The sequence below is a fragment of the Panulirus ornatus genome, chromosome 25 (genome assembly GCF_036320965.1).
Source record: "Panulirus ornatus isolate Po-2019 chromosome 25, ASM3632096v1, whole genome shotgun sequence".
NCBI classification, from domain to species: Eukaryota; Metazoa; Arthropoda; class Malacostraca; order Decapoda; family Palinuridae; genus Panulirus; species Panulirus ornatus.
In genome coordinates, this window is record NC_092248.1 from 11722820 (window position 1) to 11866998 (window position 144179).

A 144179-nucleotide genomic window follows, 5' to 3' on the forward strand; every position below is an offset into this window, starting at 1 on the left:
TCCAGGGGAGGTCAGGGGAGGAGGTGTGGTGGGGTGGGGGGGAGATGTGGCAGGTTCTGTGGAGAGGGTAGACCAAACATTGATGAGGTAGAAGAAAGGAGATAAAAGAGTGGTAAGGGAGGGAGTCATATAGCCTTACATAGGATTTTCATTTAGAAATGAGTTGAACTCTCTTGCGTATCTAAGAATGCTAAGCCAAGTTTTATATCTATAGAAACACGGGTTAACTTTTACCTTTATAGAAACGTTTGTTATAGCTATAAAAACGTCATTTCTTTCAGAGGAGTATATGTTCTGTATTCATTACAGCAGCGACTCCAAGCCATGATCTATATCTTCCTCATTCTTTTTTCCTCTCTTTTATCTGCTGAATGATTTTGTTTTTCGGTAGATGGTCAAGGACTCGCTATTCCCATTTTGTTGGTGGCCACTAGAGCCATCTGTGGATTAGGGAAAACCGGACTCCATGGTGCTTCGCTAGCGCAGTAGTTGTTATGTGTGTATATATATATATATATATATATATATATATATATATATATATATATATATATATATATATATATATATATATATATATATATATATATATATATATATATATATATATATCCTCTATTTCTACTATCTGGAGAACGACGGTGACAGACGAGTTCACGCAACATCACGTGATAGTGTCGGGTGTTTCATTCAGTCGTCCGGCAGGAGAAGTTCCTCAACATCTTTTTACCTTTTTCTTCAGAAAAGTTGACCATGATGGCTGTTGGAATTTTCCAGCTCCTCTGAATTATTCCCACGTACGAATGTAAGAATACCATAAAGCTTTACTGGCGGGACATCAGCTCCATATTAATATATATATATATATATATATATATATATATATATATATATATATATATATATATATATATATATATATATATATATATATATATATATATATATATATATATATATATACGTAGTGACTAACCAAGCACTCATACCAACCATACTAGACATCATACACGACAAACATATGCCATTCGCTCCCCACATTATAGACATGAACACAAAAGCTATAAACAATTTAGATACCATCAGATCACATACTAGTGCCCCTCTCGGACAAAGAAATGAATTCTTCAGTATCCTCTGTAAACAATACCTTACATCCTCTATAAGCAATGCCGTTCTCCTTGTTCCTCTAGATGAGCTAGACCAATCTCTATGTTTCTTGCAAATTCTTGGTCGAGGACAGAGACACGTAGCTGTTATGACGAGTCTGGCCTCTGCTCAACAACTATTGCCAAGTCAACTTCTGAAATGAAGCACTAAGTCACTATCTCCTTACCCGCTGTATCATTATCACACAAAACTTCGAGCTAAGTTTCGGGAAATCTTCGAAATCTCAGAACAGAAGTTCTGTGTCTCAGAGACCGAGCTCGAAAAACAGATTCATGTCAAACACTCAGACTTCAATAATCAATAGTACTTCAAGTCAAAGGGGAATCGAGAAACGTGTTTTTGAATAGATTTCCCTGAGGCTTCGTAACTTGAAAGTTGACGTCAAACTCTTTCGTCTCTAGAAATATATGAAGACAATGTCTCTGAAGGATTCCGAACACGAACTTTATCACACACACATTCTAAAGTTCAGTTCCTTTGTTGTATAATTATTTCCTCCTTCTATATTCGACATTTTGCAGTAAAGCACTGCAACCTAGGGGATAACTTGGACGAGTTATCCATTCATTTTACATAATCACATATGTTAGGAACTGATTTGTTGGTTTAGAAATGTTAAGTGGTTGGTCACCTGGAGAATTATTAACAATTATTCCTCGTGAAAACCCACATCTATAGGTCAAGAAGACAGACTGAATGGTACCGTAGGAATACATGATGGTCTCTTTATGGGTATGGAGAGGGTCTTCCCCATTTTCATACCTCTAAGACCATACTGATGACACATTATGTGGGTTAGTAAAATAAACTTAATCTTAGTCAACTTGCTTTCGTTCTGAATATATACATCCATTACGCTACACCCATAACAAACTTTTATATTTCTCATAACAAAATCTAAGTAAAATTGGAAATTCAAAGTAAATCCTTTTTATATTCAGGCTGGTAAAGAGGGGGAGGGGGGGAGAGGGATCAGAAATGAATATTCCTGTGACAATTAGACAAAAGTAATGACAAACTTCAAATGAATATCACCTTATATTACCCCAGGCTACGTTGTTGTTGTCGTCGTCAGGTCTGAAGAACGTTTAATATATCTGTGTAGGACCCACACCACCGTCAACATCCCTTGGTGAAATCTCACCCAAAACACCAATTAAACTTAACCATTAAAGCACGGCACAACCATCCATGACCCTTGCTAACGCGGGAAATGGCGAATAGTTTGAAAGATATATATATATATATATATATATATATATATATATATATATATATATATATATATATATATATATATATATATATATATATATATATACATAGACATATACATAGATAGATAGATGGACATGATCTCAGGTGCCCTATAATGGGACTCTTGCAGGGTCGAAGATGCGCTACAATCAGAAGTAGTGATATGATGGACTTCTTCGGAGAGGATCCTTACTGAATCTGTACTGTTTTTTTTTTTTTTTTTTTCTGCCGACGGTGAATCAGCCTCGCCGAAGGTACCTCTTTACTCGTGGTGTAATCCCAGGGGTCCATCACAAACCCACAGTGGGCCTGCGTCTTCATCTTCGTCTGGTCACTGACGCCCAAAACACTTCATCTCCCAACAATAAGAGAGCGGATGTCCTCAACCAGGGTCTTCTCTATGGCGTACATGCTTCCACACCATAGCCACAGAAGGTTTTCTAAACATAAACTTCAGCTTTCCAAGAAGGGAAGATCCCATTATCTTACCCAGCAAAGAATGATAACTATTATGGTACAGGAAGTTGAAGACGACCGCGTCTTACCATCCAGACCCTGGAAGAAGAAGACGCCTCAACTGGAAAACAAGAAAGAAAAGAAACGTAAGATATTTGTCTCGCTCTAAGACCGACATATACGAATTTCCTCGCCACACAGATGCTGGCTGGCTCAGGCGGGACCTCCTCCACATCCTGCAGTCAGTCAGCTCACACCACACACACTAGGGTGGAACACGCAACATCACCGGGTGTACTCATATCCCCACACAACAGAGCGAGATGATAAATGAAAATGATTCTCTAGACACTTTGGTCTTTGTTTACAACGTGTTACTACAGAACAATATCTGCTACACAGACCTCTAAACACGCGGTCTGTGCACACAGTGCACTACACACTGTGTTGCGGCACCACCGAACTCTTCCCCACAAACACTGCGTTCTGACAGATGTTCATATCCATCATCTCTGTTGTGATCAAACTTAAGCAAGTTTCCCCGTCGTGTGAACCACTTGGCCGGTCTATAATAGAAAGAGAAGACGTAAGTATTAACGTATGTAATCATCTACTAGTTAAATAGTCAGTGAGAACAGCTCCATAAAAATGTATATGACAAATTATGATATACACTTCGTTTCAGTCCACGACTGACATTGTGTTCGTCTCCTTAACTACATGAAAAGCTTACAGGTTTTTCTATTTGTATCATTAGTATGCCTTCCTTCTCCTTATACACTGAGAGTTTCTGATTTCATGCGCGATCACCAATAGGCATGAAAGGACCCAGTGTTCCTGTATGGATTTCTTTGTATTCTTATTACGTTAACTGTATATCAATGCCCAAGATAAGGCACTGGGGTCAAACAGAAAAATTTGATGTTCCGTGAAGCTGCACGTTTGAAATGCCTCTCATAGCAAGCCAGTCACGCTGAGAAAAATGTGACGGAAAATGCTTTGATAACATTCTTTAAGCATCCATGATAAATGTAATTTATGTGAGATTACCTTGAGAATGTGTGTAAAATACGAATAAAAGGACACATCAAAAAGAAAAAAAAGAAAATATTTGATGTTGCTCAAGATGCTTTGTCTCGTCTGGGAGATGTAAACATACCATAGTATATCATAGGATTATACCATCAGATTGTACCATCGGATCTGAGACTTTGTGGATTACTTAATGGTGGGGAAACTTTGTAAGGGAATTACACTCTTCGATTACTTAAGTTACACAGATAGTTACAAAGATACAAAATCCACGCAGACCCAAAGGTCCGAACGAGGTAGTCTGGCCTTAAAACTACTGGAAAATATGCAGTTCCCTTACAAGGTTAGCAAAACAAAGGCTCCTTCCCCACCCTCCACTTCCGACTTGGTATAAAAAGAACAAGTGCATTCGTAACGAAATTGTTGGCTGGTGTATAATTCAGTCATTGTTTGGCAATATTTATATGCTGAAGACTTGTCTCTATGGATACTATTCATGGCCGTGTTCGAGTTCCGGGTAGTGTGGCCCGCTCACAGTCAACCCAACCGTTCATCCTCCAATTTAAGGTCGGCTGATGAATGTGCAAATTCTGTGTATATTTGTGCTTTTGCGTGTATATGTGTGCGTGTATATATGTATGTAGAGTATGTAATTTTTCTGAATATGCAGATTACCGAATGATTGTATTATACAACTTTTGATATCAAAAATGTGTTCTCATCCGGAGGTTCATTGTACTGATGAAATCATGGTTCCTGTAATCCATACGTATGACAAACTATCCTCGATACAGCACGTATCGTTAATTAGTTCATTCCAGCTTCATGAAAAATTTAATCATCATTAAAGTTAAGCTTTTGTAGTCATATCCACAAGAGTTTAAAAAATCATCTATTCCTGTTGATAGATATAAAACGCCTCTGTCTGTCCGTCTGTCCCTCTAGATAGATAGATAGATAGGTAGATAGATAGATAAATGAGATAAACACAAAGTTTTCTTCTTCCATCCGAGTTTGTCGACTCTCACTTCAGTAAGGCAGGATCAAGAACACACGATTGAGCTTTAGAGGAAGAATCCTCTCTTGGGCTACTCCTGTATACGTCTTTTCAGAAAATAATGATACAGGAAAGGATTTTCACCCCCCCCCCCAACCTCCCACATACAGACACACACACACACACACACACACACACACACACACACACACACACACACACACACACACACACACACACACACACACACACACAAACACACACACACACACACACACACACAAACACCCGGATCCCGTCCCTTCATAGCCACCTTCTACAACACACAAGAGATACGTGGGCAGTGTGTCCTTTCTACCCATCCCTCAGGAACAACCCGGGTTTCCTAGCAAGTCTACCTCATCTTGGCTCATCCAATAAACTCTGTGGAACTAAACTATTTTAGAAAGAACAATCGGTTAGTTTCACAGAGTTTACTGAATGAAGCAAAACGAACTCGTAAACATGTTTCTCTTTGCGTGAAGTAACAACCCGGTAAGTGAACGAGCCAACACATCACTAGGGAATGTCAAGATAAATCTAACGTTGTTTTGAATTTCAATATCGATGTATCATATATATATATATATATATATATATATATATATATATATATATATATATATATATATATATATATATATATATATATATATATATATATATATATATAATATATATATATATATATATATATATATATATATATATATATATATATATATACCTAAAGACCCCTTGTAACAATCTATGAAGAAGAATTTCTAACTACACGACGGAAAGGTAAGGGAATAGATTCAGAATTCGTTCCCCGTCAAAATCATATTTCTTTTTTCTTTATTCAGATTGTTTTCAAGAATCGACTCCCTTGCCTCCCGTCCCTAGATCGAGACAATATTGAAAGACCTTCTTGCCTTTAACCTCTAGGTCGAGAAATATTGAAACTTTCAACTTTTGTTTGGTTTTCATTTGTCGAAGGAAAAGGTATGAGGGAAACAGCTCTTCTAATGCTACTGCAGACGTGTATATTGGTCTGGGAGTTGTAATTTACAGGAATGGTCCCTGGTTACCTGAGGGGTTAAGAGATCCAGCAGTTGATCACGGGTGTAGGACTAGTGCCACCTGCCCAGCAAGCAAGTCTGCACACTTCACCTGCGACTTGGAGAGAATTATTTTCGCCTTCTGGTCGAGAGTGATAGTAGGAAGTTTGTTACAGCGAAACGGAAATCTTTATGCTCGAAGTTCGGAAAAGGTAATTCATCCTCCGTAGCTCATCGGCACTACACTATCTACGTATTACACTATGTAAGTATCTTTTGCGAGTCGTAGAAGGCAAGAAAGAAGAACATATATGAAGAAATAGAGGCAACAGTGACGATATAACAATGTGGTTTTAATTTTGCAGAATCATGATACGTGTTCTCCACATTTTGATTTAATAAAGATTCTCCTTCGACGTAAAACTGCAAAATAAAATTTTTCTTAATCCGTTGTGGTTTAAGGATATGTGTCCAGTCTCACCAGATCAACACAGTACGAGTGAAAAGTGTTTCACTCGCTTTGGAATGGATTGGGAAATGTGTTCAAAATACCAACAGGACGAGTCAACATAAAGTTTAGGGAGGAAATTGGTCGGTCACACAGGATTATAAAGTTATCCTGCAACTGGAATATTCAATTGCCTTTGTATTAAATGAAAATATTGGAGTAAAGCGTATTGTACACCCCTCCCTTCCTTTCTCGTCCTCTCTCTCTCTCTCTCTCCCTCTCTCTCTCCCTCTCTCTCTTTCTCTGAACTTCAGAAATACTTCGCTTCATACAATACAGTTTCTTTCGATATTTGTCATGGGCATTATTGACAAATCTTGGGACCTCATGAGGCCACAACTTTCGAAATCGCACCTCACTCCAGGCCAGGTCCAGGGAACCAATCACGTCATAACCTTTTCATAAAACATTGTATTCTACGACTGATTTCATTATCGTCCTTCCTATTCCTTCTTTTACATAATTCCCAAATCTTTACATTTCTTCTCATTTATAGGATTCTAATTTCTTTTCTTTCTTGACTTATTACAGTGGGAGTAAATTCATTATTTCCACCTTCTTTCTTTCATATATTTCCCTTTTTCTCTTCATGAAATTATCATCTACATTCTTTCATGTGGTGTTTTGATGTTGCAACCTTTCCTCCTCCACCTCATCTAACATGACCTGGTAACCCGCACCTCATCCTTCCTGAAACCACTATCATTCCTCATTATTTTTCTTTTCATTCCTGTCGTCATCTTCCTCATTACTGTCCTGCCCTTAACGGCTGACCGAGCATGGTGGGCCCTTGGCGGAGGCTGATCGCCCAAGCTTCACACACATCGTCGCTAAATATGATTAAGCTGACAAGATTAAAGCGAAAAATCAATGTCGCCTGTGCAAGGGTTCTTGATGAACCTGCACCAACTCAGGGATTACGCCAGAAACCATGGAGCCGTGAAAGCGGTGGTGTGATTACTCTAGGGATTACTTGGCCTGGCCCACAAGTTGAGGCTTGTGATCAAACTAGATTACCAGTGTTAATCCTCGATGACTGATACAGTGTATGGGATATCAGGTGGGAGTCTATTGATCCCTGGGACCAGAGGTGAGAGGCTTTTGTTACTCCAGTCAGCTATGGTGGCAACATTCTTCTGTTTCTGGCAAGTTTGATTTGTACTAAAATATATCCAAATTCTGTAAACATTAAGACTTTACGTCACAGCCATACTCAGTGGTACCCGGATACTGAGTATAACACAAGGTATCACATGAGAGTATCCCTCATCACCTCAGTACACCTAAGTGTGAGGCAGGACGAGGTTGTTGCTTTGGTACTTATGCATGATGGATCTAAGTTGGGGTAAAAAGTTACACAGTAATTTCACGGTTCCTGACTTGGGCTTTGCTGGTACTCAAGCACTTCTTGAAGGTTCCTCTGGCATCATGGTGGTGTCTGCTGGGATACAGAACAACTTTATGTCTCTTGGGCCACAAGGATATTAAACTAAAAGCAAAACTCTTAAATGATTCACGAAAACAGCGACCTACTGAGGAAGTGCAACCCATGGTAGTGTTCAGTAAATAAGGGACCCAAGGGACAAATCTTAGGTCTGGCAGGTCAGACAATTTAGACAGTGGTACTCAAACTAGCTTGTGCCTGAAGGTTTGCTGTGAAGGATCCCTGAATCTGAAATAAAGATGAGAGTGTTACAAACTCCTAATCCCAGCGGAGAATGTCTTACTTGAGTTAGCAAGAAGTTTGATGGTGTAATTAGATGCTAATTATTGATGTATTTTCGTATGTTTGATATCTTCAGGTAAGCTGAAACATATAATGTACCATCTCTAGGTAGACTCATTAAGTCTGTCAGTAATGGCTATGTCCTTGGACATGGACACCTCTGAGAGGCTCATTAGCCCTATTACTGAAGGCCATGATCCCGAACATGTACAACCCTGTGGAATCTCAAGCCGAGTTACAAGCTCTCTCCTGGCAAGGCTTGTCATCATTAGCAAACGGGGATGGGGGAAGTGGCCTGGGGCGAGGCCTGTTGGTGGCGCTCAGTAAAGAGGATCAGAGTTTGGAAGGGACCAGGGAAGTGTGGCTGGAGAAGCCAGGTTGTTGGTTCCTGGTGTGCTGTGTCTTGTTGTTCTGAGGCCCCCTGTCCCCATGACTACACTAGCAAGGCAGAAAGTCGAACTCACTATCTGTACTAATACAAGACAGAGGGCTAGATACACAGGTGCTATGGGGGAGCTTCCATAAGGAGTGTATCTGGCTGGTGAATGGCGATGTTCATCTACTGAAAGGCTTTAGACTTTCTGAGGAAAATCTGGTTGACTTTATTTATCTTCACTTATTTATTTCTAGGTTTACAGTCACCTTTCTCGACGACCTGGGCAGGTCACCCGACTTCTTGTCCTCAGCGGAGGAGTGATTCTATTTCATATGGCTTCGTATCCTCCTGTGATAGAGAGTATTGATCACACATTTGCCTGCTGAACGTGCGGTGAATATCAGGAAAATCAAATTAGGTTCAAAATTCTAGGATTCCTGTTTGATATCAGAGATCACAAAACTACACTTATATTAACCAGGCGTAATTGGAGGCTAGGAGAGTTATTTCCATGATTAAAAAATATAGAGATGATACAGTACCACAAAATCATCTTAAATTCAGTTCATTCTCTTCACACAAATTCTCTAAACTGCAAAAGTTTCATCATCTGCTACACCATCTAGTCAAGCACGGACGTAAACGCAAATGTTACAAGCGCCCTGGAAATTGACATGCAAATTAAACATGTCCGCTGAAAAGGGACGTTTAAACTATATTAACAGTATAACCCGGCGATGTGTATATATATATATATATATACATATATATATATATATATATATATATATATATATATATATATATATATATATATATATATATATATATATATATATATATATATATATATATATATATATATATATATATATATATATATATATATATATATATATATATATATATATATATATATATATATATATATATATATATATATATATATATATATATATATATATATATATATATATATATATATATATATATATATATATATATATATATATATATATATATATATATATATATATATATATATATATATATATATATATATATATATATATATATATATATATATATATATATATATATATATATATATATATATATATATATATATATATATATATATATATATATATATATATATATATATATATATATATATATATATATATATATATATATATATATATATATATATATATATATATATATATATATATATATATATATATATATATATATATATATATATATATATATATATATATATATATATATATATATATATATATATATATATATATATATATATATATATATATATATATATATATATATATATATATATATATATATTTATTTATATATATTACATTATAGTTAAGACGAGGAATGTGTGTACATTACCCAAGGCAACACGTTGTGGCATTCAGTCAGAATATTGTTATCTAAATTGCCTTCACTTCCGTAAGTCTTGGCCTGAGTTCGTTCATCTCCATCATCATGGAATGCTAGATATAACCCAGCTTAATGCTCTAAATCTAATTCTATGACTGAGGGTTTCTTCCACCCTATATGTTAGATGCTACTTATCCTTAGAAAGAATACGACTAGTTTCAGTGACTGACAGAACATATAAATCAATTGAATTAGACATTTTACACACTACAATAACCCATGTTGCTGTATATAGTTCTATTCTTTTAGATATGCTGGTAACTGGAAAAAAACATTCATATTTAGTGGGTGTTAATGCAAATGAAAGAACAGGAAATGTAAATTCACAAGCAAGAACTTAAGAAATAAACTTTCAAGTTATGAACTACCGAAAAAGTTGAAGAATTTTTGTCTGTTTCATTGTAAAGCTGACGAGAAAAATTAAGCTACAGAGCTGTGAGTTTTACTGCATAGCTTAATTAAGATTGTCTTGATGTGTGGACCAAAAACATACGGCTGAAAATGTTTCACTGCCCAGTCTGTTTCCCTGAGTATATATGTGTGTGTGTGTGTGTGTGTGTGTGTGTGTGTGTGTGTGTGTGTGTGTGTGTGTGTGTGTGTGTGTGTGTGTGTGTGTGTGCCTAAGTCACGTACTGATTTATATATCAGCTCCGAGACAAGAATTATTACCTGAGTTGGGTGTGGGCAGACTGCCAAACCCCAAGATTCGAACCTTTGCTGAGTACGGCCCTTTGCTAGCTAATCCATGGATACAAACACTAAACGCTATACTATATTGTGTGCACGTACATGTTGATCTCGGTTGGTGGTGTGTTTGTATATGTCTGCGCTTACTTGTTTGTGTTTATCATGTTTTCGTGCGTTTATCTGTATATGTGTTTACGTCTGCGGTGAAAGCAACATGGCGATACAAATCTTCCTTCTGATATTTTCAAAAGGCACATCTAACTCTACGTTCATTAAACCCTCCACACTCGTTTAACCATGAAGTTCCTAATCTCTTCCTGTGAAATCAACTTCAATTGCTTTAACGTTTATTTTCTGATACCCGAAAAAGTAAAAGGAAAATTGTTCGTGAATGCATCGGTAGAGCAGGAGGAGAAATGTTTCCTGCATACTCTGTCACAAAACTAGGCCTAACTGTCTATATTTACCCTGAGAAATCCCCCATTCTGTCTCACCACCATCCATATTGCGCTGCCAATCGTCTTTGGTATTACCTTCACGGATCATGGGTGTGCGTGGACCAAATACACAGACCCTGGGTGTAGAAGGGCCAAACACACAGATCGTGGGTGTGTGGGGAATGAAGGCACAGATCCTAAATGTGTGGGGATCAAATACACAGATCATGGGTGTGTGGGTACCAAATACACAGATGATATTCACACCGATCGCTGGGGGAGGAGTAGGGTGAGGCAGTGTTTATGCTAGTGATGGGAGAGGTAGTGTTGGTGCTGGTGATGGGGGAGGTAGTGTTGGTGCTGGTGATGGGGGAGGTAGTGTTGGTGCTGGTGATTTTGTAGGTGTTGGTGGTGCAGGGGCGCCTCACGTCACCCTAGCCTACCCTACAACGTACGACTGAGCGGTTTGGGACTGAGGGAGGCAACCACGAGACAGGAATACAAAGCACGGTTGAAAGGAGATGGGTAAAATGAGATTGATAGATAAATGGGTTATAATACAGAGATCAGGTAGAACCGTTTAGGGCTTCCTTCTAATGGAAAACAGTGTGTCCTTACTCGTATCATCTGACAGTCATTTCACGTTAAATAGGAAACTTACCCGACCCACAAAAGGGGAATCTCATAAAAGGAATTTAAAGTTTTTATGGAGGAAAACAAAATTTATTTCTAGGCAATGCCAAAGAAAGCCAGAGGATACAGTTACCAGTATGTCTACGTTTTGCAGCATCAATTAACAAGTTTCAAAGGTCAGAGTTAGAAAGATACTGAGCTACATTTTGTAAGAAACATTCTTTTCATATTTAGGTACTCTCTAATCATTTTTCTCACACTATAACTTGTACTTCAGTCGATCTAGGTGTACCATTTGTGTGTACTGTTTGCTTTTGTACCCACCGTATCCTCAACTGCATGACAAAAGATGTGTACAAGAGGACAGTTAAGAGAGACAGTGTGAAAATCCGGGAAAACTCTACGGTGCGCGCCACCCATGTTTCACCACTGCCGCGTAGCCCATGATAAACTCTACGGTGCGTCCCACCCGTGTTTCGCTACTGCCGCGTAGCACACGATAAACTCTACGGAGTATTTTGTCCACGTTTCACCACTGACCAAACCATCTCCCTTAGGCCTGGGGTCGGCTTTTAATGATACTGATGATGGTGATGATAATAATAATGAAGATGATAATGATAATTATGATAGTAATAGTAATAATAATAATAATGAAATCATGATAATATTGATAATAATGATGATAATGATAATGATAATAAGTCATTATAATTGTAAGAATAATATGCATGAAAATGATGAAAATAATAGCAACAATACTTACTATAGTGATTCTGATAGCATCAATAATCATGATGATAAAGATAACGATAATACTGATAATAGATATGGTCAAACGTGGCATTCGATCGTGTGTTTCTGGCTCTACCTCATCAACGCAGGAAAGAGCTTCCAAGTCTCTAGATAGAAACCATAAGAAGAGGGACTTCTCTCTCTCCAGCCCATGAAGGTCAATGATCATCATATTCATCTTATACCGGAACAACAATAGATAAAAAGAATAACTAAATCACACTGACGCCTACAGAGCTGGAAACCAGGTTCCTATCATGAAAGAAAAGACATTCTCCAGAAACAGAGTAATAAAACGTGACCAGACACTCAACTTGAGGACAGGAAAAAATTTTCCTTCAAAAGAAAAGTCGAGTTCCCAACAGAATCTCAAAGTTATGTCAACCATTCAAAAAGTTGAGAAAAAAATAGATTCTCTGAAAACGGAGAAGGGGGGAAAAAAAAAAAAGAAATCTGACCTCATCGTCATCAAAGTAAAGACCTTGGTGTGGAGGGTCAAAGAATGTTTTGAGTGCGACGGTGTCAGACGTAATGACGCTGTCCGTTGCTTACCCTCAAGGAGGGTGACTGTCTCAGCCTGAATGACCTTACGAGCGAAGCCTTGAATAAGATGTGTCGAGCTGTAGTACTCACTCTAGTCTACTTTCTTTGATCCTAAAGGAAGAGTAATACATGGCTCTGGGGTACTTCCTTCCTTAGATAAGATATCAGTACGTTACACTTAGCTTTCTTATATGTGTGTGTGTATGTGTGTGTGTGTGTGTGTGTGTGTGTGTGTGTGTGTGTGTGTGTGTGTGTGTGTGTGTGTGTGTGTGTGTGTGTGTGTGTGTGTGTATTTTTTTGTTTTTTCGCATTTTTTTTGAATTACTCTTCCCTCTTCCATATTTCTCATATTTCCTCGGAGAACAAAAATTATCGCCCCATTCCTTTACTTTCCTCAATACCCGTAACATTCCTCACCATAATTCAATGAATGATTTTCAATTCTCACTACATCATTTCTGAATATATACACACTTACACACATTCATAAACCACAAACCAATACTACTATGATAACTCATTCCTCAAATTTTCCTTCACTGTAACAGCTCAAATGGAAGTTTGTAAGTCCTTATACGCTACGGGATCCTAGGGAAAAAATATGAACCAAAGATTTCTGAACAGGTTTTACGGAAGACTTAGTTCTCAGCTGACGAGACGAGCTCTTCTGCTTCCTTAATTAAACTCCTTTATTCGGTGGGGCTCCTCATTAGCTCACCCCGTGTGAATCAGCCCGAGAGCCTCTGAAAATTAGGGAACACTGCTGAACGAATGAGCACAATGACCCTTTGAGGAAAACGTATGAATGGAAACTTCTAATTAGCATAATTTTACAACAACTCTTTACTAACAGGTAAATACACAAGCCTTTGAGAACAAAATTAAACTATGCTGAACTGTGTACGTGTGGTTGATGTCATAGGAATACCGAATAAAATGTATTTTGCTCTTGCTTCGGAATATATGAGTTCGAAAAAAACGACACTAATGATTCATAAAACTCACTGATATCTGGGAACATATACAGGAATATTCCTTGCATTTTCCAGAAAGATTGGGAATGCCATTATCTAACTTTTATTAAATCCTTTACCTCTTTCTCCATTTTCCTTTTGTTCCACTTCTTATCGTCTCCTTTTAATCATATTTCTTCTCAAATATTTCTTTTCGTTGTATTTGTGACGCACAAGTGTATTTCCCAGACACTTGATGCAAAGGTTTTGATTTGCATAGAACCCTGACATGCAAGGTCTTCACATTTGTGAATACACTGGTTTATAATGAGAGAGATGATCGTCTTGCCTTGGATGAAAGTTAAGATTCTGAGCCTTACCATTACGTCGAACATATCATCAAAAACTGCTTTAGTAAGTTTGGTCTTTGAAGTTAACCCGCAGCTCTCTCTCTCTCTCTCTCTCTCTCTCTCTCTCTCTCTCTCTCTCTCTCTCTCTCTCTCTCTCTCTCTCTCTCTCTCTCTCTCTCTCTCTCTCTCTCTCTCTCTCTCTCTCTCTCTCTCTCTCTCTCTCTCTCTCCGATACTGAATGACTGAATACAGACCTAGGAAAGATGAATTTCTTGCGCCATAGGTATTGATAATCAGTTATCATCAAAAACATGTGGAAGTGATCCTTGCGCGCGCGCGCGCGCACGCGCGTGTGTGTGTGTGTGTATGTGTGTGTGTGTGTGTGTGTGTGTGTGTGTGTGTGTGTGTGTGTGTGTGTGTGTGTGTGTGTGTGTGTGTGTGTGTGTGTGTGCGTGTGTGTGTGTGTGTGTGGTTTCTTGGCAGTGTTTGTGTTTTCTTTTGGGCGTTTCTATGTTTATATTTGAGTCATTTCCTGTGAGTGTACATATATACAGGTGAGGATTACTTTCTGTGAGTAAACGCCTTGAGCACGATGGTACGACCCTCGGGTATAACACACAGCCTGGCCTTTGACCTGACCCTTGATACAGGTGAGACCACCGTAAACAAGGGTCATATCGTTATGTTCAAGGGTCGTCTGGCTGTACTCAAGCAGTTTCTCACCAAAACAACTCTTGACTTTAAACCCATCTCACGTCCCTGACGCCTGAATATTCCGCAATCTCCAAACTGTACCTCTGGTTTCAAGCAAAGCCCTCTTACCTGTGTGTGCAGAGCAATTTGCCTATGCCAATACTCGAATCATAATTCCGCCATGTTGAACGTTGTGTATTAACCCAGACAAGACGCGAAGTAAACACAGAGTCAACTAGAGCTGTGGCTTGGCAAATTCATGTCTTCTGATTTTCAAAGGTTATGTGCACTCCATGCGAGAGGGTGTTTGTGTGCAATGGAAAACGTAGCGAGGAGTAACTTGCTTTGATGCAAAGACCTTATGGTGTAGAAGGCTTTGTGTGTGTATTTATCTCTTGTTGATATGAGACTAAGTTTTCAGTGACGTCTTTTAGAAGAAATATGTTGTCGTTAGGTATCCTTGTAGTTTAGGACAGACCATCTGTAAATGTCTATCTTTTTCTTAAAATTTGATTCATAAACACCTTAGATGATAAGTCCTCATCATCTCACTGATATAGATTCCCTAAAGAGAAACCTTTGTAGACGTGGAGCTCCAAACACGAAATATATATATTGCATTAGAATGATTCATGTTCATGTCATAATGAAACACTTTGAAATCTAGTTCACATAACTTTGTCATCAGCCTCGACTGCTGGGTTTGTGGGACCCGGTTGTGGACTGGACGCTCTGGTTTCAATGCACTGTATATTGGTGGACAAATTTAAGACCGCCAGCCTTTCCCTGTAACTTATCCCTCTTGATTATATTGTGTGTGTATGTGTGTGTGTGTGTGTGTGTGTGTGTGTGTGTGTGTGTGTGTGTGTGTGTGTGTGTGTGTGTGTGTGTGTGTGTGTGTGTGTGTGTGTGTGTGTGCGTGTGTGTGTGTGTGTGTGTGTGTGTGTGTGTGTCTGTCTGGCTGTCTGTCTGTCTGTCTGTCTGTCTGTCTGTGAAAGTAACCAAAACAGCACGACGAAAACATGTCTAATCAGGGCCATCTCGGTTAAGTAGAACATGAAGAGTCTAAGAAAAAATATAGAAATAGAAAGAATATAGATTCATCTATGCACGCATATGCAAATGATATAAGGAAATAACCATTTCTCAAGGAATCCCAAGAGGTTAGTTATAACCTTCTTACAAGCTGGGACAAACTGAAACCCACTGAAGGATATGGACGAGCTCTGATGTATCCAGATATCCTTAAGAAATGTTCCAGGAAAACGTTATCAGGTGTTCCCCATTAGTATTTGACTCCCCGCCTGGAACTACGAAGTTCAAGGGATTTTCTCGCTAACTTTATACATAATTTGATCAGGCCAGAGTTACGCAGCCCTACCGACAGTAATTCATCACCAGAAGAGGCTTAATCCCACTCTCAGATACAACAAAAATACAGCATCACTTAGCTATGGTCTTGAAATGGTCAAACACAGGAAGTTTTGTAAAGACAATTGTACATAGTATTTACTAATGTAGAATTATCAGTATACGACATGCAAAATTTATGTAGGAATCTTGTACTTGTGTTTCATAGTCAGTTTTTCTTATGCCCAAAATGCTGTGTTTTACGTCCTTATATGTTAGATTATATCAAGAGAAATTCGTTCAACAGATATGCCTTTTGGGGTATAAAATGTGATCTAAGAATGAAAGTACACAATAATTGATTACAAACAGTCAAATTCATTCACTATATTTGCCTTTACTATCGAATGCAATGATATTTTTTACCTTTAGAAACTGAGTCATATGACACGCTATCAAACCAAAGGGGTCTCGTCTCCAGCAGAGGGGTCGTACCTTTCTGTTCAAGGGTCGTATCACAAAAGTCATTCTATCTCAGAACACTGCCTAGGTTATTTCATTCCCACTAGACATTTATTTGTGCAAGAAGGAAAAGGAAGATATTGAGAGTCCGCAGTCTCACACCCCATCACGAAGACACTAATCAAAGTAACTATGGAAAATGATAGTCTTGAAAGAATTCTCATATATTTCAGTATGTCTCAAACTTGCCAGAAACAGAAGAATGTTGCCACCATAGCTTACTGGAGTAACAAAAGCCTCTCACCTCTGGTCCCAGGGATCAATAGACTCCCACCTGATATCCCATACACTGTATCAGTCATCGAGGATTAACACTGGTAATCTAGTTTGATCACAAGCCTCAACTTGTGGGCCAGGCCAAGTAATCCCTAGAGTAATCACACTACCGCTTTCACGGCTCCATGGTTTCTGGCGTAATCCCTGAGTTGGTGCAGGTTCATCAAGAACCCTTGCACAGGAGACATTGATTTTTCGCTTTAATCTTGTCAGCTTAATCATATTTAGCGACGATGTGTGTGAAGCTTGGGCGATCAGCCTCCGCCAAGGGCCCACCATGCTCGGTCAGCCGTTAAGGGCAGGGCAGTAATGAGGAAGATGACGACAGGAATGAAACGAAAATTAACGAGGTATAATAGAAGGATCAGGAGAGGAGAGACGTAGATTTTCAGAGGGTCGAGTTAGGCGAGGAGGAGGATATAAAACTGTAATATCAGAATATAATATCTGGTAAAGGAAAATGTAAATAACTTCTGGGGGAGGTACAGGAATACATCACTTCAAAGAATGAATAAAGGAGTTAAGACATATAGTGTAAACTAAGAATGGAAATCAATGCAAGTTTGAATTAAAGCGACAAAAGAAAAGATTGGATCATCGTAACAATGATAGTTGCAACCGACGCTGTGTGGCTTATGATGTAGTGAGGTTCTTGGACTTCAAGTCAAAACAAGATAAGACACGAAAGATAACAATGAGGGATCTCCTCTCAAAGATTATATGGTGAGGATCCTGGACGTGAAGTCAAGTCACTTAGGCCAAGTACTGAATTAAACCATTCATATGTGGGTAGGTAATGCTGTGTTAGAGGAAGAGAGAGAAAGAGAGAGAGGGAACCATAGTGAAACATAAGCAAACAATGATAGAAAGAGATGGGAAACTAATCATTGCAGCAACGCATCTATCTGAAGCAAATACAATTTAGTGTTTTCTATTCCAGGCTGACTTTATGACCCCGCGAGACCGTTCAATTTCCTCCTTTAACTCTATGTTCACTAGACCTGTCAATATTCTGAACATGCTTCTCCACTCATTTCGAGGTGAATGAAGCAATTTGCATTCGTATCATGGTACTCATAAACTTTAATTAGTAAAAAAAAAAAGAATCCGTTTGCTGCTTATTTGCGTATGTAATTCAAGTGAGATTGAACATGGAGCCTTGACCCACCTAGATTTGAAAAAAAAAATTATGTCAGTTTTGTGATGAAGAAAAATGTGCAATTAATTATAATACAGCGCACAAATATCACTGTGTCGAAACAAAAATCACTCAGCATTGCGATATATATATATATATATATATATATATATATATATATATATATATATATATATATATATATATATATATATATATATATATATATATATATATATATATATATATATATATATATATATATATATATATATATATATATATATATATATATATATATATATATATATATATATATATATATATATATATATATATATATATATATATATATATATATATATATACATATAGGAGGAATTTCCCACTGTCGCTCGTTAGCCCGTGAAATATATCCCAAATATACCCTGAAATACCAGTGTCATTAAGGTGACTAATATAATCCTACTATTAGGTCGACTGCCTCTCCTATTTCACTTGGAGATTCACCTTCATGAAAGCTATGATTTACACTAATATCCGCCTACTTTGCAAGTTCTTGTGTTACTGTTCCTATCTCCGGAAGTTCATTTGTTTTAGAGATAACATCAAAGCTTTGTGAAAGACATGGTGCTTTAGGGCTGGTGTCCCCAAGTTTATAATATTGTAGGGCGTGGAACGGTGAGGTTGGCACTTACACCAGTATTGTGCGGTGGAGATGATTATATATAATGACAATTGAAAGTCTATATATCGTCTAAAAGAATTACATAGAAAATATATTTTCTCATTCTATAAAATTGTGTTGCTTTAAATTCAGACTACGATTTTTCTTTGTTATGAAGTGTAATTCGTTGATCAGCTGGGTCATGGCAAACATACATGCAAAGGGAGAAGGGCCATCTTTTTATTCTGTTAAATCCACATACGTGTGCATCTTTATAACAACGTCTTTATAATCTTTCACGAAATTGCTGTAATTACGGTTCATGCACCACACAACAAATACTAACGTTTTACATGAGAGACTTTGTAAGAAAAATGTATTTCTTTTAAGATGGATTATTCTATGAAAAACAGGACAACTCTGCTGGGTGGTAGGTAGGTCGCTGATTTGAATCCTCAAACCAGGAAAACCGGAGAGAAAATGATGTTGTTCTGGCTGAAGATGATTTTCGTATGACGCCAGGTAATGTTACATGTACAGAACAGAAACATATTACCACATGTGAGAATTCCATCAGTTACTTGGACACGAGGGGACCTGACCTGGCGACTCATAAGGAAACGTTTTTTTGGTTTGAAAATAAAGATATGACCTTTACGAAGCAATAATTTTCAACCTCCCTAAGCATTTTCATGTTATATGTTTCTAGAATACTGCATCTCTCTTAAAATAAGATATATCTTAATCATTTGGTGTCTAATGACGTAATGATGCTACGGGAAGGGGAGTGCAGGTTCATTTCTTAAAAGCCATGAGAAAATTGCTGTTTTTCTAGTAATTATCAAGTTTTTGTGCTGGTAACGTAATGACCTGCTGGGCACTGCAGCGCACATCCTACTAAAGTATTTCTCCTTCGAGTGACGTCAAACAAGTATAGTTATTAAGGTAATCATCATTAGGGTGATCCCTCAGTCGTCTACTGTTCCAGTCATAATTTTCACTTGACCTTTTCTACTGTCCCATCCTCTTTGACCTTCTCTACTGCACCAATCGCACTCTCAAGTTTCACCTTGTTTGTCGCCGCTATCTTCACTCTTCCTCCATCACTTCTATATCCCTCACCACCACTACCATCTCTCCTTCCTTGCTTTCTCCATCCATAAACTTCATCCCCCCATCACCATTACCACCCATCTTTCCAACCCTTCCAATAGCCATTTCTCACCTTTTTTCCTCTCTCTCTCTTAGCCCATGTGTCTATACACCTCACGTTTCTTCTTCTTTGATACGTCTTTCTCTTCATCTTTGCACCCACACCCATCTTGTTCTCGATCCTTATTTGATAATGGAGCCAATAGTGATCATGACCGTAGTTTATGGCCAAATTCTGTTGTTTTCTCTTTCACCTATCTAATTCATAAGGTTTTGTACCTTCATTTTCCTTTCACATACTCAGCAATTTTATTGAGTGACTTTCTTGTTTTATTTCATTAACTTATCTATCTATTCCTCCATTGATCTCATCAACTAATTATCTATATCATTTGTTGTTATCCATGTCTTCCATTTCTCTTCATTTATTGATATATTTCCTTTTTCACAGATATTCTTTGTTGCATTTCCGGCTGTCCTTCTGACGCCTTCACCGAACGCTGAGAAAATGCACGGCCACATTTTGTAGTGTATCCTGACACACTCTCGGTCTTAAGCTCCGACCGACTCCCAGCGGAGGTTCATTAATTCGACCCCTCCACTCTCTTGTGACTGATAAGACGTTGTTACTTTTTAATGTAATACATCAGTGTGTGTGCCTGAATTATTATGCATTTTCTGAATATATTACGCGGTAAGCATCAGATATCTAAAAGCCTAAGGACCTATCCCATGGTTTAAGATATATATAGATGGAATGGATGAAGAGATCAGCGAACGGGAATATCTCTATACATACAAACAGTATTAGATTCATATGAAACTAGATGTAGGGATTACAAGCTCTTGATCCTCAGGCAAAAGAGAGTTTAAATAAGGGTACAGATTTGATGGAATAGCGACGATGCTGCTGTAAAGGTTGAGGTAAGTGAGATCATAGCATGTATGGCTCGTGATCGTAGAGGCAACACTATATTTTGACTTGTAACAAGTAGATGTTACTAATCACAAGCAGATACGGTTTTCATTTCCCAAATGTTACTGTTGATCACCATGATATTAGCTCATGCAAATTCCTCTGTGCTGCTTGTGTTTCCAAATTTATTTCAAGTCTTCACTCAAGACAGAATAAATTTTTTCCACTGAGGCAGCCAATCATACAGCCAGCGGGTAATACCGCTCACCATGGTAGCGGATCCGCCAAGCTTTGCAGCCCTGCGGGATTGAATCTGGGGATTCTACAAACTCAATCATTTATTTCCATCAAAGATAGAAGTGACCTCTGACAGCTGGGACGGCTCGTATGCAACCCCTGACCCCTGACAACAGCAAGTGATGACTCGTTTGGCGGAGTGAAATGTCAGAGAACCAGCTGTCAGTTGCCTGCAAGCGAATGGACCAGCTGGTTATTTTAGAAGAGTAAATAAGACAAAGGTTACTGTGAGATACACTTGGGAGGGGAGGTAGAATACGTTCATGAAATGGAGAGCTTATTGCAAAATCAGGATTATCAAGAGTGTAAATCATTATACAATTAACAGTCAGGCGTTTTTCTTATGTACGATGGATTATTTGAATTATTTTTTGTCGATAAATATAGTCAGTTGCAAGTGCGCATGATAAATCATAGGGATTACATGTACACTCTATTCTGTTGGGGAGGAGAAGTTATAGGATGTTGAGTATGAACTACCAGATGAGAAGGAAGGTTGTGGACTCTATTCTCAAGAAACGTGAGCAAATGAAGCCTTTTCTTCGTCTGGTTTGGGCGCTACCTCGATATCACGGGAAATAGCGAACATATATGAAATAGCTGCTGAGATCAAGACTGCCAGAGACTTTGATCGTCTTGACTCTATTTCTTACATCAAATCAACATTTTCTCTAAGCTAAGAATGTTTAGGTCCACAAGCGGCTCTCTTAGGATTAATTTCTCATTCCAGGAATCATTTTGGGACCCGGACACTGCACCCATAATCTATATCTTTCCTCAAATATGATAACGTATTCTGAAAACAATATTCAAGGCAGGGAAACACCAGCGAAGATATTCTTTCCATCTTGCTACGTAATCAATTAAAATCTACCGTAACACCATAACATCTCAAGAGTCATTAACGTGGCACAGTTGTTATAACCTCAAATTACCTGTACATATGAGAGTATAAAAGAAATGATCTAGACACTGACGGTTTTCCTTTATATAATTCTTCCTTCCTTTAGTGCCAACCCTGGTATCTCTGAATTTTGTAAACATTGGCCATGTTCCTCGTTTTCTTCTTCATCCTGGCCAACTGTGTCTCACGTATTCGGCCACGGCATCTGCACTGCCTGTGAATCTTCTCTTCACCTTCGATCTTTATCACTCCAGCCACAGACTTAAGGCGTCTCTCCCTTCCTGAGACGCATATGCGTTCATTTCATAAAGCGTCGTTTCGCCACACGATCATAACTTCCTCAGAATGTACTGATCCACAGTTATCTCCTTCCCCTACCACACCTCTATCTTCTCCTCCCATCTCTCCCATCATCTTTCAGAAGGCGTCACCACAAGAGGGCCAGTCTTGCGTTTTTCGTACCAAGGGCTCGACATATTTTGCACCTATCTCTCCTTTATCCCCCACCTGTCATCCAGCATCATCACCTCTCTCTCTCTCTCTCTCTCTCTCTCTCTCTCTCTCTCTCTCTCTCTCTCTCTCTCTCTCTCTCTCTCTCTCTCTCTCTCTCTCTCTCTCTCTCTCTCTCTCTCTCTCTCTCTCTCTCTCTCTCTCTCTCTCTCCCCCCCCCCTCCATATCCTTCACGAAAATGGCCGCTTCACCCATTCAGCGCTCAGGCCTTTCCCCACACCTCTTATATACGACAAGATCAGAGGTATTTTGATTAAATAGATATCATAACAGTACATACTTAGAAATCCAAAGTCACACACAGGAAAACACATATATATAAAGAAAAATCTGTGGTCGCAAATTTACGTCATATCTGAAAAGAAAAAAAATTGTCGTGTACAAAACTACTCAAGTGTACACTTGAAGGAGATCCTTGTCGTCATAGATTGCAAATCCATTCAATGTCATTCATGGACGATATTTGCAGAACTATTGAACAGCATGTCATTAGTGGAGCACTGACTTTGTCAGCCCACTCACGTCTCTGGCGGCTGAGAATGAATGACCTCAAGCGCATATCTCTGGGTTCAGCTGAGGGCTCTTGTGTTTGTGTGCGGAGTAATTTCCTTTCGTCAACACTAGAGTTCAAATTCTGTGTGTTGGAGGCCGCACACTTCACACACAACAAGAAGGAAGGGATGAGTTGACTTTGCCACTCATGAAGCGAATTAGCGGCCTCTGATATGTATATATATATATATATATATATATATATATATATATATATATATATATATATATATATATATATGTATATATATATATATATATATATATATATATATATATATATATATATATATATATATATATATATATATATATATATATATATATATATATATATATATATATATATATATATATATATATATATATATATATATATATATATATATATATATATATATATATATATATATATATATATATATATATATATATATATATATATATATATATATATATATATATATATATATATATATATATATATATATATATATATATATATATATATATATATATATATATATATATATATATATATATATATATATCGCTAATTTCTTCATATGTTGACAACAAAGCAGTCCATCTTTCCTATGCTGATGATTGTAGTTCACCCACGGAGCTACAAGACCCCAAGGAGAGGGATCATAGGGCTATATGATCAAGATAATCGGGTGTTTTGTATATGTTGTGTAAATGACAAATTACGATATCGACAATACTGATTTACACAGGACCAGAAATTGACTCATACCGAATGTATAATCAAGGTTGATTTCATTACGTGTTGAATGATTGGCATATAGCTTGACCCCCTGCCCATTATATGATTACATTTTTTTTTTTTTTTGTTTGACAAATGCACAATTGAAAACAGTAATAGACTGATGAAATTCCTTAAAGTTTAAAACAATGATATAACGTCTCATTTATGGTATATATTTCAACAATTAGCTGGGAGCTGAGCAGTCAGATATGCATGTATGCCATCAACAGCTTATCAGTGTATATCTACATGAGATAGATCTATAAATCCATCCTTTCTAATATAAACTTTTTTTAATGGATTATGTTATCACTTTACCTTTTTTCCTGTATGTACGTGATTGGCTCTATGATAATGAGGAGTGTGGGATGAGGATGAAAAATTTACTTTTTTTTGTAAACTTTGTGTCAACTTAAGATTCTATGTCTATAGAGTTCTTTGGGATATGTTCTTAGACGTCTTTTTTGTTAGCAATGTATGGAAATTACTAAAGATTCACTGCTATGTTAGTCTGTTTGGAGGTTTTTTACGCCAATAGTGGAAGTCATTATCTAATTCATAAGTTGTTCTAGTATTCAAGAGTGTTTAGACTTAATAGACTCTATTTTTCTTGAGGATTTACCACAAAATAGAATGAATAAATTCCATTGATATTTACAGTCCACTACAGTTCATCGCATCTATGGCAGGTAATCCAGTTCCAAAAGCGTGTTAATAGACCCGATTGTAGTTTCAAATCATGTTGCTGCTCACCGTGACATAAAGTGTTGGTTATCAGAGTGATAAGAACGGGAAGAGTGCTTCAGAAAGAATAAGGAGGACCATTTTCTCCTTAAGTGTCCAAGGGGGTTGACAGAGTGATCACCACTCGCTGGTAATGGTAGGTTCTTGGGTGTCCAAGTTTCATAAGAAGGGGAGGAAGATGGGTATGTTATGACGTGGAGGAGGTGTTGACGTGTAGATAAGGTGTTTGATAGACGGAGGTGTTTCGAAGGAGAGGGTGATGACACGGAACGGTAATGATGAATGACCGAGAGAAAGGGTGACACATTCCTTGGGTCAGGGAAAGTGACAAATCGATGGCGTGTGTGACTAACTGTCTATGAGACGTAGTAATTGATGACTGGCAGGGAAAGTGCACCATGTAATTGACGAGGGGAAAGAAATATTATGAAAATACTTCAACCGGATGTTAGTATATAGAAACATAACTATGGCTGCAGCATTCACGACCCTAAATAAAGCCTGTTAAGGTCATATTGATAACAAATTGCGCCATTCTGTTTCAACAGCTGTACAGGGTCGTACACATATTGGCCATATGAAACTACTTAAGGCTAGGTGTTATTACCTATTCGTTATCAATTATTTATACAAATGGAAGGGAAGTTTACACTCATGGGGCCCCACCTCGTACCCTTGCATTTCTAACACATAACGATTCTGGTTTTCTTTTACCAATGATGGTCGCATTTATTCTTTCCTTGCTCAGCTTGTTCCACGAATCCATAATTCTAGTACTGAATATATATATATATATATATATATATATATATATATATATATATATATATATATATATATATATATATATATATATATATATATATATATATATATATATATATATATATATATATATATATATATATATATATATATATATATATATATATATATATATATATATATATATATATATATATATATATATATATATATATATATATATATATATATATATATATATATATATATATATAAAGATAGATAGACAAATAGATATCGACTACTAGGACGTAAAGATACAAACCTGATGTACATTTCCCCAAAGACGTGGTGTTGCCATAGCGAATCAGTTCTCTGAAAGACCTCAGTGGTTTAGGGTAGCAATATCTGCTACAGAAGCAATATCTACCTTGGCTAGGTTTCGCCAAATTACGTATTCATTGTAGGAAAGAGCTACATAGATTAGGGCACAAAAAATATAAGGAATCTTGCTAGATCGTAAACTATCTAATAAATTCTAACCCACGTAGCTGACTCCGCTAGTATATGGGTACTGTCGGCCATTGCACACTGAAGCGAGCCGGACATCGAAATATACGACGTCATTTATATCCAATCAGCAGTAAATGCCGAGGTAATATTAGATGCTAAATCGAGTCTCATCAACAGGACAATATTTATTTTCTTTTGCTTGAGATTCTTGTGATAATTATATGTTCACGAGTGGTTTTTTTGAGAGCTTTAAACCTCCTGTTGCAACTCTGTGGAAGAAAGAGAGGAAAAGAACCCCGCTGTATTATGCTTGGTATCGTCTGTAAGATTTAAGGGTCTATTTCTACTCATTACCTCAACAAACAACTCTTCCAGAACTTTTCACCACAACTTTTTCCACAAATTTTATATTTTCTGGTATTCTTCTCTGGGATAAAATGGTTTAAGTCCTCACTATCTTTACGAATTTTTCGACTGCCATGAGTAAAAGAAGCAATAAATGTACACTTGGAAGATCACATTTTGAATATAATGATGCATTCTAAACGAAAATTTTATGATAGTAAGTTAACCAAGAGACTGTATGAAAAGAGATCTTTTTTTGTTAGAAATAGGACCTATGTGGAGAAGAAATATGAGGAAAACATAGGCAAAGAATTCCCTGTTCTCAAGATATGAGACATTAGATCACAAACCTTCCTGAACACTAATGATCGATAACCAATATCATTTTCGTAAAAGCTTCCCCTATGATGTTCACGGACGTATTACATGTAACTCTGATATCTACCATGTGAACTAGAACGATGCTTTGCCACTAGAAGTTCCCACGAGAGGTAATTTTGTCATTGGTTTTCTGATGCCAGCAAACGTGGGTATTTCAGATCCATGACATAACGTCATTATGTAATGGACTCTATGATGATAATCAAGATGGTTTGTCCATCAGAGCAACCAGGACTGTACTTATGCAACATGGCGAGGATACATCCAATAATACATTAAGTTTAATGACGAATGACTGATACGTCACTGGTGAATGTCAGAGACAATAAGCTTGGAAGTTGGCATCTGAATTGGCCTGAGCTGGAAGATATAATGATAATGGTAGCAATAGCAGATAGAGTAATAAAAGTAGAAACGATAGTAATGATAATGACGGTGGTTGTGTCAACACAGTAATAATACTAATCTACAGAAGAAAATCCTTTCAGAATGATTTATTCGTTTTTTTGAAAGAAACTAATCTATTTTTCTCTGCAGTTCTCTATATGAAGAAGGAAAGTAGAGAGGTAAGTCCAGCTGAACTCGATCAGATATTAGTTTCTAAAGATTCAAAGCGTTTCTAATTAAGTTTCGTATTGGTTCATGAAAATTCTAATATGTGAGTGAGTTTACCACAATGAACTCTGTAAACTTATGCAATATTCTCGACACGAAAACTATTTCGTCATAAATTTTTCTGGTGAGTTTGAGGTTAACAGTAACTTTGTTTCCGTGTTCCTCTGAGAGAACTGAGACACGACGAATTCTACTTAGATTTATGGCCTCCAAACTCTACATGGAGTGAAGTGTACGTGACTTGAAGACGGCTTTGTAAGATAAATTGTATGTTCACATTAGCTGGGACTTAAGTTAGTTATCTTCCCTCATAATATCTGAACATGTTGAAGCATCAGGCATGATGACAACAGTAATAATAATGATGATGATGGTGATATTGATAATGATAATGATGATAATAATGGTAATATTGATACTAATGATAGTAATGATAATGATAATGATGGTACAGCACCTCTAAGCAGTAAGGGCTGAGTCGCCATATAACCTGAATTCTTTTGATACTTTATGAGTCTGACATATGAGCAGGGGCGAAACTTTCCTGGTGTAAAGTACAGAAGTTAAACTCCCCTCCATTGTGGAAGTTATGGATGGTAAGTCAATTATAGCGGTCTGCCGGAGGTTGATAGTTCCTGTGTATAGTTCTATTGTATGATGCTATGCCAATAGCTGCACTCCAGGAACTTATGAAGTCTCAAGATTCTATTTAAATCACAATATTTTTCTGTCATTTTCTGGAAGTGCTGGTAAAAGAAATGCGCCACGCACATCTAAGTGATGGACCAACCAAGAGGCAGAAGCCTCTGAAAAATGCTTTCAAGCTAAAGATTTTCCAGCCATGCTGCTTGGTCAAAGGCTTTTTTGCCAGGCCAGGAAGAACCATGTATTGTGAAACATTCCAGCTCCACGAATCTGCTCTTATCATTCTTGCCACCTTTTCCCCAGATTTTATCTCTATAATACATTCAAAGTTTGCTTTCAAAAAGTTTTCTTTCATGAATGTATATATTTGGTTGACTGGTTGTTTGGCTTTTACTCCCATCAAGTTCCAGGATCTACATGGCCGTCGCCGCCAACCTAACACCCAACAGAAAAATTCGCTAACACTTTTTCAGAAGTGAACAATACTTCTGACAACAAATACACTCTCACAAAAACACTCTCACTGTGTATGGTATTTGTCTGAGTCAAGTCTGTTTTACTTTATCATGTATCATCTGTCTATCTACTTCTCTATCTATCGAACCACTCTTCATCGTCTATGCTATTCTGCATTGGTTTTCTTGCTTTCGTTTATGAGATAATCATCTACTTATACTGTGTTTCAAATGATTCTTTGACGCCAGATTGTGTTTTTATAGAAAATGCTTTCTTTGAGTTAGAGTTAGATTAATCTACAGACATAAACCATGATGGAAGCATAATTAGATAAATACAGCATTATATATATATATATATATATATATATATATATATATATATATATATATATATATATATATATATATATATATATATATATATATATATATATATATATATATATATATATATATATATATATATATATATATATATATATATATAAGAGGAAAATTGGGTGGTGATGGTGAGAGAGAGGAAATATGCACATCGCCAGAAATATGTGAGGTGGAAATAGCAAGATTGGATATGATATGAAAAAAAAAGAACTTAGACATGACTTCACAGAAGCTTAGCGCTTGTCTCAGTGGTCACAGAAACCTGAAGTAAGGATCAGGAAATTGCCAAAGGAAACATTTAGAATTAAAAGGAGGGGACTTGGCGTAGCGAGGCCAGAAAAACAGGGTGACACAAGGAATAAAGTTATTGTTTGGAAACAAAGTCGGAAGCTGAGAAATTTATGGAGCATAGAAGAGGCGGGAGAGACAGCAATAACTAGAGGGGAAACATGGAGAGGGAGAATATATATATGAACAGGACAGGAAGAGCTTTAGGATACTGGCAGGCTAGAATATAAGAAGACTCCAGGGGCACAGGGAAGCTATGAGAGGGAAGGAGGATGTTGACGAAAATGTCTTTGTGTTGACGCGATGTTGTGATGTGTCAGAAAGGTGTGTATTGGGGTCAGAGAGACATAAGGGAAAATCTTATAACGATAAGAATAAATAGAGTGTTGGTTCTAAAGTTCAAAGCTTGTACCACCTAATAACGTTCTTATGTTCAAAGTCCTTATATAGATTTTAAATTTCAACGCCTCTTGCTTTGGATAAGATTCAGCTGCAACACCCCATGTTCAGTTTAGGAGCTGAGGACTTGCGCCTTCATACATATGATTCTGAAATCCAAGACCTAAGCCATGTGATGTAATTCACACGTCCAAGTTTTACGCCCCTTTGTATAACATTAAAGTCCTACAACCCTTCATAGGATTCTGAAGTTCAGGTCCTGTACCCCCTGATAGGATCCTGAAGTTAAAGTCCTGCATCTCCTAATTTGATTCTGAACTTTATGGCTCGCGTCCCCTGACAGCATTTTCACGATGATAATGGCAAGAAGCTCTTGTGGGGGACTCATTTGTCTTACGTTTTTACTTCTTGATACATTAGTGACCTCCGCCCTACACCGCCGTCCCCTCCACACTGTCTAGAGCGATACGCTGTTATATCAACGTCTCTTTCCTTCGCGCGGAAAAAGAAAAATATCCCTGATTGTCCCTGGGGTATCCAAGGGGGATTGCCCCAGGGGGATTGCCCCAGGGGAATTTGATATGTTTCAGTATTTTTTTTCTAAAGCAAGCGATTATTTTGAACTTGTAAAGTTTTATACTCTCTCTCTTTGCAGTTGCGTTAAATTAAAAACTTTCTTCTCTGTTGAAGAAATGCTCCGTTGAGGATTCCTCAGGAAAATCCTACATATAAGAGTAATGTCTTTGATATCTCATTATCATATATAAAGTAAATTTAATCTTAAGAACTTTAGATTATACTTGGCTTTGCCTTTGTTTTCCTCTATAAACAATTTCCCCCCAGATTGCATTTTGATGTAACTACTTTTAAAAAGCTGTTAACACGTAGCTTTGTCATGAGTTACAATGTGTAGTGATGTTAGAAAAGCTTTTCTCAAGGAAACACTTCATGAAGACATCATTTCACCGTCAGAGCTAACATCTCTGAGGCAGCTAAAGATCGACTTGCCTCATTTGTAGACAGAGTAGATTTGTAGACAGAGTAGTGTTCCTGCAGTGGTGTTCACTGCTCAACTGTTCAACTCTATGACGACGAAATTAATTCTCGGCTTTAAACATGTTTTCCAGACACTAGCTGCCTACACTGTAACATATATGAATATAAAAGTGGCGCTGGAAATTGTTTGGGAGAAATTTGCTGGTCGTTTTATGAGCGCCACAGCATTACATGGTCTGACCCCAGCGTACAGCTTTAGCCTTTAAGGATGAGAGGAAATGTACAATGATTCAGAGGAGTTATTATTCATCATGATGAGTTCCATGAATGCTGATGATGGCTGAGGCCGAATAAAATACGTAACTCTAAGAAAAATTATCATCCACTTGACCATAAAGACTCATAAACATCCACTACAGTTCTACAGTTTATCTCTTTTCAAATATAAAAAAAGAATATTGTCTGATACTTTAGGCTAGTAACGTTAGGGTTCTTGTGGTAGAATATTGTTGTAAATCTTTTACACAGTATCCAGATATCATCATATGTAAGCATATTAATTCCAACCCATAGCCATATGCCAGCGAGGGGAATCGTTAAGATTATGTTAAACAGATGTTCTATGACGATCATGTTAGGACGATAACCTCTCGTGTTTTACGCTAAGATTTATCTTTATTGAAGTGTGTTCGAATATCTTTGTGCCTTCTTTGTGTAAACTCTAGTTATATATATCCACGGAATTCATTTTTTTCCAAATTTTATTGGAGTTACGTCCAATAACTGGGTCTTATTTCTGTGTGTGTCATTGTTAGGTCGACGGGGAAATGAAATAAAAGTTATACCGTATTGTAGAGTCATGTAATCTGCCCGGCAGGATTCTGTACTCTCTCTCTCTCTCTCTCTCTCTCTCTCTCTCTCTCTCTCTCTCTCTCTCTCTCTCTCTCTCTCTCTCTCTCTCTCTCTCTCTCTCTCTCTCTCTCTCTCTCTCTCTCTCTCTCTCTCTCTCTCTCTCTCTCTCTCTCTACACACACACACACACACACACACACACACACACACGTGCATACATTTTTGAATAGAATATCTTTTTTGTTATTAAAGAGAATAATTCATCGTATAAAAGCGAACACATTTGAAAGTAGTAAATAAAGGCTACAAAATCCTCTCCTAACAATAGGCTTCATAGCAGAGCATAACGAACTGTAAGCTATGGGATCGTAAGGGGATCTGATCAGATTCCATCACTCTCAGTATTCTGTTGATATTTGCTCACTTTAACTTGCTATCATCTTGAATTCCAGTCGTCATGTGAGGGACTTCGAATGTTTATGTAGCAAGTCAGAGTTTGGTTGAGGGATTTAAATGAGATCATTGCAGGAAGTTTAAGGGATTGTTTGATATGCAAACCTTCACTTGTGTCTCTGACTTTCTCGTATACGGAAACATGTAGCTACAACTTTGTATCAAAATAGATCAGTTAACTGCTGTCTTTAGATATCCCTTTAAAGTTTGATTTCTATCGCAATACCAATGATAGTGGGACATATTCCTTTATATATTCTGAGGAAAATAAGTCTCTAGGATAAGGCATTCTCAAGGCTGGGGATACATCTTAAGAACTTGAGAAAAAACTCTTATTCTCAGGGTATGTATTTCATCCACAGAAGAATCACAGATTATTTGTACTAAAGTTCTTAGTCCAGGTCTTTGTGTGTGTGTGTGTGTGTGTGTGTGTGTGTGTGTGTGTGTGTGTGTGTGTGTGTGTGTGTGTGTGTGTGTGCACCACACTGTAGAAAGTACGCAGAGAAAAGTGTCACACATAGTAAAGTACATTTTTGGGTATAAAGGAAAACAAAAGGTGACCTTTCACGTGTTCCTAGAGTGTCGTAGAAGGCGACCAGATGAGCTAGGCTGGAGGACTGTAGACCCTTCTTCCCTATATCGTTACTCTCTACAATTGTGAACGGAAGGGGAAGAGTGAGGGTTCTTCTTCGCGACCTCAATCGTCTTTCCCCGGCATTACCTCGCTACGTAAACGTGAGCAAATATACTAAAAAGAATTGGTACGGAACGTGGGGAACAGCAAGAACACAAGTGGACCAGCTTTGGTCTGTTGGTCCCCTGAATATTATAAGGTGGTGTCGAAAGTCTTTCTCCACATCCCCTGAGCAACAATTCTGCTCTCTGACCTCTTCCCCTGAATGCTGACCTCACCCTGAACAGGGCCCTCCTGACCTCACCTTGAGCAGTGTCGTCATCCCAACCTGAGGCCACCCTTCAAACTTTCGTCACCCTAAAGTCATCCTAAACCCACTCTACGTATTTTCATCACCTTAGGCCAAAGGTTAGTCTGGGATCATAGAGAACTGTCGTCACCCTGACTTCACCTTAAAGTCACCCTAACCACTTAATTTACAAGGTAAAAATGATTAATTGCTCTAAAGTGGAAGAATATATAATCAAACTAATACATTCACTTCCTTTATCATTATAACTCATAAGTAGTCTGCATACGACTGCAGAAACATGCATTCATTAGATATAAGAATTTTAAAATCCAGTTTAGCTTTTCTCTGAAGGGAGAGGTTATTGCTCAGTCTCTTAGTCAATGATTTCCTCTTTTTTACCCAAGTCGAAAGCCATTTTTTCGAGGGCCAAAATGGCCAAAAATTCTGAAGTGATTCCACGGGATGAAGCCTTAGCTCAAAAACGCTCCTTTATGTCAGCTCTAGATCGACTGAAAATAAAAGAAGGACATTATGCTAGAGACAGAGATGCATCGTTTTCGATATTTTTCAAGAGGAGATGATATATGAAGCATTGGCTCTAGGCTGGGAGACGACATGGCACGGACAGGACCATGCCTCAGTCATAGCCATCTTGGAGGATAAGACAGAACACAAGGAGAAGAATGTAGAAGAGTTAATGATAAGCTCCTTAGGAATGTGTAGACCTGACTCTTGATAGAAGGGATGGAGTAAATGGGGAAGACAGCACAAGAAAGATGACTCCACAGCTTGCGTATGCAAGCTGTCACTAAATACATACGTCGGCATAGATGGTATAGTCTCTACATAAGGTCAAGAATGATGAATGATAGAATAAAAAGTTTTCCCTGAAGTTCCATGAGTTATGACTCACTGACCGGCAAATGGTTAAGAAAGTTTCAAAGCTTTTCTGCTCCGCAAAGGCTGATGGAGATTAGAAACAATAATGTATTCACGCTGAAGCAGTAAAAGCAAGAAATAAGAACTAGGCACAAGCACGTGTATGTTGCTGACTACATATATACCTAAAGATAGACTCATACGTAACTCATTTGCATACAGTGAGCACATTACTTTGAAATGTCTGTTGCATAACACACATTTATACCCAAAGTTTATATTTACATTCAAAGGATCCTCTAAAAAGCCCACACCAAAATAAAGATGAGCAATATCTTTAGTCGTGTACGTAAATTTATCAAATACACCTCCATTGTGTTGATACATCTGTGAAAACAACCGTGTCTCGTTTGGCACACTTGCATATATATGGTTTACGATTAATGTTTGGAGCTCGCAGACCAGGAATACTGCATGTTGCTTGAAGGCTATAAAGAACAATGCTTGGTGCTTGAAGGATAGGAAAAAGCATTATACAAGGTCCTTGAAGTCCAGGAATAGTGCTTATTGCTTGCAGGCAAAGAGTAATTATGGGTGCTTTCAGGCTAGGAGTAATGCTCATATTCTCAACACGCTGTAAATGTCATGTTCTCGGGACTATGTAAACAGTTCATGTCCTCGCCTCTCTGTAAACGCGTAACATACTTCAAGGCTCTGTAAATATATCATCGATGCACTTGTAAGTACGTCATGTTTTCATGACCGTAAATACGCCTTGATGTCAATCTCCTGTAGACACGTTATGTGTTCAACAAAATATATAAAAAACCACAAGTTATCAGCACAGTTTACGCTATACGTTCTCAGTTCTCCACACGTCATTTTCACTGAAGAGTTCCTTAAGCAACAGTTTACAAATTTTTTTTACGTTTGGGTAACTAGATACATTACTCAATTCTTTTTTTTTTTTGTGAGAGGTGTTAAGTCCTGACCATCTCTCTTGGACCTTGGGTCTGTGTGGTCTGTGTATCTATACAACTCCATGTAGCACATTCTCTCTCTCTCTCTCTCTCTCTCTCTCTCTCTCTCTCTCTCTCTCTCTCTCTCTCTCTCTCTCTCTCTCTCTCTCTCTCTCTCTCTCTCTCTCTCTCTCTCTCTCTCTCTCTCTCTCTCTCTCTCTCTCTCTCTCTCTCTCTCTCTCTCTCTCTCTCTCTCTCTCTCTCTTAAATGGCGAGGGTTACCACCTTATTCCCCTTGCCTTCATGACCTGCAATATAAGGACATTTTTTTCATAGTACCCTTTGTCACTTCGGCCATAATGGCAGCAGAGGAAAGAGTGAGAGAACTCACTAAAAAAATTACATTATGAAGGTTAGAGCTAGCTCAAGATTCATCTGAGATAAATGCAGATATGTTCATCAGTTCTGCAAAACGAAAACATTCAAGTTGGTCTTTATATCACTCAGAACTTACTAGTTCTTTGGTTGGCATTTGTCCGCAAATTTAATTAGTAGGCAGAAAAAAATTGTGTTTGTATGTCACCATGTTATATTTCATTATCTGCTTCCTTTGTGTCAACAGGCCCCTCTCTGCATGTCCATACCAAATTAGTGGAACAAACCCTACGTATCGTGGCCCATTGTTATCTTGTGACTTTATAAAGGCACATTCATGGCTGTGTGGGTAGGACAGACTATGGACAATGATGCATAGAAATGAAAAGATGAAAGATGTAGATGACGCTCGAGAATGAAAAGAAGAAAAGTCAGACCCTAGTTTTGGTGTGGTACGGTGTTGTGGAGAGTGTGGTGGTGTAGTGTGACGGGTGCAAAGAGTGTGGTGGTGTGGTGTGAGGGGTGTAGAGAGTGTGGTAGTGTAGTGTGAGAGGTGCAGAGAGTGTGGTGGTGTAGCGTGAGGGGTGTAGAGAGTGTGGTGGTGTAGCGTGAGGCTTGTAGAGAGCGTGGTGGTGTGGCGTATCTGTCTAGTGTGGTAGAGGGAGGCTGACAGCCTCTCCCTCAGGATATGTAGTTTACAAGGGCAATAAGTAGAGTGGCGGGGGACACGTGTAGCGCTGCAAGTGTGGTAAATGAGGCAGGTTCTCAGGGCAGATCGATAGATGGGTAGATAGATAAAGACGAAGAAAATTGGCGTGTAAATGAAAAGTTTAATTTCTATTTTTTCACATAGAATAATTTGGGATCTTTTTGTCTTCATTTATAAAAAAAGATAAAATATTTTCACAGAAAGATAAGAATACTTTACCAATATATTTGATTTACCTTCCAAATCTCTCTCTCTCTCTCTCTCTCTCTCTCTCTCTCTCTCTCTCTCTCTCTCTCTCTCTCTCTCTCTCTCTCTCTCTCTCTCTCTCTCTCTCTCTCTCTCTCTCTCTCTCTCTCTCTCTCTCTCTCTCTCTCTCTCTCTCTCTCTCTCTCTCTCTCTCCCAAAATCCATCTATCGATCAGCCCTGAGAGCGTGCCTCATTCACCACACCTGCAGCGCCACACGTGTCCCCTACCACACTAGTTATAGCCCGTGTAAACAACATATCGTGGTGGAGAGGTAATCAGGCCTGATGGTAAATTCAGAAGGTTGGTTAACCATGCTGTCGTTCATTACTGTTCTCTGTCTTACGGAAACTTGATGCCGAAATGTGACTCTTGAGATAAATGATAAATAATTCTTCGAAGTAGATCAGTTATTACAGCCATAAATGTATTACAGATTTTGTATTTTGTATGTGTATATTTTCCGTAGATGATATGTGTGTGAGAAAATAGTGACATGCATCGGCAATATGATATTCGAAAAGTTTTTTGATAATTGTGAAATCATCATGACAGCTGCCTGACATGTTTACGATGCATGATTTTCATGACAGCTGCCTGACATGTTTACCATGCATGACCTAAAAATAAGATAGCCTGAAGACCTTCGACTGACTCCCTTTGGTTCCTGGAAGCCATCCGACCCCAGGGATGAAGACTTTATCATTTTTTGGGCTCATACGATCCCTCCTTTCCCTTGGATGAAGAATTTCATAAGTGAATATCTATATATGAATTTTTAAAATAAAAAAGAGATGGAATGCATAATACAATTGCAGTAGCGTATGCAGCAAAGTATGTGGAATGATTTTCTATGTGCTCAGGTCACGTTTCGCTGTGGTTCTTCTTCCTGCTGTTACGAACACCATCTACCACAAAAAGTAAACTTGGCGCCAATGTAAACGGATCCTGTATTTTGATTGTTTACCGTACAGTCACGAACAAGAAGTCCGGCGGACACAAGTGGAATTCAATGACCCGAAGCTATACTGGCTTCTCTCTCTCTCTCTCTCTCTCTCTCTCTCTCTCTCTCTCTCTCTCTCTCTCTCTCTCTCTCTCTCTCTCTCTCTCTCTCTCTCTCTCTCTCTCTCTCTCTCAGACGGCTGGGTACAGCTTCCTCTGCAGTGTCCCAGGCTCTGTCTCGACCTATCGAAACAGAGATTTGGATACAGCCTGGACCAGTCGTGTTCCGGGCTCTGTCCCTGCCTGTCGAGACACAGGGCTGAGTACAACTTCCACCAGACATTCGCCGGGACTTTTGTTAGCGACTGTTTACCAAATCTACCACCTCTATTTGCATGTAATGAAACCTGAGGCTTCGTATACCTTAGATGTAGAGCAAAGACTTGCATGTAATACGCATCATAGACAGTTAATGCTCATGCATATTACCGGAAAGTGACGATATATATATATATATATATATATATATATATATATATATATATATATATATATATATATATATATATATACATCAATTGATCCTATACAATACTCTCTCTCTCTCTCTCTCTCTCTCTCTCTCTCTCTCTCTCTCTCTCTCTCTCTCTCTCTCTCTCTCTCTCTCTCTCTCTCTCTCTCTCTCTCTCTCTCTCTCTCTCTCTCTCTCTCTCTCTCTCTCTCTCTCTCTCTCTCTCTCGTTCTAACCAAGCGAGACTCTCGTTACGTCCGCAGGACCACCTTGTGATGATGACAACCTAGTTCCTTTTAACGGTCAGGCCGTAATAACAAGGTAATACTGTTCTCCAGGAAAGCCTGTTTTCACACCCAATTCCTTGGCAAATTGCTTCGCTCGCCCAGATGTTCCTTACGTCATAGGGTGAGCGATAAATTTGCACTCTTGCAGCATTTATGGCCTGTAGTGTTCTAGAACCATGAAGCATTTTTCTATCTCAGTTCTTCTAGGTACATAGTTGAGGTATTCTAAGAAAAACATGTGAAAAAAACATGAAATTGGGTCCTTAAATGGGTGGGGAGTGTGAGTGTATTCGATATCATGTCACTAATTATCCAAGGTAGGAATGGTCGGGTTGATATTGCTCAAAATTTACTGTACTGCGTGTGGCATACAATTACATAAATGTGTGTGTTTGTGCATCTGTAATGTATGAGTGCGTGAGAATATAGTTTCCTGTACACTTGTGTGTGTATATGTGTGTTTATGTATGAGTATATATCTAGTACATATGAGTATTTATTCATGCTTCAACAGAAAACTACATATGTACACATAAGTGCATAGGGAAAAAATGCGCATTTTCAAACATACAAAATAGATATACAGACACAGGTTCATGTCTTCATCATACTTTCACGGTAAACAATCTCAAGGAAGCCAGTATTTCTGCTATTTCATTTTATGTCTTTATGTGTTTCCTGAGTTGAATTATCAAGGGTATACAAAACATGCAGTTGCCTTTAGGTTTATTGCAAGAGTTTGTTTTGCGAATTACTCTGTAGATACCAGTTTTCCTAAGTATGATAGAACCCATAATAGTGATACATTCTATAACAGAAATGGAATCTATAACAGTCCACCTACAACGCGATTTATCTATATATCATTAAAAAGATTTTGACAAAGAAGAAGTATAAGCTTGGGAACCATCCTTCCTCTTCAATACACAATATTCCCTCATGAGACGGGTACTCTGTCATAAAAGACCCGTTGTAACATACATATTGTATGCTCCAGCCTACAGTATATTCTCCGTTATGATATACACTGTGGACCTTCGCGTATGATACTTACCGAGCGGGTCATTGAGGTAGACACTTTCCCGGCCGTGTGAGAGTTAAGGGATGTTGTTTCCCGCCTCGTGTATACTTCAGGTATTACGATAGCTCTTCACGACACACAGTGGAGATACTGCGTTAGACAACACACCTTGTATCAGGTGAACAGGTCCGCGCACCATGTATCTCAAGGGATTGAAGCTACTCTGACGAGAGAGGCACAAAGATCTGCCCCTTTGTGGGAGAGACTTTCCCCAGAGGTGTTCACCGTCCTTCATCACACCACACACACTGGAAACATTGAAATATGTCTCTCGCTACAGGAACACAGAATAGCATAGTCCTTTACAAGAAGTGAGAGCCACAGAATCTGAAACAAGTGACTGGTCTCAACAGCTGTTCCATTTACCAATGACAATATAGTCAATACAGTCTAAAACCACAGCGTTGTTCCATTTTACAACGACTGTATGGTCTATAAAGTCAAGGACCACCAACTTAAAACGGCAGATTTACGCAATCAAACAATTGTTTATCGCTGATCTCAAACAGTTCCAGATATATGTTATGGTCGGATAAAGGTAAAATTAACGATCATTAACCCCTTCAGGACGAAGATGTCATCCTTGAAAACGAACGTTCGATCCTTGAGCACGACGAGACGATCCTTGAAAATGGTAGCCTGGCTTTTAATCTCTCCCTTAAAGTCAAAGAATCTTGTCGTGTTCAGTTTTCATACAATACCACTCAAGAGGTTTAAGAAGACTGAAAAGATATGTTGTGCATAATCAGTTGATAGTACAATAAACACATTAAAGGAAAATGTTATAGAAATATGCTTAAGTAAGCATTTACCTAATCGTGTGATAGTTTTTTTTTTGTGTGTGTGTGTGCGTGTGTGTGTGTGTGTGTGTGTGTGTGTGTGTGTGTGTGTGTGTGTGTGTGTGTGTGTGTGTGTGTGTGTGTGTGTGTGTGTGTGTGTCTGTGTCTGTGTGTGTGTGCATTGATATGTACATATGTATATATCTATAGTATGTGTATTTGTTCCTTTACGAAACAGTGAAAGTTCATTGAATATTCTATCTCTCTTTTTATGAATTTCTACTCCAAAGAGAAATGTTTCCAATTTAGTGAATAGTGAATTAACACGGAAGTCCGTATGTCTGTCAATTATCTAAAAATTCAAAAACAGCAAAAAAGAAAATATTCATTCATGTTCTACAGCGCACAGGACCTGATCAATTTGGAAACTTTTTAGGTGGAAACATGGAGGGGAACAAAGTATCACAGTGAACGATAAAAAATACAGAAGGAACATTTACACAACTAGAAAAAGTAGAATATCGAGGAATACTTCAAAAGCAAATATTCTTCACGAAGATTGTGTGGTTTAGAAGACATCCTTAAAGCATAATAAAGAAGACTGTAATAGCCTTCAAAGAAGCAAGAAGTGATATAAATCTATCTTAATGTCAAAATCACGCCATATCAGAAAAGATGGTAAAGAATTTCACTACTGACAGACATTTAGAAACTAATATGAATGGATTCAGGAGATAAAGACTTCAAACGAAATACATATATACAACAATACAGTCACACATGACTAACTAACAGAAAATAGTATAAAAAGAAAGATGAAAATGGTTGTATACGTGCTTGATTAATCTATGAATATATATATATATATATATATATATATATATATATATATATATATATATATATATATATATATATATATATATATATATATATATATATATGAAATCTATTGTCTATCAGGCGGAATTTACATTTGCATTATCTTTATATGTGTAGTGATAGACATAATTCATCTGTTGCTTGGATTCTCGAAATAAAAACAAAATTCTTTTGAAACTTTCATCTACAAGTCAAAGACCTAAAGAATTAAAGGATTTTGTATCCAATTTTTCATTAACATACGCGTGCACAGACTTTATATATCTCACACAAAACGCGAAAAAGTCTACGGATGCATCACCCATGTTTTCATTAACGCGCGCAAAACTCTACGGGCTCTCTCACCCGCATTTCACTACCGCACAATAATATCCATACGGTAGGTTGTAACACACCGTCACTAACACAATAAATACGGTCTAGACTTACCAACCAGCAATTAACCAACACAGCAGAAGTCTGAATTAACTACCCTACTAGTGTGTAACAGCTTGGCCATAATGATGTAGCAAAGGAAGAAATAAATTTAAAGAGAATACAAAGAATAGGAAACCTGCACGTGGGCAATTAATATGTCCCGCTTTAAGTAAAATATCAAGAGCAATGTTGCTGTTCTCACCATTTCTATAACACGACATTTACGTATTAGAAACCAACCCACACAGAGCTTGCGCTAACAAATGAAGCAATGATTCAACTTGTACAGCTTGAAATACTAAATGGGTTTTGTAGTTCGGAGAAGGCTAACTCCTCCGACCTTTCCATCACATATAATGATATGCAAATTATGCAGATTTTGAGAGACAGACATGAATATACCGGAGACCAAATTACGAAGAGTCTGTCCTAACCTTCAAGTTGGTTGTGTGGCACATGAAAAAGTATATATGGGATTAGATTAGAAATCAAAATCGAGGAAACTACATATATTCTATATATATATATATATATATATATATATATATATATATATATATATATATATATATATATATATATATATATATATATATATATATATATATATATATATATATATATATATATATATATATATATATATATATATATATAATATATTTTTTCTACCGATAAAAGTTCAACTTTACCGTATTTTCAGGCACATTTCCTCTTTCTTGGAACTTATATTCCCCTTCATCGATTTCCTCACAACGTTCCAAAGTTTTCATGAGATCAGAAAGTAATCAGAAGAATGTAGGGTTGTTTCCCTCAGGGTAACATCTTCACAAAATATTAGATTTTGGTTAATCATTTGAAGAAAGTATATCACAGGTTGTTTATGATCATGAATACTTGGACATTGTATATGAATTTAAGATTTGCTTCCACAGTGTGCTATAGTAACCTTTACTTAAGAGTCAACAGCTAGTGTATGTTTGATTACTGTACACAGACAGCGTCTGTCTGTGATTGGTTCCCACACAGATAGGATCTCTCTGTCTTTATTCTCAGCATTACAGCCAGAGACTACGTACATCAAGGCTTCACAGACTAAAAATCATTTGCTTGTCTGTTCCCTGTAAACCAGGGATCTGTCTCTCGCATCGTCCTGTGATATATGGGTTTTGTTATGTGGTCGTGGCAAAGTCCCATTAAGCTTGTCTCGAGGAATTAGATGGTGAGGCGCAATACCTCTGTCTGTAAGAATGAAGAACAAAATTCTGATTATGTTAATTTATTCATCAGTTATCATATTCCATAAGTAAAAGAGGACTAGGTAATTAGCTTTTTTGTTAACTTACACTGACTCTCTCTTTCTCTCTCTCTCTCTCTCTCTCTCTCTCTCTCTCTCTCTCTCTCTCTCTCTCTCTCTCTCTCTGGGAGGATGATTTGCGTAAAAAAAATGATTTCGTAGCCACTCGTTTTTGAGCAAAGGAAATAAATTGGTCCGTTTTCTTTAATGGATGGGAAAAATAATTGTCCTTTAATGAATCTATCTGGAAGAGAATATACTCACTGGAGTAATGTCCTTGGAAGAACAACGAAGCATAGTTTCTCGAAGCCTTAAATTCCTGTGTCTTCTTCAGCCGAGAATCTGAAGCTACAATTTATGGTGTCAGCTGGGTTAAGTTATGGTGTCAGCTGGGTTAAGGAATGATATTAATTATCTTGGTCGTCAGTTGCCATTAGTCAGCCGCCTAACCAGCCCATCAGACAGATAGACAACCCTAAACCAGCCAGAGGACCAAAACATGTTAGTCAATTATTCAATCAATTGATCTGGAAGAGAACCACGTACTCAGCTCGCAAATCAGTTAGTCAGTCAGAATACTACGCAGCTGAGCTGCCAAGCTGCTGACAGTCAGCAAGCTCTTACTATCCCATGGTTAAAGGTAGATTCGCCAGTTATCAGCTTGTAGAACTTAGCTGTAATTACTTCTGCTGCATGAAGCTTGGGCTGACCAAATTCAGCTGCTCTCTCAAGGAAAGGTTAGCCTAGATTCAAAGACCAATAATCTGCTGTTCTAAAAGAGATTTTGCTGTTGTTTCAAGCAAAAAGAAAAAACGAAACAGTAAACTACCTGTACTGTTTCAAAGATGAGCACGGTGCTGTTTCCCAGAAAAGTTAGCTCGTTTCAAAAACGAGTGTTATTTCCTATTTCAGTGACAATGTATGAATCTTTTCTCATACTTATCAAGTAAGTATACTTACACGTTTGTTAAGTATTGTTCTGAATCTGCATACACTACTAATGGAGAGTGTGCTCTCCAAGAAATTGTTAGGGAGAAGAGCAAAATACGCAAGAACTCATTAGTGAGGAAAAACAATTTCAAATAACTCATTAATGATAAAAGCAAGTATCCAAGAACTCAATATTGAGGAAAGTGGTTTTTTAAGCACTCATTAGTGAGAAAAAATAGTAATCAAAATCCTATTAACACGAAAAATGAAACTATAGTGTCTCTGATATTTATCTTTACAAGATTCAGTTACACATTGAGAATATTTGAACCAACTTGGCTGAATGATTACTTCCAAACTGCCTTTTCTCTAACAAAAGATTCTCAGAAGCCACGTACATCTACAAGAGTAGCACTGGGACGTAGTTCGCTCATCTAAATCATCATTCTAATTGATTATTCTAGTAAAAGAAGATTCGTCGAAGAAGCTTACAACAACAAGAGCTAACTCAGACTGTAGCTGTCTTCACTATACTTTATTCTCTTTCAATATATTGATATATTCCAACATGCTTGACTGATTGTTCCTGTTTAGCCTGTTTTTTCACATTCATTTACCGTTCCCCTTTCTGACTTAGGCTGTTTATCAAACAAAGTACACTTGTAAACCGTATAAGTGTTTCGTAGTTGTTTGTAAGTAAAATAAGTAACACTCGTAGGTCAAAAGGCTTTTCTGCAATCTTTCCTCCTTGCCAGACCATGATGACAGATTAAAAGCTCAGTGTTTCGCTACCCAACGATGGGATTGCCAAATTATTCTCACTCTTAAAATCATCAGACTATTGTCTTCCTGACACTAAGTCACGGGTATGGCGTCCTAAATCGACATTTCTTGTGGTGGGAAAGAGGGCAGCTTGTAACGGATGACGTAGACCTCATAATGGCTGAGGTTTATGAGAGGTTGTCCTTTACCTCCGCCCACCTCCGTCTTTGTAGCTCGAAATGAATGGCCGCGTGGGCGGGTTCCCAGTTCTCTGTCCTGTGTATAGGGTCAGCAGGGGCGCACCCACGCTCTCTGTGTCTTCGGGCTATAGCTTGATCACCACCTTCCCCTTCTGTTCCTGTTTCCCGAAGCTCTACTTTCAGTGGAGTGGTTGCTTGCATCACCACCTACCCAGCTCCTTCTTTGTCACGAGCACTTTGCCCCCGTGCTGCCTACTCACTCCTTCACCAACACTACACACAAGAATTCTAGTTCTCCAGTTTTTCGTCTTGCAGTCAGCTCAAATCTCCGACTCTCTGTGCAATAGTTTTGTCACTTCAGCTCTTCTTCCACCGATCGCCTTCAGTCTGAAGCACCTCCTCAAGCAGCAATCCCCGACTCACCAGCTGTTCCTTGAGCAGCCACCTAAAATCTTCTCCAGCACTTCGACCAGCAGTTCTATCACTTTTGCTTTACACTTAACTCACCTTCTTCATCTGTTCCTGCAACTTTTCTGAGTCTGCTTAATCGTAAATATTAATGTCATCTGGGTTGATAATGTGACCGTGTTGTTTACATCATTCTGCCGATACACAAAGCGTTGGATGAATGAATCATATCTTTGTTCTCTTCGCATCGATGAGTACAGTTGGGGATCCCTTTCAAAATCCACAGCCGAGTGGATAAGCTGATGTTTTCCGCAACCAGGAAACACTCTGAACACACGTTCACATTACCATCAGATATGATTTCAAAATTTCAGAAGAAATACTTTCAGTTTCAGGTCAGTGTAAAGGAGAAAGTTAATGAATATGAAAGAGATTGACAGCTTTCAGTGGATATCTGGTAACCACTGTCACGTATCTATTTTCATGAATTTCAGTAAACGATCATTCGTATGCTTTCATAATATACTATCCAGACCGTAGTTGTTCAGATGAATAATGTCATGAAATTAATATCTTTCTGTTGGTTAGATACGTTCCATCTTCCCATACTATAGTCACTGTACATTGTACCGTTTCGGTTATTTCGTATGTTGATTAGAGGAATGGTTCGTTTTGAAAGGAAGATGCTGATTCTCAGAGCCCTGGTTGTCTGTGTGTGTGTGTGTGTGTGTGTGTGAATATAAAAAAAGGCCCGACTACTAAGCTCGTCATAAAGGAATATTAATTCTCACAGATGTCCTTTGTGCCTGTGAAAGTTTATAAGTGAGAGGCCTCACTTTAGTACAGAAGTCTTCAGTGTACAACGAATGGGGAGCAACATGGGTTCCATCTTTTTGTTACCTACCGACCAAGAGTTAGCGTAAGCCGCTAACATACCTCTCCAGTGCTACCAGGGATTACAGTTGTCACTTTTCCTACCAAGTAGTTTTTGGGGATTATGCCACAGTTCTGCAGCCTCCCACCTCGAAACTGAAGGAGTCTTATCCAAGAATTTATATGTATATATATATATATATATATATATATATATATATATATATATATATATATATATATATATATATATATATATATATATATATATATGTAGAGAGAGAGAGAGAGAGAGAGAGAGAGAGAGAGAGAGAGAGAGAGAGAGAGAGAGAGAGAGAGAGAGAGAGAGAGAGAGAGAGAGAGAGAGAGAACACCTATGACCTTCTACGTGAAGACGAACCTCCTCATATCATGTTTTGATGAATATCTCCCAGAGTAAATCATTATCATCCTCCCCTCTGGTGCGGGTCGAACTTTCTTACTCATGAAGCAGTTCTTCCTCCCAAACGTCTCGCCTCACGTCCTGTGGGAACAGAGTCTTTCCTCAGAATTTGTGATGAGAGAAACTCCTATATCCGGGGAAGTTGAAGGAAATGGAGACAGGGACCTCCGCTGGATACATTAGGGGGAGCCAGTTGGCTAATAGGCTCCGTAATTTGCCCCAATTTTCAGCCAGGAGGTTTGGCAGAGTGCACACGATAGACGGAGACATTTTTCAATGATTTCAAGAGAATTCGCTAATCTTGTCAGCTTCGCAATAACGTCTTGTTGATTGGCCAGTCAGAATTATTTGATACGACGCCACGTTAACTACTGAACCACAAACCAACTGGTAAAGTAAGATCATTACAGCTGACGGTTCATAAAAACCACATTTGTTTTCATTCTCAAGGAGGAAAAATGATTTTACATGGCTTGTGGCACAGGTTATTCGTACACAGGAAGACCAGGATCCTGTGATGGGATATATAAATCAAACAGAAATCTATGAACCATATTCCCAAGGTTTCACGTTACAAACCTTCAATTATGTATATATATATATATATATATATATATATATATATATATATATATATATATATATATATATGTGTGTGTGTGTGTGTGTGTGTGTGTGTGTGTACAATAAAGATTTGTAGATAAAACATCAACTACCAAACAACCATATTCTCTAGCACAATTGACCTTATGCATTTTCCTTTCTTCTTACCTTCTTACATTCTGATATAATATTTTTTCATTTAATATTCATATGGTTATTATGTAATCAAATCATCAAGAACTTAGTTGCTTCACAGCTTGACAGTTACTCTATATGCAAATATATTCACATGCCACGATAGATCTATCAAAGCTGTTCATTCAAATCTTGACAACACTTAATCACTTGAGTGTGACAAAAACATATCATGGACATTAATTATCCCTGATATAGAAGTTAGACCTGAAATATAGATAAGATGACACTAAAGCATATTTGGACATATATATGGTAGAGTCTATCTCCTCTTAATAGTTACTTAAAGGGAAGGGTATGGTAATTATAAGACATTTCTTAATACTCTTTATTGTCAGATAAATGTCCATAGTAGAAAACACACAGGTACACAGAACATGAAGTAATACATATCTTAAAGAGAAAATAAACAAAATCCATATAGCCATATGTACAATTATTGGTCCTTAAACCCCTTGAGAACGACAATGCGACCCTCGAGCACGACGGTGCGACCCTTGAACACGACGGTATGACCCTTAAGCACAACGGTACGGCCCTTGAGATCGATGGCACTTCCACTGGATATAGTGGCCTGGACTTGGATATGGCCTTTAATGGTCAGCTCAAGGTTGACTCCATCATACTCAAGGGTCGTACCGTCGTTCTCAAGTGTCATATCGTCGTGCTCAAGGGTCGTACTGTCGTGCTCAAGTGTTATACTGTCGTGCACTGGAGGTTCAACATCGGAAAAGAATAAAAGACACATTTATCTAATCGTAGAAATACGTGTGTTTAGTTGCAAACTAAACATCAACACGGAAATAAAAATAGCACTAACACCATTCATTTACATAAATAGAGAAAAGAAAATTACTACTTTCAGGAAGATAGATATCTCTAGTCACCCATATTTAGGGTGAAATTATCGTCTTTGAGGCGAGTGTGGAAAATGTGATGTACATTGCGTATCATACCTTTCTTCCTGGTCTTCGGGTTAGGCTATGGACTTAGAGAAAAAAATTGCGGTGGTCGTGTTGTCATACCACTGCCTTGACTCTAAGCGAAAGTCTTAATTCTTAGATGATATTCGGACTATTTTCTTACTCATTACTGGTCAAAGGTCAGATTTTCCATTACCAGATGACATCAATTAATCTGCCCATTACAAGCTGTGTAATAACGTCATGACTGAAAGAAATATCTCGAAGTATTCAATTTTGTAAAGTCTTTATATTCACTGTGATATTGTAGTGTTTCATTCCATCTTTTATATCGTTAGACCGGATCATATCACACACACGTGTGTGTGTGTGTGTGTATATATATATATATATATATATATATATATATATATATATATATATATATATATATATATATATATATATATATATATATATATATATATATATATATATATATATATATATATATATATATATATATATATATATATATATATATATATATATATATATATATATATATATATATATATATGTATATATATATATATATATATATATATATATATATATATATATATATATATATATATATATATATATACATATATATATTGCAATACGTCGTTTTACATTGAATATTTCCAGCATACAGATTCTCATATTACAGGACATGTGAACCACTTCACCTCTACTCCACTTACAAGCCATGCTGTGCACCACAGCTGACCTTCCGTCTATGCCATGCCTGAACTGTCTACTACAGCCGCCCTAGGAAGGTTAACAGTCCATTCTTGAAGCTGCTATATCAATTGCGGAGCAGAAACACTTCATATGCTACAGATTACAAGCTCTTTACAACGTCTTACCAACCAGGCACGTTGGGGTAAAGACTATTGTTTCCATACATATCATATGTACAGTATATACACAGTACGAAAATATCCAAGGTACGAAAAAGCTGAAAATCATTCTCCACATTATTTATCTCGGTGTGGCAGGATCTGGTGACAGTCTGCCCCTGTAGCTTTCTTGCGATTATTAGTCGTCCGGCAGCGTTTCATAAATCTAATGTGCCCGGAACGGTCGAGGAAGTCATTTGTCTCTCCCTTCCAGAACGGAAAAGCGGCCCCTGTCTGGGACATGGCTTCGGCCTCACCAAGAATGCCACAGGGAATGCGGCTTTGATGAGGATCGACAGGAGTTTGTATTACTGGTGAATGATTTTCTGTCTTGTGAGCCCCTGTTGACGGTGAATTCTTGTGTTTATTGTGGTTCCTGGTGCTCTTGAATGTTTGTTATTTCGGATCCTGGTGCTGGTGCATGTTTGTGCTCATCATGGGTCCTGATATTGGTGAATATTTATGTTTATTGTGGTCCCTGCTACTGGTAGATTTTATGTGTACTAAGAGCCCTCATGCTGGTATGTGCCTAGGTTTATTGCGGGTCCTGGTGCTGGCGAAAGTGTTTTTTTTTTCAGTAGTTCCTGAAACTTGTAAATGTTTGATCATATTATCAAGGGCCTCGATATTAGTGAATGTTGGCCAACATGTGATCCTGGTTCTGTTATGATTGTGTTTATCTTGTGACCAATGTTTAATGTAGTCCTCAGTGCTCTTCAGTGTTTCCCTCTATTTTTCACAGTTCCTAGTGTTGTGATTGTTGATCTTTACTTCTCGTAGTCCCTCTGATGCTGCTGAATGTTTATGTGTTCATTAAGAGCTTTGAAACGGGTTAATGTTTGTGTTTAAACTCTAGTGATAAGTACGTTTCCTTCTGTTTATTGTGGGCCTTTAGATGGCACCATGTTTTCCTATGGTGTGTATGAATAATTCAACATTTCTTCTGAATTCTGGTGTTGGTGAGTATTTGTATTTGTTTTTGCCTCTTGTACTGTGTTTCTTTGTTTACTGTGTTTCCTATTGAAGTCATATTATTCTCTGTATTTGCACTGAGCCCCACTGCTGGTGAATCTTCTTTTATGCTCGCTATAAACCCTATTGTAATGGTTATTTATGACAAAATGGTACTTCTCATGTTGATTATCTCTTTGGGTAAATTGCTACATAGTTTGTTAGTTGAATTAATCCTGATTCTGAAAGACTTGGATACCACAGAAACAAAAGAGGTAGTGGTGAGGACATGTCACATTTTCTTTCCCATGAGCATATTTTGTAGCTATGATATTCGCAATGTGTCAAAATATGAAAGCTTCTCCTCCTATTACTTCTGTTCACTCTTGGATCTAATTATGTTCCCCAAAGATTATGTTGGTGTCACTGGCTCAGTGATGGAGGGTATTACCTTTCGGTGAACATCCAAAGCTTGTGATCTAAAGGTCATCTGAGAAATCAAACGTCATTCTGGAGGTTAAGGGTCATCTAAGGACTCGGTGTCACATAGAGAGACTCAGGTATTGTTCCCTGTATTATGAAGCTACAACCCAGTCATTATTCATTGCGGCACCCAGGTCACCAGGCCTGGGTCAGAGGTCACCACCTGTTGGGAAGCCACCATAAGTTTCACTTGTGGGGCCAATTTCACCTCTTGGATATTTGAGGTCAGAGGTTACAGCCATGGGTCAAATGTCATCAATTAAGAGCTACGAAGAGATCAAGCAAACAAACAGCTCCGATGATATCAATCAATGCAACTTTTTAATCAGAAGCAAGATTACGTCATTACCTTAAATTAGTCAATATCTATATATACCTAGACGCATCTGTACACTAGTCTAACGTGCTTCTAAAACTTCTTCATAAGTTTTGTAGAATTATATATATTGTATAAAAGAACATCATATATATACAAGCTAATTTTAGGTCTAGTCATAAGAACGAACACAAAATGCAGTTGGAGTAAAATACTGAGTTATGATTGGTGGAAGCCAGCAGGACAAGATTGATGTTGGCAGCGATGTGGGCGAAACCATTGATTGGCCAGGAACCTCTGCCCCCACTGTCGTGATGCATGGCGGCTGGGAACTCCTCTGTGGGGGAGACATGAGTGGTTAGCGGGGAACTGGGCTGGACATGAGAATCAATGTGACCTTGGTACAGACATGAGAATTAGTGAGGTTCTTGGGCGGACATGGTGGTAAAATATTTTTCTTTCCTTAATGTATGTTTCGATGTGTGCTATCTTGTTCTGCCCAAAAATATAAGTCTGGAAACTAAGTGTCGTTAGCATCGTTATTATGAGATGTGAGAAGCGCGCATGCGCACACGGGCACAGCTTCCTCCAATAGCGTCTCACTCAGGTATTCATCATGAGCGTCTGGTCTGGGGAGAATTGACGTCTTTTACCGATAAAGTGAAGTGAGTTCGAATCGAATCTCAGTCACGAATAGTTTGAGCCAAATTCGATTCTCTGTCAATAACAGTTTGAGTCGAAAACTTTGTTTCTTTAAACAGTCGGTCAACTGCACACCTACTCCATTGGGAACTTACATTCACCCTCATCCAACCCAGCTTCGATATATATTTTCGAACAATTGCATCATAACGCTGAGATGGAAGATTATTGAATAAAATCTTTATATTCTGTTTGAAATTCGAATCTATGCTCAAACTGGTGGAGAATAGCAAGATGGAATATGCTACAGCACTCCTTTGTGTTAGATGTAGCTTACATGTTAGGGAACACGGCCGCAACGAATGAATCGCTGATTCATTTTCTAAATAAAATCAACGAGCACTGAATCTCCAAACAGAATTCAAACCCAGATTCTAAGAAGTATCTTCACTTCACTCTAGTACTTTGAGAGTGCTCCAGTACTTGCCAAGTGTGTGTGTGTGTGTGTGTGTGTGTGTGTGTGTGTGTGTGTGTGTGTGTGTGTGTGTGTGTGTGTGTGTGTGTCTGTGTGTGTGTGTGTGAAGTAGGAGGACATCATTAAACCCCTCATCTGATCGATCAATCAGTCTATCACGGATGCCAAGACAGTAGTAAGGCACCTAAATCCATTCTCTTTCCTTCCATATCTTAGGAATTCGTAAGACTCCTTTGCGGCTAACTCTCTCTCTCATTTCCCTCCCTCCCACTTACCTTTACTACCCACAAGTTCCTCGTAACCCAAGATTCCCACTAGCTCCTCTTGCTTCCTCGTCTCTGGCCAGTCAAGCGTCCCACCCTCACCCTGACATAAGCCACCAACCGAGGGAAGTTCTTCTTCAACACTCTCGAGATAGTGAAGTGATGATGGCTAATATGCTCCCGCTAGTGGGTAGGTAGTAGAGAGAGAGAGAGAGAGAGAGAGAGAGAGAGAGAGAGAGAGAGAGAGACTGGTGGTAAAGTTTCCTACCACATTCTATTCCTTGCCAAATTGCATTTCCTCACACGGAGGGCCACTAGTTCCGATGATGGGCCATAAACCTGCACGTTCACATTCTTTACAACACGTCATATCAAGGAATTCACATGTACGTCTCGCTCTCCCAGCTTTCTCACTCGTCATAAAGCTAACGTTAGTACAAGGGAGACAACCAGAGACAAAGTCACAGGAGGGAGTAATGGTCTCTTGCGAGGTCATTTAACACCGGTCCATCTGTTACCATTTAAGGACAAATAATGACCAATCGGTACATTTATCACTCAGAGTTTATTGAGTGTGAAGTATGCGACGGATGGACGGTGAAGTATGATGTATATGCTGGCGTTTGTTAATGTGTGTGTGTGTCTTAAAATGTGTCTGTGAGACTGTGTTTATGTTTATGAATAGCTGAATGGTATTCTTTATGTGCACACGTGCCAAACATACGCCCAATTCCATTTGTATATATATATATATACACCATGAGTATGAAGTCACCTTTAACGAGGCTGCATCATTTCCAGCGGATAATATGGAACACAGTCCTTTCTAGGAACGTCTCACTCCAAAGGAATGCAGCATTCCCCTGCTGCTGACTGTAGCGCAGCCTTGAAGCTGCAAACGCCCCGTAAAAGGGGTTCCAAGGGCTATGTGATTAGATATGATTTCATATCATATAACTTGAAAAATATATACTATATCTATACATTACAAAACGTACAACTGTACATGATGAACACACACACACACACACACACACACACACACACACACACACACACACACACACACACACACACACACACACACATAGAAATTTACAAGCAAACTCATGCTTACATACTTCCTGTTCAGCATCGTAATTCCACTCCGAACTGAGATATAATTTGATCAAAGGTCGTGCCATTATACCCAAGAGTCGTACTATTGAGCTAAGGGGTCGAACCCTCACGCTAATGAAATTGAGAGATGTTGAAGAGTGTAGACTTATTCCTGTTAATGCAAGGTTTATTTTTTCACATAGTATATCTTCGTCTTTTATTTCCTAGATTTTAAGACGATCTTTTCTCTCATTTCAATTGATTTCTATATGTTTCAGACCCAATCTTCTGATAACATAATTTGTAATCATCTCATGGAACCCTGTATTCATTGCTTGCCCTCCTCAGAGCTTGGTTAAAAAAAAAAATGGCCTTTTGGCGCCTCATTTATCTATTTGTCAGCTATCTCGTTTGGTCTATCTATGCTCTACTTGATGGGATGTGTGGGCCAATAACTTCTTTTTTTTCTTGTCTTCGTTCTCCTAAATCTGGATGTTCATAAGAAATCGGTATAACTCTAATTTCTGTGTCCTAAAAATCAAGAATCTTTTTCCCTAAGGATCCGAATGTTAGCTCCTGAGTCCCTCAAAGAACGAGTTAGTTTGGCTCTCTGCTTCTCCTCGACTTATTTCTTAATTTCTCTACAGGTTTCTTTAGCCTCATATTTTATCCAACTTTCCCTCACAGCCCAAGATCGTATATCTTCCCTGGCATCAAGTGATCTCGCTAATCAATTACTTATTTCGCCTTTGACGTCTTCTGTGGTGACTGACCAATCGCCGTCACTGCACTTCTGTCGACAACCAAATAAACGACAACTACATTCAATCTTAGATGATCTAAACCTTTTAACATCTGTCATGATACTCTTATCTTTATCCCGGCTCATTTTGCTCATTCAGTCCTTTTTCTCTCTGTATTTTAACCACATACATTCAATTTCTCTCACACTCTCTCCTTTAAGATCCTCAGAGCACTGAAACTAACCAGGAAGACGGGAACGTCCTTCCTTTTAAACTAAAAGCATCGATTCCTTTACTCAATGCCCCCTTCAAGCCTCTAAAAGCACTGAAGCTTAACACCATCGATAGTGACTTCCTTCTCTCTAGATCCCATACATCCATCTTCTCACTTTCTCCACCAGTCTTCTCGAAAATGAAACTAACCATCGACTATGAAGACGGTGGCTGAGGCGGGATGGACAGAATCAGGCTGACAGGTATAGTTCCCTGCGTCCCTAGCTGCCACTTTGACCACGGAGAGCTTGGAGGAGAGCAGTTGGCCAGCCTTCTCAGTGTGGATGCTGACCCCACCTCGAGGACCAGCGATGGACACCTTCGTCTGGTTATGAAGCCAGTCCACCTGCCAGGGAGAGAGAGGAGCCCCAGGTGATGGTGTGATAGTAAACAGCTAAACTTAACTCTCTATATCTACGACGTTGCAAACGTGTCATAGAATACATAGCTAGTTGGTGAACCTTTGAGGTTCATTATATAATACTGTTGTAAACAAAACTATAGGGATTTGTACACACATTTACATATATATTGTTTATATGTAAAAACGTATTTCTGAAAAAGTGAAATAGTATAGTTACATATGTGCATATGTAATCTAAAAACCATTAATTTTATAGATATATACGTAGATTCAGAAACATACACACACACACACACACACACACACACACACACACACACACACACACACGAGAAAGTCCACAGACATTCAAGGAAAAGCAAGATGCTGCTGCTCATATTTACTTCACCAACACCTCACCCATAGTCATGTGACGTAGTTGCACTCCCAATAATCTTGCCACTGGTGTTTGACCTGAGCCTCCCTCCATCACCAGGTCAGCTCTAATCCTCCTCCTCACAGCTTATAATCAGGTTAGGCTTGGTTAGGCTCCTCAACAGGCCCCAGTTGGTTGTCACACCATCCACATCCCCTTCATTGTCCTCGTTGCTGTAGGCGACATATGTTCCAGCCACCTTCACCTAATTTCATCAGAATTTCAACTATGGACGGAGTAATATTCTCTATCTACCCATATCTACCCGTATTTCATCGACCAGTTCAATATTCCACGTTATTTCCAACCCTAACACAACTCTACGGTGCTGCCAACCCAAGCAAAACTCTACGGTCGCACCAACCCACATTTAACTACCCGAGAAAATGTTCTACGCCAGATGGTTTCCACACCTGATGGGACATAGAGGTTAGTGAAATAGTTATACCTTTTGCAAGAATGGATGAATGAAATCTCTCTCTCTCTCTCTCTCTCTCTCTCTCTCTCTCTCTCTCTCTCTCTCTCTCTCTCTCTCTCTCTCTCTCTCTCTCTCTCTCTCTCTCTCTCTCTCTCTCTCTCTCTCTCTCTCTCTCTCTCTCTCTCTCTCTCTCTCTCTCTGGGGCGAGCGCTACGAGATGCATGCCAAAAGCTCATCATCAGTATACGTGAGAACAATCGAGAAATACAAAAGAAAATATACAATCATGCGACTGTGTAGGGTGGCTCTGCGTAGATTATCTTCGGTCTGACTCAGTGAGGTTGCATGCTTGCAACATAGCCTTTCCATAACAGATGTATTCGGCCTTCCTCACAAATCATCTTGATACAAGATCCTGTCGATAAATCATTATTTTCCATCGGCAAAATAGTCGGCCTAGACGGCTTGGTTGAATAACAAATGCCTAGAAGAAATAGGTGGTGGGTGGTGGTGGGGTTGGTATATATGATTTATGTATATATATATATATATACATAAGTCATCAAGAGAAAGCTAGTATGACATACTCGTCATCGAGGTCGTCCTAACAAAGCCAGCAGTACATAGTCGTCATGGAAGGTCGTCGCAACAAAGACTTCAACACCAAGAGAGTAACAACACTAGTGACCTGTGGAACCAGGTGCGCAATATTGTCGTTACGCTGGTTGAACAAAGGCTTAGTTCAGAGGCAACGATAAAACTGTCCAAAGAACAAAGCAGCCAGAGACTTCCACCACCTTTCCTTTATTTTCCTTGTTATTCTTTACGCTACGTTGGGACGAGGGGCGTAGTGGCGGGGACAGTTAGGGCAGTGGCGGGGACCGTTAGGGCAGTGGCAGGGACAGTTAGGGCAGTGGCGGGGACCGTTAGGGCAGTGGCAGGGACAGTGAGCAGAGCAGCGGGAATAGACAGCGAGCACAGTGGTGAGACAGACAATGAGCTCAGTGATGATCAAAAGCTTGAAAACCTGAGCAGTTTTGTGGCTTAGGGGGATTAAATGATAATAGAACATTTAATTTTGGGTTTTAGCAATATCGTTTTTAATAAGTGTCAGTGGCTCACAATAGTGAGACCACATGTAGCCTACGCTGTGGTTGAAAATGGACAACATCAGAGCATACAGGTAGGTTGAATAGGATGTTATTATTTGAGGAATCACAGGAAACGTACTGTCGTGGGTGTGAGAGATTAGTTTAAAGCTGTATAGGGATCAACAGGTAGCCTGGAATAGCGTAAGAATTTTTGTAGAATCGACTTTTTATTTAGGGTTTAGCAGCTCTACTTAAAGGTGACTAGATTTGAAGCTTGGGCTTAACAGAAAGTTGTCATCAGGAGAGCAAGAGCATCCTCTGGTCTTGGAGCGAGGAAGGAAACCAAACTAAACAACCTCATCTTCTAAACTTAATTCCCGACCAATCTCTTGTTCTATCAAGAATAAATTGACAGAGGATATAGTTTTTAATGGTCTACCCACAGAAACTCATGTTTAAAATGAACTCCTCTTCTCAGGATGAGATTAAAGAATCACTGCCATGTATTAAAGACAGTCATTTCACAAGGTGCTTATGGAAACACTTCCCCATAATGGGCTTAAAGGTGGAAACTTAGCAGATGCTCGCTACACACGTCTGTAGGTAGCTCCTTGCTTTGATTATATACAGTCAACCAAAATTTCTAAATATTATGAAAAAACTGGAATGTTTCTGTAACGAAAATACTATAGGAGTAGCAGGCTTGCATTACGAGTTGATCAGATCTAGTCAGACTACCGTGCTGTCTGCTCCATAGAAACCAAAAAAGCTATAGATAATCATAATACCTTTCATAAACCACCTGTGCCAACTCCAATACCATTACCTTACTCCAGATCCATAAATGCCATATTCAGATCCTTCTCTTCCCTCAAGTATTTTACGACTTAAATTCATGAAAGCAAACAAATGGTTCACATTTATTCCTCCTCTCCTGAAATAGCATTGTTCCTTCAATACTCGGCTGTTCTTTGCATGCCACCATCCTTTCAGCCACCACTCTGCCATACAGTTCACCGAATATACTCAATTAACTTATACTTCTGTGACTGGAACATTCAATTTTGTCCCGTTTGTCTTTATGAAAGTGCACTATACATACACTACGGCGTTCGTACAGATATTAAAAGTGTAATTCTGCACATCTCTTCCTCTCCCTCCCATTAACTTTTGAGAGATAGAGGCGTGATGATGCATTTTCATCTCTCGTCTGAACTATAATGGGAAAAGTCTTATGAATCTTCATTGCTTTGTGTAAACTGGTGAGGAGTGGTGAAAATCTGGAAAAGAATTGGAAAAAAACTAAAAAACTTTCAATTTGACAGATATTTGTATCATACTGGAAGTCTATGGCAACAAACGATTTAATTAAATAAGTGAAAAGAAAATACTAAACAATGTACAAAACACCAATAGTGAAAAACAAAAGAGCTTTGAATTCTTCCTTTTATTAATCTGGTTTATGGAGGGTTGAGAGGCTTGACTTTGTAATGAAGTTTGTCTTTCACTGCTTGAATAAATGATCCAGCCCCAGGGGGGGTGGGGCTCTGCTCTCGAGAGAGAGCCAGAGAGCCCTTCTCCGGGGGGGCGGGAGAGAGAGAGAGAGAGAGAGAGAGAGAGAGAGAGAGGCTTTGCTCTATAGAGAGCGCTGCAGAGCCTCCTCCACGGAGAGAGATGCTCTGCTCTCTAGACAGAACTAGAGTCTTCCCCAAGCGATATGACAGACTTTAAGGTTCTTCATCCCTTTATTTTACAGATGTCCCCTTATTGGTTACTCTCTCTCTCTCTCTCTCTCTCTCTCTCTCTCTCTCTCTCTCTCTCTCTCTCTCTCTCTCTCTCTCTCTCTCTCTCTCTCTCAACACCTTCTGCCTGGGTTAACTTCACTCCTAGCATAGATTTTTTTTTCCTCCGTGTAACCTACATAATTTTTTCATAACTATAAAAAAGATCATATCTTCCTGTTTCATCACAGGTAAAGTACAGGCAAACATTGCGTCCTGGGAAAGCACACATCACCAGGGCATCATGCACGGTGCGTTCGTTTTTCTGTGCATTATCCATTTATATAATTTTTTCCTGATAAAGGAAGAGGTACTCTTCAAGTACCATCAAAGTCTTACGTTCGTGAACCTTGATATGTCCTACAGAACAGGAGCAAACAAAGGTCAGGGAGAGCACAGGTCATGACCTACCTTGCTGATGGCGTCAGGATGCAACAGGGCGGTGCAACTGAGTACCAAGGTGGAGCCACTTCTGATGAAGAGCTCCCGAGGGCCCGGTATCCTAGCAGCAGGTACTGAAGGAGGAAGACCAAGAGGACAGTAATTACCACGAGCGGCTCCAGATGTAATGGAAAAAGTTTTCTTAATTATGCTATGTAGATGATATTTTTGGTTTACGGAGGTAACTTGGTCTATTAACTATGAATTAGTGTAATTTGGTGTTACGGGAATTAAACGATGTATTTAACTGAAAATATTCAAGGAAACTTTAATGAGTTGTCTACTTTGTAAAGATGGTTGAGATTATAGGAAGGGTTAATTTGTGTAGTAGAGGACAAGGAAAAGATCTAGGGAAATGCTTTTAGTGCTGCTGAAGTTAGCCTTGATCTAATGGTACCCGATATATAAGACAATAATATTCGTAAGGTGTTCAACACAAGAGGGGCTTCATAACAGTGGTTGACTAGAGAAAATAAAAACAACAACTCCACTTCTTCCTCTTCACCAAGACCCTGGATGTCTCTCCTAATAACTTCACCTGAAGAAGTTTGGAAACTACTTGCAAACTTTCCTTCTTCTGGATCTTTGCCAGTAACTCTGGCCATCACTGCTTCCTCGCCGAATACCAGAAGAATCAAACATAGTTGGACAACCAACTTCTGTAATATCTTATGCCTCTTATAGCACATTCAGAAATATGGATCCAGCAATATCTTCACTACCATAGGTCCCTCTGACTAGCCCAAAGGATTTTTTTCAACACAGTCACGTTTCTTGTTTATCATCATTGTTCGTAAGTCTGACCCTCCACCAGCGGTTGATGGAAAAGAACAACGTCTTCCAATTGCTGAGAAGTATTCTTTTTTTTTTTTCTATCTAACGTAGAAACGGTTAGGAATGTGCGCAACTGACCTTGGACAGTGAGTGTCACGGGACGGGAGAGCTTGGGTCGCGTGTTGACCTGACATTCGTAGATCCCAGAGTCGTTTCTTAACGCAGCCGCCACCTCCAACATGTACGATGACGTCAGGTTATCTATCACCACCTGCAGTAGGAGACAACATCTGGTGAGACCCGCGGCTAGCACAGGGGAACACCTGATGAGCTAGACAGCTTTTCAGGAAACAGCTGGCGAGACCCACTGTTAGTGCAGAGGAAAAGCCGATGTGCCAGACAGCTGACGCAGAGCAGCTGGTCCAAGGCGTAGGAACAAAGCGATGCAAATGGAGGAGATGCAGTCATTACAGGATGAGCGGAAGCAGCGAGTGAGCAGTGCCTGTAAAGCAGCATACAAAGTGCAGTTTGTGAAGCAGAAGCAAAAATTGAGCAGTTTTTGAAAAAGCAGCAGAAGGAAGACTGTTTGTAGAGCAGAAAGTCAGCAGTGACTGTAAAGCAGGAGCAGACAGTAAGCGCTGCTTGAAAAGCAGAAGGAGGAAGGCGGCATTCCTTGTTTAGCAGACTCAAGAGATGTGGTGCTTAAAAACAGAAACGGGAAGTCAGCAGTGCTTCCATAGCAAAAGCAAAAAGTAAGCAAAGAAAGTGGGATAGGGTTTCTATAGGAGACATAGAAAGCAAGCAGTGCTGCTTGTGAAGGAAGACAGAGAGTGAGTCAGTGCTTTTAAGGAAGTGGAAAGTCAATGATGCTTTGTAAAGGAGAAGAAAAAGTAAGTCTGTTTTTCTATAGTAGGAGCAGAAAGAATTCATCATTTCTAAAAACAGAAAATGTGCAGTGGTTGTACGCATGAAGTAATAAGTCAGCAGTTCTTACAAAGCAGAACACCAAAAAAAGCAGTGTTGATAACACAGTTTGACGAGACAATTCAGATACCAGACAGGGTCCATCGTATCTCCCAGAGGGACGCCTTCAACAATGTAAACAATCATCCTCACCTTGAATCTGTCGTCGGAGGTGAAGGTCAACTCGTTGGCAGATATGACGTGTAGGTCCCTCTGTCGGATCCATGACACCTGCAAGGACCCACGAGTGAAGTTGGAAACCCAATTCCTTTTATCAGAGCAAATTTGTACATCATCAGTATCATTGCTTTTATCAAAATTTGGAATAATGATAATGACATTTATCATCCGTCTCACCGTAATTTTCTAATGGTTTAAAACATTTGTAGGATATGTATGCATCAATACTTACATTGGCGCTTTCTTAGGCCGTTCACTCGGGATCACCAGTCCAATTTCATTGTACAACTCCTCCAGATTTTCCCCAATTTCCATTTGCGCTAGGTACTCCATGGATCCCTCGATTACACCAGCAATTGCCACTTCAAACGCCCGTACATTTAGATACCCAGGCACTATGATTCGATCCCTTGCATATATATACATATATACATACTGACTCAACTAGATACGCTAACATTTGCGAATGGATGTAGTGTATCCTTCCACACCATCACCAGCCAACATGTTCACGGTGGAGGAAGACCTTCCACATAACAATGTTCACTTCACTTTCAATGAACTCATCTTCATTTGACCCACACTACATGCATGTTCACTTCACCATCGATAAACGCATCTTCACTACAGCCTCGTCCTCATTATACCTTTGGGACCAATGGCCTTTGAACGAACATTATGGGTCAGACTAAGTGCATCTTCACAACATCTCCTTCAACGTACGATCGACACCACTAGCCTTTGACCTAACCCTGGCAGCTCAGGTCATTTCCATCTTCATAAAACAAACATTTCTTCACTAGCCAGGGTATGGATAATGATTGATAGAAAGTAAGAAATGCTATGAAGAAACAGAAAACGTGTATATTCAAGAGGGAAAAATTATTATCATAATCTTAATCATTATCGTTGATATATATATATATATACATATATATATATATATATATATATATATATATATATATATATATATATATATATATATATATATATATATATATATATATATATATATATATATATATATATATATATATATATATATATATATATATATATATATATATATATATATATATATATATACATAACTTCTTACCTATTGTGGATTTCACTGATCTAATTCCAAGTGAAAAGCTTTCTGCTGTCATATTTGTTCGGTTTCGTTTTGGTGGTTTCGGTGATCTGTCAGTACGACAGATTCAAAAAACAGGAAAATGTTTGTGAATCACATATTGTTTTTGTCGACTAAACTCTCACAACTAACAATTAAAAAAGTTTATATACACATACTCGCAACAATATATTTCTACTTACACACATATGTATATTTTCACTCATGGAAGTATATATATATATGTATATATATATATATATATATATATATATATATATATATATATATATATATATATATATATATATATATATATATATATATATATATATATGAAAATCATAAAGATGTTTGTCTTCAGTATATTGTCAACGTAGTTATATATATAATTTTTTGTCTCTTTTGTCCCCCGTTCATAGAGAGATTTTTTTATCCAGTAATTGCCAGTAATTAATTTCTAATGAGAATTTAATTACTTCCCTAACAACCTAGGGTTTCAAACAAAGAGTTAATGGCTTTTTTTTAAACTATTATATCAGTTTTGCTTATTGTTTAATATTCATATTTCAAACCTATTTCACCTTCCATCTCTCTTTTTAATCAAATTTCCTCTTCAGAAATCAGAACTTCAGTGGCTGTCTATGTCACAGCTGTGTGTGACTGGTTACCTATACTATGCATGTGTGTAAGTAAAATAAAGAAGAACTAATGAAATATACCTCAGTACAGATACTCACAGCTTTGGCCTAAGATACTTTAGAGTTTTATAAATACCTCTCTCTCTCTCTCTCTCTCTCTCTCTCTCTCTCTCTCTCTCTCTCTCTCTCTCTCTCTCTCTCTCTCTCTCTCTCTCTCTCTCTCTCTCTCTCTCTCTCTCTGCCTCCAAAGACAGAACCCAGCCACTAGCCAAATCTTCCATTTAAGGATTCAAACACGAGGGCCCCAGTCACCGCTGAGAGCACCTACAGTACTCTCCCCTGTGTGTGTCGCATCAGCACTCACAGATCTGCCCCTCAGCTTGGTGACAACGCACGGAAGGACGGCAGGCTCGCCCTCCATCACTGTGATGTTGTTGGGCAGAGTCTCATCGAACTCAGGGGGACTCCAAGTGCTTGACACCTTCTTGTTCTTGTTGCCTGTGGAGGAAGCGAGAGAGTCTGTGTTAGATCATCTTTCTACATTAATGATGTCCTTTGATGTGAGCACACACACACACACACACACACACACACACACACACACACACACACACACACACACACACACACACACACACACACACACACACACACACATATATATATAAATATAAATATCGTCATGCAGGCATTGAATACTTGCTACAAAAAAAAAATAGATATTGACATAATGTCCTAATTGACCAAAAAATGAGTGAACAGTGAAAGAATTCTGGTACGTCTAATACCAACACCTAAATTCCGAGGGAAGAGCAGAGTCTGGGCTGGTACCAGGAAGGAGGTAGGGATCGTGTGACATATGAGTGGATGAATAAAACATAGAAAGATCCCAAGGGCCTTCATATTTTGCCTGTGTCGGCAACATAGATAACAATATACGGAAAGAATCTAAAGATAGCGCCCGAAGGCAGGAACATTCGTTATCTTTCCAAGACTGAGGACAGGCATTTGTTATATAAACTAGTCGTCGAACCAGAGAGGAAATGAGTGAGATACACAATGAAGTCCTGTGTGGGAACACGACCATAAGATGGAAAGTGAGGACGTAGGTTCAGACTCGGTGGAAAACAGGGAAAAGACGAAGGAACTTCTGATGAAAAAAGATCTTTAAAAGTGAAGCCTTGAATAAAGTCGTGGTAGGTCAAAGATTCCTCCATGAATCGAAGAAGCTGATGATACATAGACATTAAACCGTGAGACGTCAGATGTCAATCTGAAGCGCTATACAGTCTATCCCTTGAGAGGACTTTAAGCAAACTTTCCACAGGTTTCATTCGTCGTAAGAGATTTAACACCTCTGCCTCGTACGCAGTTTCATTCAACATTAATTCTAAACCTTTTGAAATCTGAAGCAGTAACACCTCTAAACTTTTAAAAGATGCTCACAATCATCTGGGTTTTCCTAACATCATTTTGCACTGATGAGAAGAAACTGTCTGATAGAAAGATAGTCTGATAGAAAGTGATTTCTGCCATGCAATAAACACTTTCCCGTGAATATACAACAGGAATGGACGGATATATTTGTGCCTATTGGCGAATTCTAACGATAATAGAGACGATCATTTTCTCGATTTTAATTGAAACAACAAATATTGCTTGAAATAGATTCTAATGTAACCCTTATATTTCTTCTTAGACTCCAGTATGTTCTCTTTTCTTCTCGTCTACTTCCCTCCTTCACTCACAATCTCTCTCTCTCTCTCTCTCTCTCTCTCTCTCTCTCTCTCTCTCTCTCTCTCTCTCTCTCTCTCTCTCTCTCTCTCTCTCTCTCTCTCTCTCTCTCTCCTCCTTGTCCTTCATATATTGAAAATTAATATAGAACTATCGCTTGCAGCTGACAGCGAATCGGTCGAAGGCTATCGACAACGCACTAATGGGAATGTTAACAAAGGAATTCCAGCCACTCAGCAGGTGTGGTGGAAAACACGGGTTCTGAAGACCGTGTTTTGCAGTCTCGAGCCAAGGTATGCACGTCCATACCGGGGGTCTCTAGATTCCACTCTCCTCACTCTGATGTATTATGTGAAGGTTGTCGACATCAGCATACACCAGTGCCTCTCATGCACAGTTAAGATTAAGATGTGAAATAACCACCATGTCTTCTACTATCTATTCTTCCCAAGTACTTCCATGGTTACTGAAAAAAGTCTCATGGATATGGAAGTTTTTCGCGGACCAGCGCACTAGACACACTCCAAGCATCACTCAAACACACCTTCTGCAACTATTAAAGACTGAGCAGCAAAGATTCTTGGATTAGCCTCTGTTAAAACCCACCGAAAATCCTATCAACGTTGTGGGAAAATCATAAACCAATATTTTCTTCAATATTTCCTCTTGCCATAAATTTTCTCTTAACCACTTCGGTTCCCAGCGAATGTTTTCTCTCAGGAGCTGAGGAGATTATGTCAGAGCTGAGAAATAGACCTGACCCAGATGATTTAGGAATGTTGTGTTCTCTGCGCTCCAAACATGATGTAAATGCACGTAGCTTAAGCTGCATGAAGTGAATCCCCACAGCTTAAGCTGACTGAGATACATTATTGATAGTTTCCTTACTTTGCATATGTGTACTTAGCATATTCTTTTATCTAAGTGTTATGAATGGTAGGTAACTGATGATAAGGCAATATAAATATATATATATATATATATATATATATATATATATATATATATATATATATATATATATATATATATATATATATATATATATATATATATATATATATATATATATATATATATATATATATATATATATATATATATATATATATATATATATATATATATATATATATATATATATATATATATATATATATATATATATATAAATATATGTTACAATGTCACCGAGCAGCAGACAAAATCTTCATATTTCACAAGCAAAATGAGAGCACATCTTCCAAGCTTTCACCTATTTCTCATTCGTCGTGAGGAGTTCCTGCAAGATAAACAAAAGCCTTGGAATATGTTTCTTCATTTTTCCTTTGGATTTTTTTTTACATATTGAGAAAAATGGAATGTTGAATCATCACGTGTTTTAGGCTTCCCAGTAGAGGGGCATATGGTGCAGCAAACATTGATTCGACCTTTCTTAGCTGATATTTTGGATCAGTAACTTGCATTAACCTTGTGGTATTTTCCCTTTCATTTTCTGTGTATCTTGTCTGTCTCTCCAAAAATGTTTTTCTTTTCCTCCTTTTACTGGGTGAATAACCAATATTTTGCAACTGATATCCATCTGTACTCAGTCCTTCATCAGTGGAGTGAAAAACGTGTCCTCTGATGAAAGCAAAAAAATTTTTATTCAATGTTTAATAATTCTGGAGAGAAGCTGATCCTTTAGAGGCAACCTGGCAGCTGAGTCTGTTCCTTGAGGGTTGAGACTCAAGTTTGAAGCTAATATTTCTTTTCTCTGGACATAGTTCACACGGGAATCGCCTCTTGAGAAGGGTGCAAGTCCAGGAGAAGAGTGGCAGTGAGGAGAGCCTCGGTGATAGATAATGGGAGGGAGAAGATTAATGGTTTAAAAGGGGGTGATGGATGGCTGCTAGTGTGCGACATTTGCCTGGGGAAGTGACATATGACTAGCTAGGAGGGGCAAAATATGACCAGAAGGCGGGTCACAGAGATATAAGGAAGATACAGGAAGATATTTCATTAAACAGTCAGTCTAGTTAAGCCTGCGGTAATTGTTTCAAGTGCACAGAGTACACAGATTCTAGGTATTAGTCTACATACAGCGACGGCTAAGGCATTCATCACCAGCGTCATGGGGAACATCCACACAGATCTTGTATAAACCATATCCTATGCACCTCCGTTCTCTCATACCGGAGTCAGGAGGCATGAAGATGAAATTCTTCAACCTGCAATTACGTATTCAGGAGATGACAGTGAGACAACGACCCAGCAGAAGCCCAGCGAGGAGACTGGACAGGATGTATTATTCCGACCAAGGGTCCAACATTCCCTTGGCTTCCGTTTCGTGGCTTCCACTTGGACCCCAGGCTGCCTCGCTTCCACATAGACCCCCGACTGCTTGGCTTATTCCGGGATCCAAGGCTGCTTGGCCTCCACATAGACCCAAGGCTGCCTGGCTTCCACACAGACCTCAAACTGACATGGCATCGTAACTCCAGCGATGACATCATCTCACTGTCAACATTACTTCAGTAGGGATGACCTATGCTAACCCAGCTTCCTTTTCACTCAATATAGGACTGATCAAGATCCCTCCATAGCCACCAACGACCAGGAACTTCATGTCTGGGATGCATATCTCATAACACAGGGAACCTTGCCTTTGCATAGCTTGTGGTTCCTCAACCTCGAACTCCGCAGAACTAATTAAGGGATCACCGTCCAACTTGGAGCATCACTCATGGGAGGAAAAGGACCAGAGAAGCAAGCATTATCTTTTCATCTTTTCCCATCGGCGTCTCCGATAAGACGTTACAGGATATAAGGAGCATCAGTTGCAGTGTAATACATATACATATGTATAGAGAAAGAGAGAGAGAGAGTGTGTGTGTGTGTGTGTATCATGAGACAATTGTACTTGCCTTTATGAACATCACATCATCGACAACACTGACAGTATTCTCATCACCGTAAAGCCAGAAGATAACTTGCCCTTCCATCTCCGGGAATAGGATGCCATTTGCTGGTGCGTTCGAGACATAGTTTGTACCTCCGAGGACAACAGCAGTTGGCAGGCTTGGGAGGAGTTTGCTACTCGATGGACAAGGTATCCACACTATTTCCTGTCAGTGAAGTATAAGCCCACTGAATACCTACATCACAGTTGCTTTTGACGAATTCGACACCATTAGGAGAGGTCTCTTTACCACTTAGACTGCGTGAGAGAGGTTCCAACTTCTGCATTATCATGTAATTCTCTCATCCGGGAAGCTATCAAGACCATCATTGGCTTTCCAGTTTCCAGACTTATTTGAAAGACCCGAAAGGATAATAAATTCATAAGTGCAACTGAGGTATTGACTGTGTTCTCATATAGACGAATTCTTTAATACTTCTTTTCTCTTTATTGCCAGACCCATGCTAGATGTCTATTAGCAGAAAATCCTCGTCTATCGTGAACGATCAGCGAAATAGTGAAAAAGTTCATGGGGACGACCTATCGTCTGGTCAACGTCTACAAACTTGGCTTCATTCATCCGGATTAATATGGCTTTGAGAGCTGCCAGGAGAGAAGATATATGTAGCAGGTGCCTCAAGATGCACTGGATAAGATGCCATGATCAGCTGCAGGATAACACTGCATGACAGACATTATCAGGTGGAGGAAATCCATTACCAGTGGGTGATACATCCATGACCAGCTGGAGGAGAGGCGTGACCAATTAAAGGAGAGCCATGACCGGCTGTGGGAATGCCCAGGCCAGCTGAGGGACAGGCATCTACCAGTACGACACCAGAAACAACACATCGACCAGGGAACCATTGTTGATCAATGCCGTCGTCCAGCGCACACGTACCATATGGCCAAGAGAGAGTAGTCTGACGTTTACCCCGCCAACACCGCCGCCCACTGATGAAAAAGTGTCCACTCCATCGACGTCAGAACACCTGGGTCCTGGCGAGGGTGTTCTCATATGGCCAGCCTCGTCCATCTGCCTCAGGTGACGTTACCAGTGATGCTCGTATCATAGAGACCATTACCGTCACTAGTTATGGCGTGTAGGGCAACATACTCGTTAGTCTGTATGGTCTAGAGCCATGGATACAGCTGGGTTTGAGCTTCAACCACTTAAAGGCTTTGTGGATTATCATGTGAACCGTGACTAGCTAGGAGAAGATGGGACTAAAAGATGAGTGGGAAGTACATAGTAAAAGCACTTCCATTCCTCATCATGTCCTCACAGTAAGGAGTATTAATGTTTGTGATCATAAGGCGAGCCGCAAAAGACCACGGCTCTAGTGTGTTTGACCCCTGATGACCTCAATATGACCCGCGAAAAGTTCTCTAGAGAGCAATGACCTAATGGAAGTTTACCTGTGATAGGCTCTCGTCGTAGGTCAGGTACAGCTTGTGTTTGCGTGGTTAGTGTCAACGTCATTCAGTTCATACATAACAGACTGGGGCAGAAATCCATTAGCAAATTGGTCTGTCACATGTTTCAGTTTCCCAGCTGCTGTCTCTCTCTCTCTCTCTCTCTCTCTCTCTATACATATATATATATATATATATATATATATATATATATATATATATATATATATATATATATATATATATATATATATATATATATATATATATATATATATATATATATATATATATATATTTGTAAATTTGTTTTTATATATACGAATATGTATATATTTCCATCTGAGTTTCATTATGCAAACACAGTTATGTATATATATCATAGAATGATTAACCTTTTTTTAAAACATTGCCATCAGAGTCTCCAGCTGTTCTCTCAACGGATCACAAAACGCAATATCGGGAAATAAAGAAAAAAAGTTCCTCATTTCAACTTTTAAAACACAGTTACGGATTAATCAGAAAATTTCCCTGCTGGGAGAGAGGGTGGGTGGGTGGGGGGTTTAGATTTCCCTGCCGTCGGCGGAAACTTTCCCCCACCACGCATATGATAACGTAGCCAAGATAAGAGATTGCATTTTGCCTTTGACGAAGTTGTGGCCTTCAGTCAGCTAATGCTTCGAGTGAAAGAAGTAATTGCAGCTGCGCTGGGAAGATTCTCCTTTTATACCATTCTCTGACTGAGAGAGAGAGAGAGAGAGAGAGAGAGAGAGAGAGAGAGAGAGAGAGAGAGAGAGAGAGAGAGAGAGAGAGAGAGAGAGAGAGAGAGAGAGAGAGAGAGAGAGAGAGAGAGAGAGAGAGAGAGAGTTTCAGAACCGCTGATATGTCAGGAAAATGACAGAGGGACGTCTAGACCCCTGATGTGGTCGAAAGAGGGAATACTGATGAATCATTTCGCAAGATGGTCAAATTTCTGACTGGTTGGTTAACTGGGTTGAATACTGGCTGTTTAATTGATGGTTAGCTTGGATGGTTGGCTAACTGGCTGAGTGATACAAGTGATGGTTGAGTAATTGACTGTTTGGTTGAGTATATGGATGGACAGGTGTTGGTTGGACCAGTCAAGTTGCCGAATAGCCAACTGGTGAAATAGTTGAGTGACTGGCTACATAAGTGGATGATTGTCAAGTTGGTCATCAGGTTTGTCTCATAGTTACTTGGTTGATAGTCTATAAACACGGTGACTGGCTGACTTGTGATGGAAGAACCATCATGAGGGAATGAACCATCATGAGGGTAAAATAAATGAGTGTTAACAGGCGCAGGGCTGAAGCTTTTAAAGACGGACAGAATATTTTAAGGACGACACTTCGTGTTTAGGAAATAATCCATCTTAGTTAGAAAACGGTCAAACTTTAAGCCATCTTATCTCTTCCCTCTGATGACTAAAAAGTTCGCCGTTAACGAGTTTTCTATGCTAAAAACCGAAGAAAATTCATATTTACATCTTTGTGTTAAAGAGAAGTGATTTCATTGTGTATTCCTTTCGTATTCTGCAAGAATATTCCTTTCACTCATTTCTCTAAAGGGTATATATTAATTATTAATGAACTAAAGAAAGATGAAGGTAGTGGGAAAAATTTTCAATAAATGTAACTCATAAAATGGTTTAAGAAAAGCTTAACAAAATACTAAGACACACAAACGTCCTCCGTCTAATATAGTGTCGAGAAATAACAAAAATGAGATTCTTTTGTGGCTGCTTAAGACTGAAAATGCGATTCCAAGTCTTGCAATCTTGATTTTCGATTCTTTACCACAGGAGGGCTTAAAGAACGCTCAGACGAGGCACAAGACTAGCGTGGTAATGTGATAGACAGCGACTTAGTTAGGATCCAAGAGCATCTCTCGCTCTGAAAACATTCTTTCTTTCCACAAACTTTGCTTGGAACGTTAAGGTATCGACAGAGCTTGAATTTTCTTTCGGACGTCTAGGAACTAGACCCAGATGTGTCATTATAATTTTCTTGTCACAATGTCATAATAATTTTCTTCTTATATTAAAGTTTATATCTGTATTTACCTCAAATATAACTAAACATTTATCTTGCTAATTTCACGAGGGCTCAAAAAGGCTGGATTTTTCGATTAGCTGCCTTAACGAAAATTGAATCAGGGAGGGAGAAACACAGACGCCTCAGACACTGTGTTTTTCGAAGTTTTCTTTTCTCTCCTGACCCACTTTCCAGCAACTTTTCCTATTTCAGCCATCTCCCTCCCTTTCTCTCTTGATTCCTGTCCCCTAGTGGTGAACGCTACGCGCTGTCCCTGCAACATGGCAAAAATTGTTGTAGGAACTGATAGTAATTCTTAGGTACATTCATTTACCTTTCTAGTCTTAATGGTACCAGTCTGCGTGTAAACAGACCATATGCTCTTCCTTTCACGATTTCTCTACCTGGGAAAGAGTTCACGATTTTCGATCGGTTGCTACACAATGATGATAATGGTCTTATTGAACCTGGTTGTTGACGGGCCTTCTAACCAAACAACCAACTACCACTGACTAACTTTATAACTTCTCCCTGTGACAACTTATTAGAACACACAGTGCCAAAGTTGTGACAACTTCGCAGATTCTCTTTCAAACATGTGGTAAGAGTAGCTGTTGTTCCATCAGTTGTGGCACATGATCATTTGCGTTCTACCGACGGCGTTGTGGGACAATTGATCATGGAACATTCCGCCTCTCGAGAGGAGGAAATGACTTCAAATTCTTCATGAAATGTGAACCTCCTCACCATCTTACCTAACAGCTACAATCTGTTCATCTATGAATACCAGGTTTCCCACATCTTCCAAATTTCTTAGGTTCTGTAGACCGTAACCTCTCCTAGCAAGAGCTATGGATAATTAGCTATTTGCTATTAGGTCTATACATGTAAACAAGAACATATATTTCATCACCAATGTTTCATACTTTCGTTGATAATTCCGGCATCATGATATAAAATGAATATTTCCTTTCCTTTATCAATATGATTCATTTTTCAAGGTATACAAAGTAATGAGAAAATGTCCAAAAGATTAGAAACTTAAAATTCAACTGATAACCTTTGTCAACTTGCCATATCTGGTACTTATCATCAGAAAAGACTGATGTGGTAGGAGCAGTCCGCCTCTATAATAAGCTATTCTGGCAAAAACGAGAGTTAATTAGATGATGTAGTATATGGAATGCTTATGAGACGAAGCAAAGAATCCTTTCAGAGAAGGAAACACAAAATATTTATTCACTGAAAAAGGAATTTTTCAAGTTACACATGAAAGCTTTGGTTTTTTGTGGTTTACTTTTAACGTAGTAATTCCTTTGAATCTATGAAATATCTTAGAAAACTGAATATTTGTGAGAGTCGTGTAAAAGTTCAAATCTGTTCAACTGAGGTATAGAACGGTGACTGGCTTGAGTACGTTCCCAGACCAAGTAGTTCACTGTTGAAAGTCTTTATCTGGTGAGGTTTTTTTGACGTGGCTTGAGAGTGGAAGTTAGGGAAATGTGGAGACGTTGGATGTAGAATTAAGCACTCCATTATCACCCACAACATAAATGCGAGACAATGAGGCAGAAGGTGAAGGTGCTGGGTGATATACGGTTAAGGAACTAATATCAGAAGCTATGATGAAAGAGAAGCAGGTATTGATGTCTGGAGATCGTGACAACATCCATGAAAAATGGGAGATGGAGCAATAAGGATAATAGAGACTGGAATGAGGACGACAACCCTTCCTCTCTCAAAGACAAGTGGCTTGAAACATAGACGCCGCCAGAGGAAGCCGGATACTTGACCTCGTTCTCCGACATTGACAGACGGTGTGTAGGGTTGATATATATGATATTGGCTCTGGCTCAGTGATAGACTAACAGTCGAGAGTAATCAAATTGAACGACATAATACATATAGAGGGAAACGCTGCCTCTACGGGTATCCCTCATCACCTTCTGATGACAGTAAATGGTCCAGAATCGGTACTTGAATACGACTGAAACTTGGAGACACTAACTACACCCTTCCCACACGCCGTCAGTAAAGATACACCTCCTCCATAGCCATAGGTTGATCTCCCTACACACTTTATTTTTGTGAGGTGCATCATCGCTACGGAAGACCTGTGTCATGTTCACTGATGGAGAAAATGATCGATGGCTTCCTACCAGACGCTTCTATGGAGATCAATACCCCCCCGTGGGCAGAGGTTCGTCTTGGACGGTAAGGCCAAGAAAATGGATAAAAGAGAGACAGACAGTTGTGTTAGAGAAGACCTACAAGACAATGAACAAGAGAAGGACGAAAATGGAGATGATTAAGGCAGCTCTTTACACATCAAAGAAATATATATATATATATATATATATATATATATATATATATATATATATATATATATATATATATATATATATATATATATATATATATATATATATATATATATGCGTGCGTGTGTGTGTGTGTGTGTGTGTGTGTGTCTGTGTGTGGACCAGTTGTTTGCTCGCTCTTTTGTAAAATCATAATCCTTGGTAATCTGTCAGATCTGGGCTGTGTTACCCAAGCTTCTGTTATGGAATTATATTCTCTTGCTAACCTGGATGTGCAAGACTAAAAATGTTCAGTGTGGAACTTTATTCCCCATTTACAGATGGTTTCATAACGTCTTTATTATCAGTGTATCATATCATCATGGCTACAGAGTGATCTGGTGATAGGAATGATAACTAGGTAAGCCTTCAGTTAGTTGTGAAGATAAGCTTTGGGGGAAATAATATACTCTAGTCGGTTCATATAATTCAGTACAGCTAAAGATGAATATCATGTCTTAAATATTTTACTTTTGCTGAATAAATTTCATCATGAATTTCATTTCAGTTTGGAACATTGTCCTTTACTTTATTCTAGAGGTTCATGTGCAATGTTACATTTATGGATACAATTTGCTATTTTTCTTTTTGAAGGTAATAATATTTGCTGTTGTTTTTAAACACAAGCTCACATGTAAAGTGAAAACAAAATCATATTAGAGTAAAAAAATCTTATCAATTCAGCAAATACATTTTATTTTGTTATATATATATATATATATATATATATATATATATATATATATATATATATATATATATATATATATATATATATATATATATATACACACGAACAAAGTGTATATGTACGCGCACCTTCATAGAACATACAAACCTCTAACAGCCAAAGTCATTCCTGTCTTTTATCTCTGTTTTTGAAAATTTTCTCGTGGTTTATAAAATTCGATAACAATTTACTCCTTTTGATACAGAGTGAAGCTATCACTCGGTCTCTGCAACAGCTACAATCCCATTCATAAGACGAAGATGTATGGAAATGAACGATGTTTTTAGGTGCTAATGGTTGTTGCAATGATTAATCTGAAAAATGACGTTTATGCAAGAACGGAAATTATTATCTGGATTATTAACCAGCTCAGTATGATAGAAAATGGATGTTTAATACTACCTAGAAGGTCTGATACTCTGAGTATTAATTCAGAAATTAATATGATGGAAATAGAGTCAATGAAAGGCACGTGATTATCCATATATTAATTGCCGGCTAATTTACATAGAACCATTATAGGTTATCATGTCTATCTTCCATAATCTATAATCCGATAGATGGGGTATATGTTGCAAATAGAGTATAACAAGCGATTAGGCTGTTATCTGAGGTTAATTCTTCATGACTGCCAAGGTCATTAAGGCGGTCAATAATCAGGTCATAATCATTAGTTGAAAAGTATTAAAGACCTTCTTCATGTGTGGAAGGTAACGCTGAGGTCATACATGCTGCTGATACTGCATACATGGTCCATGGTGAGGGTTAGTCTGGTTGTGGCTAAGTTATGAATATCTGTTCCAAGGGACGAATTGGATGTAAGAGGAAAAAGGATGACAGAAAGAATCTAAAATCTAGAAAATGAGATACACGAAGAGTGAAAAAAAAGAAGAAAAAAATTTGGATTGCCCAAATTACAGATATGATTATATCCATAACGAGGTATGTTTGTTAGTGGAGGAAGTTGTACTATTATGAAAATTAAAGAAATTGCTCATATACCTCTTACAAGGCGTGAAGATAGTAGGTAAGTACTAATAATAAAACATATGTAGACCACAATCATAAAACAAAAATGTTGTGCAAATGTTTTCTATTCTAATAATCTAGATAGATAATGTTTTCTAGATGATTTACAATTCTCACTGAATTATAAACGCCAGTAGCAGTAAGGCGAGAATCGTTCCTCGTTTTCCATCGGGGGAATATATAGGAGGATTTAATTATAATGATGATATACTTTGCATAGAAATGAGCTCCTCTAATGATCATGGGTGTGTGGAGTCTGTTGCCCATATGAACGCCAGGAATATCACATCCTAGCATTAACTTAGGTGCATTTAATGACCAACACGTACCCAAGACGGGAAAAGGATTCAGAGATTATGAAGCTAAGGATGTTTATCAAAAGAGCTTATGATCATATAACATTTAAGAGGAAGGTATGGCTTGTAGTCCAATGGCTAGCATATCTTCCTGCCGGATGGTAGGGCTGGGTTCGATTTCTCCTCGCCCATAGGTAAATCGTTACCATTTAATGAAAATTTAGTGTAATACACCAATAGATAATCATACCCAAAAACAAGTATACAAATCACATAAGTACACGAACACATGCTGTGCAGTAGGCAACGCTGCAACCCATCAGACTAATGGGTTCGAATCTCGGACATATCAGCTGGCTCAAAAGCAGCCCAGATTATCCTCCTCCCCTTTAAGGCTGGTTGAACCTTGGTACCTGTGAAAAGTTAAGAGATGGGGAGACGCGAGTTAACAGTATCTCTTCGTGATAAGCAAAATCACATATACACACAGACACACCCACCCTCACACACACACACACACACACACACACACACACACACACCACACACACACACACACACACACACCTACTCTCTTCCCTCCTCTTCCTCCTACTCCTGTTTCTTCTCATCTTACTGTGCCACCACTCTCCCAGCGACGGTGTGACAAATACGGCTGACAGGAAATTTCAGGCGGACTCACTTGCAAGCTGAGTGCACGACGGAGAACTGATTTCCTTTCTGAAAGCATCATTTGCCTTTGGAAAAGGGAGAGAGAGAGAGAGAGAGAGAGAGAGAGAGAGAGAGAGAGAGAGAGAGAGAGAGAGAGAGAGAGAGAGAGAGAGAGAGAGAGAGAGAGAGAGCAGATGAGACGTACAGAGATACAATCAAGCAAAATAGGATTTGCATACAAAGAGTTATGTATGTGTGTGCCTTTGGTAATGTATGTGAGTTTGTGTGTGCTTGGGTATATGTACTTCTCCCATCTTGACACAGAGGTGCACATGAATGTGTCTGTGTATTCTTACATCTGCATACATGCTTGTATATGTATGTATGTATGAATGTACGTGTGAAATTACCTATTAGCACTGGATGACGCGGGAGTTGTAAACTCGTGGGGCCCCATCTCTTGAACATTCTCTACTGTGATAATACTTTGCAAACTTTTGTAAGCTGTTCACAGTTATTATACTTTCACATTCTTTTAAATTACTTCTTTACATCCTTGTGTAACAAATCTCTTTCTTAATCTCATGTTATGGTCTTTGATGTTCTCTGTATGCATTCTTCAAAGAACTGCCCACTATCTACATCATCAAATTAAGTTGAAAGCTTAAAGTTTGTGATCAGGTCACCCCTCAATCTTCTCTCTTCCATGGCGAGAAAATTCAAGGCCTCTAGCCACTCACTGTTATCAGGTTCTCTTAGTTCCGGTACCATCTTTGTTGTCCTACTTTAGACCTTCTCTATGAGTTCTTTGTGATAGTTTAGGTACAATGACCAAGCATGGGAAGCATACTCTAATCTTAGTCTTATGAGGGATGTGAACAGTCTGCTAAACATTTTCTTATCCATAAACTTGAACACTGTTATGAACTACTTGCAGACAAGTAGGCTGTGACTCTGACTACAGGTTAAAGACGATGTCAACCCCTGTGTCCCTCTCACATACAGACTCCTGCACCTGATTTCCTACATTTCTGAATATACGTGTTTGTACAGGCCCTTTTGCGCTTGTTTATATAGATTTTCCCATGATTGTACTTGTGATATTTCTTATACGTATGCATGCATACGTATACTTGTATATGTAAGTATACATGCATACACCATACTTGTATATGTACGTATACATGCAAACACATATGTTAGTATATGTACGTATGTGCCTGTTTGTTCATCAGCATAAACCTAATCTTTGCTTAGATTGAAACTGTTTATACGGTACACTCTCGATAAATCTAGTAAAATAAATGAATTTACTTAAACCTTTCAATTACATTTCTTAAACATGAACTAATCCAAAACTTACCTGTGTTTACAGTTTATGTATAGTACACTAAAGCCAAATGACCTGGGACAAGTTGAATTCAACTTACCTGTACCTGGGTTAGGAACACCACTCCCAGATGTAAACAACATAAGCAGTGTCACCAACTGAAGCATCAGCAGGCGGAGTGTTGCCAGTTGCATGGTGTAGGCTGGGTTAGGTCAGCTATGTGGCAACATTGTCTCAGAATTTTTAATTCATATGTGTCGCTTTTGTCACTCGTTCTGTTCTTATCTGTCTCTCTTATGGCTGTTTTTTCCTTTTAAGTATTTGTTTCTCTACGTATACAGACTCACTGGTGATAAATAATGTAGTCTCCTTTTTGTCAATTGTACTTCTGTTTTTCTGTTTTCATATCTATTGTTTTTTCTTTCAAATATAGGAACAAACACTTTTCAGCTTTATACCACACATTAGTCTAACACACTGCATAAGTTTCAGTTGCCCAATTTTTGGACAACCAATTGTAGCCAGTTACACCAGATTTGTATCAACTGATATTGATAAAACAAGATAAATGAACATTTAGGTATGATGATTTCTCGAGAGCAAATCGCATCAATTGCAAAATTTAATTAGAGCTACATCGAGTCACTTTGACTGTTCATCTTTAGAACAGTTTCAATTTTCTCAAGTGTTCCTTTTTTCGGCAGTTCTATTGCAGCAACTTCAATCTCAACATGATACCAATGTTCTATTGTTCAGTTGGTATATACTGTACAACTATACCATTGTACTCATAGATTATACAACTACTGTTTTACCATCAGATCTTTCCTTGTAACACTATTAACTTAAACGAATCTGTTCTAGTGTCACTGTTTCATAATGAACCTGTGTTCTCTTATACTAATATGATTTTGTACCAATATTGTTTGTTTTCAATTTTTCATGCACTTACCTATATGTGCCACTGTTTATATACAAGACTCCTCTATTATTGTATTATTTCACTGTGCCTTAATGTTTTTATTACACTTTCCTGTTGCACCAATGTTTTGTTGCAATGTATTTCACCACAACTTCAAAGTTTCCATATCTTTTTTTAATCTAAGCCACGGTTGATTGTGTCATTATCACACTCACATTACGCCAGTAACCATTGGTTCCCAAATCACTTGTCATCGTTCTTATTCAACACCTGCTCCTTTCAACCATCAGGTCCAAATCACTACCATACTTACCAGTATTGTACTGTCTTATTGTACTGTTGTTCTTGTGAACAAAGTGTAATGGACACTCGGAGGTGTCATCAGAATATTGCAACTTTCAGGATGATCTCCGTTCTATTGGTAATTGGCCTGAGATATCATTGTTCAGTAGACGGAAGTGTTTACATAAACACATCCACACACTCCTGTCAAAGGAAAAAGAATGTAAGTAGATACCAGCCAATTAGTATAACCCTTTTCTGCTCTCTGGATACACAAGGCATAAGAATACCTTGGGTATCACAGCTAAAGCTCAAAAAATAACTTTCTGGGGCTAAATTTCGTTATAATGATCAACCCATTTGAGAATTTTTTGTGAGGTAGCTTTTTAGGACCATATCTTGTTAAACTCATTAGCTTATTTCAGGAGTTTGGATTCTTTTCCTGGTGAAAGATCTTTGTTTTCTGAGGATTAGCATTACTCTATCTCTGTCTTACTCTGTCTTTGTGGTTATCTGTCTTTGTCTGCCTTTCTGTTAATCATTGTTTGCCTGTCTCTTTCTCTCCTTCCTGTTTCTCGCTCTTCCTGTTTATATGTGTGTTCGTGTGTGCGTGTGTGTGTGTGTGTGTGTGTGTGTGTGTGTGTGTGTGTGTGTGTGTGTGTGTGTGTGTGTGTGTGTGTGTGTTGTGGACCGTCTCACTCTATACTTGCCTATTTTTCCGTTTCTCCTCATCTTAGGTTCTATGTATCTCGTCTTTGCCTCAGTTTGCCTCTTCGTGTATTCTCTCTCTCTCTCTCTCTCTCTCTCTCTCTCTCTCTCTCTCTCTCTCTCTCTCTCTCTCTCTCTCTCTCTCTCTCTCTCTCTCTCTCTCTCTCTCTCTCTCTCTCCCGGTAAATCCCACTTCATGGCCTTGCTCCAGCCAACCAGCATATAAGACGGCGCCTGGGTCCATAACCTCAGCCCCCATGATCGTCTCACTCGCTCACTCGTGTAACGAATCTCCAAAAATATATATAAATATATATAGATAGATAGATAGATAGATAGATAGATAGATAGATATCATAGTCTGAAGAGGCTTATTCCCTTTAAGCAATTGTTTGCACTTAAGTCCTAGGTTCTGAATAACATTGCTGGTGAAGATTGATTATTCTACACTACGGATATTTCTATACACCAGACTGCCTCCTATTCATCGATGTTTACTTGAATAATGAAGAGACAGGAGCACTCTATCCTGGGAAGTCTGAATAACTTGGCAACAAAGGCTTATTCATATTATAGTTCTCATTTCAAAAGGAAAATATATATCCAGGTTAATGAATACTTGAAAAGTAAATACGGTTTGCAGTGTCAGTTTCTGAAACGATAAGAGAGGTTATATTTACATATAACAACACGGATATACGGCTGATTGGATCAGAGGTGTCGGTAAAGCACGAGACTGAAAGGTGTATTGAATTCCTCTGCTCAAATGTTTATTTTTGGATTTTAATTCAAATTTAGTAAAAACCACCTGAAAACATCGGTCGGTTATGGACACAGTACAAGGCGTAGAGGTGGGTAAGAAGGTGTAGACGGGGGTAATTGGTATGGTTAGAGTGGCGTGGACCGGTGTGCAGATGGTGTGAAATGTCTAGGTTCACTTTTAACCTTCCGTGACTATAACAGTTATATCAAGTAACATAAGAGTCTGGCAATGTTTAAGCTACATTCTATTGCTTCGCTTTATAGCTGTGGCCTTCCATGATGTAAAGTTCTTTGATTATTCCGTGTAGCGTTTAATCACTGTTGGATGAATTTGGGGGAGCTGTCCTCCTACATCGATTGGAGACCAAAGTTCTGATGACACGTCAACGATTAACCAATCCAGTCTTAGGACGTATGGGGGAAGTTTGGAGACTCCTTGAAGTACCTGAGACACATGGAACTCCAGTGTGGAGATTTGGACAAGGGAGCTGTTGTGGTGTGTACTATGTTCCGGTGTGTATATATGTAGATACACTCAACACTAAAACGACATTATTTCTCCCATCATGACGAAACCTTCCTAAAAAGTTATCATTTGTTTCATCTAAAGAAATGAGATTATTCTATAAAGTCAGTTTCCAAACGTCAGTGTCTCATACTGCATCAAAATGTCCCTAGTATATCATTTCACAGTATATAAGTGAACTTCTGGTATCGATTATGTAACATATGATACAGCAACGTAGATCTCCAAAGACTGTACGGAGGATACTTATCAAAAGTTCCTTTTGGTCGTAATATAATCTTTCCTACACGATAAATAAGACGACAAAACCTACTCCATATTCCTAACAAGAGGATGCGTATTATGTCAAGATATTCCGGCCATTTCAAGAGATGTCGAGGTAAAGTGTCATATTCCGAAAAGGAAGATTGACTTCCCTTGAGCATTCACTCTGCACAAAGAATCACCCGAACATCACAGGGAAAAAAATCTAAGTGAAATGGAATGTTCAGCTCATCTACCTGTCACTTACGTGACAGGTGATAAAGTGGTTTCTAACGAATTACCAGATGATTACGGTAGAATGCAGAAGCTGCCGACGAAGAGGAATTGAGAAGACAGAAAATTTAAGTAAAAAACCGACATAAAACAGGGACTATTCAACCAGCTGTCGTGGACAGCTATTCAGAATTAGATGCACTGTCATACAGCTGAAGATGTACCAGTCTTTACATTAAACCTGAACAAAGGAACATATGCACAAAATCTGGAAGAACCCAAGACGTGTGGTGACTGGACGGGATTGAGGCGAGTAAAGAATGAAGCTTGTTGGTGGGTCATAACTGGTTCATTCTTTGACGTACCCAAAGCAGTGAATTCTTTTAAAAGCCTCAGAAGATCCAGGATATTGGCAATCTTCTTAAACTTCGCCGTATATTGTGCAGTAAACACGGTACTCACTGCAATTTCCTTTGATGAGGTCAAAGCCTGTGCTCAGCCCTCAGGTCAACGGATACCGCAGAAGGAGCGTAGGAACAATGGCCTTACAGGGTGTTCGCCGGCCAGATCGTGTGAATGGAACAGCTCAATGCAGGACTGAAGTCAATAGTCGACGTGAAGAGAACTGACCACTGGCTAATATGGTGAACCTGAGAACACTTAAGGTACTGTGGTTCAAGGGGCTAACAGAGGTCAGACCGAAACTCGTACACATTCTAAACGAGCCTGGAATAATTTCCGTTTTCCTTTAACCGAATGGTCCAGCAAGTTTTGTCCACCCTTAGGTTTTCGTGAGACTGACTTCATGCATCATGAGGAGAAAATACAGTTATGGCTCTCGTGTTATATATCTAGCAAAATACTCCATATAAACCAGCCAAACAATGGCTGGCAGTGGGCTTCATCTTAGCCCAAGAATGGCGACTCCCTGGAAGTGTTTAGAACTCATCAAGACTTGTTATTGTCCCTGGAAAGGCCTTTCCTTTACTGGCAGAAGTATTCTCACGCCTTCCTCACCATCCATTTTCACCTTAATTGCTTTTAATCCCTCCTACAGGAGGCCTAATGTTTTCTTGGAGATAATAGGGAGGAAGGCAAGCTACCCGCTCTTAATGGCTGCCATTGGTTTTTGTGTGTTGTTCTTAGTTTGCTGCATAACGTGAAAACGGGAGTTAATGCCTCTCGTGTTATTGTTCTGTTACCCATAATTCTGAGGCAGGGATATTTGCCGGAGACTCATGGGGCTGTAATGTTATGGGTGTAGGAACAGTGGACGGCGGAGAAGGAAAAGAACCGAGGAAACTATGAGAGTGGCGAGGAGATGGAGGAGGCGATAGCAAAGAGTGGGAAAATGGAATCGACTATTGGTGGTAGGGAATGGAGGAAATGCCATGGGTAGGATGTAGGTGATAGGTAAGGAAATCGATAGGGAAGTACCTAAGATACTAAAAGGAAGGAAGAACTATTCAGACGAAAAGATAAGGAAGGATTTACTACGTAGCCACAAGGATACCCGCGACTCAAGCCGACACTTCCCTGGAGATGGTGTGTCGGGAAGAGGGAAAGAAACATTTCTCTGAGGTCCTGCCGACACGGGCGGAGATAAGCCAGAGACGGACGACGGAAGCCTGTTGTAAAATTTGTACCATCTGTGTATCTGAGGGACGACAAGTGGTCTTTGCTCTCGTGAAATCGGAATTGGAGATGAAATAAAATCACTGAGAACAGAAAGTAAAATAAAAGATCTCAAACACTTCATAAAAATTGTCGAGGTTTATAAAACATTTGTATGGGAACTATTCTTCTGTATGTTGGGAAATCTCTTGTAATATTCTGTGATATCCTCCCGTCTTTAACTATTTCTCCTACGTCACCTATTTTGCTGTGTCACGTAATCACCGCTTCGTCACCTGTTCTCCCCTGCGTCACCTATCTTCCCCTGCGTCGCCTATAATTCGAAGTCTTACAAGAGCTGTGCGCCTCTGTCACCCTGTCCATGTAACCAGCATAAACTGGATTTATCAAAATCTCAACGAAACTTCATCTTTTTGGATGGGGAAAAAAATCGTATGCGGCACCGAGATGAGAAGGTTTGGAACGAGAGTGTTTGGAGTCTTTCTGACGTCCACAGAGCTAATCTCTGAGCCCTGTGCACCGTGTCTGTATTCTCCTGTGGATCACAGAAACAGACGAAAACAAGGAGGAGTTGCAGACGAAGAAAATCAGCGAGACAGAATCAGGAAAGATCATGAGTAGAAAGAACCATTGAGGATTACAAGGCAATTAGACCTAGACAGAGCCAGTGTGGACAACATGTAGAGAGAATCAGCGAAGGTTGCAGAAGGAAATAAAAATTACAAATAGATGAAACTTACGAGAATCATCTACAGACAGAGCCAGGGAGTATTAAAACCAACGAAGTGAGAGAAATCAAAGAAAAATGTAAGTACCCAATGTGAAAATATTCTTAAATCATCGGCTGAAGGGCTGGAATTGAAACGTCTCATGACGTAAAAGCATATATTTTTAATGGAATTGATCTGGGAACAAATTATTTCGGTTGTTAAATAAGATTTATAGAAAAAGACCGAGCAAGGAAGGGGGGGGGGGGCTTATGTAACCAGGAGATTCGTCCTCCAAAAAAAAAAAGAAAAAAGAATGTAAAAAGAAGGGATTTTATGATGGAAGAGCAGAACTTTTCATGGAAGTTTCATCTCGTGAAAGATTTTTTCGTCATGTAACAAAGAATGGCGAAAATCGTATTTCATGAAAGGGCAAACAGAAGAGAACAATGTCTAAGATATGTACATTTCTTTGTCAAAAAGTATCATATCTAAAAGTATTTGATAAAAGTCTTCGAGACGTGAAACAGATATAAAACGCAAAGCTCAAGGATTACAGAGAGTGACAAGTAACAGAAACTTAGTGTCTCATCCACGGCAAGTTTCAAGAGAAGTAGGGAAAGCTACGTTAATACAGAGTAGGAAACTAAGTGCAAAAACTCAGAAGAGGAAAACGTCTCATGGAAAAAGCACCTTATTGCAAAATCCTTGCAAGAAATGTAAAACCTTGTTAAATACAAAGTGCTTATTTTTGCGAAAGTCATCTGAGGGAACAGTTTGTTTTACCCAAAGATGAGGAATGTTCTGCTGGGAGCTGTAAGAGGAAATGAGAAATATGAAAAGGTTAGATATATAAGTTGAACTGAAGGATTGTAAACAGTCTCTCAGAACAGCCTCACTTGCTCACATCCAATCTCCAGTCGTCACGTATAATGTAAGTGAAGCAGAGCAACCCTGGCTGCAGCAACGTCCCACACACACCTTACCATGGGGTTTGGTCCTGTCGAATCCCTAATCTATTCCCACTCCTAATCACCCAGTTATGAAAACATAAGTTATATAGAAAAGACTTCGCTATTCTAACACCTCGCTCGTCTAGCCGTCGCGTATAAAACTAATATGGAACTCTTACTCTGCCTCTTCTCTCTTTAGTAGACCTGTGTAGGGATGCTCAGAGCAAGAAGCAAGAATAAGAGCAGTTCCAACTATAGCTCCGTCATTCTCAAGAACATCGCTCCAAAATTCATATCTCGACTGGAATTTGCAACAAGTTTATGCAAGAGAGAAACATCAAAGAGCTCAGGTCCTCTGAACAGAGGAAGTCATTCTCACAGCTGACTCTGGGAAAGTCTTCTTCAAAGTGTGTGTTATTGAAAATTTCAAATATTGATTAATACTCAGCCTTGAGGATAGTCTGAAGATATGAACTTTAAGGCTTTTGGCGATATGGTGTGCTATTTCAAAGCCATCTGTTGGTGATTAGGTTTTGGCTTTTGATATGTGTTATAACAGCTTTCAGCTCCGTTATGAGATGTGATATGAATGTGTGCTCTTTCCTATGCCTTATTATTAAAGGCAAAATATCGAGAATCTATATATATAAAAAAGCATATACAGAAAAGAGAAAAATGTATGTCTTTGTGTCTCTTTATCCAAATAGCACCACATAACTATCTTCATCCAGTCATCATCCCACAAGTCTCTTCAAATCTTCGTCAACATTTAACATTCTACTCAGTCAACATGACGTGTCTCGCTTCATCCAGTTAGTATTTTATCGCATCTTTTACATACACTGAACACACGGGGGTACAACTAGCTCAATGGGTCACCAACTTTACCACATCACCATATCTAAGACAACATACGCTCGCTCTAGAAACATGAACACTGTACCCTGTACCATGTGACGCCCCGAGTTGAAATACAGTTGTCTTTATTACCAGAGCAACCATCGTGACGAAATGGAAATCCAGCTTTACATTAGCTTACATCTTGAGCAGGAAGAGGCGGAGTGGCAGTAAAGAAGAAAGAAATGTACATAGTACCAATATATGCCTCAATGTCTTTGTGCTAATGAAGCTTTGAATACATACACTCAGATATATGCGGATGATGCTGAAGGCATGAGGGAGGTTAGAAGTCATGAGAGTTACATCCGCCAACAGGAGGGCCTCAATAAGGTCCTGAGTTGGTCTGATCCATGGTTCATGAAACTCAGCGCGAGAAAATGCAAGGTAATGATGATGACGAACAGTGAATGAAGGAAATAAGTTGCAGGAATCTGTGGGTAAGAGGGACTTGGAATACCAGAACAGCATTCAAGTATATAGGCAGTGATATGTACAGCAAGCTGTTCACATCCTATATGAGGCAGAAACTAGAATGTGCTTCTCAAGACGCACAATGAGCTAATAAAGAAGGCCCATTGCAAGGGAACTCAAATGGTACCTGAATTAAGAGAAGTGAGTTACAAGCCGTAAATTTGTACATAATGAGAGAAAGAAGAGTAAGAGGTGACCTGAACACTGCCTTTACCTTTTCTAAACCGCTTGATGAAGTCACTAGTGAACAGTCCCTCGAAAGATGCAGAGACAGAGGAACCAGAAGCCATGATATGAAATTAAGGATGAAACTTAGAGAATTAATTAGTTAAATACTCTGATACGTAGGGCTAGTGAGTGAATGGATGGACTGAATGATGAAACGGTGTGTGTGGACAGCATCAAGACGTTTATAAAGTTTATATGAAAGTAGAAATACATTCATATGGGATGGGGTCCCACGAGTATGCGATCCCTTCCCCAACGCACTAATGAGCTATTACTAAGACACACACACACACACACACACACACACACACACACACACACACACACACACACACACACACACACACACACACACACACACACACACATACACATACACACAGACACACACACCATCTCTCCTTTCTCTCTCCCAAACAGACACTCAGTTTAATAAGATTTTTTAGAGCTACTGTTCCAGGAAAATACAGCTTCAATCTTCTCTCATGTTAGCGTAGGCGAGAGTCATTGCCTTCTCCTAATTACCTACGTAATTAAGTTACTATCTGGAACCTACGCTTGGTTAACGAACGTTGACCCGAACGATTTAGACAGTATAGGCACTCCTCCGTGACCTTGCTTGCGCCCCATACAAAATACATATATATATACAATTTTGAGATAGATTCTATGCAAACGTGCTGTAAAGATGGCTCAGACCAGACCCACATGTGTGAATACCGTAACTAAACAGTAGAATATATTTTCATCACAACCTTGTAGGTAATCTGCAGGAAGGCTGTCCGAAGCGTAGATAAATCTTCCGTAAGTGGCGTAGATGTACGCATGTTTACCGAGAATCGAATATTTATAATTCTGTAAAGGAGGGAAAGATGCTTTGTGAGTGATGGAGGAGGAAAAAAGCTAGTGGAAATATAGTTTGATTGATAGAGAAGGAACATATGAAGGAAGGTGAATCGGAGAGCAGGAGAATAAGAAAAAGAAGTTAAAGAAAGTGGAAGAAAGATGGTGATTGATAGAGTAAGGAGGATAGAAGGATAGTGAATGCTAGGGAGAGTATGAAGGGCTTCTGAATCAGCAGGAGGAAGATAAAAGACAAAAACAACGAAGGAAGCTGATCAAGATGAAGTATAAGACACTGAACAATATACTATCTGAGGAGTTGGTCATAACACAAGACAAGTGGGTTACGAGTAGGTGACGAGGAGTTGGTCATAACACAAGACAAGTGGGTTATGAGTAGGTGACGAGGAGTTGGTCATAACACAAGACAAGTGGGTTATGAGTAGGTGACGAGGAGTTGGTCATAACACAAGACAAGTGGGTTATGAGTAGGTGACGAGGAGTTGGTCATAACACCTGATGATAGTTTGGCTCGAATCACGACTCAAGGTATTGTTCCGAAGGCAAGACTGATGCGAGTAAAACACGACCACAGTGGCGATAGACTGACTGACTGATAGATAAATAGATAGACAGATGTGTAGTTATGAATGTACACATATATCATAGGTAAGTATAAACATATATCGATATAAATACGCACAGTAGCACGTCTATAAACCACAAACAGAAACCGAACCGAAGCAACCTCCCGCTGGCCGCATCTCCCACAGAGCCTGCCGCCCACATGTCTCGTAAACCACACGAGCGGCCACCCCCTCCACAGGCTGGGTGTCCCGGCTGCCTCATATGTCCTTAATATATTGTTAATATAGAGCGGCTCCACTACAGTTACGGTGACTTGGAGAAGGAGAGTGGCGGGTTCAGCTCTCATGTTGACTCTGTCTCCCGTTATATGTCCCACTGCTGTTGCTGCTGCTGCCCTGCTTCACATATCATTCTACACACTCAGATATATATATATATATATATATACATATATATATATATATATATATATATATATATATATATATATATATATATATATATATATATATATATATATATATATATATATATATATATATATATATATATATATATATATATATATATATATATATATATATATATATATATATATATATATATATATATATATATATATATATATGTATATATATACATGCTCGTCTTTCCCATCGAAGCAAGGGAGCGTAAAAAATAGTCGACTGAGCTTTAGGGGAAAAATCCCCGCTTGGTTTCCTCTAATCCTACTTTTTAAAAGTCGTGATACAGGAGGGGAGGATTTTCTTTCCCACTACCCCAGCTCCCATCCCTTTTGACTCGCCTTCTAGGAAATGCGGGAGATGCTCGAGAAGGATTCTTTTTCCACCTGCTTCCAGGGACGTAGCTCTAACACACAGAGGAAAAAATCAATCACGTTCATACTTACAGGTTCTGACATCTGGCATCATAGCTGATAACATGAAGTAAGTTTAGGAATCATGAGTCAAGTTTTTCTGTAAAGGTTTCTGGCAATATTGCTTTCTCTGACCATCCGTGCTTATCCAGGCAATAAAAGACTACGGTACCAAGAAAGTTGTCCAAGCTCTGTGTGGGGGGGATGTGATGTCCTTAAAAGACGCATAAAACCAAACTTTTGAACTTGGTTTGGCTTCGGTAAGAAAGTTTGAAAACCTATTGTGCACTGGCCCTAAGCACAACACTTTCTATAACGAAGCCAAGACTATGTTTTTCTTTTTTCTTTCCGACGAAGAATAAAAAGATATTGGTAACTGAATGAGCCAGATAGGGGAGAGCGAAGGCAGGAATGTGTGGGCAAAATGTCAAGTTATTTTCGAGGCGGAAATATGACAGCGAAGGTCAACATGACAAGCGCAGGAAAGAATTTGAGACACAAGAAGCTTATGAGAAAAGCTGCTTGATGCCAAGCATCTTGGAGGAAAGATGCAAGTCATATCGCAACCCACGTATTACAAGCTTATCTTCTGAGCCCGTATAGAGTAAGAGGCTTGCCTGTGTCTTCAAAGTCAGCCCTTCAAAAATAACTTGAGTGTGTGAAGACATCTTCATTTTTTGAGTAAGAAATAGATCTTTTTTTCCACAAGGATAGGATAAAGCTAGTGTTTTCTACTGGGAATCAATGATATACTATTTCTGAACCAAATGTTTCGAAAGGTATTAAGCAAGATAACAGGTCAAACGGCTTTTGAAATGACCAAATAAATGAAGCAGAAAACGATGAATATAATCCAAGAAATGGAAATCTGGACAGGCAACCATATATATGAAAAGCCTATTTCAAGAAACGGACGATACATAGAGCTATTTTCATCTGCTAGAACATAAAAGGAGCTATGTAATAAAAGATATAGAAAGCTATATTTATGAACAGGAAGATAATTAAAGCTAAATCTAACTGCCCAGTTTATCTTGGCAGATAAGAATCATGGTCGTAAATATCAGATATTGCCAACTTCTACATTCGGAAGTAATTGGTTTTCAGGAAAATGGAATAAATGCTTTCAGCATTTAGGGGAAAGCTTTCAGTCAGAGCAAAGGGTTCTGATGTCTGATATGGAACCTTTTAACGTGAAAGAAGCCAGAAAGAAGGCGTGTGACTTCCTCTATGGGATTCATATAAAAAATCGAAAGGCAAAGGGATCTCATGAAGTCAGAGAAACCAAAGAAAAGAAATATGACATGATTTCTGGGATTCGTTGAAATCAAAGAAGCCAAATGGGTGGAGTGTGGCATCCTCTATCGGATGTGATGAAGTCAAAGAATCGAAAAGGAAAAAGTGTAACATCTTCTGTGGGATCTGTTGAAGACAAAGAAGCCAGAGAGGAGGATTTTGACAGTCTCTGTGGTCTAATAAAAGCTGAGATAGTCACAGAGAAAGTAGGAGGAGGACATATTGCAAGGTTTCTGACGCCACATATTGTGACAGGGGTAAAGAAAGAGCCTCTGAAATTGGAGATCAGAGAGTTGTTTACGTGAGGCATATATGTTAGTCTGGCCTCAAGGTTATCTGGCTGAAGAGTGAAAACACGTGTAGAGGTTATCTGTCTGTTTATCACTCTGTCTATCCACTCAAAGGACATTAGAATATCAAAAACATAGACTATGGTAGAAGAAAAGAAAGACGTTCACGAAATATGCTACAAAGATACAGTTCACATAAAGGATGCTGGAGTGCTTTCCATCATGAGAACTCTACATAAAGACCGTAATATACTGAAGCAACTTACAACATCTGAAACCCTCGCAATCCACAGACATATATATGAGTTTAGGTGAGTTACTTCTCAAGTACTTTACATACCTAGCAATCCACAGAGACGGTTATGAGCTGAAACAAGTTCTAGATTAATGGTCGTACAGTCAACAGAAAGTTAACTTGGTGTTTACAAGACCAAACTCTCTGGAAGGACGTAAAGGTGTTACACTTCACAATGTTGCACAAAACAAGGAATTGTAAATACGCAGTGTGAACATGTTTTGACAGTAGCCAGTGATCGAGGAATGATGAGTTGAATCATGATTCTATATTCGTAGGATTTTTTGCATGTAAGATTGCAGAGAGAATGTATGAGTTATATACACACGTAAAGATACACAGATACTCACAGACAGACAGATAGACAGACAGACAGACAGACAGACACACACACACACACACACACACACACACACACACACACACACACACACACACACACACACACACACACACAGGACTATTGCTATTACTGTACCATCCCTCCACCGTCACCTCCTACTAACAGAGACCCCTCGTCCCCAAGCTGCAGTGCGGCACCACAACGACATCGAACCCATACCAGTTCCAGCATAGCATCCGTGACAAGAGCTGTGCCATCTTAAGCATTCCAAACATCATCAGTAATCAGTAGACTGCTGACTTTATGCTTGTTTAGGAAAAAAAAAATCTTAATTCCCCAAAAGCCCACAGTCTTTATTTTCAAAGATCCTCTGTCTACACCTACACCATGTGTATTTTCTCGTACATTTACAAGCCTCTGTCCGCAATTAATTCAGTAAATCCTTGACTATCATTATCATTATTTACATTTTATTTTCCTGATGCACAGGTACGCATAATGAATATTTAAACATATGCAAATCTTCATGACCATTTTTCGGGCCTAACATGAGAGGTCTTGCCTTGCCTTGTTTAATATTCTAGGCAAGGTGAGCACGCTGACACACACCTGCCTGTCAAGAGCACAAGCAATCCAGAGTTTCGCTGAATAAGATTTATTCAGAAGACATGGCTCTTGGCGTGAGCAAAAGACAGGGAAGTGTTTCTTGATAAATGAAAAGGACTCTGGACTTAGAGAAATGTGAGGAGAGAATGAGAGAGAGAAAGAAGGAAAGTCAAGCAAGCTGTCAAGGAAAGTTGGAGGACTTAGTCGCAGGAAAGTGACAGGTGATGAAGATCAAAGTATAAATAACTGGAATTTGCATGACGACGTGAGGTGGAAACCACAGGAGCGACAGGAGGTTAGACTTTGGGTGAAGACAGACGACCCTAACATAGACCACTAAGAAACAACCTTTTTGAAGAATAGAAAGAACCGATGCAGCCAGAAAAGTGTACAATAAGAGCACTGATGAAATTCACACAACCGTCGGCAACAACTAGAGGGAGAAAGAACGTATATCTCGCCTTCCGAAAAACTCAAATGATGTTGGAGGTACCATCATCTGCTCTGGAAACTGGAATATGATTTCGTTATACATTCTGAGCCGTTTGCATCTCTCTCTGCTGATCTTAGATTTTCTGGACGTTTGCTTCTCTCACTAGCGATTCCGAGTGAAACTTTGTATCCACTCTTGTGCTCCGGAGTGGCGTATAGACTTTACGTGACCCCTGGCAGCTAGGACGGCCACGCTCGGCTTGAGAGAGGCTGGAGGACTGACCAACTCGCCAGAATTCACAGCAAAATGCATTATATATATATATATATATATATATATATATATATGTGTGTGTGTGTGTGTGTGTGTGTGTGTGTGTGTGTGTGTGTGTGTGTGTGTGTGTGTGTGCGTGTGTGTGTGTGTGTGTGTGTGAGTGTGTGTGTGTGTTCATAACCAGTAGACTCCAGGAGAAGCCAAACACAATGTACACCCGACCTTTGGTAAAACAATAAAGTCAGTCTCAATGGAATAATGGTGTTAGGAACCGGACCCTATCACCCATTAAGTCACTGATTTATGGCAATGAATTAGTCTATACATTTCTCCCAGAGGACACCGTATTTTGTCTTATGGATAATAAGGTAGGTACAATACTACAAAACTGGGTTTTTGTTTGGAATAAAGATTTTTCGACACACGATACCACTAGTAAGCTTCATGTCTTTCCTGATCATTCATCTACGTCTGCAGAATTATGAAGACGTGTTGCATGGCAGCTGAAACTACTGAAGTGATTTAGGGAAGACATACGTAACCGAGAACCAGCGTGATTTACGGGGCCTGAGCTCAAGAGATTGTGTAACACTTGTCGATGCTCTCTCTCTCTCTCTCTCTCTCTCTCTCTCTCTCTCTCTCTCTCTCTCTCTCTCTCTCTCTCTCTCTCTCTCTCTCTCTCTCTCTCTCTCTCTCTCCCGGTAATCTTTTTTTGTTGCCGTCTAGATTTCTAATGAAAATTGACTGATTATAGGCACACACACACACACACACACACTCATGGAGATATGTCTATGTATATAATGATCTATATGTAAATACATCACACTGCATTTGCACTGATGTCCCTCACCTCCCCAAGACTTCTGATCCCCTCATACATACGTCATGAGGTTCAGAGTCGCCTCATTATTGATCACAGTGGTATCACGTCTCTCATCCTCGACAACTGCTCAAACTATGAGACATGTGAGACTCTCAGAGTCTCCAGTACGTAACTCAGTTATAGACAATAGTCAGCTTACGTCTCTGATCCGATTAACGTCAAGCATTAGTTAACTGTCACAAAAGAATGATATTAAAGTGCATGATATATATATATATATATATATATATATATATATATATATATATATATATATATATATATATATATATATATATATATATATATATATATATATATATATATATATATATATATATATATATATATATATATATATATATATATATATATATATATATATATATATATATATATATATATAAACAAATAACCAGTTTGAGTCCACTAAACAGCAAATATTGATCCCAGCAAACACCAGCTAGGCTGCAGGAGGATACGTCTCTGCTAAATGAATTACTGATAATTTATCACCAAGCGTCTGGGAAATAGAAGAGTTCTTGGAAGGAAAAAAGATAAAACTAAGCTTTCCAACTTTAGTGTTGATGAAAAGGCTTCCGTCTAGAGAAAATAACTGAAGCAAAAGAGTTTTTTTTGAGGGGAATATCGTACATGCCAAAAAAAAAAGGTTCAAGCTCACTAATTATCGAAAAGAGATGTTCTTTTTTCATGATTTTTACTCACATAGATTTTGAAATAGGTATGAAAAAAGATATGAAGTACGTGTTCAGAATACCATATTGATGTTGATTCTTCATGAGGTTAGATCATGGATTCTTTGTGTGTTAATTTTTGCTGGATATTCTTTATCGTTTCAGTTATCTTCCTAAGACTCGTCTCCTGAGCATCTCCTGGAGTACTCAACGCGCCAGATTGACTTTGGCAGGACTACAAGACATTACACGAGATTTAAGCACTTTTCTTAAAGACTTCCCCAGTTCTACAAAGAGTGGCACAGACGTTTGAATGTTGCTAAGTGATACTCTGTAGGAAACAGTCAGATTGACACGCGAGACAGACACTGAGTAATAGCAAACTAACTAACAAGAAGATAATCAATCATTCCCTCAAACATTCTTTGACAATGGTCCAATACACAGCTGACGAAATGAAGATGATAGGAGTATAATCTAACATAAAACCTCCAACTGGTTATGTATCAATATATATTTCACATTCCTGCACTCTCAGCAAACACAAAGTAGAATGGTAAAGTACTGGTAGACAATATATCATGGAAGTATGAAAGTATTTGTGGATTATAACCCTATGTCTTTTAGGGTAATTTTGATCTATTGATACTTTTATATTACCAGTGTGTATATCAAGGAATCGATTTAAAGGAAAATAAAAACTGCTGGGCCCAGTATGTACAAGCCGTCTATGTTAAGGGCAATTACATCAAGACACCCGTGTCTAATATACTGACTATATCGTTATAACAAATCCCTCCCTCTCCCTCTCTCTCTCTGGTGATAATGATGAGATAATTAAAATGATAATAACGTTAATAATTTACTAGATAAACTTTTACTAAGGCAGGAAAATCCTTTGAGGAACTTTATCAACACTTGAGAACACTTGACTGAAAATTTTCAGGTAATAACACTAACCAGGTAAAAGCAAACAAGAAAAAGGAATATATATATATATATATATATATATATATATATATATATATATATATATATATATATATATATATATATATATATATATATATATATATATATAAATTATTATACTTATCAAAGTCTTTCGAACTATTTTTTCACACTGTTTTCATTACTATGTTTTACACTTACAATAACAAACTTGTTTGTCCTGTACTTGGAAAGAAAGAGTATAGAAAACCATTGGATATAATTTTTTTTGTAGCACGACAGGTGCATACCATGGGTGTAAACTTCCTCTTAAAAATTGGAATTGGATTTACGTTTGTAGTAAAAAGTATTGTAAAATGTTTGAGTCAGTCGTGGAACCATAGGGACTGTGTTTGAAGACTGAGGACTTTGTCCTGACTTGAGTGTTCCATAAATACCTATCTTGAACTTGATATACGAGAATATTCCTTTGTTCAATAGATTCGTCTGTACCACAAGTACAATTTCATGCTTTGAAATCGGAACTCTGAAGTGAGCAAGTCTTCCCAGTCTCACTTTGTTGAGTGGGATAATAAGGTGACCGTGAACTCTTTGATGGTTTATTCTGGGTCACCCTTGGGCTTGAACCCAAATCGTTCGATTACTCTTTCATGTTCTGACCCACTTTCTACTCTCAGTACAGATACGCATCGGCGCCTACGCTAACTCTCTCACTTTTCTTATACACGTAGAAGATTTCTGTCAGTAACACTGAGGGTTTTCTGAAGTCTCTATTTAATCTGAACATTCTGTTTTGCTTCTCTAACTTTGGTTATTAGTGTTATTTCGTAAACATTTCATATCATATCATTATTTTGGTAATGTCAGTTACTTTCCTATCATCTACCTTGCTTCATACAAAAAAGGAAAAAAGTATATTGAGAAAAACACAGTCTGATAATCTTGTTCATGGTAAATCCCTCACTTCAAAAGGTAACTATACCACGAGAGAATGATCTTCCATGACTGACTGTTGACAAGGACACACAAACAAAAGAAAAAAGGAATTGAAAACGCTTAGTAAAAACTGACAATGTAACAATAAAACTTTAAGACTCGCGTTTTTATGGTAATATTGACGGCACTAATGCTTCTTAATTCTAACAATAAAATTTGTGTTCATAAACTCACAAAACGATATGCAACTGATGCTAAATCATTCAACATAATACCCGTCACACAAAACAGTGCGCTAAATGGAATTTCTACCGCAATCATAAATAACAGAAAGCGGAACTGAAAAATTTTCTGTATATATATATATATATATATATATATATATATATATATATATATATATATATATATATATATATATATATATATATATATATATATATATATATATATATATATATATATATATATATATATATATATATATATATAACAAATGTTTATATGACTGATAGGCAGATAAACACAGACACTTTATCCCATACTCACTATCACTAATAGATTTCAACAATGTGAGTGGTGCTTTAAACAATAATTCTCAGCTCTTTATACAACACAATTCCATTTTCATTCTGGTTACCAACATTATTGAAAGAGAGTTTACATCTCGAGAATGAGTTATACTATCATATTCCTTGTTTCATTTGGTTGTATCATAACTAATGTCCCTGATTATGAAGTATACCATATGTGACAAAGGCCTCAGTCCTGGAACCATTGCAATTCTTGATCTATGTAAATCACTTGCCAGAGGGATGACACTCGCTTCTGAATGTCTCTAATGCCTCGTCATCTTTGTGAGTGACTGGATATGTGCAAAGCTTTTAACAACATGGCAACCGATCGTTTCTTTCAGTTAACCTCCCTCACTGATTCCATTCATATCAGAGTTCCTCTCTTGTTTCCCTTTCTTAATAGATGAATCTTACCTCATCAATACTGGTGTCCCTCAAGGTCTTGTTCTCTTCCTAAACTCTTCCTCCAGTTTATCAACTGCATCTTATTTTGATCGAAAAACCAATCGTGCTCTCACACTGACGACTCAACACTACATTCCTCCACTTCTCTCAAGTCCGTCTCGTTCTCCTCTAACCCGACCTTCGCCTCCTTTCGTTACAACACCCTCTATTAACTCAGGCTTGGACAGGATTTCCCAGTGGGGCACACATAACATTGTTGAGTCTAACGCCAACGAAACTCAGTTTCTTCCTTTTTTTCTTCTGCCTAGACCTCCTTAACAACTTTCCCATCTCCTCTGACGATTCTATAATTCCACCACTCAACACAGTAAACATACTTGTATCACACCGTAAAATCCAATTTATCTTGGGAACCCTACATTATGCAATTGGATAATCCTCTCCGCGAGGGACTGGGAATCTTGTTCAGGTGCCGTACATATTTCTCTTTTAAATAGTATCGTCTATTGTGCCAGTGATTCATTAGTCCTTACATGGACCACTGCTCTCATACCTAAAGAGGTTTTTGTTCTACATACTCGCTTGTTAAGAGTCGAGCTGTAAATAGTATGACTTGATATCCAAAATCTAATTTCAAAAATTAACCCACTTGTCCTGCGCCGTAATGTTGTTCTTACTCGCGCTTCCACTAATATTAGTTGTCCATCTTCTCCCCAGAACTGGCTGCTTGTATGCCTTCACGGTTAGCCAGACCACAGCACACTCGACAAGCCACTGCGTCTGTCATTACTCCGTCGCCGTTGGTAACTCCAGAGTGGGCTGGACTAATGTCTCTTTCTTCACCTCCATCGCTAAGCTTTGGAAGTTTTACGATATCATATCATTCCCCAAAAACTACAAGCTGCCTCTCTTTAGAAAGCAAGTTTTCCACTTCCACAAAGACTCTTACATTTTTCATCTTTTCTCTTTCCTTCTCTATTCATTCAATCTTTTCTGTGTTTCTCTGAAGGCCTGGTCTCACTGAGGAATTTAGTCTGCGAATGCAGCAATCGACGTAATTTCTTTATATATATATATATATATATATATATATATATATATATATATATATATAATATATATATATATATATATATATATATATGTGTGTGTGTGTGTGTGTGTGTGTGTGTGTGTGTGTGTGTGTGTGTGCGTGAGTGTGTGTGTGTGTGTGTGTGAGTGTGTGTGTGTGTGTGTGTGTGTGTGTGTGTGTGTGTGTACAGACGCTTTTTCCTGAGTCTAAGCTTCCTTATCATCAGTGGGTTGTTGACTCGGCTGTTTGGAGCACACCATTCCAGCCAATGGTACACTTGGGAGCAACACGGCTGACGATACGTCCAAGTGTCTTGACGCCCTAGTCCCAGGGATTAGGCTGCCCTTTATGGTTCAGTAGACGAAGGGGCTTAGTATTCGTAGCACGTATGAAGAGGACTCGAACCCACAACCATGAGATCAGCGGCCACTCGACCCTCGTACGCACCCGCACGTTTATAAACAAGATCTCTATTGCCATATATTGTGGCGTCTTTATCACCGTTGCCATGGCCTGTGACCAAAAGAACCAAATGACCTGACCATGTCTTAGATGGGTAACAAACAACCTTTGACCTTTCAGTCAAGATTCAAAGGTCGGATGGAGTGTTTTAAGGTCATATACTCTATCATGGAAGTGGTAGATGGGGAAGAATCTTCTGCTTTCCTATCAGGCCTCTATCTCCATATATATCATATGTGGGGATGAGCACCTCTGCTTTTTATCCTGTCTTCATCTATAATTGTGGTTGGGAAAAACCTACAATCTTACTTTCTTCGTATCCACTTGCAATAGTGGGTTGTGAGGAGCCTTCTACTTTATCATCACGTCACCATCAACATAGAATTGGAAATCTGGAAACAGTTCGTATCCTCCAGCAGATAACCTCGTCAAAAACCATCAGCTCCTCCGTTATCTGGTTATCCCATGTACTCCCAAGTAATCCCATAAACCTTGAACAGACTTACATTCTCTCGTCCTGTCAGGCGGACAGACAGGAAGACAGGCAGATAGACGGACAGATAGATAGACGGATAAACAGACACCTACTTACGCCAGAGTGAGAGAAAGAAACGCGACATTGGAGGATTTCAGAGGAGTCTCTCTCTCTCTCTCTCTCTCTCTCTCTCTCTCTCTCTCTCTCTCTCTCTCTCTCTCTCTCTCTCTCTCTCTCTCTCTCTCTCTCTCTCTCTCTCTCTCTCTCTCTCTCTCTCTCTCTCTCTCTCTCTCTCTCTCTCTCCTCATTCCATCCCCTTCTACTCTCCCAGTCTGACGTTTGAATTCTGAATCACCCATTACGGCAAATACACAGCGACAATCAGATATATGGATAAAGATATACAACATACAATACACAAAGAGCTGGCACAAAACCTACGAGAAAGTCACTGCCCAAGTATAAAGCACAGGAAACGTGTCAGAAACTACGTCCAAGACAGAAGAAATGGACCATAGCCCTAGTATAGAGACCTCCCCAGTTCAGTAGTATACATGAAGACTTGTCATTAGTATAATGTGTAACACTGAAGAGAAGCCTGGCTGAACAAGCCAAAAGGGTTTGTACAACAACAACGAATGGCAGACCAGTCCTTTAGAAATCCAATGAAAGGCCATCTAAAGTAACCAGCTGGTAAAGTAATCCCTTAACAGCCATTGGAAGGTGGAGCACAGTCTCACTCAGGGGCCATTCATTCCCTGGGACGACAGTGAGGATGCTGCTTCGGGGAAATGCTCTACTGAGGCCTTATGAAAGGGAAGCTCATGTAAAGATACAGATCCACGTTTTAAAGTGACAGATTTCTGACCCATCTTATCACACACCGACACCAAGAGGAAAAACCATCGTGGAAATCAATTATTTAGTCGTGCAGATATATGGACTGTGTAAAAGAGAAGTCATTTAGTATGAAATTGTAAAGAGTGGATCTCAACATAGAAATATTGAAAATATTCTATTTCGTGTTTTCCGCTGAACACTGATAAATGTTAACTGTTGAAATTGCATTCACAAGCGGTTTATACCGTTAGTAGTGCAAAATCAACATAGTAGTAACACAGAATTGGTTAAATATATTTAGCATTAGCTAAAAACATATAGGGAAGCATTATTTTATTGAGATTTATAGACTTTTTTGAATATATTGCTTGAGAAAATAAATACAAATAAATGTTTTTGAAACACATCTGAACAGACTGATGGATGTATGTCAGTGAACCCAAAGCTCGGAGATAGTGAATAACATAAATTTCTTTTCATCACGAAGATAAAAACAAATAAGATTTATGCACAACTGCTGAAACCGTGATGGACAGATGATGAGAATATACAAAATGAATCCGTCGGGAGAGACACTTACATGAGTGTTACTTTGAGTAGGATTAAAATGTGTCAGGAAGCTGATATAAGGCGTGAGAAACAAGTGAGCATTGTAGTATAAGGCACAGGAACCGTGTTAGACCCTCAATACAAGACACAAGAAATGGATCGGATCGCTAATACAAGACCTTCTCACTCCTTTAGCAGGTGTGAAGACTAGTCGCTCGCGTAATGTGTAACACTGAGCACAAACCTGACTGACGCAAACTTGAGGGTTGTACTGCACGACCGAGTAACAAATCTTTCTGAAAGTCCATGAAAGGTGAACTAGCGCAACCACCCGGCGCGCAAGTCCCTTAAAAGTCAGAGAAAAGTGGATGAGCGTACCATCCAGGGAATGACAGAATAGGTGGCTGCTCCGTTCATTGACCTGCTGAGGCTTCATGATGGTGGAGATACTATATAGATATTGTGTTAAGGTGATTCAGTCGTGTCAATTATCTTACCACAAACTGACACCTCAAATTGCCGTGGAAACTAAATTACATGACGTTGTGTTCGATATCAATATTCAGACTTCCGAAATGTATAGATTACTGAGGTGTGATCATTCAAATGTGACTACGGATGAAACTGTAAGACGTAATCCTGAACAAAAAAATATTTAAATTTGTTTTCTTTTTACGTTGTTTCTGAACGCTAAATAATACATGAAGTTGAGATTGCATTCGCAAGCCGCTTATGCCATTAGCACTCGGCGAAAATCAGCATCGTGGTGATACAGCCGTGGTGAATTCATTTTCAGCAATTGGAAACAAACCAATAAAAGCGGCCATAGAAACTACATTATATCCCAGTTATGTAAAAGACTTCTTTAGACCTATAGTGTGAGAGAACTAATCAACAGGCCTTCTCGGAACATGTTTCAACATATTTATGCTTATGTGATTGTATTAGATTTGTTTTGTGATGAAAAATTCAGTCAATTAAAAAACAAGGATGGTGATGATAGATGAAAAAGAGTTCTGTATCAAATGAAGAAAAGAAAAACTAAATTACTTATAACTGCAAGACTTAAGATGAAGCACGACAAACCTGAAACAGAACCCAGATATAGAAGAAAAGAAACCTCCCAGTACCCAGGTATGGAAAACCAAAAAAGTCTTCAGTACACTAATACAAAACACTCGAATTCTTCAGTACCTTGTAGGAAACATAAGAAATACGTCAGTAGTTTGTAGAGAACAAAAGAGACAAGTCGATATCCGGTATAAACATTCGAAAAATGTCGCTACCTGGCCTAAAAGAGGAGATTACATTAGTATCTGGTATAAAGCAATCGAAATACGTCAGTACCTGGTGTAAAACGCAAGAAATAAGTCAGTATCTGGTATAAACATTCAAACACGTCGGTACCTGGTATAAAACACAATAAATACGTCAGTACTTGATACAAAGCACTTAATATACGTCGGTATCTTATATAGATTGCGAAAAATACGTCAGTAACTGGTATAATGCACACGAATTACTTCAGGACCTAATATAAAACTCTCGAAATAGGTGAATACTTGTTACATGGGAAATATCAAGTAGTTAGAGACGATTTCTCTGAAGTAAAACCTACATAAGGTGTTAAAATTACCCTACATAACCTTAGAAAAAAAGATTGTAAAACTACCTTCCGTATTCCCAACGAGCAATCCAGACAAATGAACCTAATTATGATCCATTATCCTCTCTCGCTGTAAGAGACAGTCTCGTAAATTACCTTTCTCTATTCCACGGAAAGCGTAGCTTAAAACTCGTTGAACAATCATATTAATGTCTCTCCACCTGTCTGGTTAAGAAAGAAGATAATAGGATTATCTAATCTCCACCAGAGCTGCAAGATGGTATGGAATCTAATATCCCGCAGAAGGTTCCAAGTCCAGGACTCAGTCATCTATACCGCAAATGGAAGGTCACCCTCGGCAAGATTGTACTGTCGTCAACGGACGGAAATAACTGCTACCTCGTCCGGGAATTTCCTACTCCAAAGGAGTCCACCATTCCCTGCTTTTGACTGTAGCGCTGCCTTCAAAATGAATTGAAAATAGCCTTAACTCTATCGAAAAAACTGAAACATACCGAACACAACACAAAGATTTAAGGAAAAAAAACATTTTAGATTCGGGTCAGAAACTATCAATTTCTTCTAGTAATACCGCCACTAATACGCTCCATTCAGCTATGAAAAGTATGAGTAAAATTACATTTCAGTGGATATCGTTTCCGCACGGCTTATTATGACAATCAGGAGGAAAATGTCTGAACAACTGATCCTAATCCTAGGAGATGTGGAGCATTGTGTAACATGGCTGTGGATCATATCATAAAATGCCCATATTACACGACGCCCACATTACCTGTTAGAATGCTATTTTTGTATTATTTATTCCTGCAACGTCCTACCACGACCACTGCATGAAGTTCTACCGTGCGAACACTAAGAAGTACAAAATACATCAGAGAGAGAGAGAGAGAGAGAGAGAGAGAGAGAGAGAGAGAGAGAGAGAGAGAGAGAGAGAGAGAGAGAGAGAGAGAGAGAGAGAGAGAGAGTCACGTACATACATACACGGAAAAACATTCAGACAAAGCAATTTTCCATGTGCAGAAATGTGTATCCTTTTTTCATTAAAAACATAACACTATGGATGTGTGAATCATGGCTTGAAATGTGACTATAGTTACAGGAAGAACTGTGGCTATTGCTATAGCTATAGCTATAGTTATGGCTATAGCTTTCCTATCACCCGGGTCTCTAGCTGAGGCTGGATCCGGGTTTGTGACTAATCCGGAAGGTATGGCTATAGTGCCATCCTAAGATGGAGCTGAAAAAACAAAAGAGATTCAACAAGAACAATGAATGGAGTAAGATTGCTAGAGTTGATAGGAAATAGGCCCTTGCGAATAGCTGTGGTGGGAGTTGAAGCTACATATGCAGTTAGATCCTGATCCAGTTCTACGCTATAGAGACATTTGCAGTTTGAGTTGCTACCATACATGAAGCTTGTCAGGAAAAGTAATTTTGGATTAGGTTTTAAAAGTAAAGTTTGAGGTGAATGTGAAAAGAAATTTGCACTAAAGCTGCTCTGAGTTTGTTAGAGTGTTTACGTTTGTGTTAAAGCTGCTTATGAAATTAGGTTAGATTAGTCCATGAATGTGTGAATCTGTGTGACCATTCCCAAGAGGTGTGAGAATGTGAACATGATCTGCGAAGATGTATGACTTCGGGAGACCTCCTCTTCTTTTGCTTCGCCAAATCCCTCGATGACTCTAGAGGACTTCCTCTTTGTTTGTTCAGCCAAGGATCATCGTTCGCCCCAGGACATACATACTGGGTACCCACGCAAACATGCATACACGCTGCACGGCTCTGGCAAGAAAGCTATTTCGACGAGGATCACCGAGATCGGAGGAGATCGAAGTTTCCCGTGAGAGAGTTTACATAAGTCGAAGTACTTCGGAAAAACTCGAACTCGTCATCACATCCTTTCAGTTCTCATCACCTTCCACTGTTCCTCATATCACCCATGATGATCACTTCAACGTTAGATAGACGGTTTATATATATATATATATATATATATATATATATATATATATATATATATATATATATATATATATATATATATATATATATATACATATATATATATATATATATATATATATATATATATATATATATATATATATATATATGTATATATATATATATATATATATATATATATATATATATATATATATATATATATATATATATATATATATATATATATATATATATATATATATATATATATATATATATATGTATATAACGATTAACAACAGTTTTTTCTCTCTTCAGGAAAGCGTCGGGCCATCGTACCCGTACCTATGGGGTCAGCCACATCACACCTCACTACGGCAGCGCTCGCCTCAGACCCGAGTCCCGGAGCGATGTAGCGGGTGTTCGCGCTCCTGAGGCCAAGCGAATACTGAGGGTCTCGGAGCCGCAACTGCGCTATCCTGGCTACACAGGGAGGGGACATATACAGCCTGCGCTGTCGGTACCTAACTATCTACCTACGTCCTCTCTCGACCTACACCGTCGCCTTTCGATTACCTAATCATATTTCATCTTTTTTCTCGCTGCAGACTTAGAGAGTTGATGAAATGCATTCCAGGAATCGATAGTCGTGATGAAGGTTCGAAGAATCTTTAAGAGGTGCTTTCTTACTGGGGAAGAGACTTACAAGGCGTCGGAAATGTGGTGGAGAAACTTCGTTAAAACACATTGTTACGATCTATTCATTTCTAGTGATGTATTGGAAACAATTAACTCCTGAGTCCTGCTTATTCATCACTTTACTCTGTTATCAAGTGCTTTTGTTCTTGATCCATATATACTATATGAATATAAACTAGCATATATTTTGCCAGAATATATCTAAAAGTGAAACTATTCATCCATCTTTACGTTCTTCACAAAAGAACAACATCCAATAAATCAAAAACACACCAACAAATAGTTATGCCAAGAATTCGTTAAATGTCATGTTGGCAATTATGTGGATATGTAATATCGATTATCAAAGAAAAATTCGTTGTTGTTGACGTTACGATACATACTGTATTTCAGAACTGCATACATTTCATGACGATGCCGATGTTTCCATTAAATCGATAAGAATCGAGAAATGTTACTGAAAAACATTTTCAGAAAAATGCAAAGATCGATTCATGATACACGATTTCCAGCATCTGACTACAGAATGATAGAACTGGCTTTAAACATACATGTACTTATTGTTATCCTCTTTTTAGAATATCATAGTTTAAAAATATTTTTGTTGGATAAGGCTGGTTTTTGGAATATCTTGATGCTTGAAATATCTTGGTATATGGAATATCATGGTGTCTGGAATATGCTGATATTTGGAATATCTTGGTGTTTGGAATATTTTTGTGCTTGGATCATGATGTTTTATAGATAACCTCAGCAATATTTGCAATGATACATGTATATTATGACTCTCATACATTATTTTCAATCACTGATGACTGAATACCGTGTATCAAGATTAGCTGTGAATGACTGTAGTTCGTTGCCAAGGAGATGTAGTGGAGATGGAAGGGTTGTGAGCAGCCAGAACACTCCGACTTACCCCGAGAGTCAACACTGTGAGTCCGGCTCAAACTTAAGCTGGGCCGGAGGTGAGTGCCTCGTGCGCTTCAAGTCTCCTGTTTTCTTTCAAAGAAACTTCCCCCGTACGTCAAATAAAGTTCATAAGTAACTTATTAGGAATAGGGTAACTTAACCTGTTGAAAATTTATCTACACTGTAGGTGTAAAACGTGTCTAAGTTCATGACGACTGACGAGCCATGTAACACACTTTAGTGAAACCTATCTAGTCAACTCCAAGTGAACGTCATTTGTCAGCTAATGGCGTTGCGATTAAGTCGCCTTGCATGCAGGGAAAATTAAATTCCAACTCACATAATTCAGATTTGCAAAGCGATTCCGTACACGAGAGAAATAAAACTGAGCTGATCAGACACGTCCGTGTTATTATCTCTGATCCTCACAGGCACAATAGACGAGCCGGTTCTCACGATGATCGTGTATACTGCAGTCTTAACGCAGCTGCTCATTCCATCGCTCAGTCACAGTCAGGTTTAAGTGGCCAATCACAGTTAGAGACCACGACAGAGGCTTAAGACCCTAGCAAACATACATATATATATATATATATATATATATATATATATATATATATATATATATATATATATATATATATATATATATTGCTGGATCAAAAGTATGTTCCTTGCTCTTCCTCTTCATCCGGTACACAAGTACCTGAAATAGATGTTCCTCAGAACAAACAAGTCTGTGATTATGTGGACAAGGAGGCCACGACTCTCTGCTACACATATTCCTCCTCCACCAGCGTGTAGATCACTCCGCTGCCAATGTTGATGTGCCTCTAGAACGTTTCCCGAAGTCGTCACACCTTCTCCAGACGACGCTAAAGACATCGGATCATCCTTTGTCTCCCCCGTCTCTGGCCGAGGTGGAGCTGTGAGATCTTCCAGATACAACAGGAGTTTGAACACTTTTGATGCAATTGTGTTATGGACACTTCCTCCCATTGATTATCATTCGGTGGAAACATTTCATTCCTTTGATTTCACGTCATCAACTTAATATCTTTGTATTTGATCTTTTTATCTTCTTTTTTTCGTTTCACTGAAATACATTACAGAGATAATTTCTTGCAGTTAGATAGTGATGATTCCACTGGGGCTGGAGGATTTGGTTGCTAGATTTGTGGGCCCACACTTAGTCAGGAGAGAGCCTGATATATCTTTTAGCTTAAGGACTTAGACAGTAGTGACACCCTACCATTTCTAACATCATTACCCCCGTGCCTTCAATGTATCTTGCTCATGGGAGTGCATGTTAAGGCCAGAAGACAGAAGATCTGATGGTTCATGTCGTGGTGTTATACTGAAGGTCATTAATAGTATTCTAAATTCCTAAACACACAGAATCAAGATAGTGAAGAAAAAAAGCTCATGCCATCTACCTAGGTTACAAATGTAGGATTGTTTTCCTTGTAGAGAACCATACGAACCTGAGGAAATGGGTCTCTGGTATTCGTTTAATCACTTCGAACAACCGTAGATATTTCTGTCGTCATTCTTTGGAGGTAAGAGGGAATATTTCGCGTCCCACGAGTACTCTCCAGGAGAAACAGGATATACTGAATGTCTGACAAAAAATAACGGTCGGCTAACGGCCGTTTAACAAATCAACGGTCGTTTGAAAGAAGACGCTGGCTGCCTAACAAGAAGTAACGGCCGTTGGCAGAAAGTAACAGTCATTTGCCAAAAAAGTAACGGTTGGTTAACAGAGAGAAATGATCATTTGACAAGAGGTAAATGCGTTAAACAGAAAATAACGCTTCTCTACGCGAAAATAACATTCGTTTATCAGAACATAACTGTCGGTTAATGACGACCTAACTCCCAGACAAGGTGACTCAACGCCACTGCATCGTACGAGCGACCACCACACATGAAGAACTCCAGAGTTAATAAACTTTTCAAACTAGGAAGTTGGCAGAAAACGGACAGTTCTCTGAGAGCCATGGCCAGCACAGGAAACCTCATCCTTGACACCAAAGGTGGAACTGTTGCCGCACGCACAACACCTAGTGATCAACCTGTGTTGTTTAAGAACCTTTGATGATTTTATGTTTGCCTGACTTGTACTTTTGAGGTTCAATGAGAGTTTGCTGCTTCTTTTTTCAATATACATTGTAAGGCATGTCTCTTTCTTGCACCCACATACCTCAAATGGCATTTGAAGGTTAGTCAGTCATAGCTGCATTAATTTTTCTTTAATCCTACGTCTCAAAATCCTCATGGATGAATATCTTAGGCTACACACTCTTTGTCTTCATGATTCCTCTCCTTATATCTCTTTTCATCTCTCTCATCAGCTTCAGTAGTAGTCTGCTACATTCTTCCATATAAGATTCTCTGGTTCTTGTGATTCAACAGTTCATAATGGTATTCCTCACATTCTCTTTTCACCCGGCTGTTGTTGTCGTAGGGAGTGGATGACAGGGAGAGAACTTACTCACTAATGCATCCTAATCTCATCTACCCAAAGTAGAAAATCAGTTAGTTTTGGAATACATTAGGCAGAAGCTCTCATCACAGGCCGGTAGATCTTCTGTTCTCTGCTCTTCCTACCTACTCCTATAATGTAATCCTATATACTCCTCCTCCTTCTCCTTTGTTTCTCATCTCCTCCGCTTCATCCAGCCTCCTGTCCCTCCTAACGCGTCCTACAGAGGCGGTATAATTCAATCATAGTAATCCCTATGGTTTCTCAGAGTTCATCAAACGCGACGGGCCTCTAGCGACGCTGCAGGGCTGGCAGGGAACACCTCTTTCCCTCGCTAACCCTACATTTACATATGAATAAGACGACGACGGTATTCGGGAATTATTGAATTAGGGAACAAATTCGAAACCAGTACTTTAAGCCGAATTAGGTTAATATTCTCTTCCGAAATAGATATTGCCTTCTCGAGTCCGGCTTCATAATGGGTATTGGATATTGCTTGAGTTTGGGCAAAGTTACTGATTGGTCGAAAGTGTTGTGTGACATAAAGGTCTACATGCCTTACTGAGTTCATACTTACAACTGGAGAAAGACAGTGCCAACTATCATTAGACATGGATTTATTTAAGTTTCGTATACAAGTATCTGCGCTCTCTATGGAGTCCATCTCGTAGATTTTGTCTTCAGTCACATATCTTTTTAAAATTTCTATATTCTGTGTGTGTGTGTGTGTGTGTGTGTGTGTGTGTGTGTGTGTGTGTGTGTGTGTGTGTGTGTGTGTGTGTGTGTGTGTGTGTGTGTGTGTACCCTAGCGAATTAATAAAACTCACGTTATGGGAGCTGCCAACTTGGTATATTACCTATAAGGCAATCCAGCCACAGAAAAACAATTAGAAGTTGCATATACATCAATATTTCAAGTGTGTTGATATTTCTTGTGTTGTTATGAGTTACTTAAATGACTTTGGACGGTCCAAGTATCTGAGCTCTGAAATGCTATCTCTTTTGCTGACTCTACCCGACCAGTAGACAACAGACCAAGTTCTACTATGATAATAGAACTCTACACGACCATAGAGATAAAAACAGGAGCACCTAACATCAGAGCTTTGTAACTGACTTAAAAACGAAAAGTTTGACAGTGGTGGAAAGGCTAACTTTTGTACTTTACCCCGGGAAAGTTTTGCAGCTTCTCATATTTCAAACTGCAAAAGTATTAAAAGTATTTAGTGAATACGGTTATATAGCCCTTGCCGCCTAGAGGTACGTTTTTTATTAGATATGAAACTTTAATTTAGAACTCAAACAGTTTTTATCAAACTCTTGAAAAAAAATGAATTTTAGGACGGTTGAGTCAGAATAGTTTTACGCTGTAAATGTTCAGTAAGATGAATAACTGGTAAGATAAATGGATAAAAGATTAATATACAAACGTTGAAAGAGATGAAACACGAAAGTAGCTACAATCAATAAAGGTAGCTACTGACGCAGTCAGTAACGAGAACAGCTACTGGTATGGTCGACAAAGTTAATAACTGTTAGTAGAGTCAGTAAAGATACTATTTGCTGTTACGATAAAAAGGTAATAACTATCGGCACAGTCAGTAAAGAGAGTAGGTCCTGGTACAGTCATTAGATATAATTGTCAATAAAGGTATTAGCTACTGGGTCTGTCAGTATCAATATTCTCCATGCATACCAACCGGACGTGTTCCTTGGGCTGGTAATGTAATATAACTAATTTTGATTATTACTTGTGTGTTACGGGGAGAGAGTTTTACACTCGTGTTGCCCCGTCCCTTTAACTCGTATGTATTGTACCATGTTTGTATTTCCATGTATGTATACACACTCACATACATACACACTAGCCAATAGAATTTATCATGAATAAAGGATCAGATAAAGATAAGAAAGTGAGAAGTAACACTGCGTTAAGATAACTATTTTTTTTTTTTCATTAGAATGTCTATATCCTTCGAACAGTGAGCATAGATATATTTTAAGTTTTCTAAGCCATAACTTACCACTTTAAGCTTCACAATAAAGGGGAGAAGTCAACTTTCAAAACTTTTCATTTTCGAAGCGACGCAAACATGAATGCTTTCAGAGGACGAGCCAGTCAAAGGTAAAGTTGAGGATATTGATTTAAGATCAAAGTGCAGTACACTACCTTGTGAGATCAAAAAACCCAGACTTGAATGATACCGACATTTATGCTCATGGATAGAAAGCAAGACTTCTTGCCCTGGTCAACATCAGAAATTAAATACCTTTGGAAAATTTTATGGTTCTCTTTTACCTATAAAAAACCTTATGTATCCCTTAGCTTATGCGTTCTGTATCGCTGCAAATTACCTCTGAGCACAGGGGAAAAAGATACTACCTTCATATCTCCGTGTTGCAGACGGCGACTAAGACGGGTTGGAAATCCCACATCCCTCCTGTATCACCACTTTCTAAAATTAGGAAGATAATACATAGCCAAACGAGCATCTCTCTCTCTCTCTCTCTCTCTCTCTCTCTCTCTCTCTCTCTCTCTCTCTCTCTCTCTCTCTCTCTCTCTCTCTCTCTCTCTCTCTCTCTCTCTCTCTCTCTGGTCCAGTCACCTTTTCCCTGAACAGGGAGGGGTCAGCAGGAATAAAAAGAAATATCATATATAATACAGACCTGTTATTCATTACCTTGTCTGTCATATGTTGGACGTCCTTTTGCTAAGTTTGGTAAAATCTTTGGCACATAAACTGCTGAATTTTCTCTGCTTGAGGAATTGGATATGAGAGATGTGATTGATGTATATTTTTATTCCTTCATTGCTTATCAGATGGGTGCACTTTGATTGGCTTCTCTTCAACTGCATCACCAATCATATTTTCTTTGGAAAATTACACAATAGTCAATTTCCACTTGTGAATAAATTCTATGAGCTTGTTTACATGCAAATATGACGATTAAAGTTTATATTTCTTCAATAAATTGTTTGTCAAAGACCAGTGATTCAAAGTTTCATTTCATATTTATGTTATCATACATGGGATTATGGTCATATTTCTTACACAGTGACAGTCCTAATTAATTGTGTATTTCTATTAGTGTACGTAATATGACCTAACATTTCAAACGAGGAAGCTTCAGTAATAACTGTCGACTTTTCTTTGATCCTCTTTTGCTGTCAAAGAAGTTTGCTATAAAAAATCTTTACCCGAAATTTCATTATCCATATTTTTGTAGTATAACCTGTATGGAAATTCATGGTGCTTCGTGTATTAAAGTCATTAAAATGAAGAGGTAATACGTGTTGAAGAAAAAGTTAAGCAAAAATTATAGTTAAACTCAAGCATAGTCTAAAGAAAAACATCTTTGTTTACCTCAGACAGTGATAATGAAAAGAAAATGCGCTTAATGCAAAATCAAACTCATCATTTGTGTCAATATTTCTTTATGGTGGTGATTTCAGCTCAAAGTTTTCAGAATATATAACATTATCACCCTTATATTACACTCGTGGCGCGATTAGTCAAAAGAAAATGATCCTCAGACAATTTCTGTTTTCTATGATCCCATAGGCTACCAATTTTTGGGGTAACTAAAGGAAACAGATTTCACCATAGTAATTGTCGCAGACCTGAGATTTAGTATGTGTAATCAAGGATCACATATGGGTACCCCGATTTCAATTATCATCATATAGTGATAATGATAAATAAAATTCTTCTGAACTTTTTACATCAATATGAGTCTTAGAATTACTTAGAAAATAAAGAAAGATATAAGTAAGATGCATTTCTGTGATGCTGTTTCAGGTTGGTCCATTGTGAAGTTACTTTAGGTGGCAAGATGTACTTTTATTCCTTTCTATTATTTTGTATAAAGATTTTTAGCCCATTTAATGAAGTGTGTTCTCTCCGTCTCTTTCATAGCTTCAATAGACTACTTCCCAGCCCCTCTTGCAGACCTGAATAGACTAAAGCTCTTTTTTCGGGAGAATGAAGCATCTCATATTTAATCTAAGAGTCCTCGGCGACACCACAACAACATGCCTTTCACTTCAAAGATTCTGAGGAATATTCGTCATCTTCACAGTCTCACCTATATCCTTCTGTTTGTTATTGTATGTTTTTCTGTCACTTCAGGAGACAGGAAATATCAGTCTGTTCATCCTATGCATCCAAGTAATATCTAAATATTCTATCATGTTGTTTGCTAGCGTGAAGAAATATTACAACTTTATAAAGCAAATACCCGTCTAAAATATTGCACACCAGTAGCAGGGTTAGGTAGGTTATGGTAGAATCTCTCTCTCTCTCTCTCTCTCTCTCTCTCTCTCTCTCTCTCTCTCTCTCTCTCTCTCTCTCTCTCTCTCTCTCTCTCTCTCTCTCTCTCTCTCTCTCTCTCTCTCTCTCTCTCTCTCTCTCTCTCTCTCTCTCTCTCTCTCTCTTACATATATTGAGATACCTTGCAACAAGCCGTTGCTAAATTTCTTATTTATCAAAACCCTTCCCTCAAGTCAACATTTACAAGAACCGTCCAACAAACCCTTTCTCAAGCCTTCAACTCTTACACCCTCTTTCTCCTTATAGTTCTCCCACGAACCCTCCAACAAACTCTCCTAAAGTCTTCAACTTGCAGATTCTGTCCCTTCAGTCAACACACTCAAGAGCCCTTCAACAAACCTCTGTTAAACACTTCACCTCTCAAAACCCATCTCTTCAGCCAGCATTCCCAAGAACCGTCCAACAAACTCCTCCCAAACCTTCAACTCCTAAACCCTGTCCCTCAAGTCAACAACCAAGTAAGATATTCATAACTGTATCTCCAGTTCCCTGAACCACGATCCTTCTCTCTACTCTTTTTATCTTTATATTCTTTACCTTTGTCCCGCCTCTTTCCCATGATATACTCAGAGCTACAAAGCCTCCTGTCTCTAGTTCGTTTAAGGATTGCCTGTGGATTAACCCTGGCTTCCTCGATGCCCTTTGTAGGTTTTAAAGAACGGCTTTCTTCATCCTTCCTTCCTCAGGAGTTAGCATTAAGCTCTTTATGCATGGAACTTTACGAGATTAAAGGCTTTACAGAACTTCTACTGAAAATAACATTTCGGAGTTATTTGAAACAAGTGTTTTTGTAGTTCCTGTGTTTCTGATGTTTGTGCTGCTTAACGTGTATCTTGTTGACACTCGTGCTGCGTACCGTCTGCCTATGTGGCATTTGCGCTACATAGCGTTTGTCTCTCTGACATTACTGCTACATAGGGTTTTGATCCTGTGAGTCAGTAGTTTCGTAAAGCAAGTAAGTTCATAAGGAAAGCAACAACACGACGTGTTTCATGATTACTGTGGAGAAATTCAGTTATGCGTCATTTTCTCACGGCCCTCTATGCAACGCAAAGTAAAGGAGCCTTCCTTATACCGCTATCTGCTTCCTAGAACACTTGTGAATGAACTACGTTGTCTTCACAAGTCTCTGAAACAGAAGACTGTTAGCCACATCCACACAGATCTACTCTCTCTCAGAGAAGCCAAGAGAGTGGAAATAGCTGTTTTCATACGTACTCTTTCATCGTCTTGAACAGCATTATAAAACGAAGTGAAAGAGGTTTCCCCACAATACAGTTTATAAAAATACTAAGCGACCAGTAGCAAGGGAATTATATATTATGCAAGACTTTTTCCCACCACGGTATGTACGAACCAAATATATGAGAATATATAAAGGAACTATCTTTCAATGCTTCTTTAAAAAAGTGATTATTGCGTAATGCATTTATATTTCATGCGCTATATGATAAAGGTAATTCATACCACAACTGCCGCTCCCCTTACATGAATTTGCTGATCATAAATTTGTTCATCAATAACAGAGTATCAAGCACGGAGTATTTTCATGACAAATCTCTCCCTTCATAAAGAGCATAACTTATTTTCTCTCGGGACAATAACAAAATTACGTCCGAAGATTTTTTTTAAAAAAATTGTCTCTCGTTTCATTGTTCATGTTTTGACAGCTAGTTATAAATACATACAAGTTTGCAGGTTTTCTTTCCCTTCGTCTGAGATAAGACAATACGGTACACTTTCCATATTTTGGTTCTCTTGTCGCTCGTCCATCACTGCTGCCACACTTGCCCTAGCAAAAGCCGAAGTTTTCTCTCGGGAAATATATTTTTCTGGCATGTTTGCCTGAAAAACCTTACGTTGCCCATTTACGTAAATCACCTGATCCATTTGACTTTTCCTCGCCAGCACCGAATAGGATTCTTTTCACTAGAATAACTGTTTCTTATGACTGTCGGCAGCAACAATAAAACTTTATCACCTGTGGTGAATCTGCTATCAGTAGTTTGCTTATCATGATGAAACTCAAACTTAGTTTGGACTTCGCTTCAGCCCTCCTGAGGTAGTTTCCATAACTTCTTCAGTATTTCCTGGAGTTTAGACACATACTGGCAGGTAGTCACGACGTCTCCTTATCCAATAGCTCTCACAGTATTCGCAAGGGACCACTAACGGCGCGCCCTATACAGTAACTCAAAGAGAGAAAACCTTCAAGATAGGCAAGGAAAACTATAGGCAGATACCCATCCCAGACATTGGGTTGTTCCACACACGTCTTCGTAAGCATCGACTTTAAGCTGTTATTGTTCCTTTCCACCAGAACATTTCCCACAGCATAGCAGGGCGTCCTTGGCAGGTGTTTTACTGCGAAAACACCTATCTAACTACCTCCATTATCGTGGACTTGAATTAGGATCCCTTATCTGTAACAATCTTCTCGGGTACTTCAACTTTTAGAACAACTCCAACAGAGCTTCTGCTTCAGTAACGGGTAATGGTATGGCTTCCGGGTAATGAGTACCATAATCAACCAGTGTGAATATATACCTAAACTTCCTTTATATCTACCGCAGCCCTCTTGAAGTGTGTGTCCCTTTAGGCGTGGTCTTCTGACATGTGTCACATGACTGGCAGTGTTTCAGCACTACACATACCATCCCTAGCCTTGTGAAGTGCTGTTACATCTTAAGTAAGGTCTTTCCTACATTCAATTGTCCACTAAAATTATTTTCGTGGACTATCCTCATTACGACGTTCCTGGGATGCTGGGTAATGACAACTGTTTGTTCTCACGAATTTTGTCACCAGTATCTCGGTCGGATAGTTCTTGCCCAAGAATCATCTTTAACTTTTTGGGAGACTAATTCACCATTAAGCGCTCAAAGCTTTCGCCGTGGATTCCATATTAGCACATAATCTACGACAATGTGGGAGGTTAATAGAAATAATGTTAAAGTACTCGTCCCAAGTAGGTTAGGTTAGGCCTGTCAGTAGGGGCCATATAACCCATCATGAACACCCCGGATAGGCTCGTTAGGACTGCTCGTGATGGCCATGTCCCTTGAAATGGACGCCCATGGGGACTCTGGGCTGAGTTACAAACTGTCGGCTTTTTAGTCCTGTCACAGCTGTGGAATTTTGCACCTTCCGAAGTTGGGGCCAATTTGTCTACCAGACAAAGAAAGGATAAACAGCTGCTTGGGCCGAGCCCAGCTTCCTGCTGAGGGCAGCGGGCCTGGGCCAGTGATTTAAAAGTCAGCAACGCTGACCACTACACCACTGAAGCGTTCATCTGAAAGAAAAGGAACATATTCGCTTGTCAAAAGATATGGTAAAAGCTGCCATTAGTATTGAGCGACGCGCTGAGCCATGCAGATACATATCAGAAATTCAGATGGGAGGAATAAAGAACACGAGATCTGAGGTGTGCCCCAGCAGATCACCTAAACTCCCTCGGACCAAAAAGCTGGACTAGCGAGGGCGTTATGGTGAGAGAGGAAGAGGGTTCTCTCTGATCCTGCTGCTTGATATCAGCTGCCTAGAACTGTGTGTATTTCTATTAATGTTTACATGAATGTGTGTGTGTGTGTGTGTGTGTGTGTGTGTGTGTGTGTGTGTGTGTGTGTGTGTGTGTGTGTGTGTGTGTGTGTGTGTGTGTGTGTGTGTGTGTCTGTGTCTGTGTCTCTGTGTGTGTCTGTGTCTGTGTGTGTCTGTGTGTGTGCATGTGTAGGTGTGTAGGAAGATTACGTGTGGGAAGGGACTATGTGTGGGTGCGTGTTTGCACCTGCGCATGGCTTGTCTGTCTCTTTATGTGAGTGTGCGTGGGTTTGTGTGATCGTAACTGTGTGTATGTATGTCTTTGTATTCACGCTTGTAATTGCTCATTACTGATCAACTATCTATACTGTACAGGGATGAACTTTCATACCAGTAGGGCCACCTCTACTGTCATACAGCTTCTTGAATATCTTTATGCTGTCAGCATTCACAATTTCTTCTCATAGTTTAATTCAATCGTCTACTCTTTGCATCTATCGAAGAACTGTTCACTGTTGACTTCATCAAACTGATATAGAATCTTAAAGGTTGGGATCAAGTCTCTTTCCTACTCTATTCTCTTCCATAATGGACAAATCAATGGCCTGTAACTTCTAGCTGTACACACTCTTAACTACATCACCTTCAGTGTTCTGTATCGTATGATGATCTACTTAATTAACCCCCAGGTTGTGAGATAACATTAAGGTAGTCATTGGGCCAGAACAATCTCGTATGTGTGTGTTGCCTGAGCAACCCTTCCGTCGTTGCTTGATAATGCTACGCAAGTCTTCAAAGCGCCCACAGGTTTCTCATTTACAGGAGGAAGGGCCTGGCAAAGTTGGGGGTTGGCGATAACCCCTCTCATGATGGTTCAACAGGAGGAGGTAGTTGTAGCTGGCGCAGCTAAAACGATAGAAGCAATAGCAGTGAAAGCTATGGTAGCAGGAGAGATAGGATCAGCAGTTCTGGTAGAATAGAAATTGTAAATTAAGAAGCTAAGTTATGGATAGAAAATGATAGTCGTAACAGTGCCAGTAATGAACAGTCATGGTAACGAGAGAGAATGAGAGAGAGAGAGAATGAGAGAGAGGGGGGGGTGGCAGTATCTATGTCAACAAGTACTAACATCATTTGCAAATGAGCTGAATCTAGGAAAGGAAACAGACGAAGTAGCAGATCATAGCAATAGTAACGGATCTCTCAGCTCCCTCTGGCAACAGTAAAGTGAGAGGCGGGGGCAAGGGCAACAGAAAAAAGCAACAAAGCAACAGACAGACTAGCAGTCTCGGGCAAAAACAAAAAAATATATGCAGCACTTTACGACCAAGACAACAGAAACAGAAGCACTCTAAATGCAAGTAAAATAAACATGATGAAGACGTTAGAAAAAAATATCCAAAAGTTTGTCCAAAGTTACGAAATGTTTATACAATTAGCAAAAGAGTACCAGAAGTTACAGGAAGTTACGTGGAGGTAGCAAGAGACGTACAGGAAATACCAGCGGAAAAAAGAAGCAGCAGCTTCAAAGCAACAACAGCAACAGGAAGAGCAAAAGCAGTAGCAGCAGTAACGGCAACAGCAGCAGCAGCAGCAGTAACAGCAGCAGCAGCAGTAGCAGCAGCAGCAACAGCAGTATTGACTGTTGCACCGACAACATTAACGACAAGCACTACTGGCATCTGGAGCGTCAGTAGCGGCAAGAAGGTCTCTTCCTTTCATGTCGATGTGAAATATTCATTAGCGCTTGCCATTATCCCACCTGCACGGCTTCACCTTCAATGGTTGAGGCACAGAGAGCGAGTGGAGAGAGTGAGGCCAAGGGACAGGTGAGAATCAGGGAGGCAAAGAGAGAGGAAGAATGTAGGACATGGGGTCGAGGAAGAGGAGAGAGAAACGGAGAAGTTGGAGTGAGACAGAGAAGCGAGGGAAGTGGAGGAAGGAGAGAATTAGAGTGGTGTAAATGGAGAGGGAGAGAAGCCAAGAGAACTGAAGAAAAAGCAGTGGTTCTCATCTGTCTCCTATCTTCTTTTTTTTCAAATAATGATCTACTTTTAATGACTGACACAAGAGCAGAGCGGCGTTCCCTAAGGCTCACTCTGTCTCCCTTCCTTTGACTTCTAATTCTAAGACTTGTTTTCGATCCTTAAAGAATGAGACAACAGTAAATGATGTACTCTAAACCGAATATTTCATACAAAAGCATATGAATATCGGTTCAAGGTCCCATCTCAGTCATTCGTCAAGTATATCTACTTCACGACATAATGCCCCCTTGTAGTTCTCTCCTGGCTCTATTCCAAACCTGTTACTATTAGAATCTGTTGGTTGGAATCCTATTTTCCATAAACCAATATTCCTGTCAATATCTGTCAATCGTCCCTCTTGTCCTGTTACCTCATGTCTCGATCTCTCTAGGTTAGAACTATTCTAGAATCAACATGAACGTCGAGCTGAGTTATCTTCACAGTCTGCATTAAACTGATAGTTATTTTTCCAAGCAGTCATCAGTCCCATCAATCTCCGGTGGATCACCGCTGACGGGGAGATTGATGCAATATTCGATTCTGTTGTCGTGGATGGCAGTCTGATGGAATTTCTACTGGAAATCTGAATGACTAAAGGATTCTGGAAGGGTATTTCCGATCGGTATCCCGTGACCTGTGTGTGTGTGTGTGTGTGTGTGTGTGTGTGTGTGTGTGTGTGTGTGTGTGTTAATGGACACCTCCTGCAAGTGCTAACACACAGAGAATAATTCACTTTCGCCAAGGCTGCATTATAGTTATTGGCCGGAAATAAGTAGAGCATCGTATAAAACCTTCAAGCCAAACAAACAAACATTCTCTATCCATAATATTTACCACAATATCTGAGTCAGGTAATCAGTGATTGTTCACTTGATGCTGCCGTCACTCTTGGAAGAAGAAATAAAAACAAAATAAAAACATCTTTACTTGAAGCCACTCTGGTAACTCCACGAAAACATACTGAAGAAGGCAAGAGCAACGCACCGTTATGTAATCACTAGCTACATAACAGTCCTGCCTGAGTCGAAGATGCAGAAGTTTTGTCTCCCATGAAGGTAAGGAGTAGCAAAAACCACCCACTCTCCTTTTACAATGATGCCCCAATGAGGCCTTCTCTTTGAGACGAGCTTCCTCCAGGCGAAACCAAACCCTCCACAGAGAAATGCCTGGAGATACGACCCTTTTAGAAGAATTACTACGATTCCCAGATGTCGCTGTTGCCTCACTTAGTTGGCAAAAGCTCCAAGTCATATGTTAGTGGGATCACGGACCACAAATGGGAGTTAATGTGAAAGAAAGATGCATATAAGGTACTTGGTTTTGATATAGATATTCTTCTTAGCGACGTTGGTGTTTAGTTTTGTGTGTAATCTAGTTACATGAAGGTCCACGATGATATTAAGCGATGGAAGGATGACATTACATGTAGCTATGATGGTCTGGCCTTTAACGTGACTACCTTTGACTTTTCCTTCAGGGTCAGGTCAAAGTCCAGGTCATCGAACCTAAGCGCCTTGCTTCAGCTCTGATTCTTTCCTAAACTTGTACAATTTTGTTTCATAACGCTGATCAGGCGAGAGGAAAATTGTTTAAACGTTAAACGAGGTAATGGGAAACACATCAACTTGAGCAAATAGCTTTTCTTAATTACATTTTATCCTGTTTATTGCCACAAATTTGTTATAATTTTGAAAAATAAAGTAATACTAATAACATACATTGTTTCCGGGAAAAAAAATAGCTTTTCTATAATCATGAATAAGAAATTTCTAGACTCTAGATCTGCTTTATATATAAAGCCTAAATTTATGTCTCATTTATATCATTCCCACGAAAAGCCTTCAACGTGCAGTGGTAAGGGATGCTGGCTATTACTCAAGCAGGTCCTTGTTCGACTCTTGAACTGGGCAGAAGGTGCATATATATGTATATATAGATATATATATATATATATATATATATATATATATATATATATATATATATATATATATATATATATATATATATATATATATATATATATATAGATAGATAGATAGATAGATAGATAGAGAGATGGACAGATAGATAGATAGATAGATAGGTGCATAGATAGATAGCAGAAGTAATGGAAGAATTGTTCTAATACACATAACATGATGAAAACTATCATGAACAACACGCAGCACATGCTACCAGTGAGCCGGTAGCCCCTGAAATGTCGTTCAGGCGTTCCTGCGATTGCTTGTGAGACAAGGAAAGGAAAAAGTTACCCTTTCCAATCAAATGCACTTCGATACGTAATTGAGTTTCCTGATTTTGTCTCGCTCCTCCAGACCTTCCAGGATTAAGCTGGGAGACGAGAGAACTATAACTATACACTTGGTAAACAACTCAGTTTTACTCCTATACGCTCTGTATATTATTCACTTACATTCCTGTGCATTCTGCAATTTACTCAACTTTATTGCAGAATTATCTGTGTATAAATCGACTCTTTTCTCACACTGCTCCATTACAAGGATATGATAATTTAGTAGGGGAGGATTTCCATCCCCAGTTCCATCCTCTGTGTCACCTTTTACAGCACATCGGAGGTATGTGGGTAGCATTATTTCTCTCCCATTAGTATATATATATGCAAGAACCAAGAGAAATAACTTATTCTGTCACTAAATTCAATTTCCTTTTGGAACATCACTTGAATCTGACCGTATGCTCAAGTGTTGACCCCTGATCCTTCGCTCACCTTTGATCCCTGATCCTACTTTCGTAGCGTCACTGATTTATTTCTTCCTTTGCTGAGCAACTCTTGCGATCACTTCCCGGGGAAAGAAAACAATCTCTGGTTCCCAACAAATGCACTTCCGTAGGTAATTGAGTTTGTGAACTATTGGATTCCTCTCTCTCTCTCTCTCTCTCTCTCTCTCTCTCTCTCTCTCTCTCTCTCTCTCTCTCTCTCTCTCTCTCTCTCTCTCTCTCTCTCTCTCTCTCTCTGGAGCGGTTTCAGGTTGAATCTAATTACTTAAAGGTGTCCTTTGACCATCTCATATTAATGGAAAGGTATTATACCCGGTATTGAAAAAATCATACATGAATAAAATCCTGAAGGAAAGTAGATATGAAAATTAATTCCATAGATATCATATGTCTAAGAAATATTGCCCGTTGTTCTCATAAAAGAAAACGTGGGTGGAGTTCAAGGATTTACTTCCCTCCTACCATTCTATTCGTAAATCCACTCTCCAAAACCCTCCAAGAAACCCCTGCAAGGCAGCCCTGTCGTAGTACCACCTCTCTACATTCCACACTCGAGCTTCTGCCTCTCCAGCCAGAGCTACGCCAACTGATCCAAAATACGGGCACTAGTAAACCTATTCGTCAGTCTCAATGTCCGGCCTCCTGTGTTCAGATCCAGTGGCAGCAATCCAGTGGGAGAGGCAATGGCAAACCTCGTCAATAGAGGAGCTTACTCATCATGGCTCTGGATTTCCCCACCTTCATCAGACCAAATTTAGCCACGGCGCCAGATACGGTTCTCAGTGACACAGCATCAGCCATAGTCCTCAGCCATGACAAAGCTCAGTGCAATTTACAGATGGTATAAGGTCCATTACCCACAAGTGACCATTTACTAATCACTTAAACAATCTAAACAAAGCCAATACTTCTGTCTACAGAACCCTAAACCCAATGACAACCAGATAAACTAGACTGGCTTCATGAGCGAAATAAAGAAGGCCATAGCCTAAAAAAAAAAGATCAAGGCAGACTCGCTAATGGAAATTGATAATGACCACAGACTTGGGATCTAGATGAACAAAGTGGAAGAGAAAAGTATATAAAAAGATGCAGCATAGATGCAATTACGAAGGTCTGTACGTAGAAGACTACCAAGGCATAAAAATCATAGTCAAACCACAGACGCTGCCAACCCTTTTACAACAGACTTCTTCACCTAGCAAATCTCTTCGGATGGACTCCGGATTACAGGCTTTACTAAGAGCACTACGAGAGGATTTAAAATCCGCGATGAGAGAGTAAGGACACACTAGCATGTGGGGGGAGGGGTGCTGGTGCTCGAAACAGTTAGCTTTGAGATTCAGATCCTCTTCAGAGTTAACTAGATGGGTTCTGACCTTCTACAGATGGCAAATTTCATAACGTTTTCTCATTCACCTGTGAAATACACAAACATATTGACGGAACAGCATTGAGATCACCCCCTGAGCCGATCTTTGGAAATGGTTTTCTGTGCTTTCATAAGGTAAATTGGCTTAACAACTGGCAATAGAACTGGAGACTATCAATTCATTAACGATATATTCCTAATCTCAAAGTCTCTCGCCCAAGATCCTTCGTTTTTAGATTATCTGAAGTTTAAACAGTTAGGTATAAAATTCACAGATAATGTTGACGTTTAAGGTTCTACCAGATTTAGGCAACAGTAAGGCTACTGGATAATTTCGTTTGAAAGGTCATTGTATAGGAAGCCTATGCTTGCCGTATTATGCAAAAAGTTCACCCCATTCAAAAGAAATAACGCCCAAACACAAGAACGTTAAACCAAATTTCAGCAAACAAAGAGAGAGGCACTGAAGTACTGCAAACTGGTAAAGGAAATGTGCAAGGAAATGAAAAAAATATTGCGACGACAAGACATAGAATGGAAAGTAAAAAGAAAGAAAAAACTGACTCATGGAATGAATGACAGGCATGCGTTCTAAACCTGGAAAAAAAGCTACATTGTGACTCCAAGAAAAAAGCTGCTACACTGTTGCACGGGGGAAAAACTACTTCGTAACCCTGAAAAGGCTACTTTGTGACCCAGAGAAAAAACGTTTATCAGTAGGATCTGTCAAGAGAAATACCAAATATAAAAAACAAATACCCAGTGATATACCAGATAGAAAAATATGGGCACCAATTAAAAAATACCCAATAGGGAATTCAATATTTCTCCCGGCAGTGAATACACAAAGGATATTTCATTTTAGGATATTTTACGCTCAACATAAAAGACGTCAAGAACTGGCAGCCTTGAACCAACGTACCGTGAACAATGGAATGTTTCGTACCATCATATCATAAACAATGGTGGGTTTGGACCTTTTGTTCCATGAACAATGGATGACTTCGTACCATTATCCCATGAACATTGGAAGATTTTGTCCTATTGTGTCATGAATAACATAGGGATTCGCCCCACTATACCATGAACAACAGAGAGTATTGACCCTTCGTACCATGAACAACGGGAAGTTTTGATTACCGCAACTTCCTACCTTCCTCATCTCGGAAGCTATAAGATACAGAATATAGCAATAACGTACTGGGTATGAAGGTGAGAGTAGAAATCTTGTGATAGATAACGCAAGGAAAATGCTGGAGGGGAGTTGAAAATTGAAGAAGGTAGTTGGGAAATTGATACGAATTGACTTGGTTTGTGGCTGCAGGTTGAGAATCAGGTTTATTCTATTAGATTCCCAGCAACCTTGGCCAGGGGGAAGTGGGCAAATAAGAAGTAACACACGGGAATGAAGGAAATAAAAGTGTAAGTGGGAGTGGAGGAGAAAAGACGAACTGAAAGTGAGGCAGAAAGAGACTGAACAATGACAGGAAGAGAAAATTATTTGAATGCAAAGAACTGAGAAGCCAGGAAAAGTGAAAGAAGAGAGACAGAAGAGAAATTTTGCAGTGAAAATAACTTATATGTAGACACAGGTGAAAACCTCATGCTCATAAAACCACCAGTGGCTCACGGATCCTATAACATCCTCAGTGTTCATAACAGCATGTAAAGCTCACAGTGTTTTCATCACTAGAGGCTCACGGAATGCTTGAAGTTAAGTAGCTTGAACAATGCCATTCTGGATCCAAGCAGTGCTCATAACACCACATGTGGCTTAAAGATATCTAACAAATGCATGAGTGGCTCACTGTTTTATGAGCTCAAATGAGGATTAGTACGCTATCTATTGTTGAGGAGTGGTTCAAACTCGTCTCAGACTAGAAGCTGAGGAGTTTGAAGCTCTCTCAGGCTATGGTGAGAAGTTTGAAATCGTCTCAGGTCAGGAAGTGTGGAGTCCAAACTGGTATGAAAACAATTGTGAGGAAGAACTTGACCCCGCCTCAGACTAGTGAGGAGTCCGGACCCGTTTCACGAGTGGAGTTGAAAAGAATTTCGAACTCGTCGCAATGACTGGCTCTGTGTGGTGAGAGCAAGTACAACTCTTGCAACTCTCAATGGAAACCTAACGACAATCATCTGACGAGTTGGTCTCAAGAATGGCAAGGGCCTGCAGGCAAGAGGCTCTGACGTGTCTGGGACGTTGTAATCAGGAACTCTGTACCTGAGGAGGGAGGAAATCAGTTTTGGGTCCGTGTGGAAGCAGTCGCTGTGGCTCCGGAACCAACGTGTCTTGGGAGGGGAGGAATTTGTGCTCAGCAAGATGTAATATGGGCTTTAAGGTAATCATCATGAGTAGATATCTTTACATTATTTCTTATCAGTAAATATTTTACACTATATATATATATATATATATATATATATATATATATATATATATATATATATATATATATATATATATATATATATATATATATATATATATATATATATATATATATATATATATATATATATATATATATATATATATATATATATATATATATATATATATATATATATATATATATATATATATATATGTATATATGAATTCCTGTGTGTTGATCTCGTCCTTGTGAAAGATCTTTGGGAATTGCGGAGTCTTTCCCTTAACCCTTCTAGATGTCAGATCATAGCCTCCACCCCAGATATTGCTGACAGCTTATCTGCAATATTGCCTGGAGCTTCAGCAATCAGAAGACGGTATTCTGTTCAGTATGGCCTTGAGATTCAGGAGTATTGATGTTATTTCAGATAAAATGTTGAAAGACCTGGAATCCAGAATCAGCACCATGCACAACTACAGTTCTCCTCTCCTCTTCGTTAAGTGTTTAAGTTCACCAAGATCAACCAACCCACTCGGGGCCATGCCATCTTTCAGCACAGACTTAGGGAATATGGCAAAACATCGATGTCTACATGAACAAATATGGTGAATCTATACTTACATGACTCCAAGTCGAAACAAGCAACCTCTCCTGTTACGCTGGGTAGTACTGGAATCCACGCTGCCTCCTAAATCCCCATTCCAGGTCTTGTCTTCTATCTGAGCCTCTTGCAAACTGGAGTCTGAAATGCTGCAAGCAGCCCTGCGGAGCTGTACTTGTGTAAATGATTTCGATTTCCGCTCCGCGGCAAGAGCTGAGGATGACTGGCAGGAATCGTGGACTCAACCATGGTGGACCAGGCCGGACCACACATCATCCACTCAAGGTCACATTAAGACCCACACACAGAAGGACCATCTATAAGCTGTAGTCTCCCCTTGCTAGACTACTTGTTTGCCGTCCTAGTCTCGTTCCTGGACACTCGTCTGACCCACGTGACCTGGGCAGTGGTGTAGCCGTACGCCTTGCCACTCCAGTCTACTCTGCAAACCCGTGTATCTGCGGCAGAAAAGTGCCTGACCAGTATGGCCGACGTGCTTCAAGCATTAAGAGCTCTGCTGGGTGGTACGCCAGGAACATTGAGATTAACGATATTTCAAGAAGTCTTTCCTCTGCCAGTTGTCCACAAGAAAGAGAACTTCAGCTCCCAGACTCCCTAGTGATGTAGACTTCAGAAAAGAGCAAAACACTGAAAAATATGAGACCCTAGAACCACCACAACACCTTTTGTGTTTCCTTTCGACTTGGGATTGCCAGGACTCTGGGGGGGTGAAGGAGCCTTAGTTACTGGCTGATCAGATAAAGTGAGAATGGGAGAGCCGCCAGCTTTCTTCATCAGCATAGTGTTCAACGGAGGCAATGTGAGTTGCATTACTGGTTTACTTTCCGTACTCGAGAAACCAAAGTACTTAACAGGTAATTAAGATCGTTTGATTTCAAAGGTTTCTCATTGATTAACAAACGACAGGTATCGTAGCCAGTCGTACTAAATTTGAACTAAATGAGCAAATAAGAGTTGGTAAGCACACCAAAGAGAGGCAAGGTAAACAGGAGGTTCGAGAACAATATTCATTGCGAACTGAATTTTATCACTGTTCAAAAATGTAACTGGTTCGTTGAGATAATGTATTCTTTCTGGCATGAGAATCGTTCATGGAATGTTAAGAGAAATGAAATTTCTTTCTCTTAATCCAAATCTGAATAGGATTTGGGAGAGCGAAAGAAATCCATTAGATCCGAAACTCATTTACCTACCAAAGTGCATTTCACTGGAAACAGTAATTTTTTTTATGATATTACGACTATTCGTAAGATTTCTTAAGAAAGGAGCCAACCAGCGACAGGCTGGATATGATGCAAAAGTTATTGTTCGTTTTCAAGTTAATATGAAACAGGAGTGGCGAACCATTCCTGTTTTTCCTTTATATTTGTGCTGTATCATTTTAATGCAATTTGACTGAAGATGAGGAGTGTTTGTGCAACCGAAAACGTCTTTTTTCATGAATAAGGTAGAATATATATAGAGCATTTAGTTCACAAACGTATATATATAAATAACTTTTCATTTTCATCCCTTGTAGTGATTGTCACCTGTTACTCCACCTTTCCCTTTCTCTCAAGCATCCATTAATCCACTTCTCACCTCCTGTTTCCCTCCCAACCATCCATCGCCACTTTCCCTCTTTATCTATACCCAGTCATCCACTCCTGATGTATGTAGTTCCTCGTTTGTGCCCAGCCATCTGGCTAAGGTCACTGGGAATCCAATAAGGTAAATTGATTCTCAAGCCACAGGCCCGCACGTTGGCCAGATGGGCATCAATTTCCATTATCTTCCTCCCAAGCCTCCAAGACTTTCTTCCTCTGCTCCTCCTCCAAGAAAGTCTCCAAATTATCGATCTGTGGCCTTGTGCCTTGCTTCCCCATCATTCCCTACCTCCGTACACCCCTTGCTAAGACCTCCCCCACACCATACATGTAATATACTCTCTCTCTCTCTCTCTCTCTCTCTCTCTCTCTCTCTCTCTCTCTCTCTCTCTCTCTCTCTCTCTCTCTCTCTCTCTCTCTCTCTCTCTCTCTCTCTCTCTCTCTCTCTCTCTCTCTCTCTCTCTCTCTCTCTCTCTCTCTCTCTCTCTCTCTCCATCATCGCTGATCTTGTCGAATCACTAACACTTCTTACCACCCAGCCTCGTACGACTGTCTTGCTTACAGTAGGGAAGGAGCCAAGTTATTTATTCGAATAAAAGTTTTTTACAGTTGCTAATGGCATAGGCGGAGGAGTGGTAGAGTTATCTCTCAAGATGATCTTGTTATCGTTATGGCTCATGGAGGGCGAGAGTTAACATGAGCTGCAAACTCCATTAGTGGTGAGTTGTCATGTCACTATCTCCAATGGTCATGTAGGAGTCCAAATATTTCTATATAAATTTTATACGATATTTGAATCTCCAATCACCTTTTAACCTTCATAAACGAAAATATCTGCACCTCGCTCAATCAACTGTTGTCTCCCTGGCATCCGAAGCTGGAATATCCTCAACCCTTGATATTTCAATGAGAGGATTTATCAGTCTCCTCCTCCTCCTCTTCCCTCACACGTCAACCTGAACCAAAGTAGCACAGAATTCAACCCGAGTCCCATGTGTAATATATTATATGAGGCTTAACCAACTTATGCTTTCATTAACACATCTATCTAATGACTTTAGTTAGATAACAAAAATTGCATTTAAGTATCGATCTAATTACTACGTGATAAGAAGAAGAAGAAGAAGAAGAAGAAGAAGAAGAAGAAGAAGAAGAAGAAGAAGAAGAAGAAGAAGAAGAAGAAGAAGAACAAAAACAAGAACAAGAACAAGAACAAGAAGAACAAGAAGAACAAGAAGAACAAGAAGAAGAAGAAAATTTACAAAAAGTCAAACATAAATGTTTCCCAAAGTTTGCATCCTACAACGTGTAAACACACAGCAATAATGTTAACACACACTGCAATAAACTATTTTCTCTCAGTATAGATATTACTGTGTCGCGAGTCATATGACTATTAACTGGTAGCCCTAAGCTGGATATCTGAGGGAATGGTTTTGTATTTTCTCGGAAATGGCAGGATTTGGAAAACCCAGATTTAGAACAGAGAATGTATTCTATTTTCTTGAAGGCTTGAACGTGCACAAGGCGTTCCTAATAAAGAAATGTATATTGACATAGTATTCATCCATAACTAATGGATACATTTAAATGATATCTATCGACTTCGTTTCTCAAGGTATGTCAATCACTTTGACTGGAATTTTTGGAATATATACAATTGGAAGTAAACTTAATGGCATTTACTCCCTTTACTTGATAGATAGAAACAAGAGCTAACAGCAGCAGCGGTAGTAGAACTAAAGCAAATGTACAAACAACAGACGACAGTGCCATCAGCAGCTGAAGTAGGAACAGCTGGTAATGCAGTAGGAGCAGTGAAAGCAATAGCGGCAGTTAATGCAATTGTAGCGGCTAATGTTAAGATCAGTCAGACTGCATTAGAGTAAATAGACGGAGAGGATAGAGAGCACGGCAAGGTGTATGAGGATGAACATTATGATATCTGTCAACAATGGGAAATGCACATGGTATATTTCTATGTAGAATCAAGTCCAATGATAATGAACGGAGAACTAGGCACAAGTTAGATGCTATCAATTGTCTTCCTTACATCCTCTAAGGCGAGGATTCCCAACCGATGGTACACGTACCTCGAGAAGTTCCAGTTGTTAGTGTGATGGAAGAAATGTTAGACAATGTATTGTATGATGCATATTTCTCTCGAGTAATCAATGGCTTTCGCGTATTCGCAGTCACGGTTCCTCACCAAGTTTCACTGCGAGTTTAAGATGTAAGGCGGTACACAAAGATGAGGAAACACAGGTGAGCGGTTAAGTCTCCCCCAAAAAGGTTATGACCCACTGATATAAACTACATCGAATGATCAGATATTACGATTCCACGATTATGTAGAACACTCCGACAGCCTTCAATAGAATACCCTCCAAAATGTGATGACCTATAGGTTAAAGGACATCATTAAATGCATGTATGTATATATGATTTCTTGTTATTGTGATGTTGATTATTCATTAGGGAATGGAGAGGAGAGCTTAAGTGTCCAACTGAACCAGTGCGAAAAGATTGTTGATGACAACAAGTGTGATATAATGGTAATCAACAAAAAATTGGGTGAAGGGTTGACAAGAGAGAGAGAGAGAGAGAGAGAGAGAGAGAGAGAGAGAGAGAGAGAGAGAGAGAGAGAGAGAGAGAGAGAGAGAGAGAGAGAGAGAGAGAGAGAGAGAGGCAGACAGACAGACAAGGAAGGGAAGAAATGCTTCAGAGAGGGAGAGAGATAAGTGGCCGTCTGTGTTACTGAACTCAATATTATTAGAGGACACAGCGTTCTGAGTCCTACGATCCTTCATAGCAATACTGGTGGAGAGGCTGGAGGGTTCGAATGGAACGCAGCCAAGCGTTCTTGGGCGTGGAATCTGCAGTCCATTCCTTCCGCTTGCCTTGGGCTCGTCCTTGCTACGTTTCATGCTATGTTATCAGATTCATGCTGTGTTACCTGCTCCGTGCTTTGCTATATGTTCCATGCTGTGTTACTTGTACCATGGCATGCCGCAAGTCTAATGTTATGACATGTTTCATGTGTCATGGTTTGTTAATCTGTTATGCTATGTTGCACGTTTCATGGTGTTATCTGTTTCGTGCTATGTTATCTTTTTCATACTATTGTCTGCTCTAGGCACTGTTTCTTTTCTACTGTTGTATACCTATTTTGTGCTATGTTCTCTTTCATATCATGATATCTGTGTCATGATGTGTTACCTAATTCTTGCTGTGTTATCTATTTTGCGGTACGTTACCCGATTCATGCAATGTTATCTGTTTCCTGTTGTGTTCCATGGACTACAAGGCACTGTTAGATCTCTCCGTCACAAAGGAAAACCATTATCTACTTCGCTAACCACACAATCCAGTCCGTTCTTATTCATGTCCATTCTTGCGTCTCTATTCCATCTCGCTTTTCGCATCACTCCCTCTATACTCTGTATGCCATCTTCATTCCATCGTGTTGTTCACCCTACACCCTCTACACATTATACACTATTCTATGGAAAGAATGATTATTCCATGGTAAAGTACACTATAACAAGAACTGCTGATCCCCTTTCTGACCAAGAAGGTGTAGATGTTTACGTAGCTTAACTAGATCAGAAAATGCGTCCAGTCCATTCTCTGCAGTAAAATTTCCAAGTCAATATATTCTCATGAACTACATGGTATTCAGTCGTCGATATTTTCCTGGCGGTTGATATGCCTGAGGGAGTGATGAGAAGGAAGGAGCCTTCTGCTCCACTGTCCTGTCTTCATCAATCCTCCACTATGCTACTTTCATCAATATAGGTTAGGAAAGTTAGATGATATTGCCGTCCTTAAGCAGATAACCTTACCACAGATCATCAGACCTTCTGTTATCTTGCTTTTCATTGTAATCCCTCATACTGTCCTCCAGCAGATAACCTCGTCAGATAATCTCGTCATACCATCAACTCTGCTGTTACCTGGTCGCACTATTTGCAGTCATGTGCTCAAATGGACCTCACCAAGTGACAGGTTCAACAACCTTCTCAGCTATTTTCAAAGATACATCTCCACCAGACGTCTTCTATCTCACGTCTTTCTTTGTGTCAGGCATTTGCATAACAAATTAACTTGAAATGTAATCAAGTCTTTTGAGGTGTGAAACCATTAGCTTAAAAGTAGCTTTGCTAAAACCTTTCAACATTCATACGAAATAGATCAAATAAAATGATATTTTCACATTACTTAAAGAAAGGCATGTGATAGAAAAGTGCTTTGTTATTAGAACGAAAATAGTAATCAAACAAGGTTAGTAAGTTGCAATATGAATAAACAGTGTTCAGCTTTGGAATAAGCTTAAAAATTCATAATTAAGGAAATATCAGCTCCTTCCCCAGCTAAACCTTGATGAATTAAATAATGAAATGTACCGAAAGAGATAAAGAAGAGAAGGGGGAGTTAGAGTGAGAAAAATGAAGAAAGAGAGAGGGGAAAGTGAGAGGGATAAGAATCAGAATTCTGTGGATGCCTTGTACACCTCCTTGGTAACTCCCTTTAACACCATGCTCTTGGGAGAAAGCATACAATAGAGGCAAACCTAGAAAGGTACCAAGTAAGAGAATGGTTTGTTCTAGGTTCCCTCTTTATGCAAATTCCGTTTCAACGTTCCTCTAAAACTCATTTGCGAGGTCCTCGTTTCGGCAGGAACCTCCAGTCTTGCAACAATAGAAACCTGTAGTATACCCAGCATACCACACTTAGGGCATATTGAGCATACTCCACTAGCGTATACCTGATGCTGGGGAGCACAGGCGATAATGACCACACACAGCAACGCCAGACGATTGGGACCTGATTGGGAAAATTAGAGTAATGATCATGTTCTGATTCCACGACTGAAAGTTAACTCCTGGGTGACCCTGGGATGGGTCTCGTGAAATGTAGCCAGCGTGGCAGTGAAGAAACTGGTGGTTCCAGGAGTCTAACGCGTGTGTGTCCACGTGATATATATGGCAAACGACGCGAACCACTGCACCATGGAGGCTTGTCCTCTGTCTCAAACACGTAGGTGATAGAAAAGGTCGAAAATGACATGTAAGCCAGAAACTGTGTGGTTGGCATCTTTTGTCATCTTAGGACGGAGATAATAGGAATAATGTTAATGATAATACTAGTAATAATAATGATAAAAATGATGATGATAATGATAATAATAATAATGATAACAATTACTGTTTCATTGAATAAGCTGCATCCGTAGACTTAAGATATCAACACGAGAATCATAGGATCTAGTTCTTTTCATGAAAGTGTTCAGATCTCCCTTCACTAAGTCTATAGACTATAAGATCTCATGAAACGCAAAACATGACCAGATGCATTTACACCTTGGTTGCCTCTCTTCACTAACTCTGGTGAGTCTTATTTGCACTCCAGATGTTAAAGAACTCAAGACCTTGGGGCCATCTTGAATTAATGAGCTCTCTGGCTAACGCCTGATTTCAGCCAAATAAAAAAAAATCTGAATGCATTATGAGAGAAAAATATTCATTATGGAATAATTTATTTCGAGTTAGTAAAAATGATCCGAATATGAAATGAGGTGAGATAGTAGCTCTGGGTGTGATAAGCTGGTACATTACAGTTTGCATGCAATGTTACCGTATTCAAGTTCGGGTTATGACGTATAAAAAGAAGAATGTAAAGATGGAAAGAGTGAGAGAAAATCCTTCTCACTTATGAGTACTTTCGACGAGTTTTTGTTAACAGGCAGAGATAAAGCATAGCAAAGTTATGTGTTGTTAGATTATATAAATGAGGACCGTGGACTAGATTTTAGCTGCCCATGTATGGATGAGGCAGAAAGAGAGAGAGAAGGAATAAGAAAATGCGAGAATAAGGAAATAACGACACATGCCAACAGACTGAGAGAAAGAGATAGAGATATAAAGAGACAGACGGACAGACAGACGGGAGTTAAAAAAGACTATTAGAAAAGTTGGAAGAAAGAAGAAAGTTGTCAAGGGAATGAAATTAGAGTGAAAGTGAAATCATTCTTTCATCCCATAACTGTTCCATCCCAGACACTTTCTTTCTCGAAGTACAAACTGTCACAAACTGACTGATCAAAACACACAGCGAAACCCTCCTTGCCACCATCCCATAATCTCATATCGTCATTAGTAGAACAATTCCCTCTCAAATGCTTTTCTATACCGATATAGAGCCGCAGCTTTCCAAATGTACAGAATACTCAAATCTATCCATCATAATTCAGTAGTATTGTCTACAATAATTTGCAGAGTAAGCACTGTTTACATATAAGGCTTGATTGGCTACCGTGTGTCCAGCTGTCGTTTGTATCTCCCTAACAGCTGGGGAAAAAGCGAAAGAATGTTAAACGTGTCCAGCTGTCGCTTGTGTGCCTCCCCTGCAGCAAGGGAAAACCGACAGAATATTATTCATAACCTAAATTTCCATTTCTCTTCGTTAAAGTCATCACTGGACTCATTAGAACCAACACTGCCAAATAATTGAGTCCATCGCCGGGTAATGGCGGAATCCCAGACTACAAATTGAGGCAATTATTAACACATGCAGACAGCCGAAAAACGGTCTTCTCCAGGTGTGCAGTAAGTGTGAAGCTCTGAGTCTCTCAGGTCAAACAGTAAACCCACACGAGCTTCGCTATAAGACCGATAACCGTAATTGCAAGATACAAACAAAATCGTAAATCGAACATGTATGCCTGATGGGCACTGCGACTTATCATTGCTTATATATATCATATATATATGCTTATATATATGCTCATATATATGCTTATATATATATATATATATATATATATATATATATATATATATATATATATATATATATATATATATATATATATATATATATATATATATATATATATATATATATATATATATATATATATATATATATATATATATATATATATATATATATATATATATATATATATATATATATATATATATATATATATATATATATATATATATATATATATATATATACATATATATATATATATATATATATATATATATATATATATATATATATATATATATATATATATATATATATATATATATATATGCTTCCTTGGGTTCACTGACCACAATCTTATTTCTCTCTTGTCTGATTGGACACGCCCATCCTCTGTCATCCCGCCCTTGAAACGCCAACTATGGCACTTTAGGAGAGTCCAGCGGCCACACACCCCACCCTGAACCATTTACCCATCTATCGACCAGTCCCGACGGGAGGGTGAACACTTAGGTCGGGTGAAGGTCGACTACAGCATCCAGGATTCGAACCAACACGGCCCTGACCCCCTAGTGGGCCCCTGCTGACTTATGGTGTGTTTGTCTCTTTTTTTTTCACGAGAATAAAATTTTTAGAAGTAAAAAGTTAGGTTTTGTATATATTCATTCAGCTTCATAAATTCATGATAAAAAACTGAATAATTTCTTACAATATATGCCATATATAAAACTAGATATTTCTGGCTGTTTTAATGTATTTTTTGTAAGTTTTGTTGAGTCTCTCATTCTCTCTCTCTCTCGCTCTCTCTCTCTCTCTCCCTCTCTCTCTCTCTCTGTGTACTATTTCTCCTTTCTTTGCTGTCTATCTCCTACTATTCAAAATAACTAGCATGTGCAGATTTTGAGATAGCTATACGAATACATTGGTGGAATTCATTTACTTCTGTCATTTTTCAATAAACATATCCCACACGCATTCCGGTTTTTTTTCCACTGTTCGCGTCATTCAAATCGTATAGCAATGAACAATTCTGGACCATTATTTGCCACCCACTCAGCGAAAATGAATTATGGAAATGACAGATACTAATTGAATTCGTGAATAAAATAGCATTCTAGACCGACGTTTGGCGCATATTGATATCATCAGTGAGATATAATAATGGCAGAGTCTAGGGAGTATAGGTGGAAAACGGAGGACCACATACAGACCTCTCTCTCTCTCTCTCTCTCTCTCTCTCTCTCTCTCTCTCTCTCTCTCTCTCTTAGATATATATATATATATATATATATATATATATATATATATATATATATATATATATATATATATATATATATATATATATATATATATATATATATATATATATATATATATATATATATATATATATTTGTCTATCCATATATTTGTTAAGGTCTATCCGACCTTACCTTGGGAATAATCCTACAAATATATAATGGCTCATCTAACATATCCAGCAGTGTTCTCCTCGTACGTGATCAGACATATGTAATAACCAAGCACTTACACAGACGAACAGCTAGGGTATGTGAGAGGTTAGGTTCCTGAAGAATATAATTCTTGCGACTTGGGTAAACCCAGTTTTTCTGCCTAACATAGGTTATATTTTCATGAATTAAAAATATTCACCCGCGGAGCGAGAAAAAAATTGTAACCACATTTATATATGCCTGAAATAGCATGCAGTAAACAGCTAAGTTACTAGTATATAAAAAAAAAATGAATTCCTTTGCCAAAGCCGAAGCGGTTTTCCTCAAGGTACATCAAATACATTATGAACATTGCCAACCTCTATATCTCCACTCACAGACTTTCATTTCCCTAAAAGCATTGCTCGTCTACATCTGGCAAATGATTTACATTAGCATAAGATGAAGTGTAAATTCGTGTTTAGACATATGACTTCCCAACGCCTGGGTTAAGTGTGGATTAGTCTAGATGCAGAAGAGTTAGGAAAAAAAGCAACAATGCTTTGCATATGAAGGTATCTATAAAATGCTGAGGCAAAAAAATTATTCCTTTTCCGCATTTGCAAATTCCATCTTCTAACGAATAACGTTACTTATTCCATTAAACATAACTGTACAACCCTTTAGCAAGTTGTGGTAATAATCTGGCCTTTAATCTGACTCTTAAGACCTTTGACCTTGACTACAACGACAGGTTTAAAGGCCAGACCATCCTACCCAAATGTCGTGCAGCCGTTCCCAAGAGTCGTTCCGTGTATATATATATATATATATATATATATATATATATATATATATATATATATATATATATATATATATATATATATATATATATATATATATCTGTGTGTGTGTGTGTGTATGTGTGTGTGTGTGTTTGTGTGAAGTCAACCAAATAAACCGAATATGCAAATGAGAGTTTATATTGGAACTGGCATTTTGTCGACTATGCAAATGTTTTCATTTTGCTCCACCCTGGAAAACGGAAGGAAAGTTAGGACAGGTTAGGTTAGGTTTTCCTCAAATGGGTTCAGGGTATTTCAAGTCAGGAAAAGTCTTGTGGTTATTTGTAGTTAAGTTTATTCTGCCTTAAATCTGATGTGGAATTAGCAGAGAAATAATGCCATGATAACAGAAAAGAAATTCTCCCCTCCTCCTCCTCCTCCTCCTCCTCCTCCTGCATCATTACTTTCTAAAAGAAGAGACAGAGGAGCAGACCAAATGAGGACATTTCCTCTAAAGCCCAGTCGTCTGTTCATAACGCTACCTTGCTGACGAGTAAAATGGAAAACAAGCATGACAGAAAGAGAGAAGGAACGAAAAGATAATATGAATATGTACATATATGTATGACTATCTTTAATGATCGACTTAGCGTAGGCAAAACATGCTTGATTCTTGCCATCTTGGGTAAAAGAGAGAAATTAAAAGTAAATGAAAAAAATTAATTAATTTATATGAAGAAGGAAACACAAAGGAAAGAGGAAGATTTCACAACTTAGTTGTATAAGGTAAGAAGGTAGCATCAGTACAACCAATCCTCGAATGACATGTCGCGACACAGAAACTGTGGGAAGCAGCAGCCAAACGCGTGTCACGGGTCCAAACCCTTGCATGCAACGTCCTTCATGTACACAGTCATTACCAGAGATCAAAGGTAATGGCACCTTCACTATCTGACTGTTAGCTGCATATGCAGAGACGTTATTGCCTCACAAGCAGATCCCAAATACTCTCACGATACCGAGCTAATGGGCGACCATTGCAAGGTAATGGGCTGGGGAAGCGAAAGTCCAGAATTATAAATAGAAAGTATAGTGATCATAAAGAGTCATACAACAAAGCATTATGCATACTGGCGTCATACTGGAAGCCATTAGAACAATCGACTATGTTATCTCTAGATTTTGATAGCAGAATTAGAGTACATAATAGAAGGTGATAAAGACTCATCTTCACACACAATTACACACAAATACACACACAACTGCATATATACACACACAAGTGCATATACAACAGTCGGCCTACAACCACTCCTAGGTGTTCATTCACCCCTTGGGGTTGGTCGATAAATGGATACCTGGTATAGGCTTGTGTGTGTGTGTGTGTGTGTGTGTGTGTGTGTGTGTGTGTGTGTGTGTGTGTGTGTTTTGTAATAGTGACACTTCCTCGTGTAAAAGAAAGGGGATAGAATCCTTCGTGTGGGTCTGTAGCATCTTAGTTTCTCACCGTCTTGAGGGACCCAGGTCTTGGCTTGTCCTCTCACCAAGTCAATCGGTCTGAACTCCCTCAGTAAGACAGACGATGTGACCAGATTCTCTCTTAATTACTTCTGGATTGTCTAATGTCATTCCGTTGGTCTCACGAAGACTAAAATTTATCTTGAACCTATACTTAGACGATATGATCTTAGTTCATTCATTCTCCTTTGACCATGGTTCTAGGTGCCCTGGCTTCTCATGTCTACCGTATGGGAACAATACACACACAGCTTCGCTACGCTTACAAAAGGACATTGTCACTGCGTTGATGGAGGCTCAAGAAAACGTCCCCTTCTCATCTGGAAGCGAGGCGATGTTCCCGAAGGACCCACAGCGCCGTCGGAGCAATCAACCCTACATTGTAAAGAATTCCCTCGACGGTAAGGGTTGCTGGATCCTTCAAGAATACCAACGATCTGGTCGTTGCCAGCGTCTAAGGAAGGATATTGGTAGTCTATAACGTTTAAGAATACCTACGGTCTCGGAGCCTCCGACATCGAAGTAAGAATATTGGTAGTTCGTAACTGGCAAGAATACAAGAAAGATACTGCCTCTGTCGGTGTCGAAGTAGGAACATCGGTGGTCTTCAGCCTTCAGGATATCCACGATTTGTTCGATGCCAACTTCTGAATAGAAAGTTTGGATCTTGAACTCTGTGTCTCCACAAAATTGCAGATGTTACTGGATGTGCTACTTGCCAAAACTATGTCTACCATTGTAAGTGCCTATTCCTGTCGTGACTTGGCATGACCATGTAATCGTCCAGTTAAGAAACCTATAACTTACAAGAACCTTACGAGCATCATTTTAGGATAAATAAAGAACTTAGCAAATATGCGGTTATCTAGCCGTCCTCGATGCTTTCACGTATCGTCCTCCACAGGAAAACCTCGTCATAGATCATCAGTTCTTCTGTAGTCTGGGTTCTCCATGTATCCCTTTTATACGATCATGTAACTACAAGTTTTGTGTTAGAGAAGCTCACAACTGTTTATATTAGGTTGGTTCCCTTAAGGGGTGCCCTCCCCAGCGTCTGGTGCTACTTCCACGTCCGCTGTGTGCTGTACCACATACTACACTGTTCATCGTCACAAAGTATACACAACGCAGTACGCCCTCTGTCCTGTCAGCCATATAAGCATAGATAAATACAAACCTGGTCCAGCTCTTTCTCTCTCACTAAAATTCTCCTTCTCGTCGTTTTGTTCTGCTCTCTCATACCATTCCTGTGGTACCTAGAAAAGGTTTTTCTTACCTGAAAAAGGAAATCCATATCTGGAGCAATAAAACCCGACCACCAGACGTTAATTCAAGTAAACATGTCTTAGTAGGCCGGTCAGCCTCCCTATTCTTCTCAATTATTCCTTCTTTCTTGTCCTTACATAGAGCTTCATCCCTACGGAAGAGGAAGAACATAACGATGATGATGATGATGATGATGATGATGATGATGATGATGATGATAATGATGATGATGATGATGATGATATATGTCAACATTACATTTACTTCTTTTTGAGTGGACGCCTCAATCTGGTCAACCCATACAGCCGTCTGGGCCAACATCCTGCAAATGCCATACCCTACATCACATTACGTAAGGCTCAAATCCTCGGAAAATATCGCAGGTATTCCACTGTGCCTCCACCTTCTAGCCTATTCCTTTATTGGATTGAATCGTAAATCTCGCAACATTTGGAGGAAAAAAAGTATTAATCCCTGTCAGTTTCGATGCCTTGACTCTCGTCTTAGTCTCCTCTCTCTCTCTCTCTCTCTCTCTCTCTCTCTCTCTCTCTCTCTCTCTCTCTCTCTCTCTCTCTCTCTCTCTCTCTCTCTCTCTCTCTCTCTCTCTCTCTCTCTCTCTCTCTCTCTCTCTCTCTCTCTCTCTCTCTCTCTCTCTCTCCCCCCCGGGCTTTAATCTGTTAGCGACCCCAGGTACGGCTGACAAAGTTAATCGCTAGAGTGGGTTGCTCCCCCGGTCTATTGATCAAGGCCTCTCATGATCCACTGAGCTGTCCCCCCAGTCTACTGATCCAGACCCACAGGCAATTGATAGTCCTCTCATGGTTCTAAGTCTATTGATCCTGGGCGCTCCTGGTCCTCAGTCTACTGATCCAAGCTAGTCTTGGCCCCTAAGCTATCTATTTATCTATCATGGATCGATTCTATTGTATTAGGCTCATCATGGCCTTCACCCCATTGATTTATGCTTCTCATGGCTTCCAGTCTATTGAGCTGGACGTCTCAAGCCCTAGTCCTCTTGTAGCCCCAATATATGGATCGAGGCCTCCCATGGCCTCAATCAATCGATCTAGGCATCTCATGGCGCCCATTCTATTGATCTATGCGTCTTATAACCCCAATCTATTGGTTAAGGCATCTCCTGACCCTATTCTATTAATCTAGGCATTTTATGGCCATAATCTATTGATCTAAGTAACTCATGACTCCCAGTCTATTGTATGACACCCACCATTGGCTCACAGAAGGCTGCGCTCCATGATCACCGTAGTCAGTGGGAGGAAATCTGTTGGGGTCTCATAGTTCTCTTGTTTAGGATGCGTTGGATCGTGGAAGTTAACCCCTTGAGAAGGACGGCTTACCCCTTGTGTAGGAGGACTTAGTCTCTTGAGCATGAAAGCAACTCCCGAAGTACAATAACTTGCCTTCTTGGGCACGAAAGTAACACTTTCAATATTAAGGAAACTCCTTAAGCCATCTCCTTGAGAACGAGGATTCAACCTCATGAGGACGATGACAACTTCGTGAGTGAAATGAGAACTCATTAAACATCTAAGTCATCATTACAATTATAATGTAGATGCTTCTTATTCGTTTATCATCGTGTTGAAGTGTGTTCAGATCTCGTACCCAAATAGTTACGTTAAACGTCTGTAAGTCTGTAGATCAGTAACCACTGTGGTAGGATGTGCCTGAGCCGTCTGGCTGGAGCCACTGTTTGCTGGATGAGGTCACACACTCATTCCTAAGGAAGCTTATACTGAGGTTTACGTCGATGTCAGTGTTTACGACCATCTCTCAGTCCTCTTACTTTAATACTTTAATGTTCCAGAGGTTGGAATGTGAGCTCTTCTTACCAATAAAAACTTTGTTCTTCCAGGTATAACAGTTTGATAACTAACTGGATTATCTTTATTAATCTCTTCCAACGTCGCTGAATAGCCTCGACCCATTATTTCTCCTATTTTAACGATTTATGGCTATTGAAAATTCATTAAGATAGTATCGGAGCTTTGGCACCAAATCTACTAATTAGAAAGACATTTGAACAGTCTTTAATGATGCGTGTGAGTATGATGTACTTCCCTCTGCCTTGTGAAAAAGTCGGAAGTTTAGTGCCCAAAATGGAAGATCTTTCTGCCCTTTGATGTAGTGAAAGACAAGAGAAAATGTTAGCTAAAGGGTTTCTCTCTAGTGATGCTCACCTTTGGATGGGAAGCGAAACACACCATCATGGCCAGGAGAGTGGATTGTTCTATCCTGCCCAGCAATACACAGCAGCTGCGTTGCTGGAATTGCAAAAACATAAACCAGTCAATATCCAGGAGGTCTAGAGATCCAGGGAAGTAGAATTCTAAAGGTGTGTTGTCCTAAGGTAGAGGAGGAGGAGGACGAAGACGATGAAGAAGAAGAAGAAGAGGAGGAGGAGAAGGTGGAAGAGGAGGAGGAGGAGAAGGTGGAGGAGGAGGAGGAGGAGGAGAAGGAGGAGGAGGAGGAGGGAAAGGTAAGGAAAGGGCCTGCAAAACAGATGCTGGAAAAATGGAATTTAGTCATTCATAGAGGTCTATAGGACGAAAGACCAGTGCTACAAGGGGTATGATGAAACGCTTCTGAGTACAAAGGAATACATAAGAAGCACAGCTGTGAGTGCGGTAGGTTACCTTACCTTACGTATAAAACGACAGATAAACAAATAGATAATTGGTATTACCGTAACCCAGCTTTGTAATCTAGTCCAGTTTTATTTTTCGTTCCATGCCTCCCACTTTCCTATTACTGCCTCTCCTCTCTCACATCTCTCTCTAATACAATCATACTTTTTCCCCTGATCCTATCATATATTCTCTTTAATCCTGCCTTTCTATTTTTCCCCCTTCCATCCCGTTATTCCACTGTTTCCAACTTTCCGTTTACCCGTTTACGGTACTCTGCCAGGCAGCCAACAGATAACCTTTGCCCAAAAGAGATAAAGCGCCCGCTATTCCTACATTTATTCGTAATGCTCTTTTGTTCTGGATTTTTTCTTTCAATCGGATTTATATAACTTTTTCTATTGGTTTTCTGACGTGACTATATTTATGTCTTTTGATGGATTTATATGTCTTTGCCCTTACGGTACGTGTTCTGAATTTTTGAAATGGGAAACTGATGGTACATTTTAACTTGGAGATTTCCATATACGAAAACCATTCAAAAAGTTTTCAAACAAAACTAAAAAAGGTAAAAACATTCATATATTTCTTCTTACGAATTCCACTTACATTGACAGTCCTATACACTTCATCCAATTGTTCGTTAAACCTGGCCTTAGACCAAGCTTATCATCATCCAAAAGCTTCAAACTATGATCATCATTACAAAGCTTCGAAAAAGACAGTACGGCATCTAAAGACGGTAAGGCCCTTAAACATGCTAGTTTTACCTCTTGAGCAAGACATAAGTACGCTAGGCTTTGATCACCTGACCGTTGACCTGATGTTCAAGAGTTAGGTCAAAAGGAAGATCATCATACTTAAGGGTCGTACTGTTATGCTTAAATGCTTGATGGCCTAATCATCGTACTCGAGGGTAATTCCCTCTTGATGAAGTGGTTAAACTTATCTAATCCATTAGAGATGAAATCACTAAAACAACTTCGATTTAAAAGGAGGACAAAGGAACTTTTCATAAAATCGGCTTCTCTTTCATGATGTAAATGTTAGGGGAAAAAGTTGCAAATATTTGTTCATAAAAAGGAAAGTTTCCCTGATTGCTATATATTGACGATTAGTTGACTTTGACCTTTACACCCACACTGACATGGGTTCACTAATTATTGATGGGGTTCAGTAACAGTTTATTTGCGATGGTGCAAACCTTGAACACATCGACGTAACCCTTGAGCATGACCCTTGGGTATGATACCCTGAGGCCTTCGTACATGAGAACTATACTCTCGTACTCAAGAATCATACTGTCGTACTCAAGGGACGTGCTTATGAATCTGTGAATATGTTTCAAAAGATGGGGCACCAAGAGCACAAGACTCCCTCCTCCCACCGTGAAAGAGTGATTACGCACACACACACACACACACACACACACACACACACACACACACACACACACACACACACACACACACACACACACACACACACACACACACACACACACACACACACACGAGAGCTACCACATACATACACATTCCTTTGCTTGAATACATGCAAACATAGATTTCCTTTCTTTACATGTGAATTCTACAAGGGAAATAGGATTGCAAACAGCCTCAAGACATATTTATCGAAACAGAGGCATTTTCCAATATAAGCGTCGCACCACAAGCCATAAATTAAGCTCCAGTGGATATTTTCTGTTAAAAGGAAAGCAACAGTAACTCTAGCCTGATCCATTTGGAGAGTCAACAATCCCAATGTGCAGCCTTTTATTTCTCCTTAACCTCTTCACACAACCGACCAAATAAGCTGTTCTTACACGCTGATTGTCTCAATATTTCCTGGTCAGATCACATTTGAGACGTAATCTCATCATGGTTTCACCTCGAAACAACTGGTAACGAATAAACTACGATTTAAGAGAGACACTCCATTTTCTGCGTGTATTTACATGTTTGTACTGTATGGGAAAGGCGTTTTACAGTCGCGTTTGAGTGTCTGTGTGTCTGTGTGTGTAAATACCAGGCTTAACTCACTGTAACATTATATTCTATTTTCGCTTCTGTTCCATACCTTAACTAGGAGTTAACGTGAGGTCTCTAGGCAACGCTGCTGAGAGTCACAAGCACACAAACACCAACATCAAGGGAAACGAGCTAACTAAATAACGTGGCAGAAAGGGACTCAAGGAGAGCCAGGTTGTACATTGTTGTTGCTATAACCTGAGCAGCGGAATATTAGGAAGTGCTTGCGGACAGCACCGTAAAGCAAGATGATATACCTGACTCCATTTCCACGCCAGGTGTAAATTTTCCAAATAGCAGTCTGGTAAACGTATCTTCCTCTCTTGTGTAAACAGAAGAGGATGAAACCTTGAGGCTCTCTCTCTCTCTCTCTCTCTCTCTCTCTCTCTCTCTCTCTCTCTCTCTCTCTCTCTCTCTCTCTCTCTCTCTCTCTCTCTCTCTCTCTCTCTCTCTCTCTCTCTCTCTCTCTCTCTCTCTCTCTCTCTCTCTCTCTCTCTCTCTCTCTCTCTCTCTCTCTCTCTCTCTCTACCTATCTATCTATCTATCTATCTCTCTCAACAAAACTCTGGGCGTGCGCCTCTGTGTATGACCGTGGGTAAATGAATGCATGGAAACATACATATCTACGGTACTGAACACGTTTCCGGATAAAAGATTCTGTCCGCATGCATTCATATATATGATAATACACACTGTTACAGAGGTTAATGCATGTGTGTACTTTTGAAGAGCTTTTATAGAATTAACTGGGATTTACGATGTAAATGAGCATTTATGAACGCAAAAGCTCAGATATATATATATATATATATATATATATATATATATATATATATATATATATATATATATATATATATATATATATATATATATATATATATATATATATATATATATATATATATATATATATATATATATATATATTATATATATATATATATATATATATATATATATATATATATATATATATATATATATATATATATATATATATATATATATATATATATATATATATATATATATATATATATATATATATATATATATATATGATGATGGCGTGTGGTGCTAGTGCTAGCTACACACACACCAGAAAGTAGTGCTCGACCTCAGTATTTTCCATCTCAGACGACACTTACATTACCCTAAGTAACTTCCAGCGGAGCTCCTTAAGATGTATCGACTCAGAGATAAAAACATCATAACCAAAATGCTTCTGTACCAAGCCCTTATCCAGGCAGTGATGACACACACCCCAGCCGCACTACACCACACAGTAGATACAAACCTTCATATCCCTAATGTCACCACCATTACACTTCACTAATGGGTCTTATTCTTCGTGTCTTACCAACAGGAAGATCTGGTTACGTGATGTTTCCCCAAGATATGGACGGGGCAGCCACCCGCAAAGACAAAACCTTTTAGTGGAATAGATAAAGAGCGATGCAAACCTACAAATGATTAATATTGATGACAAAAGCGTCAGGTATCCTTTCAAGCCGTAGGTTTGAATCCAACAGGAAAAGTCACAGCGATTCCCAGAGCAGCTATTAATCATATTTTCACGTACAAATCCAATACCAAATGGAAATATGGTTTCACATGGAGAAATAACAGCTGACAAAAAAATAATAGTAAAACAGATATTAAACAAATGATCAAAGAGACGCTAGTCCGTTTGTACTGATGTGTACCATGGTTGTAAGTTTTATTTAGTTGAGAAAAGTGCCCAAGAGTATTTACGTATTAGTGTGTCCACAAAAAGATTCCTAATATTTCGGCGTTAATTCACTTTCCGATTCAAATTTTCCCATTACAGTCTCTAAGTATATCTCAGTGGTAACGCAACATTCAGAAGCGTCTACTATATTCAATAGATTCATCAAAAACCTTCATGACTGAATGTATAACACTATATTTTTCACATATTTAGATAATTGTTTGCTGAAATGTTTTAATGTAACCACAAACAGGCAGCCAAAAAAGAATTGGCTGAAACGAAGACAAAAATCTAATTACTTTTGAACCACACTGTACTGGAAAAAGCATATAAAAGTTCTACTGACTTACCAGCCCAAACTTACTTTAAAACAAAGTAAAAAGTTTATGGACTAACCAATCAAAGCTTGAGTAGAAAAGATATATATATAGACTTGGATGAAAGTTCACTATTGCAAGAAAAAGTCTACGGGCGCACCCACCCATGTTTCAATAGTCCAATGTGTTAACAACGCAAACGAAACTCTACGGATACATCGACCCATATTTCAATGCCTAAAAAAAAATCTACGTCAGTGTTTCCACATCAGTGAAAAGTACAATCTAATGAAATGATTGTGTCTTGCGCAAGCATGGGTGTGTAAAACCTCTCTCTCTCTCTCTCTCTCTCTCTCTCTCTCTCTCTCTCTCTCTCTCTCTCTCTCTCTCTCTCTCTCTCTCTCTCTCTCTCTCTCTCTCTCTCTCTCTCTCTCTCTCTCTCTCTCTCTCTCTCTCTCTCTCTCTCTCTCTCTCTCTCTCTCTCACTAAGCCATTTTTAACGGATTCCCTTTTAACTCCAAATGTCAACTGTCTAGGATAAACATTAATTTCCTATCGACACACAGTGAGTACGTGTCCATGTGTGTGTTTGTTCGTGT

General features: G+C 38.9%; 1 protein-coding gene across 2 annotated transcripts; it reads right to left on the bottom strand.

Moving 5' to 3' along the window:
• Nucleotides 1–48310: 48310 nt before the first annotated feature.
• Nucleotides 48311–102826, bottom strand: LOC139757143 (zwei Ig domain protein zig-8-like). 2 transcript variants are annotated; one of them, XM_071677242.1, is made up of 9 exons: nt 102717–102826; nt 77793–77965; nt 76658–76977; nt 62378–62511; nt 60229–60306; nt 59251–59383; nt 58309–58412; nt 53979–54174; nt 48311–50671 (listed from the first exon to the last, which is right to left on the bottom strand). In XM_071677242.1, the coding sequence occupies exons 3-9, from the start codon at nt 76749–76751 to the stop codon at nt 50511–50513; spliced, it is 900 nt and encodes a 299-aa protein (XP_071533343.1). In that variant the 5' UTR covers nt 76752–76977; nt 77793–77965; nt 102717–102826; the 3' UTR covers nt 48311–50510. The 2 variants fall into 2 exon arrangements, with proteins under 2 accessions (XP_071533343.1, XP_071533341.1); XM_071677240.1 differs by having other exon boundaries at nt 76658–77102.
• Between the last annotated feature and the right edge of the window lie 41353 nt (nt 102827–144179).

What these genes read in the sequence shown, in the direction of transcription:
- LOC139757143 (XM_071677242.1), bottom strand. Translation starts at nt 76,751, where the DNA reads ATGCAACTGGCAACACTCCGCCTGCTGATGCTTCAGTTGGTGACACTG. An exon ending in TGTTCCTAACCCAGGTACAG is followed by an intron (nt 62,512 to 76,657) that starts GTAAGTTGAATT and finishes CTTCCTCCACAG; the next exon opens with GCAACAAGAACAAGAAGGTG. An exon ending in ATCCTGACGCCATCAGCAAG is followed by an intron (nt 54,175 to 58,308) that starts GTAGGTCATGAC and finishes TCTCCCTGGCAG; the next exon opens with GTGGACTGGCTTCATAACCA.